Source organism: Anguilla anguilla, chromosome 2 (assembly GCF_013347855.1).
Source record: "Anguilla anguilla isolate fAngAng1 chromosome 2, fAngAng1.pri, whole genome shotgun sequence".
Classification (NCBI taxonomy): domain Eukaryota; kingdom Metazoa; phylum Chordata; class Actinopteri; order Anguilliformes; family Anguillidae; genus Anguilla; species Anguilla anguilla.
Window position 1 is genome coordinate 16,084,635 of NC_049202.1, and position 144,179 is coordinate 16,228,813.

Below are 144,179 nucleotides of genomic sequence, written 5' to 3' on the forward strand. Positions count from 1 at the left end.
AACATGTAGAAACCAACACATATAATTTTTTAAAATTACTTTTTAAAAATAAAATTTACTTTTTATACATAGCCACCATTTCAGGGGTCCATAATTTTGGAGACATATTCATTTCATGCAAATGAAAGTAGTTATGTTTAGTACTTTGTCACATATTCTTTACATGCAACTACTGCTTGAAGTCTGTGACCCATTGACATCTCCAGGTGCTGAGCATTTTCTCTGGTGATGTTCTGCCAGGCCTGTACTGCAGCCATCTTCTGCTCCGGCTTGTTTCAGAGCCAGTTGCCGTAAGCTTTCTCTACACCATATGAAATGCATGTTCAATTGAATTCAGATCAGGTGGCTGACTTGGCCAGTTTTTTTGGTTTTACATTTTTTGGCTTTGAAAAACTCCTTTGTTGCTTTAGCAGTATGTTGGGATCTTGCCGTTCAATGAGTCTGAAAGCATTTGATTACGCATGAGCCGATACAAACCTTCCATACTCTTTGTCCCAAACATAATGGAGCTCACTGTATAATCAATAAATGTAAAGTTAACCAAACAAGCCAAAGATTAATGCTGTAAACAAAGTACAATTAATTACACAGCTGTGATTGCAACATTACTACACCAAAGCAAATCCAAAATAGGATACCTAAAAAGGGTAAGGAAAGCAGTCTGAAGAAGGTCTTCAGTCTGCATTGGATGATGGGTAGAATTTCTGCTGTCCTGACCCCAGTTGGAAGCTCATTCCACCACCGGGGGGCCAGAACAGGTAGACATCATGACAGAAAAGTGTAGGCATACGTTGGGGGACGCCCAGTATTTGCAGAAAGAAGACATCTGACTGGTATGTCTGATGATCTTTAAATGATGTGATGACCTATAACAGAGCAGTCCCTTTTGCTGCCTGATAGATGAGGACCAAGGATTTGAATTTTATCCAAGCCTATATCGGTGGGCAGTAGAGGCAGGTGAGAAGTGGAGTGACTTGGATGAGTCTGTGGAGGCTCTAGATCTGGCAAGCAGCTGCATGCTGAATCAGCTGCAGAGGTCTGATGGCGGAGCCGGGGACAGCAGCAAGGAGGGAGTTGTAGTTCAATGAAAAGACCAGGACGAAAACTGGTTGGATTACCTGGTGAGGAAGCAGCAGATTCTTCCCCTTCTGATTCAACACACACACTTGCACACACACACACACACACACACGTACGCACACACATGCATGCAGACACAGATGCCTCAGTTGGCATGATCATATTTAGCATTATGCATTTCTAAAAATATATTATTTAGTAATTGATGCCCTGCGATAGATTGGCGACCTGTCTAGACTGTATTCCTGCCTCTTGCACAATGCCCGCTGGGATAGGCATCAGCACACCCTGCGACCCTGCCTAGGATAAGAGGGCATAGATAATGGATGGAAGGACTTGATTGAATCAGTATACTGTGACTACCCTGTGTCTACTGATGCCCCTCTATTTCCCTGCTGATGAGGTTTTCTGTTCTGTTCGGTGTCCTTTGCAAATGCAGTAGTGGCCGTGGTCAGGAGGAGTGACATTTCAGTAATTACCAGTTTTCTAACACCTGGCTAATTGAAAATAAGAAGACCTCATTTGCCACTAAAATGTGTCGCCACCATGCAAATGGTCATATTTTTATTTTTATTTATTTTTTTGGTGGCATTACTTTTATATATATTTTTTGTAATAAATTGCTGTTAGTGCCTCATACTCATATTGTGGCCAATATGACAGTAGCAATCATTTACAGTAGTCTACATCAGATTAATTCACCGTGATTGTCTCTTGTCTTTTTTTAGATATTTCCTCCATTTCTTATTACCGACTTGACTGGATGTCAATGACAGACAACAAAAATCAATCTATTATCATTAAGGAAGAACTAAACAAAAGATAGAGGTAAGGTATCACTAAATAAAGTTAATTAAATAAAAGTGTTTTGTGGGTTTTACTTCAAAAGCTGTGTGTATGGTCTCTTCAAATAGTGCACTTTACAGGCTTCAGCAGTGTATTGCATTTAAGGATATGGCCATACCTTGTGTACTGATTACATTATACTGCATTGTTAATTTGAACAGCAGACATAGTTCATACTCTTAAATGACATGCATTTATACAGCTGATTTTTTCATGTAGTGATACGGGATAGGTACCTTGATGAAGGTTACATCAGCAGTGTCCAAACACAGGAGTGAAACCTGCAATCACTTACTTATGAGTCATGTTTCTTCATCGCTAGTCTAGGTTTAATCACCATCTGTATTTCATTTGAATTACAAATGACTGAATGTGCTATTTTTTCCTTCATGGACACAATTTGGCAAGATAACTTTGGTCATTGATGAACTTGAGTATTATGAAAGAAAAAATTAGAAATTGCAATAAATTTGAGTAAATCCAGGCCTGTCCCACACCACTGTAGAGTAGATTCAAGGGGTCCGAAAACGAAGCATAAACCTGAGTAACATGGGTGTGGCTGGAGGGGGGGGGGGGGGGGGGGGGGGATTGTTGCTGGCCTCCATGCCTATCCATGTATGTTTGGGCAGGAGGGCTTCCAGAGCAGGACCAAAGCACCTTGCCTTTTAAGATGAATATAGATTGTAACTTGTAACAGTGTAACAGTGGTCCTGACTGAAACTGTTTTGTGTTGGTAAAATGTGATCTTTTTTCAGTTCCCTCTGGTCTAAACTACCAATGAAAGAAAGACCATTAAAAATCCAATATAAGGAAATGAACCTCTGAATACACTTGCCAGAAGCTCAGTAGCAATTGTTCATGACGTGGCCTGTAATGAAAGCCGTTCATATTAATTCAGCTAAAATGAACCTGAATCCTAAGTATCCTAATTCATAGTGTGATCACAAATTCCCACTATAAATTAAACATTGGTTTCATCAGTACACAATGATCCAGGCTTTTTGTAACTGATGTGATTTAACTATTCATTCAAGTCAGAAAGATCTCTTCTTCATCAGCAACTTCCTTTTGTGTCTCTTGTCTATGAGGCAGTTTAATTGCAAGATATGCAGAACATTAATCAAACTAAAAACATTGTAATGTGGCCTGTCTTTGGGGCAACCTCCTCCAGATGAATATTCAAGCATTATGTATGCATAATTACTATGCATTTCTACCCCTGCATTGCTAAGACAAGCATTGCATGGATGCATGGCCATTAAGTCCGACAATAGCAGTTAAAGAGGAAGAAAATCCCTTGCAATGGATGTTTCAGTAAATAGTTTATAACAAAGGGTTATATGAAAAATATCACATGTACACAGTGAAATGTCCAGTGTTCATTAAACTCAGTTTTTATACAACTGAACAGATAATATTTGGTCCCACTCTGGGAGGGGGGGGGGGGGGGGGGGTTATTAACAATGGATATTTTACTGTGCATGGACTAGATTAATTGTACTTTTTTTTCATGTGCTTCTCAGTAATTCCCCCCACTCATAAAAAAAAAAAAAAAAAAAAAAACTGAAAACAGTTCTGATGTCACAGTAGAAGCCAGGCTGTCACTTTGAAATATCTGAAAGAGGGGACACAACCAGCCCGAATTTCCCAAATCAAATCAGTCTGCTGGAGGCTGGCTAAACCACACGATGTCTGAGTTTGATGGGGAATAATGAGCCACTCTTTTATATTTTGTAGTTGCCTTGGAAACATGTTTGAAGTTGAACTGAGACACCCCACTGCCTGCTATCAAGTCCTGGGGAAAACACCTAATGATTACATTAACAGGACCAGTTCCCACCACACAGCGGTTGTCCACGAATTCAAGCAAGACTGATGTGTGGGAAGGGGGGGCCTTCATTCATTACTTTGATTGTTTCTTTCATATTCATTCTTTCAATTATATGATGCAATGCTTTTGGTAAGTGCTAAAATGAATAACAGCAACAGCACCAGCAGCAGCAATGACAACAACAATGCTGCAAAAATTGCCTGTTACTAAAAATTCTATGAATTCATAACAGTATGCGAAGAGTGCAGACAGGGCTGTAGGGACAGACCTTTCTGGCTATGGAGGAGAAGCACTAGGCCCTGTTTCACATATGAAGCTAACTGAGTTCCCATTATTGTAGAGTGGGTGCACACAGTTATCTTAAATGATTCACTGCTAACTAATGAAATTGTAATTCACGTTCATGAAATGGAGTAAGCCCGGATTTAATTAACGGGATACGCATCAAACAATACATATCAAATAATCCTGGATTGTTTAAGCAATTTATATGAAACAGGGCCCTGGACAGATATTTGGAACTTTAAGTAGGGTCAGATGTTTACATGTAAGCATCACCAGTGGTAGGGCAATCGTTTTGTGGTATATGAACAGCAACATTTGGGTGTAAATAGGAGCAGTGATTGATTGTGATTGAGGCCAAAGTACTGCACCAGCAGTTTGAAACAGCTGTAGGTTATGTCCAGTAGTGAAGGGTAAGGGAGTGAAGGCTACTGAAGAAAGCTGAAGCTCAATAGTGCAGTAAGACAGGATGGAGAGAAAAAAAAATCATGACTGTGTCATGGTTGAGTTCAAAGGGCCGGATTGTACTGGAACATAAACTAGACAGGAAGGAGTCCAAGTAGGAGAGCACCAGGGCCTGGAGCCTTATCTAGGTACAGTAGCTGCTGTGTATGAGGCTGCTTCTTCAGACGGACAGTATGCATGGTGAGTGCAGATAACAGTCACTTAGCAGATTTCTGAGTGGGCTTGGGAGCTCCGTTGAGAAGTCAGGAGTGTTTTTCTTTGGTTTTTGGGAATGTGGTTTGTTTTTTGGTTACCAAGGAGACAGAGAGGCATTGGACCACCGAAGGCCTTTATCAGGAAATAGCAGAGAGTTAAACCATGGACTTTGTTGTGGGATTTGGCAAATTCGACAAAGTGAAAGCGTGGAAAATGTGTCACTTTTGGACACGATTTTGTGCAGCACCCAGATTTTCTGCTTCCCCTGCCACCAGCTATCCAATAATAGAAAATAAATGGACATTGCAATAAGGCCATAGTAAAATACCATACCAGAGAGGAGCGTGGTTCTCTTCCAGTCAAACAACAGCAGAGCGTCGCTCAACCTTTATTTAAGAAGAAAAACGAAATGACTCGTTTCAGGTTTACAGTGAAAGGGGCAAACAACACGACACAATGGAATGCTGGGAATGTTATAGCTGTTCACAGATGATTAGGTTTGTATACTGAAAAAGCCTGATAAAGGACTTTGGGTGGGACAGAGGGTCATATCCTCATCCCTTTAGGTTGAGCGTCCTGTTGCCACAGAGAGTTAAGGCCTCCGTGCAATTTTTCATCTGTCTGTTGACACCTCCCAATGGCGCATTGCAGAGCAGGAACGTTGCTTTCTCCTTGATCCCGTTGTAAGAGTAGCCCCAGTGGCATCCCGGCAAGTTCAACTCGGGGCCTGCGTATCTTGAGTCTTCTGGGTAGATACTTCTACTGAAGAGTAATATGTCTGGCCTGGCTCATTACCGTGATGTGTTCTTTAATGTTTATGTCTTGTTTATGCTTATGAAAGGAGAAAAAACATGATTCTTTGTCCACGCTCTCTCTCCTCTGACGTGATTTTCCACAGTGCCACAGTGATAAGAATACTGCTGGTTCTCAGTTCTTCCCTTGCAGGTTCAGGCAATTTGTCCCAGTTCCCTTGTCATGGATTTACAGTTGACACAAGTCCCTAATAGACGGTAAAACGGTGTTGGGAGCCTGGTGGCTGCATAATAGGGCTGAGGCTGGACAATTTTATCCAGAAAAATGAACTTTAGCACCACTGGGAGCAGAATCTATTTAAATACGGACATTTTGCAAAGAGTAAGTGGGTCACAGGGTGATACCATCACCATTTTCCTCCCAAGATTTCCCTTAGATTGCTTTGCTTCACTTAAAAATATCCAAACAACAACATATAAATGAACCATATTAAGAGAATGATGGATGAACTATAAAAACTGGAATTTTTATATAAAAACAGAATTTCAATGAGACTACATCCATTAATGCCTACAGCCACAGATGTATGGCTGTTCTTTCCTGGTTTATTAATTAACTTTTAAACTTTTGCGGATAATTGATCTTATAACAAGAGAAGTAATTGAGAAAATGAACGAAATGGTAATAAAAACTCTCACCTCCACTGACTCTCAAAGCTGTCCATCAAAAGTTGTCGCATATAGAGGGGCTGGTTCGGTATTACATTACATTGCATTACAGGCATTTGGCAGACAAACTTATCCAGAGCGCCTTACAACAAGAAGACAAGTGCATAAATTGGGGTTAAGAACAACAGTGACCCTAGATGGGAGGTGGGAGGTAAACACTCAGAAACCACAAATGTTGAAAAACCCAGGATTGCCTTAAGCCTGTTCGGGAGAACTCATACACTGTAAATACAATTTAGCAAAATAAGCTTACAATGCAAAATTCTCATTAGCAAGCAATCTAACAACAAAATAAAAGTGCAATCAAAAGTATTTAATCTTGGCTGTAGTAGTAAAGCCATTGGCAGAAGTTTGTGGGGGGGGGGGGGGGAGGGATCTTGTTGTTTGCTGTCCCTTCAGCCCCTAAACCCCCCCCCCCCCCCGCCCCCCCACCCGCCCCCAGGTTTTTTGCATATAAGACCACGGACAGTGTCTGCCCCACTCACAGGGGTATGGTAACAGCTGTGGCTCATTGCCTAAATGATGGGCTAAAAAAAGGCCTTATAATTCAGTATTAGGAGAGTCCATTTGTAACACAGCCACTGTGTATTCTGTTTCCCTGTCCTTATGGACCCCTTTTTTGTGTTTATATTGAGGTGCAGCATTTTCCCTTAGAAATCTGGAATTGCAATTTTGTGACATTGCCTTTGTGCTCTTAGCACACAGAGTAAAGAAAAGGCTCAAAGGAGCCACTGTTACCCTCAGTGTGTCTACTCTGTTCACCACCCCCCCCCCCTCAAAAAAAAAAAGAAGAAAAGACACAATTACTAAAAGAAAACATGGTGTCAATAAGTATGTACCATAGGCACAGGTGCATTCCTAATACGTGGAGATGAAGTTAGATTACATCCTGCTATGTTGACTTCGCTCCTGCTCTGAATGCACTCTGCTATCTTTCCTTCCCTGGGGCCCTGCTGTTTTGCTGCTTTCTGTATTTATTCCTGTGAAGCTTTATTAATCATTTTTTTCATACCCCAGTAAAAAGAACCAGCCTTCATTTTTGTCTCATCAACACTTTCCCTGCTCAGCCCATTCAAATGAAATCGCTTTAATTTCCCCCTTGGTTCACCTTCGAATCGTCTCCAGAATTGGAGCATGACTCATTCTTTGCCCTGTAGACAGCCATGCATTTTTTTACTGTCCTTCCAAACTTACCTAAATTGTGTAGAGATTATAAGTATGATTGTAAAGAGGAGGGAGGAATTTGTTTAAATATGATAGATATAATGTAATATCACGTACACATTTGAATGTTTAAAGTACATCCTTATGTGGAATGCCTACATACAGGTTCTGAACGAAGAATTTGAGACACCTTTATAGTAAGTCACTTAATGGGGTTCTGGCCTACCACATATGTCCAGTACAGCCTATACACACCATGACATAGAACCCAGAAATGTTTGGAATTTTGCAGAAGGAAAACAACATCACTGTTCTAGAAGAGTCAAAATCAATCATGGTATGAACTCTCAAAAGACATGTTCACCCAAATGATTTCATCCAAACCATCCCGGAACAAGCAGTCCACATTATTATGGAACCACCAGAATTATTTTCTGTTATTTTACATAAGTAATTAAAATAAATTAAAATTAATTAAGAAGTAATTATGTACAAATATTTATAAACAAATATGATAAAATGGTATAAATATACTGACCACTCCACTCCAATCCATCTTCATAATGGCTTTTGTTCATTGGCTGTTGGATATAGTGGTCAGTATATCAACCACAGTCATACTGTTCAGTGAATTCAAGTATAAAAAAATTGTGGTTTTGGATAAATAAGTAAATAAATAAATAAATAAATAAATAAATAAATAAATAAATAAATTAATAAATTAATACATTAATAAATAAATAAATGTTTATGAGCTCTGTGTCACCAGTTTTAGCCCAGGACAGCCATAGGTTCTACTGGTTTCACTGGTATCTAGCATTTAACTGCTGAATTAAAGCAGCTGATCACATGGTTAACTCACTTCACTGGGGACCTAATTTATAAATGAGGCATTTATAAATGATGCTATTGTGATATTGGAATAATGCAGAATAAATCATAAAATTTGCTTGCACGTAGAACTTGATGTGAAAAGGTTCACAGCTCTTGGCAAGCTCAGACTATGCATAAAAACTAGTAGTTGTGGCTATGCGTCTGCATTGCAGGCATGAGACACATGTTGTCCTGACCTCCTCAGAGCTGTGCTATTAGAAGACAATAAGGTGTGTACAAACTGGAAAGTGTAAATGAATCAGTGTGATTGTTTACACGAATAATGTAAAATATGAACACAATAAAGTAAGAAACTATTTTTGAAATGCATGACATGATGGCATCATTACATTAATATGCTAAGTGTCTTGCAGGTGTGAGATGCAAAATCATTACAACCATTTAAAAAAATGAAAGAAAGCTGTTGTGCATGCAAGGTATTCACATTCAAGGGAACATGGCTCCACTTGTACTGTTGAAAGACCTTGTGACTGGGCAAACCAAAAAAGCTTCTTATTCATTTGCAGACACATTTTTAAGTCAATTATTTATATGCACAATATATGCGTCTTGACTACTAGGAACATTTTATACCATACATGAGACCCTGGCGACTATATAGGACCATGATTGGTGACCTGTTATAAACGCTTGTATGCATTGTACCTAATGGCTTGATAGATGTCCACAGTGTAAACCTTTCTATGCAGTCTGCGTACACTTCTGTCGCAGCTGTGTCGGTGCGGCCCACAAATCGAATGATCGGAGATGCGTGGTGAGAAACAAAATGGATTTATGTTCCTACAGTAAGGCACACAAACTCTTAATGCACCACGTGTGTGTAAATGCTCCAGCTGGTTCCGTTTATTCATGGACGTGTTTGTGCAACATGGCAGTGATGGAAAAGCATTGTTTCCTTTTCTTCTGCGGTGATCGGGCACGATCACAGCCCTTTGAAACAATAGCCATGGCCGACTGCTCACCACCGACACGCTGCGGGGTACGACGCGAAGATTGCATCGCGCGTTACAATGCCGTCCTTCCTCAGTCTCTCCACACCAGTTATGTACTTATTGATAGTACTTTTAATTTGGCTTTTTGTAAAGTGCAGCGTTACATTGCATCAACATCGTGGGCTGAATTCAATCAACGTTTGTCTTTAACGTTCATTTACAAATAAATGCAAGTGTACTTTTTTTCTCTTCTCTTGGGGGTTCATTCAGGTAATTGCTGAACTCGCCAAACTGTGTTTGTGAAGTTACAAACCAGCGTGAAATGAAGTGAGAGAGAACAAATGTTGATTGAATCCTGGCCCATATCAGATTATACAAGATTGCACTGTGTTGTGACTGTAGCAGAACTTGATGGAGCAGCAGAAAAGTCATTGCACCCATTTCCATGCTGTTGATATTGATTGTTCAAAGTATACATTACTTTCTTCTCATAGTTATATGTAGCTATAATCCAAATTTAGGTTGTTCTCTTGGAATTCCGAGAACATTCGGAGAACAATGCCGGTGTCCTTTATTGGCCTGAAGGACAATACACAAGTTATAAAGAGGAGTCCTTTTGTGTTTATTAACTTTATTCAAGCTGAGCTATAAAGTCATTGAAAGGATGTAATTTCTTGTCACCAGAAGCCTAGAGTGGTGGGTCAGAGTGTCATTCTGCTTGGGTTTGTTGGGTTGAAATAGGCACAGGTTCATTGTGTTCTTGTTGTCACCTATCAGTGAGGCCTATCAGATGTGCCTATCATGTCAGTGATATCGCTGTAGTAGCAGAAGTAGGCTCTGCAATGTGTAGCATGTACTACACAAAATAAAAATAAATGTTTTCAATGTTAAATGCAAGCTCGCATACAAAGCATGATATCTTTCAAAAGATATATCTTGTAAAAAAATAATGTCTGCATACCAAATCACTGATATTAATATGAAGCCAAGTTACAACTTCCAACAATGTATCATAGACACAAAACAAGCCATAATCCAAAGCAATGTTATGCATGTTTTCTAACATGGCTTCTTTCATTGAATACATTTTTGTCAATATTTTTTTATTGTGTAGTGTTCATAAGGGGCATAATGTATCACACATGGTATGTGTATCAATTTCAATAATCTATAGACAATTGGGTCACAACAATACTTTATACTATCGTTTATGTGTTCAGGGCATCACACATAACTGTATGTTTCAACAAATTAATAAAGTGCACATCCCAAAGATACAATTCCATGAAATAAGTGAGGTTACATGGTTATTTTAAAACCGGTAAGCACATTGAGGCAAGACCAAAAGCAATTATGTTATGAAATCACGTAGCACATTCCTGAGCAAGGACAAGGAGCATTTTCTGTGCACTGCCAGAGCTAACTATCGGAACACATCAGATAAGAGTTACACAGTCATACACTGGTCCAGATCACCGAGCTTAACCGTATTGATTGTGGTATTATTACATAAGGTGACCTTTGCTGATAATGCAGCTGGCGATTCTATCTACATTATCAGATTTGTATTTGTATTCTGTGCTCTTCAAGTAAACATTCAACTTTCAGAGGAGCTGTTTTTTTTTAGGAACAGGATGCTATTCTTCCCATCTGCACATACAATTGTCTGTCACTATCAAACTATTTTGATAGGGCAACTGCTTAGCTAGCTGCACTTATAGGTTAACTGACAGAAGATTGCAAGCTAGCTGACTGGTTGTGTGAAAGGCTGTGTAGCATGGTAGTAGCCAGCAATATGAAACAAAATTCAACTAAATCTCAATTAAGTTATCAATGAAATTGTGACTTTTAAAAGATGCTTTTAAAGAAAGGATGCTTTTATGATGCTTTCAAAAAAGTATTGTCCAGGTGATGATTTGATGAAGAACACTGGCTAGTGCATGTGTCAATAAACACTTTGGAAGGTCAACATCTGATACGAAATACTGTATCTGAATTGTGCGTGTGTGGGTGTGTGTCTCTGCGCCTACAATATATGCATATGCAAAATGAGATAAGCACGACAATAGATAATTCCCAATGTGGACTTTAACAGGAAAGATTTTAGCCCCTTTTGTAGTAGCTGATTTAAGGATAAACTGATTTATTCCCTTTTTTCCATCTTCAGAAACCTCAGTCGTGTGGAAAAAGAACCTTTTTTTTTTACAGCTAAGCACTTAAATCCTACCTTCTCCTCACTAATTTAAAGTACATGTCCACATGTCTACAAATTTGTTTTTATTTTTTTTTCTTCTCACCCGTTTCAATTTTCTCAGTCCTTCACTTGGCCATTTAGAGACTAAATAAAACCCTTTGCTTTGCTCAGTACTTCAGAAGAATGTAAACTCCAACGTCCTTACTGTATTTTCATAAGAGGTATAGCATTTTGGAATCTGGACTAGTTATGGCCAACGCAGGAAGCATTTGGACAATTAGGAGAAGCCTTTTCTGCAGAAGCAATCAGAATTGTGTTTTGTTACATTTTCAAAGGCAATACAATTTAATGTGCAAATAAGCGCCACAAATAAATAAATATATCAAAAGGCTAGATATCTGCATTAGTGACAACCCACCTTTTAATAGTCTTATTTTACACAATGGTATTTTATTGTAACTATTTCACCTTCCTTTCTCTACCAGAAAATCCTTCCTTTGATTTAATTGGATTTCATCTGGATTAATGATGCCTAACATGCTTTTAGATATTTTAAAATGTAGGCAGTTATAGATATAGACTTCCACGAGTTAAACGTTTTGCTGTAGGTCATTGTCTGCAGTTTTAATAAAGCAGATTCAGGCCTTCAATAATTAATACATTAACTGGTTTACTTATTTTTGTAAATGTAAGGAGTTGGCCATGTAACCTAAATCTTGTAGGTTCAAGTCCCTGCCAGGACAGTGCCGTTGTACCCTTGAGCAATGGATACATTGTAAATGCTATGTAAAAAAAAAAAAAAAAAAAAAAAATTGTGTAAGTCTCTGGATAAGAGCATCTGCTAAATGCCTGTAATGTAATGTATACATCTTATACATGACGGGGTGACAATAGACAGTATCGGTTGTATGAGTATTCATAAATCGCAATGCAACACCATCACATCCTGCTACCTGGTATTGCCTAGAGTACAGAAGGAGAGAGGATAGAGAAAATTTAGGAAACGACCACCTGGTTCCCAAAGAGAATTGAGCATGACATGGCAGAATGATAGAGCTGAAGACTTAAACCATTGAGTTTATCATTTGAAACACTTTCACATGCTCTATGGTTTTTATAAGATGTTCTGTAGATACAGTAGCTTGGAATCACTGCTGTGAAATTATTAAAGGTCTTGTAATCATTCCACTCAGAGTAGCACATAAGTAAAATCTGGCCACACCTTGATTGACCACCAGTGGATGATCATACTGTACATCCCAAGGTCTGTGTGATGAAACTTCCTTTTTTTTTTCTTTGTTGCCACCCATGTTAAGACCAGAGAACTTGGACCTCATTTGTTTGGCTCTGGAGAAAAGGGAGTACTTTACAATTGAATTTTCCTTGATTTAAATATTGATTAAAGCAGGAGGTTAATGTATCAACACAGAATCCACAAAACCTTTAATTGAAAAATAAATGAGAAAACATTACTTAGTAAAAGAATCAATTAGTACCTATCTAGCATTTTAACAAACAAAGCACTGCAAATCCAAAACGAATACTACAGTCCTTAGGATATGTTTTAGAATGTCTTCCTACACAGAATGCACATTTATTATTAGCAATTATCTATTTTTTACATTAATGAAGACTTATGACAGTGTCTGTACTCTCTTAAATAATGTCAAAGGATATCCTTTCTATGAAATACCATTGTCTGGCTTTAACCACAATGCACTTTTAGACAACATCAGAAAATCCATCAATACACAATACCATCAATAAATATTTTTGTTCCTCAATATTTCAAAATGTTAAATGTTTTCCATAGTTTCAGTGCATCATAAATCCAGAATCCCTTGTACATTTACATATGCATGTCAGCATGTGTACTGTGTGCATACACATATCTCAACCTGGTCTCACAACCCATTTGCATCAATTCAACAGATTTCCAGAACCCTAAAATTCGTACCTATCCACCAAATGAGGGACCCTTCACATTGCATGACTTGACGACTTACTTCGAAACAATATGAACCGGAACAAAAATCCGCTATTTTTCTTTCACCAGTGAAACAATTAAGGTGAGTCACCAATGATGGCTTGGCATGTAGCTCACTAAGAGATTGGTAATACAAAACAGGACATGGTACATGGGATATAGATGTAGCCGCCCACACACATAAAGGAAACAAGAAAAAGCTGCATAATTATACATCATATTACATTAAAATCCATTTATGGAATAATAATGGTCGTCTACAAATGTTGGAAATATTCATGTTGGAATATAATATTGTTGCCGTACCTTTCCTTGAGTCCCTCATTCATCGAAAAAGTATGAATTTTAGGGTTCTAGAAATTCATTGAATAGATACAAATGGGTCGTGAGACCAGGTGGCATATATATGAGACACACACATGCATACTGTATCAAAGATAGTTATACATGTAATTATGCATTGTACTTAACACCATTAATGCTAAATCCACGCTTTTTACTGAGATCTGAGCACGTGAAACACAGAATTTTAAAACAAAGCTTCAATATGAAACATTTAATCTCTGAGCATTGACTTCATATTCCACACAGTCAAGTCAGGCATCACCAGTTTACAGATGTTCTGGGTGGATGTTTGGCTGCTTTGTCCTTGTGAAGTATTGATTCAGGGATATTGACAGATACTTTACAAAACTGACTATTTCATTTAGTGGTCAGAAATCCCTTCACAGTTTAAAGAATAGTTTATAGCAAAGCTCATGGCTTTTCATCTCATCTTCCTCAGTCTTAGTCTGTTTTCTTTGTCTCGTTTCTTGAGTGCATTGACAAACTGATTGAAGAAGTGCTCCTGGTCTTTCTTTTTCTGAACTTGTTTGAAACGCTGGTCTCTGCCATATTTTTCAGAGAATTCCTTGAATGTTGACCTGCACGGCATAAGACATCCAGACACAGAGAACATTTTTGTTTTATATTCATGAAGTGAAGATCACCACACCTACAATAGGCTCCTATCCAATGTCAGCTCTTCTGCTGACTACGCAGAGGCAATATTAAGAATTGGAAAAGCAGGAACTCTCCATTACCAAGCCTTGTCATAAATAACTCATGTCATTTGAAGCACATCGTACTTCGAATGAGTTGCAAGTTGCATGTTTCACAAAACCATTCTTTCAGAAATGAGTATATCCCAATATAGAAATAGTCTAATAGTCTACGAGTCCTTGTGTAGTCTAATGAGTACTGGATCAGCTTTAACATGTTGTTTAATTAAATAATCACTGATGTTACACATACACAAAACGGGGACTCTCAGGAACAATAAAAACTGTTTACCAAAACAAGTATCATGCAATGATATCAAGCATTTCCCTGTTTTCAAAAGGGTGCTTTCACTGGTTTCTGACAGTGAAGAAACCTGGCACCATCTAAAAATAAGTCCTTTCTTTGTACCATTTCTGTTTGTTTTCATCAGTTCTCAACTCTTTATGTTACTCATGGGGAAATCAAAGTAAACCCCACGCATGCCTGACAAAAATTCATTCTGTTTTTATTTTATTTACAATTCCCATGATGTGTCTTTTTCAATTTAGCTGTTTAATGATTGGATGAAGTGCCTGGTAAGAGCTGCTCAGACAACTCATCCTTGTTCACTTGAACAGAAGATACACGATCAATGAGATACAGAGCCAATGCTTCTGTAAAAAAGACAAAGCAAATCAATGCTCATATTTTCCAACTGTCTCTGAAACCTGGTGCTTAATTCAATTTCCAAACAGATCTCTCGACACAATGGTTTATGCAATAGGAGGTATGTTCTTTGGAACTTCTGCTTAGAAATCTCCTTTTATACTACACCCTCACTTAACCACTGCAGTGTACAGTGGCGTCCTTTCGGCAAAACCCTATTTATGGCACAGTGACATCATATACCGTTGCATTTTTTGAGCAAAAAACTGTTCTGCCTTCTGAAAAGTCAGGTGTACACTATTTATTGAGTACTATTCAATTCACTTTTCAGTTGAGTTGTCTACTGATTTGCAAAACCTGCACATACATGTAATATACTGCTGGCAAACAAATGTGACTTGCATAACCTTGTCCTAAATGCAAAATATATAAAATAAAATAGATTGTGGTATCTATCTTTTTGGTTTTGACTGCAAGCAGCATGTACACAAAACATGCAGATCGATCAGGTGAAACCTGGAGTGATATTGCCCATTGATTAGTTAGATAACTGGCCAGTACAGTCTTATATTTTTAAAGCACCTCTTGTGAAAACAATAAGGTATAATACAGCTGTGTTCTGTAGCTAGCTAGCTAGCTGCTTAAGTAATGGAGCTGCCCATTAGCAAACTAGCAACGATCTAGCAGCAAGCAGCCAGACACTTAAAAGACTATTTTAAAGACACAATATGAATTTTGATTGGGGGAGTAGGTAGACATTGATATCAGCATAATCACAAGTGAATATGGTTTTGTGGTCAATTGCAATGATTTTGTTAAAGTAATTGACCCCAATAAAAGTGCGTAAAAGAAAGTTACAAATCTTGACCATGAAGCAAAGCAACTGCTTTTCTATACCCAATGGCTGCGTAAAGTTTAAACAGAAAAGGCTATTCATATAAAAGAATACATCACATGCCTGGAGTATTAAGTCTGGCCTCCCTCAATTCACAGTCACAAAGTGCTGCATATCATTATTTACCAAATGCAGTGGCAGTGATTAGATTATATGGCTTGTGCCACTGAAAAATATTAAATACATGCATTGCATTCAAAATAAAAGATAAAACATTTCAGTTGTTTTAAAGAGCATATCATTAAAATCACGATGGACATATTTGCCACTCAAACTTATTTTCAGAACAGTGGCTAGCCCCTTATGGAAAAACCACATGTTCATAAACTACATGTCCAAAAAACCCATGTGAACACCCAAAATGTGAAGAGTAACCATGTGAACTATAATCCCACTTGAAAAGAACGGAATACTTTAAATAACAAAGTAGAAATTACCTGGATGTAATTTTTGACTCCTCAAGAAGCTTTCTAAATTCCTCTTTAGCCTGTTGTAGTTTGCCCTTTTTTTCCTTGTACTCCTCTTTCATTCGAGCCTTTACAAACTGATCAAATATCTGAAAATGAGGAGAGAAAATATCAGAAATGAACTCTTAAGAGACAATGCAAGACACTCAAAGCTTTGGTCTAGGGTTAAGATTTCATTAGTCCCGGTTACCAACCTGATTCTATTTATCGAATCCAGTTCTTTTCAAATCCTGTTTCTGATTTTTGTCATATTGAGTACGAAAAGAAACCAAAATGTGTTGTATGCAGATTTTATTTTCAGCAGATTTAGGCTGCCAAAAATAGTTATTTTGGTTAAAAAAAAAAAAGGAAAACTAGGTAAATAAACAACAAGTTCAGTTTCAGCCCCATAGTTCATAGAAACATAGGCTACTCTTTTCTAGCCCATAACAAAGTTCTCAAACTTTGTAGCCTAAACCAAAGACAGAGCAGTGAGCAACACCTAGGCTTCTCCATCTCTTCCGTGCTCAGTAGGCTGCCCTGAGTTCTAAGACAAAAGACACAACGGTCTATATGAATAAACTTTAGAGATAGCCACCAATGTGATGACAAACATAGCCACTTTTCTTACTTTTATTTTTCTTATTGCTTCACCACCAGCTAGCTACCTTTGCATAATCAACACAACAATGCTTGCGGGCTAACGTTGCCAGCTAGCAACTGCCTGTAGCTGTATTGCCAATGGCGCATTTGACAAATAAACCTTGGTTTGATTTAATCACAAGGCTAACTCCAGTTAATAGACTAGACATGTTAGCAATCTAATGTTAATGATAGGCAGAATATAGCTGACCTTTGAGCAAATGTAGCTAGTTGTGTCTGTCTGTGGAATTGACTGCAAGTGTCACAAAGTTTTATTCACAACAGACATTTTTTGTTGTTTGTCTTCCACTTGGGGAATGGATAAAAATAACCCCCAAATGTTCAAGATAATGCACATAGATTTTGCAAGTTCCCCAACAGTAGCTTTTAACCACCTACAGAAGCTTTGTAACTTGTAGTTAGCGAGTCAAAGTTTTTTTTTCTCTTCCCACTATCAGAAGAGACTATACTGTTGCAGATAGTGTTGGACCTGTATGTCAGAGGAAGTAGTACATAGCAACCATTTCTAAGCAGGGATTTGTGGACGGCAGTGTTATTCATTCATTGACAAGGGTCAATTGACTGGCTTCAGGTAGAATACCAAGCGAGGAATAGGCAGAGGAGGCAACAAATGTAAAAGATAAGCTGAAAGAGGAAGATAAAAAAACCCACCCGATAGAACAAAAAATAGGCACGTCCCTACATACGTAGGTAACCTGGTAGCTGAAGAAAAATCTTTGCATTTCTCTCATTAATAATGCCATTAAAAATACATTTTCAGGATTCGATAAGCGAATTTCTTAACAAATTACCGGTTCTTGGAAATTTGGAACCGGTTCCAATTTGGAATCGGCTCTCAATACCCAACCGCACTTTTGTCTGATTTTCAGTTTTTCAGTGACACCTCCCCATTCATGTTTTTCTTCTACCAGACAAAAAAAGCATGTTTGTTCACATACCTGTTTTCTTTCTTCTGATGTCAGTAAGAGATATCGTGGATCAAACACTATTTTATGCAACTCTTTTTCCCATGTAGAGAATGCTGACACCTATGACAAGAGAAACAAACATAATGCAATGAATTTTTATGTAGAATAGAATTTTATATCAGTGTGACAACAGGCCTGAACCTTTTATGCTACAAAAAAACAGCTGATCAGTACACTGCTTTTATGCTCTCCATATTATCGGTTCTTTTAAAACTGAACATTCTATGTTGTGTCATTGTTCTTGATTAGAGCTGCTCTCTGGTTTCTATACAAAAGGTGAAATGCCAATGTCTTACCCTTATTTTATTATGTCCGTATTATCAACCATCAACATCCAGAGGCTGGTTTCAAAAAAGTAATAAGCATTTTCATTCTCAGATCATGACGTGTTGTTAAAATGTCCATCCATTATCTATATATATATCTATATATAAGGGTCACGAGGGGGGGGGGGGGGGGGGGGGGCTGGAGACTATCCGAGCGTGCACTGGGCGAGAGGCAGGACAGGTTGCCAGTCTGGTGCACACACACCATTCGCTTACACACTCATAGCTAGAGTCTGCAGTTAGCCAACTTGCATGGCTTTGGACTGCAGACTGCAAAATGTGCCTTCATTTGTGGCATCCAGCAATATGTGCATTATGGCACAGTAGTAAAGGTTGCAGTAAGCTTATGCTTTAGCATGTGCTGCATTTGACTTCAGTGTTAAAGCCAATTTAAGTTGATTTCAAGAATTCATCACTTGCATCTTTTTTCCAGTACAATTTCCCTTTAAATATTAAATTCTGTGACCAGGATTTGTGTCATGCCAAATGAAAAAAAAAGATATGATGGTAATTTCTTATACATATATATATATATATATATATATATATTAATTGACATTGTTCTGTTTTCACTGTAAAACTGGCAATTTTCACCTACTGGGACCTCTTCTGTGCAAATGGAATTTATTGCATGTGTAAATGTACTCAAGGCCATGCATTGCCACTGAAGCAAGGGACTGACAATGATTGCTGAGCAGCTGGTCTCCCAGACAGGCTCCGTGTAAGCACTTTGCGAAATGTGTTAGAGGAGCAAAATTATGGTTTGCACATTTCTTTTAAAAAAGAGAGTCAAAATTATATCTCACAGATATTAGCTTGCACATCACTTGTTTGTGAAACAAGCCCCCAGCTATCATCAACACAATCACACTGTGTTTAAGAAGTGTAACAAGTGTAAGTGTAAGGCAGCTATTTTATTTGCAAAAACACAGTTTAGCAAGTTGTTAATGATTGTTAAACTGTATTTGTTCAGAAAAACGCTACACTGCATCAAAATACGAATCAACATTTTGGACAAATCTAAGCCAGAAAAAAATCATTATACCACTGTGTGTTTTGCCTCATATGCAGATACCAATGTTAAGTGTATTTATTTCCAACTATGTGTTGTTCTGAGTAAATGAAAGAAGGGAAATTCCAGGAAACAATAAATACATTTTCATTCTCATGTTAAGAATAATTTACCTCATTTCTAATGTCATAACGAAGAAATTGTCAAGACTACAAACCTTCAGTCTTGTCTTAAATATTGTGATTGTGACATATGAAGACATAGAAAACTATAGATTTGTTACCATAACACACTATTTCATACACTAATTAAACAGAGGCCTCTGTGAATAATATACAAGGATGTCACCATGCTTAATTTCATTCAGAACCTTCCTTGCAGACTATTACGCAACCAAAATCGATGTTACCCCTCTTTCAAGAAGCATGTCCCTGAAGTGGGCGATCCTCAGTTCCAAGGGCAGAATTGTCCGATGAGGAAACGTCTTGGCACATTTTTCTCCCTCTCCCGTGTTCTCTTCATCTGCTTCAATGGGATCCTCCATTCTTTTAAACAAGGTAAACAATAATAAAAAAATAAAATAAAAACAATTGCTGTCATGACATTCAGTCAAATCACATTCAAATGTTTATGTTGCAGTTCAAGGTTAAGATGTTTTTTTTCTGAAATGCACAAATTTTTCCCCATTTTCTCTCTAATTGTGGAATCATCAATTCAAATGTATATATTTTATTTATTTATTTTTGTATATTGCATCTGTATGCATCAAACCTTGTATACCCTTGGGGAATAAATGTGTGCGTTGTCGCAGCAACCAGATGTTTTTTGTTATTAATTAGCATAGCTCTGCTCATAAATCTTTCTGTTTTTAGGAAGTGGTTGGGTTGGGGGGGGAATCAAATCAAGCTGAGGTTACAGATGGTTAGTAATACTGTAACTGAGAGTTCCTGAGTGCTGGAGGATCACATGCTAATTACGCATGTTTATGAGAGTGTTAAAGGTGGATTAAACAGATATGGATTAAGTGGCTAAGATTCATACCATGACAAACCACACGGCTTCATAGATGTTTATCAGGCCTTTTGCTGACAATCGTGTATAAACATGGTTTTGAATTGTTCTTCCAGTATCTCTAATGCTATCGTCACCGCTATGGAGTCAAGATTAGACATGAATGAAATCGAGATTCAATATTGAGGAGAGGAAATTAAGTAGTCAAGCTTAAAAATCACAAGCACTTTAACAATTACAATGGTTATCAACCTAACAGGGGTTATTCAACAGATAATGGCCTGATAGTCCAACATGTCATTTACACTGCGGGGGGAAATCAGTATTGTTAAAATGATGATACGACCCAAAAATAAATTACACTCTGAACATGCTGCTAGCAATAATAGCAAAACAAAGGTTGGACACCCTTCACCAACACCTGTCCAAGTTCATCTAGGGGAATAAAAAGGCACACAGCACATTAAGCAGGCTAAGCAGTTCAACCAAAAAGTGAGGGTTACATTTCCCAAATTTCCACCATTACTATTTGGCAATGGGATTACTACAGATATGAAAATGAATTACTTCATCATCAATCAAAGACTGGACTCAAATTGAAGAAAAAGTGTTGCAGACATTGCAGGTATTAATCTAAGGAGCATCTACCACAGTAATGCATTTCCACACAGCTACAAGAAACTCTTGTTGTAACAACAGAAATATCGCTGAAAATAATTAAATACTTAATTCGATCCAACCGTATTATCAATCAATCAAAATGGAGAAATCCCAATTTTACAATAAAATAAATCACTCAGTAAGCCCATGGGAGGCTCATAGCATCTATAATGTACTACAGTAACTAAATGAGTAACTGATTATTTGAAAGCCCTTCACAACCCGTGTCTTAGTGCGCAGTGCTAGTACCGGCTTTAACATAGTGATGGGTGGCTGGCTGTTGTAGCAGCCAAAATTTCAAGCGATGAGTCTTACATTGCACAGGTAATGCAATTATATACAGCACATTTGCATTCGGGGCTAACTAATATATTATAAGACATGCTAATATATTACAAGCTTTTTTTAAATAGGCATAGCTGTCAGTACAGGGGCATTGTTAGCATACCCTGGGCAGTGTTACAGTAGCATAGTGGTTCACGGTGGCCTGCTATGTTAAAATTGATTTTACTCACAATGAAATTAAGTGTCTTTCAAGGGGCAAGCGCTATTCCCTAAAGTGGGCATTTCACCTACAATAGTGTAAACATTCATAGGTGACTCAGTCATGTGTTATGCCTAATGTACCGGTTTACCATAAAGCTAGAACATCACCAATGTTTTTCTGATGGTGGAATATTATTTTATTGTAATTATTTTATTTTAACTGTGCATAATGTAGGGAATTAGTGTAATTAGTAAAATTAGGGCGTGGAAAATACTCATTCAAAATTACTGTGTGCTGATATGTGACTGTAAAAGTTTCCTTGGATTGAAGAAAAAAAAAAAAAACATTTGTAAAATGGCATCCCATCCGCAGGCAACAAAAGATTACATATTGTAGAATACAGAAAAACATGCACGTGTGAATGATTACATATTTAGGCATATTTGTCACAATGTTTTTGCATTATCTTTCAATGTGATATGTTAGGATTTACAGCAATGCTCAATTTAGACATGTTGGACAGATTTGGAGACACCAAGGGACACTTTTTGAACAATGTTTTTGCTTTTTTTGCCAACATAATTGAATTTGTGGCAATTTATTTCTACATAAATTATGAATATAAACTAATATATGTTAGAAGACCTAAATATTCCTCTAGTTGGTCTCAACTGTGCAATAAATAACTAAATAAATAAATAAATAAATAAATAGAGCTTTGGGACAATGTAGTAATGACTAGCAATGAATAAGAATCCTCACTAGTAGAATGTGCAGTTTTTTAAGAGTAATTTTAGTCTTTTTTTATATGCATATGTTGCATATAATTTTATTTTATTGTCTGGGTACTGAAATTGATCTTTATTTACAAGTGATATAATTCAATTCCATTACTTTCTGAAAATGGATTTTCCGATAATATACTTCTGTACTTTTCAGCCACTCAGAATCCAATATTAAGCAAACTAGTAAATTGTATGGTTAATTAAATAACCATTGGTATATTTCATCTGACCAATAATGAAGATTAATTCATAAAGAAGAGCACAGAATACAGAACTCTAATCTCTTCACCATTCTGCTTTCTCATTATAAAAGACTCTGTCTTCCACTACAATGTCATTGAAATGGATATTTTACTAAGAATGGCTTTGTAAAATGTCAGGGATGCACATGGAATATGAAAAAGCACACAACAATGCACGCCAGATTTTTTCAGGCATGAGTTCACCATTTCAGAAGCCATGCGTGTTATCACAATTACTTTTGCAGGACCTTCTGCATGAGGAAACTGGCTGCAAGGGCCTGTGCCTACCCCTTTGATCCATACTTGGGCTATACTTGAATTATTCTTCATGTCTTTTGCTATTTTTTAATTTTTATGTTTTTATTAGAAAGTGTACAGAATACTCCAAATATAGCCCCATTGCTGTATTATAGGTGGATCTGAGAGGCGGCCACCCCCGCCATTCTCCTAAGGGAACTGATTTGATGGTATATGTTCACAGATGGGGTCTGGAGGCATGCGTGTATGTGTATTACATGGTTCCCATCGGGTAAATTGTATTTACTGTGTCCTTGTTTCGCGAAAAAATTGAAAATGGAAGAAAAAAGAGCCATATGAGAAATGACATCATCATGTCCATGAAAGAGGATGCCCATCTCTGTTTCACTCTCTTCTTTTATTTTCTTTACCAACAGGAGAGATGTGTGCAAGGCACTGTCTCTAAGGGCACAGGCCTAAAGAAAGCAAAGGGCAGCCTATAAAGGAACACACATAGAGCCACACTGCTTCTATCTCGGGTTATAGCCATAGCCAGTGGTTTATAACTCCAAGTAAACATGTTTGTTATACTGCAAGTAAGCTAAAGGAACTGCACCCACATGGAATCAGTTTAGTTACTAACTTTACATGTTGCTGCAACACAGCAACAAGTAAAGGCATACAGCTTCCGTATGGTATTGTCCTGTAACAGCGTACCAGCACAGCTCCCAGCTCCAGCAACAATGAAAGGATGGAATAATCAGAAAGAAAAACCAGGATGACTGACAAACATCCAGGCATTAACTAGTAGTTTGTTCTTTGTTTTCAAAGAATTGTGTTATCGACTGTATGTAATGTTGTTAACAGTATATCACATTGCTTGTTTGTTAGCTACAGCCGCCTAGCCCATGTAGCGAACATATATACTCTATTACTAACATTAGCTTACAACGGAGATCTGTGTATGCAATTTCTCCTGCACTAATATATACTCATTCAATATGTGGCCTTGCATATTCAGAATGCCAAGGTGCACTGAGATTAGTTAGACATAGCTAACTTCAGAAGCCCTTTGTACATGCCATTCCAGGCCATATTTAGCACCACACACGGAAAGCTGATTCATAATTCATAATCCAACAAAGGAGCTTTTGTCCTGTCCTGCACCATAGGCGCTGGTGAACACACGTGACTAGACACACACACGCAACACTCTAGTCCCCTTTCCATATGCTCCCTTATTTAGCCTTTTAGGATTTTAGTTTAGTTTAGATGTTTTCAATTAATTCTGTTTTATTAAACCTAGTCATTGGATTGATTGTTATTAGCCTACTAACTCAAAGACCATACGTATGTTGTAACATCATTGTTTATTATTTCAATATTTAATATTGAAATTTGTAATCATGATTTAATAATTAATTTCATGAGACTGATTAATTATGAGACTGATCATAATTTTGCACCATTTAATCACCATATATATATATTTATATCCCCTCCATTCCTTGGTCCTTGGTGCCTACGTGTGAGGATTGTTAAGACTGATACATTTTAATTATTCATCCTCATTATTCTGTAATTGGTAGAGGCATTTTCCCCATACTACCTTTCTTGTATTGTTGATAAGAATCGGTCTGAAGAAAGTATGGCACAGAAAGTGTGCATCAAAATTAACAACAGGATTCGCTTCTTGTGTAGGCTTCTAGGTTTTTGGACACAGAGACCGTAAAAACACTGACTTGAGCTCTATGCATCAGTTACTTTGATTATGCATGTTGTTCATGGTTTACCAGTGCCCCAAGGTCCTTAAAAGATAGACTTCAAACTTCCAAAAATAAGTTGGTCAGAATTGTTTTAAAACTTTCTGCCTGCTCTCACTCAGATTCCTCTCAGTTTGAGAAGGAAAATTGGCTAAGGGTTCAGAAAAGAGTAAGCCAGACAAAAATGTGTCTTGTGCACAAGATCATCTATGGTGCTGTTCCCATGTATTTCTCTATTTTGTGCTTGTCAGAGATGACCATGCTCATAACACAAAAGGGAGCACAACTGATATTGTCCCTTTCAGATGTAAGTCCTGTACGGGCAAGGAGACCTTTGTCTACTCTGCTGCTTTTCTGTGGAATAAACCTCCAAAGAACTTAAAATAACTGTGTTAGTTCAAGTTCTTTTTTTTTTATTAATGGCTCAGTAGAGGTATGTTTCACTGAAAGCAATTGCTGATTTATTTTATGCTACTGCTGAATTTCTGTATAGTCTTTTAGTTTCTTACTGAGTTGTATTCTGTTGATTTATATTATATAGTGATGTTGTGGTTGGTTCCACTGAATTATGGCAATGAGCATATTGAGATTGTTAATGATGTAGGATACTGATATTATTGTTGAACTATGGATTCAGCTTTCTTGTGTTATCCTTGATAGTCTTTACGATTATCCAATTCATTCAATCAATCAATTAATACTTTTCTCCAAATGTACAGTCCTGACTGGGTTAATACACAACATCAACAAAAAAAAAAGTTTACAATAGGTTATGCCTGATGAGATGTGTGATAGAGTCCATAAGGTAGCTGACTCTCAAACAATATATGAATAGCCTTACATGACGAGGGGTTCAATCCCTGGACATAGCACTTTCTGCACTTCAATCTCTTTTAGTTACCCTCTGTCCTTTCCCAGCCATAATAACTAAATACATAAGTAAGTATATAAATAAATAAATAAATACATAAATAGTATACTTATATACTTATGCCATTATGCTTTATTTAGTCAGCTATGTAGAGCCCTGAAAAACTCTTTAATTGCTTTAACAGTATGTTCAGGGTCATTGTTGCATTGTTGCTGCTGCAAGGTGAAGCACCCTCTATTGAGTTCTGAGTCATTTGCTTGGATATCAGCAGATGCAATGTTTCTGTCCACATCAGAATTAATCTTGTTGCTTCTGTCAACAGTCACATCATCAATACAGACAAGGGAGCTAGTTCCAGTCGCAGCCATACATGGTTAAGCCATAACCATACCTCCACCATGATTCAAATATGGGGGTGGGGGGGTGTCCTTGTGAGTGGATTGTGAGTATACTTTTATTTCTGCACACTATTCTCTTTCCATGCATTTGGTACAGGTTGTCCACAAGATTTCCAGAGTTGTTTTGCAAACTCTAACCTGGCCGTTCTGTTCGTGAGGCTCACTAGTGGTTTGTACCTTGCAGTGAGCCCCCTGAGTTTCAGCAGGTGCAGTCTTCTCTTTATTTCAGCCTTTTACACATCTATGTTATCTATCCTGGAGAATGTTCTTGATCTGATTGACAGCTAAAAAAATCTTAACAATTAAAACTATTGTACGGTCTTCCACTACAGTGGTATTCTTTGGTTTACCATGTTGTTGCTATTGCTGAGCTTAACAGTGTGTTCTTGATTTTTAACAATGTACCGAGTAGTTGATTTTGACACATCCACTGTTTTGGCTTTGAATAATTTTTGCTGATTTTTTCCAGTCCACAACTGCCTGCTTTACTGGCATTGACACTTCAGGTTCGGAGACAACCGCAGCAGACTCTAAATGCAAATTCCACACCTAGAATCAACTCTAGACATTTTGTTAGCTTTCTTGTGCATAAACTAATGATGCAAGAACTGGGCAAGAAAGAGCCGCGCAGTCAATTGTCCATTCACGTTTGGTCCTCCACAGAGGAAATACGTTTCAAAAGGCATGCAATTTATACATGGTTCACCCAGTATGCATATAAATACACACAAATTGAAGATGACAGTCATTGTTTCCTTTCAAACCCTATATGCTAGAGTGCAAAGCCAGTGTAATGTTGTCCTCTGTCATTACAGCTGGCAAACACTGTAGGAATTTATACTGAGCATTCTACTATGAAACCCATTGCATGGAGTACATTGTGCATTTTTGTGTTAACCTTCCACTGAAATCTAAATCGCTCCACCGTACCGGTGTGAAGAGGTTTGTGGCACCATTGCAGAACCCGCTGTGATTCATACAGTGCCTAAAATCACAATGTACTCTGTAAGCACTGTTCTATTTTATGTGCAACAATTTTAGACAGAACCCATACCATGCATTTTAATGCCTCGTTTTATGTTTTGAAACAAAAACACAGAGAGAGGGCTGTATAACAACCTTACCACAAAGGAGAACATTATTGAAGACACGGGCTATGAGAAAAGCATTTAAAAAAGGAAAAAATAAATAATCTGATTTGCTCTAACTCGCAGCCAAAAAGGCAATCAAGATGTCTTTCCTTCGAGTGCCACCCGCACACACTCCCACATATATTTTTCTCTATTGCACCGAGCCTCAATAACATATGAGCTAAAAGTGAATTCCGTTTGAGAAAATAACTACAATGTTGCCAAATTCTTGTAGTCTGAATTCCCCCTTCTCTCTTGGCAAAAGAAATTGTGAAATGGTTGGAAAAGATCTAAAGCTGTGTTTTATCCGTACAAGTCACAAGCTCCCTTGGGAGACCATTCAATCTAACTGCTACGTCCATTGCTTTGAGTCACCGTGTAAGTGGGAATTATTCTCACAGCATTTTTTTTTTTCCTAAACGCAATTTATTCCCAGATTGAGTTCTGCCCAATTTACAACAGCCAATTTAATGTGCTTCCTTAGTCACCAGTCTGCCATCCAGTAACTCAAGGAGCACTGCATCTGAAGTGTGGGTCAAACACAAGGCCACACAGTACTGCTGGGTCAAGGAGAGAAAGGTGTTCACTCACTGACAGCAACCGGTACCTTCTAGAAAATTTAATGTGAGGAACTAATGCCGCAATAACCCCACGAACACTGGTAATAGACCATCCCTCCTTCCGGGGGAACAAAGCCAATTGTGTTCTGCTGCTCCGTGGACTCTTGGTCTGGTCAGCTAATGACATAGCGGAGGTTAATACTCAGACCTGTAGCTACTGTGCCTAGCCTGCAGCTCTGGAGAGCACCTTTATGGACTGATTCATTTGCGGACGCTTCAATGGTCCGTGACTCAAAGCTAAGGACAAATTATCACAGCAGTTTGACTGCATGTATTCCCTGATTTGATTAAACCTTCTATAATACACAAAAGTACACTATCTGACCAAAGGTACCTGGACAACCCTTGGTCTGGGGCTGTTTTTCGTGGTTTGGGCTAAGCCCTTTACTGTAGTTCCAGCGAAGGCATATCTTAATACTACAGCATACAATGACGCTCTAGACAATTCTGTGCTTCCTCAACAGTTTGGGGCAGGCCCTTTCCTGTTTCAGCATGACAATACCCCCAGGCACACAGTGAGGTCCATATAGATATGGTTTTGTCAAGAATGGTGTGGAAGAACGTGACATGCCCTGACCTCATTACCACCCAACACCTCTGGGATTAATTGAAAAGCCATCTGCGAGTCAGGCCTAATCGCCCAATCAGTGCCCTCACTGACTGACGCTCCTCTGGCTGAATGGAAGCAAATCCCTGCAGCAATGCTCCAACATCTAGTATAATACCTTCCCAGAAGAGTAGAGGTTGTTATATCAGCAAAGGGTGGACCAACTCCATACCAATGTCCATAATTTTGGATGTGATGTTGAATGGCACATACTTTTGGACATGTAGTGTACAAAGCTCTGTTCAACAGCAAACAGATTATCCAGGCACAGAAGACCATTAAAAGGTGTGCACGTACTTGTTCCTTTTAGTTTTTGCAGTGTGCTCTTCGCCATCCTCATCATTGCCAGAGGAGGAGTTGGACCCTTCTTCAGCTGAAAGAATGAAACATGCTAATATCATTACTGTTCTATCACTCATCTTTGCTCAGCAGAATTTTTATGTGGCAACAGACTGCCATGAGCTTTCTGCAGTGCAGAATTTGATGGTGCATTTTTGTGACTAATGCATTGTCAAGTAGGTTACAACACTTAAATGAACTTATGATGTGCAATACTACTTTAGAGTCTTTTACTTTCCATTTTTTAAAATCTTTGGTTTATTTTTATTCTTTTCTTTTTTATTATTTTGGGTGATTACCTCACCAGAACACAGTAGGTATACAAAAAATAAATAAATACAAAATACAAAAAACATATTACTAAAATAAACGGCCATAGCTTTTGCAAAATGGTGAAGAATGATATCTGCTTCAACCATGCTTCAATAGGCACTAATGATAAAAGTGTTATTGCATTATATATCACTGATTTTGTATTCATTTTCAGTTCCCTGTGTATTCCTGGTGCACACATACGTATAAATTTCACTTGGTCCCTTCAACAATGAAACCTAGTTTATTTAGCTTAAACATCAATGATTTTGTGGAGCTCAAGGCACTTTTCTGCTCAATTGAATAGTGGGTTTATTTTTTTTTATTGTGCCTTTTCATTGCAAAAATAAATACATAAATAATAATAATTAGCAAATAAGGCCTTTTTTCCAGGTTACAAATAGTATTGTTGATGCATGCAGCTCTAAATAATTGCGCTTTCCAATAATGCCTACTGATTTATTTTTAGAACATTTATCAAAACTAATATACCTATTTTATCCAATAAATTCAATACAAAAGACCTCTTGATATTACAAAATGACTCTCTCTCTCTCTCTTTTGTTCTCTCTCTCTCTCTCTCTCTCTCTCTCTCTTTTGTTCTCTCTCTCTCTCTCTCGCTCTCTTTTGTTCTCTCTCTCTCTCTCCCTCTTAACTTGCTATTGTGTGTATATTATTTTTTATTGCTATCCTGCTGTCACTTATCAAGCCAGACATCAGCAATATTAAACTATTAAATCATGAAGCTTCAAAATAGACTATGCTATCAAGAAAAAAAAAAACAATGTTGTCTGAACAGTGGTGTTGAAATGGTTTAGGTCACCTGTATATTTTTTCAGACAGGGATTGTTAATAAAGGGCACATTCGGCAAAGAATCTTTGGGGAAATCTATCAAAGCAGAGAACTTGCCAACAAGATCAAGAGTAATTTGGTATTTACACAGTTGGTCACTCATGATAAGGCTTTATGATCTCATCTGTCCAGACACATATTAAGTAGCTTAAATGGTGTTTCATTTAGAGCAGTAGCCTTGCTATCCTTTTAATGCATGCAGGTCATCAAATAATCACAATTTTAAGTAAACATTCTATGAACAATCAATTGACGATGGACATAATTAACTGGTGTGTGTGTGTGTGCATGTATGTGTGTGTGTCTTCATAGATAACTGCATAAATCAGCACTGTGCACAGACTCTTCAATTACGAACAAATTTAAACATTCCACTGGAGAGGCAGTGGCTGCACTACATGGTAAACAGCAGGCCTGAGAATAAGAGTGCAGGTCACATACTGGATAATGAGTCCTTTTTGCGTTTGTGTGGAGGATCTTCGAGAATCCTGTTCAGATCCCCCCGGCCTTTTAAATCTACAGGTTTTTCCCAAACCGACAGCTGCATCGTGGGATTGAAGAAGAACACCCGGTCATCCCCTGTCCACACCACACACCTGTCAACACAGGGTAAATTAACTTAAAAATGTAAAGCATCAAAGATATTTAGGTTAAATTATCTGTCAACAGAATATGTCAACACACACAAAACACGTGTGCACGTACGCACGCACACGCACACACACGCACACACACACCAGTGTTTTATGAATTAGTATAAACCACAAGGGTATATGTTGTCATGCCCAATGAATTCTTCTGATATGTAAAGTGCATTTTGCATGTCCCATTCAGTGACTAATGTCATACTTTCATTGCCTGGGAATATTTCACAGCTTGAATACCTTCCAGATGGACATTTTATTGAAGTCATTTCAGCCGAGGAGCATGTTGTTCAAGGGTAGAGCAGCAGCACCGTACTCAAGACTCAGATCTCCCAGCCATCACACCCACATCAGCCCCACATTGGCTAATAACAGGCTGGCACCTGGGACCCATTTGGATGATCCCAGCAGGCTCCACCTGAGCCCCATGTGTGGCTGGCCATGTGGCCTGCTGATGGTCGGTTGCAAAAGGGGGTCCTTGTCCTCTTAGGATAGCTCAAATGGTAGATCTGTTTGAACTAACCTACTTTAAGTCCAGACATCCTGTCCTGGGTAGCCCAAACTGAGGCCCAATGACAACCCATCATAGCCTATTCGGAGCTCATGCTCAGATGAAAACCCAGATGTGGCCATGTTTGCTGGGCTGTAACCTCTGTTTGCTGTGTTCCACCACAGTACCCCACTGCTTTCACTACCAACACAATATAAAAAAGCCAGGCATCTATAAAAGAGCATACTTGTGTCCCTGCAATATTCTTATATAACTGAGGGTATAATTGCATTTTAAGTCTGGCAAAAGTGTCAGTGGGACACATTGCTTTCATGTCTCGGGTTTATCATTGTGTCTTTGTTGACACATATCTCATCTTCTTTCCTCAATACGGTATTGATCTCCTTTTGAATGCTAATAATTTGGTTTTATCCTCTGGAAAAAAAGCTTTTCTTTTTCTTGTCTAAACTTATTGATTCAATGCCAGCCATAATGGAAAACAAAGCACCCTGGAAATGGCTGCCTCTCGGAAGCACACCCTCTGTGCCTTCATGGGTTTTGTAACCGAGCTAATAGAAAATGTCAGACTCATTTGCTCAGGTTTCTGGGTGACAGGAAGGCAAGGTTTCTGTGTGGCATCTGTACCAAGGCAAAAGATTAAAAAGGAGAATTCGCCAAATAAACGGTTAAATTACATAAAGGTTTTGTAGGAACAAAGTTGGCTTATCTGTGAGATGCTACACAGTGCTAAGAAGCAAGGAACAAGCTGGTAGGCATAAATGTGCAATGAGTTGTATACATCATCGGATGTGAACATGAAATCAGATATAGGTTACCTGTGACTCAAATCATAAACCAAGCTCATTGTAAATGCAAATAATGCTTATGGCAATAATAGACTATATGTGTCACTGTGACCAGTTTTAAAGTGTCATTTGATATTTGATAGATTAATAATTACAACATGTCAAGACAGTAAACTATACAGAGGGCTATATACATTTATAGACATTTTTTTTAAATGAAACTATGTAGTTTGTGCACATTCTCAGCTTTCATGTAAGGGTATTTTTTATACATATTGGTTTCACCATGTAGAAATGACACCACTTTTTATACCCCCCCCCCACCCCCCATTTCAGGGTTTCATAATGTTGGGGACATTAATAATATGTAAATGAAAGTAGTCATGTTTACCTTTGGTAAACCTAAGTACTTTGTCACTTATCCTTCGTATGCAATGATTGCTTGAAGTGACCCATAGACATCACCAGGTGCTGAGTATCTTCTTTATAGATCCTCTGCTTGCCATCTTCAGTTCATACTTGTTCTGGGGGCTAGTTTGCTTAAGTTTTCTCTTCAGCATATGAACCGCATTTTCAATTGAATTCAGATCAGTTGAATAACTTTTTAAAAATTTCTTTTTTTATTATTTTTTTTTTAAAAACTTCGGGTAATTGTCTTGCTGTATGATGAAGCACTATCCAAACAGTTAGGAGTACCCGGGAAGTTACTTTTGGCCTCTACACTTTGCTCTTGCCATCACTCTGATACAAGTGAAGCTTAGTATCATCTGTCCACAAGATCTTTTTCCAGAACTCTGCTGGCAGCTAATTAGACCTATATTGTAAAGTCTTCACATCCATGACTCCCTCCTGAAGAGTGTTCCTGATCTGTTGGACAGGTGTTTGGGGTTTTTTCTTCATTATGGAGAGATTTTTTCTGTTGTAAAATGTAGAGGTCTTCTTTAGCCTACCAGGCCCTTTGCAATTACTCAGCTGAGTGCTCTCTTTCTACTTAATGATATTATAAAGTTTGATTTTGGTAAGCCAAAATGGATTAAAAGTACCCTTAAATAAAAGCTGAGAATCACTTTTAGTGTCCTCCTGGTGGAGGTAGAGATATAGCTAGAGTGCTTCTGATCAGCAATCATAGCTGATTGGCCACACCCACATGGGCACACCTGAAACCTGAAACTAAGCAGATGGAGTAAGCCTGTCAAGGACATAACAGTTTAAAGTATACAGTCACATTTATTTCTGTTTTGGCTTCTAATCTACCTTTAAATATTTTGAAACGCTCAATTGTATTTGTAAGCCTGTTCCATCTTTGCAAACTGCCTCTGTCAATTCAGTAGGGCACGGACAATCACATGCATCCTCTAGAGTATTTTTACTCTGCATTCAACCAGTTAAGCTGTGCAGTCATTGTGCCAGAAGAGTGCATTATTTGCACGGCTGGTGCAGACAGACTTTAAGTTCTTTGCTGACCAAAGGGGTCACTCTTGTGTATTCAGGCTGCAAGTGCACTACTGAATGAAAGAATCCGGATAAATACCAATACATTGCCATCCTTTGGCATTGTTTTATCAAGATTCATATTATTTTTCCAGGCATCACTGCAGAGAGATTGTTCCCTGAATGGTGAGGTTGCTGCATCAACAAAAGTTTGCAACTAGCTAACATTTAAATGACAGTGTGGTCAAATGGCTGCATCACTAAGACTTACACTACCCAAAAGAGCAAAAATACAATATTTTTTATTAGGAGGATGGCATGGAACAACCAACCATCTGTTTTGTTCCTCTGAACATGAGGCAAGAATGAAAGTCAGGCATTAATTATAACAAGACATTACGCTTTTATTTTGGGTAATGCTAGCTTTTCAATTTGAATGACTCATTTATCACTTCACTGGGAACAAGCCAATGTAATTTAAAAAATTGTAATATATACCACAATTTAAAATGTAATCAAACAATTTGCAATTAGTACATTTTGCAATTCAATGACACAGATTGTGTCATGTCGTGGTGACTTGCAAACAGCTTCAAAATGACCCTGAAACAGCAGGATAAGAACAACAATCTGTGGCTTTTCAGAAAGGCTAATTTATTTTAGGTTTTCCTCTGAAGTATTATTTTTACCCAATCTATCACAAAGCAGCTTCCACACCTGCCACACGAAAGTCACTAATTGTTCACTGTGACTTCTCTCCATGCCAAATCAATTTTGACATTCCATTTAGAATTAGTTACTCCAAATAAATCATTTCCAGACTGCCTTGGTGTTGGATACCATATGTTTCTGAGGGAAAAAAAGTGTTTCAGATAATTTTGTATGCACAACAAGATGGGGAGTCAATGGAAAAGTTTTTCAAATTGAAATGAATGTACAACTCTTCCAGCTCTCTTCTTTCCTAATGTCTTGCACAAAATTGTGGGCACTATCAAGTATCAAAAGGGTAACTGCAAGTTACTGTGACCTATAGAACATGGTCACAGATGGAGAGCGAGAAAGTTGGCTATACAAGGTTTTGCTTAGTGTCTGTCTTTCAAAAAGTCTCCTAGATTTGAAAAATAGCCAAGAAGTAATGGCTGTAATTTGTGCGGCAGAACAAAGGAAGTCCAAGGTAAAAAAATAAATAAAAAAAAAACAGATTACGCTACCCTGCTAGCAAGTATGGGAAGCTCATAAAAAAAAAAAATAGATTCTCCTAGCAGAGCGGTTTGATTCTGAGCAATAAAATGCTTGTTACTTCAAGATGGGTTTTGCTGTGTGTGTGTATTTCACAGTCATTCATTTTCTGGCAGCGGAACCAGACCTGATCATCTGGACAACCTGTATGGGACGGCAACGTAATAGACTTTTACCAGGGTGATCCAGGGACAGGCGTGGAGGCCACAGGTCGCTTGTCTTTAGGGGCATTGTCTTCTTCAATGGAGATCTTGAGTGGTTCAATCTTCAAGCATGCAGGGGAAGGCACAATGCAGACAAGTGAACACCACAGTGAGCATCATCCATGGAATGTGAACATTATGAGTCGACGCTTAGTGCCTGAGCAGAACATAATGTCACAGCACACGTGAACCAATCACCACCATACGCAGAAGAACAAGAATAACAGCTCTGGAAAACAAACAAGGGTCAGACTAAGAAGTCATGCTTCCGTTTCAGTTAACGGTGCGTGCTAATGCTGGCTCACTGACGAGAGTGCAAAAAAAACTAGAGTGAATTAAATATTCGTCACGGGATAAAGCACAATAACAGAGTGCTCTCAAGAGTCATGTCATATGAATTGCATATGGATGGCATTTTTATTTATTCATGTCACCTGTGGCTGTAACTGCATCTGCAAGTTTGTCGGCCTAAAAATAGTTGCAACCATCAAGTAAATAATAATGTAAACATGCCGTGTGCTATGCCTTGGTTGTACTGAGCTATGAGATAAATTTTAGTGCTCATGCTTTCCATATAAACTACTGAAGTGTGCTGAAAATTTAATTAAAAAGAAAAGATTACAAGCTTCTGTGAGAAGGTGATGCCTAAAATTGTATAAAGGGGACAGAAATTAAAAAGTGAAACACAGCTGGGAAATTAATTTTTGTTAGATGACTTCAGTACAAATAAAACTAGGTGATGAATAACAGTACTACGAGTTAATTTCTATTGATATCTGCTTTATTTTTAGCATGTTTATGGTTTTATTTTATCTACTGATCTATTGGAGGAATACAAAATTCCAATTAATTTCACTTTTTACATGGCGTCCAAGGGTAATGAGGAAAAAAGTACAGGAGATAATTGTGCAATAAACAGTTTGCCCCTGCAAAGCACATGGCAAACTCCTAAAGAACAGTCAATTATGCGAGCGATGCATGGCCAGCCATGCAGATTACTGATTGGTCATTTCTACAGAAAACCTGATGGGAAAACAGCTACAGAGGGCACTCAGCTGTTATCTCCTAATGAATTAAAATACCTGGGAGTTTCTTGCTAATTAAACTTCTTGGACGGGGGGGTTTCAAATAATCACTGGAACGGGGGCCACATCACATCAGAAGGCAGACAAAGCACCCGATACATGACCTCAAGTCGAACGTTCTTTTCTCCTCTGTACTTTCAGTCTGGGCATCGTTACACAAAAATAGATTTTACATAATAAATATTGCATAAAATAGACGAAAATCCAGTCCAATGCACAAAAAAATACTTTACAGTTAATTAATTATAGAGCAATGTGATATTTACGTCAATCACGTTTGGATAACGTTATGCACCACCAGTCTGTGTCAGATGGGTTGTTTGGAAGTTTGCCATTTCATTTAGCTGGAAGGATGGAAATTATTTCATGTAGCTACTGAAGGATACTTTGCATTCAGGCAATGCTGTAAACTAGTCACACTACCCTTAAACAGAAAGCTCTATTTAATGCAGACTGTTATGTTGTAGTCAGGTGTCCCTGAATGCAACAATCTGTATGTTTCAGATGATGACCCAAGATTATTAATTTCTTAAAATGAGTACTGTCATTGTTACTTCCTGAATATTAGACAAAAACAAAAATTTGAAAAGAAAGGGCTGTGAAGCAACACTTCTGGTCTTATGTTCCTTTTTCCTGTGGGATGAAGGAATTAAAAAAAAAAAAAAAAGATTTAGCGGAGCAGCACGTGGCTTTCTCTGTTTAGTTTGGGTGAGGCTAGTTGTGTACAAATGTGCATTATGCAAAAATGATTTCCCATTAATAATGTACGCATGATGAGCCTCCAAACATTTAGATAGATAGATACACACAAACATACACATGCATTTTACATAGCAGTAAATAAAAGCATATGTAAGATCATACCAACCTCATTTTTGTCTTCAGGCTTCTGATCATCGTGCAGCACCAAGGTCCCAGCACATGCTGCTTTCTTCATATCTAAGCTTTTATCTGCCAGACGACAGACAGTTTAATGCATTTAGCACCGATCCTGTGCTTCAGTTTCTATTGAACCTAGGGCAATTTTTTCTAATCAATCTCTCTGAACACAAAAGAATTCTACAATTTCAGAACTCCAACTGTGCATGTTTTATATGAACAGGGATTTGGAACATGTATTTTTTTTTTTAAATAAAGAAATGAATAATAAAAAATATTAAAAATCTGCTGTATTTCAGGTTATAATTACAAATAACAGGTAGAGAACTGCTAAAACATGCTTGTTAAGCAACTTTTCCCATCATTACCTTATTTGCCAAGGTCCAATATATGCTCAGCTAATCTAAAACTAAAAATAAACCAAAAATCTTTTCCGAAATGCTCAGGTAGTGACGTACATTAATAACCCTGAATTGTGTTGAAGCTGATAACACACATTCCCACAATAATTTGCACAATCATTTTCATTATCATCTCATTCTCAGTAAAAGTTAAAAAGTTAAAAATCTTCCTGCAACTGCTTGTTTACAGTGACAAAGACATATAATATGACAGATGAAAAACAGCAAGGTAACTTGATGTACCAAAGAAACAGGTTTTGTTTGTGTCTGTTTTGCATTTTGCTTGCACAAGAGTTCAAAAGTTGCTCCACGAATCACTAGACGCGAAGAGAACTTGATCTGTGCCAAGGTGGTGAGCAGACAATGTACATGCCCTGCATATCAAATCAGTCTGATTCCTACTGCCTGAGAAACAAAGGATGAGACCAAGCTGTGTTCTATTTTAAGACCCTGAGAAACCCAAGAGTATTTAACTGATCTCAACAGGGTGGTTGTGGAGCTTAAGCAATGAGGAAGAAACCTGCCTAGTAAAAGAATGGACTGAATCAGAAACTACTGAGATATTGGTAGAGGGACACTGAAGTTTGTACAGTACATCATCTTCATTTTACTGGATGAAATATCAAAGACTGAAAGGAAATTGAAAATAAATGGCTCTATGAGTGTGCACTAAAAATCCAGTTTTATTCTTAAAAGACAGTGGAGCAACTAGTAGAGCATTCTGTAAACTGTCCTCTTTCCATTCAGGCTAGGACTGCTATAGTTATAGCTCATTAAAATAGAGGCACTCAAACTGAGACAACCTGTATCCATAGTTCTGTGGAATCAAAAAGATATAATCATACCAGATCATATCTAGGTTACAGTCTGCCCCAGAAAACTTAATACTAAAAGGACACCTGCACTTCTGGGTTTCTGGGTACACCAAAATACCTCATTGCAAAAATACCTCACCTGTATTTTCTGTTCCCATGCTCCAAAGGAGGACACCAATTTTGTACAACAGGAGGGAGAATATATAATATAATTCAACAAATTGCTGTTGGCAATATTCCGTCTGGCTGGGCAAATACTAAAACCTCATGATTAACTAATTACTTTTTTATGGAGTTCTGCATGTTTATAGCCATTATAAAATGAAATTGGGGTAACTCAACTTGAATTCACCGCACACCATTCACACTTAATCAAAATGACCTATACGGTGACACCGTATGCCAGTTTTAACACACTCTTTTTAATAATATATTTATTTTTTGCAGTGCCATGAGCCAGTGAGCATGCTGCATACTTCAGCAAGCCAACAAGACGATATTTACCACCTCTGGGCTGAAACGTCCGCCATCACTGCACACAATAGCTTCTCATCTTGCATGTCTTAAGCAATGTGAATTTCTACTTTCTTATTGTGTTTGCCTGGTTTTCAGTATAGTTGTTTTTGTCTACAAATAGTGTTATTGACTAATAACTGGGTAGTATACCAATTTTCCTTCAAACTCCTGATTTAAAAAAAAAAGTACATTATTATGTGTGTGTGATTTCAACATGATTCTGAGGCAGGAGGGAAAAAAAAAACAAGAGTTTCAGCCATTAGTCTCACCTGTCACTGGCTGCTCTGTCCAGTCGCCAGCTACAAAAGTCACCCCCGGCGCGGACAGTGACGCCACCCTGGTGATCTGCGCTGGCAGCACTGGGCCAAGCCGTCCATCACGGAAACTGACACCTGCAGGTGGAAGAGCACAGTACCCTGGGTAAGAGAATGAAAATGATGCTGCTACAGTAAGTGAAACACAGCATGTAAAACATTCTGTGTGAGACAAGGGCCTAGGCTCTAACTGTTTATTTACAGTTACATTACAGTTAGTGTTACATTACAGAAGTGTGTTTCTTGGCAAGTGAACAGACACAAACTTTCACAAGAATGTTTATTAATTCAAGGCCAGGATATTTAAGTTTTTTTTTGTAACTTTGGTCTGAAATATTGTTGTCTAAGGTGATTTATGGGGACATTGTCTATTGTTTTTGTTTTCAAATGTTGGCACCTCTGCCAAAGCCAACTAAACAGACTCCACCAGAAAACAGCTCATACAAACTAGTGCCAATGGTATATCAATTTTAAAGGGGCAGTTCACCCAAAAATGAAATTAACATATGTTTCCACATACTCAGAAATTATTTTATTAAAGCACATAATTTCAAAATTCATAATTGTGTTATTAACGGGTGTAATTTACATTGTAGAACAAAACGAGAAACTCACTTAGGCTTATGTTAACTACATACCTTATTTTCTGCATACATCGAAAACTCTACGGACAGAAAACATCTGTGGAAATCTAGGAAATATGTGGAGTGAATCCATGGCACAAAAAATGCCTCACTTCCAAAAATAACTCAATTCCAGGTTTTAGGACAACAAACTGTAACACTCAATGACCTGCTCTGGTTGAGTATGCACATAAATACACAGCTGGCATACTTTGGGTGAAGTAGTTCTTGATGAAACAATGCGCAAAGCTCTATGGACATACGTGAGCAACTGGCATTTTACAAAGGAACATTGCAGTTGAGTTTTTTTTATGTACATTTTTGGTGCATTGAGCACCACAAAATATGGGTCTGTTGAGGTCTGTTGTATTAAGATGAGCTGCAGCAGACATCTAGAAAATTTGTCAAATCTCAGCAAAATTACCTGGATGATTGATAGCAGTGGAAAGATACCTTAATTTTATTTTTGGGTATAATTCCTTAAATATCGATGGTGACTAATGTAGTAGTCATTGAACATACAGCTACCATACCGAGATGACGCTGGATTTTTTCCAGTAATCGTCCATTACACAGTTAATGTCAAGTGTAATGCCAGTGATTACAGTAAATATGAATGATCATCACATGATTGATTAAAAGAGTATATATAGGCTTGAATAATCATTAATTTATCAAATGACCTATGCAAAGCACCTTTATGACATAAGCACATTATACTGGGACGCCATCAGTTAAGTGATAGACTAGTGCTGGGCGATATGGCCTAAAATTGATATCACAATGTTTCAGTAAGGTGTTGAGCCATCAGAACAGCTTCAATGCGCCTTGGCATACTGCAGGTTGTACAAGTCTCCGGACCTCTACTGGAGCGATGGAACCCCATTCTTTTAAAAGATACTCTCTCATTTGGTGTTTTGATGATGGTGGTAGAGAGCACTGTCTAAGACAATCTCCCATAGGTGTTCAATTGGGTTGAGATGTGGTGACTGCAAAGGCCTTAGCATATGATTCACATGATTTTTATACTCATCCCTTTGTACTGATTTGGAGTGACCCTTCCCTCTAAGGGGACAAGTGGACCCAAACCACACCAGGCAAATTCCCCCCACAGCATATCAAAGCAACCAGACCCCCTCACTGTAAGCATTCAGGCCTGTACCATTCTCTTGGTGTACATCACACATGCACTTGTCAAGAATATGGGGAAGGCTGACTGATCTGACCATATCACTTTTTCCACATCTCTGTAGACCAGTGCCTGTGATTTTTGCACTACTAAAGTCTATTGTGCATCAGTCTTTGTAATTATGGATGTATGCACTACAACCCTACTACAATATCCCTCTCTGTGTAGTTGTCAATAGACCGTTCTTGTGGACACTGTCTGATCACATCCTGCATTGACATTCTCAGTCACCTGAAGAGTTGCTCTTCAGTTTTTTCTTATGCATTGCACTGATGCACGAGCATCATGGTCATCCAACATAGGCTTTCGACCACAATTTCTGACCCTATTTACTATGTCTTTTCCCATGGATCTGAATGCCCATGTCACTTTAGTCACTGTTCCTATTGAAACACTAGCCAGTCGAGCAGTCTTTGTGCATGAGGCTCCTGCCAACCGTGCCCAATAATGAACACTCTTTCAAAGCCACACTCTTTTCCTCTTTCCATCTTGATCCAAAATCATGGTCAGCTGGGCCTGCTCAGCATTTTAATACCTGTCACAGTGCATGATTGGATGCCAATTGCTTAATTGTATCATGCAGTACACCTGTATGGAAGCATCTGCATTCGTTATGTCTCTCCACTCATTTATTCTGTTTTTTCCTTTAATTTGTCACCCGTCTATGTGTGTGTGTATGCAGCACCAAATAATAATAATAATAATAATAATAATAATAATAATAATAATAATAATAATAATATAGAACTAATTTCAGAAGAGCTGCCAGCGTAAGCAGCAGGCAGCAGCCCTTCATGAATTTGAATCTGCCGTTAATGAAGCGGCACACTGAAAAGGGCACGGCTCTTCAGCGCAGATGCACATTCCACTTTTCAGGAGTGTCGTCAGAGCTAATTAATAAATGGCCGTAATTAATTGGTAATGATCATTCGCAAGTTAACGCTTCAAACTGTCAAGTCAATCGTGCTGGATGAGGTGATTTCATTAACAGGCGCGGCCACTTCATCTTCATCACCCACCTCCACACGTCCGTGAAGGCATTTCTTTTTTCAAACGCATTATTCAAAAAAAGAGAAATGTCAACACAGCTAAGCTCATTTCGTTCAACATGACACTGAGCAGCAATCATGTTCATATAGCCTGTCTGAATCCTTTTAGATAAGTGCAGTCTGTTTGGAAAGGTTAATTATGTTTGAAATTAGCAGAGGGTGAGAGAGGACTACTCCAGTTATCCTTCAAAAAGGAAAACATTTGTTCTACTTTGCCACTCTGTTGGGAAGGAAATCCAAAATTTCTTATACAGACTGATATATTAGGAAGTGTGCATTGTTTAGAATATTATAGCAATTAGGTTCATCATGTAAAATGTGTTATTATTCACTATTTATTGTGCACATTCTAATAAAAATAACATTAAGGTTGACCACATTAAGGCTCTCCCAGATTTTGCAGGATATGCAGTGGTATGCACTGCCACTATCCGTGTGGGGGATCCTTACTTCAACGCACATACCATCCATAGATTTAAAAAGAGAATTGTAGTAAATAAATAAAGTCAAATATGCCTTTGTACAATACAAAAAATGTTCCCAATGATAAATCTAATCAGTGATGTCCAGTTGCTTGCTAAGAGAAAGCAATTGATTATTGCTATTATGTTACTTTATTAGCAGTTCAACTCATAATGATGGACACTTTGTAGACTGAACAATTTAACACTTTTATCTTCTACTTAGAACCATATATTCATACCCAGCCCATACAAGATTGATATATTAACAGGCTGAATTTCTTTAATAATAACACAACTGTTAAAATACACTGCAGATGCTTTTTAAGGAGAATCATGAGTGACAAGAGTGCTGTGGATGGATTTGAATCTGATTAACCCAATTTTACAGGAGAGCTACCACATCTGGCAATGCAATATAAAATTTTGTTCAGGACTGCTACTGAAATAAATAAAACAAGCACTCCCTCAGAACCAGAGAGATCATTTTCAGAAAGACAAAGACAATAATAATAAGAAATGGCTGGACCTTTTAGAGAAAAGGGTCTGAAATCCAGGGGGCCACAGCACAGTAAATTATATCACAAATCTAGCAGTTGGTGGACAAAAATAAACCAGACACAGACGGAATGAACACAAATGAGCAGAGAAGGTAAGTAGAAAATGGCAGTCAGAGAAGGGTAAGCTGGGCTCTTCCGTATTGCCTTCAATTTATTTATTTAGTTATTTGTACCTGTATTATTAATTATGTAACTTATGGCTTCTGAATGTTGCTACTTTTCAATAATTCTGATTATATTGCATGTTAAAAGGCAATATTCTCTCTCTCTCTCTCTCTCTCCCTCACTCACATATACGCACACACACACACACATACACACACACACATTCTATTTTAATGACATTTCAGCTTAAAGTTTATGATGGTTTTGTTTTTGAAAAGGACATGCTATTTTTATATAGCAGAACAGTCACCTGCAGTCAGGTTATTACACAAATGATATCATTAAAATGGATGGATTTTGTTTGGACTTCAATATACAATATATATTAAAACTATACAATATATATTAAAACTATTTCCCCATTGATTTAACCCATAGTCCTGTGCTGACTGTGCATTGTTCTAAAACAGTGTTTCTCAACCCTGGTCCTGGGGACCCACTGCCCTGCATGTTTTAGACGTCTCCCTCCTCCAGCACACCTGATTCAAATGAATGGGTTGTTATCAGGCTTCTGCTTCTGAGTTTGATGACAACCCATTCATTTGAATCAGGTGTGTTGGAGCAGGGAAACATCTAAAACAGCAGGGCAGTGGGTCCCCAGGACCAGGGTTGAGAAGCACTGTTCTAAAACCCTGCCACACCATTCACCACAGCAATACTTAGCATGACAACATTATACAAAACATATTGTATTATTCCCTTTGTGCTTTATGTTTTCACAAGGTTAGTCAAGGTTAGCCAAACACCAACTGTAATGTCTAAATGTTATTCTCATAATTTTCAACATCTCATTGATGTTAAGCAGAAGAATCATTGACAAAAAATGTGCTTTCACTTGGTTTCTGATATTCCACATTTGATATTCAACATAAAACATGTATCAAATGTACATTTTTAGAAATCTAATTTTGGCCAAATCAGCTTCTGGTGGTTGTAGCTCAGATTAAATGCATGACATTAATTTAGTCAAAACTGATCATGCTCTCTGAAGTATTTTTGTGTGACAATGATGTGTGATCCAAGTATTATTATACAATTAAATATCCAGTTATTAATTTAGATGACTACATTGGTTGTAGTAGATTCAGATTAGGCTGCATCTCAGGCTAATTAAACAAACTGAAACATTTCCTTTCCTGTGATACTTTACACCTCACTTTTTGCCAGGCTAAAATGCTATTTTAATCTGCATTTAATCAAGGTCTCATTTAAGTTCAGGTTTCATGGAAAAATTTACTTCACACATCCCTTTTGGAAGTACACTCAGATCGATAGAATTTCAAGTGTGCGAATCACATACTGTAACAACTACATCTGTCTATCTTCTTCAGAGAAAGGATATACAAACAGTTCCATTAAAGGGTTTCTGGAAGTGCAAATATTTGTGTATGGCTTAAGAATGTTTCCAATACATTACATGTTTTACACTGTAGAGAATCCTCACAAGAGTCATCCTCGTAAGAGTAGTCTACTTGGTTCATACGTGCTCCATCCACACAGTTTCCCTGAGATTGTGTTTATTGTATTTTTCATTATTATCCCCCGCACCCCCCCCCCCCCCCCCCCCCCCCCATAAGCATCGCAAATTGATGTTTTTTCTCACCAAATGCGATGGGGCAAATACACACACAACGATTATAGCGTTTAATGGGGCAGTGCTGAGTGGTTAATGCACTGGGCATGTGCAAAGTTGTTGGGAATCATGAGGAGTGTTTAAAAGACAAGGCACTTATGTAAAACAGCCTTTTCCTCTCTCGCCGCTCTCATATTGAGATTCATTTGATCACATGAGTGAAGGACCTGATGGCTGCCTGCACTTCACCAATGCACAATCTGCGAGATGGGATGGGAGTTCTCTCTTGATGCAAATACAGCACTGTATGCTAAACAAGCACAAATTACAGGCAGCTCATTTGGGTGTTCAAGAGTGACAGCATGTGTTTTCCGTTCAGTCTAGAACATACTGTATGCACAACAAAACAATTTGAGGTAAAGACAAGGTGATGGCCCCTACTAACAGAGGTGCAAGGTAAAGACAAAGAAAATGACTGGGAATAATACACCTGCATGGTGATGTTCTTCACATATCTTAAATGTTATTATGAAATAGCATAGGTCTTCATATGTAGCAACAGGGGAGGAGTCTGAGCTGACCATGAAAACAGCCACTTGGAGGGTAACAATAAGAGTACAGTGCAATGGACCCATGCGAACGCCTAACTTTTGTAACTTTAATAGTTACATTACATTACATTTATTTAGCAGACGCTTTTATCAAAAGTGACATACAAAAGTGCATATCAAGGGTGGGCACGGTGGCATAGTGGTTAGCACTGTTGCCTCGCAAGAAGGAGGTTCCGGGTTCGAATCCTGGTCCGACCGGATCCTCTCTGCATGGAGTTTGCATGTTCTCCCCGTGTTCGCGTGGGTTTACTCCGGGTCCTCCGGTTTCCTCCCACACTCAAAGACACGCATGTTAGGTGCGCTCCTGCATTTGCCCTTGACCAAGGCACTGGCCTCAGAACTGGAGTTGGTCCTTGGGTGCTGCACTGTGGCTGCCCACTGCTCCTAAGTAACTAGGATCGGTCAAATGCAGAGGACAAATTAAAGTATAATAATCAATAAAAGTATATGTATATGGAGGTACATGTACCATGAGTGCCATGAAAGAGGGGAATTTAAGTGAAATGATTTGCAGAGTGGTGGCAGTTAGTCCATGTATAGTCTGAAGAGATGGGTAGTGAGGAAGAGATTATTTTAACATTATAATATTTTATTTTTTATTTATTTATTTATTTTTTTAAAGCTTGTTTTACACATTTTAGAGTTTGAGGAAGCCTAAGACCAAATCAATGATATAATATCAATAGCAGTAGAGCAGTAATAGTAGAAAATACATTAGTGGGAATAAATTCACAAGTGATCTGATAATGGCAGGCACATTTTAGTCAATATCCAGTCACAGGATGTAATTATTAAAATTGAGGCAAAAAACAGGATATCATAAAGTCTGACTGTGAGTTGATGAATTTGCACAGTACTGACAAACCAATAAAGACAAAGGAGAAAGAATAGATCAGAATCAGGAAGGAAATTGGCTCTGAGTGCAGATCTTAGCTGCTTTCTTCCCAAGTTCGTTTTCCAAGTCGACAGAACTCCTACTCACCTCCTCCTGCTTAAATGTGACGCGGTAGTTTCTCCTTAAATTGATTGAGCGGAAAAATAAAAGAAAAAAAAAAGTTCCATTACTGGTTCCGGGCTATAATTTTCAACCTGTCTCAGCCCATGAGGCCAGAACCCTGTGGCCAGACGGAGAGAAGGTAGGACGGTCGATAAACAGCAGATATTACTTAGGGAAAGGGTTTAAGGGGCATTTGATGTTTGAAGTGACTTGATGGAAGATGACAAGAGAACATTATCTGTAATCTATTGTTATAGAGGCATCAAAAGAGACAGAGAGCCACTTAGAGTGTCTTTTGACCACAGTAATTCAAGTAGCGTAAACCAGGGCAGGGGAAGAAATGCACCTGTAAGAGCCGCTTAAGACGATACAAAGACGCAGGCATGATGACCGTGATAACACGAATGCATTCCATTTATCGACGTAGATTGCCTGTCAAGAACTTGAATATGGTCTTTCTTAATTACAGTACAAAGGATCCACCTTTTACACTTGAGTGCATATTTAACACAACAACAAACAACGTAATGATTTCTCATTTGTTGCACTTCAGACATATTTGACATGTTTGGCTAAGTCCTTCATCAGACTGCGGCATGCATCTCGACTAGTACCAACACTTTTGAGCCTAACTGAGGCTTATGTGAATTATTTTGTCTGTGTGGCAAGATGGACTTTCTGGCCCTTAGGGTTAGGAGGATCAGGCTGGGTTGGGATGGAGGGGTGGACCCTACCCTCTAATTACTTTCCAAATTTCATCTTCAAGTCTAAGTTACAAACCAAAGACATGCAGAGATTGATAGCTGAGAGCACAACATACAGTACCACAAGGCTCCCGAGTAGTTCAGTCAGCCGTGCAACTTTGCCCTCGCAACTAGCATGGCTAGGCCCTAATCATTACAATCATTGGGGTACGAAAGCATAAAAGCAAAGCTGCAGGCATGGAAACACAAGAAACAAAAGCGCAGACATGCTATATGAAAAGAATGCAGACACATCAGTCTAAAATAGCCTGTGCATAATTGCTTGGACTGGGTTGAGTCACGTTGACAAGTTCACAAAAAAAAAGCACTTAATTACATTCCTTATTATGCGCCGGGAGACAATGGTCATAGCTGTAGGTCTTTATGACTACATATTAATTTGAGTCAGGGCTTTCAATTCCTTGTCCAAGTTCTCGGTGCTGAAGTATTAAATCAAATTTAATGTGGGCTGGGATGCAACATTAGCGCTACTTAGCAGAGGAGTTGTATCTTTTTCTATGCATCACTGCCTTCAAGTTAATTTCTTGTCCTCAGATGGTCCATCACAAATAAAAAAATACATGGATTAAAAAATACATTTAAAAAGCACATCGTATTTTGAAATGAATTCTGTCACTTTCAAATCAGAAGCATTAACATTTAAAATTGTTTTAGGAAACAACTGAGTCTGGTAGCCTAAGGAAAGTTTCAATTTATCATAAATGACTAAAGAAAATGAGGGTAATGTCGTAAAATAAATCTCAATCACACTTAGCAAGAAAATGCATTCCAGCAGGATCCAGTTGTAATTATTATTTTTTGACATAGCATGCTTGCAGACATTATATTTGCATCAATGCATCACAGGTTTCTCAGTTTTTAAATACTGCAAGCAGCATGTTTGTGTTTCATTACTCACAGCTCATATTTCAGATGTCAGTTTCTTGGAATGAGAGATTGCGTTTGTGAGCCCAGAAGAGCACAGATCAGCGCGCGCGCGCGCGTTCCTCCCAAACACGTGAAGCCACCTGCTGCTTTGTTTAGACCGCGGCCCACCTGTTGAGTCGTGTAGTCGTGCCATCTGAGGATGCGGCTAAGCAGCTTGCGCAGACACACTTCAGGGGATAGAAATCAATCAGCGGAGTCCCTCTCGCAGAGTGAGGGAGGACGTACCCTGCTGACTGAAGCCCTTTCTCCCTGGGTGATGCCATGGCAAATTATGAACCTTCCCTGCATGGCTGCCCGCCACAGTCAGTAACCGTGCAGTCAGGATTCAATTCAAGACATTGAGGTGCACCACTGGACCGGGAAAAAAGGGTCTTAGCTTGTTGCACCAATTGGAAGTGCCCGTTTACCAATAGGAAGTGTCCGTTTATTCTATCACGTTTTTGCTATAGATACATTGTGTTTTACATTTCAAATTTTAGAAAAGAGGAAAACATTCGGAGAACTCGTTGCACACTGATTGCGCTTGGAAGAAGGAACTCATACAAAATTTACAGTGATTTTGAACGAACCTAACACACTCAATACCCCCAAATATTCAGCTCAGGAATTTCAAACTCCTGTTAAAAGGGTGCTGTAGACACAGGATGCAATTACTGTGTTTCCAGTTTAGTAACTTCATCAGAGGTACAAAAAGCCAGTGTTCGCCCCTGTATCGATAGCAATTTTCCACATGAAAAACATGCCAGTTACAGGCAACTGCACTTGCCTTTCTTATCATAGCATCTATTTTGCAGGCATTGCATGTACTCGTACAGGTGGATGTGTTTGGAAAGCCAGTATGTGTATAAGAGTGTATACCATGATTCTACACCATAAACAGTGGGATGCTTATAATTTATTTACGGATTTCCTTTCTAAAATACATAAATACATACATAAACGAGCTTATAAAATTCACAGTTTAATATTTGGAAAGATCCGGGGAAATTCCAATGCAGCATAATGCTGTCCTCTTGATATAAAAAGCCAGTTAGTATAACTGATGTTTAACCAATTCACTTAGCATCCTTAACAAGTCAGAATGCATTACCATGCAACACCATCCTGCTACAGAGTATAGAAACAAAGAGTAAGCAATCCATCTATACATTTATTCATAATAAAATGCATATAAATTCATGTTTCAGTTTTTTCGGTATGAATAATTGATGGTAGATATAATATTTTATTGCACTTGAATACTGCAGAATTCCTTCTGATTCAAATTAAGCTGTAACAAAATTTCAAGTCTCATTTTACACAATTGGTTGTTTTCATAAATTTTGAACGATGGCATCATTTCAGCAAAATGTATGCCTATCACAATGTCCGAACAAAGAAAAGTCAAGAAATTATGTGGATTGTTAATTATAGATTTCCATTATGATCCACATAAATAAATAACATTTTTTTAAATTAGATTTTTCATATCTCTTCTTTTCTAAAGAATAAAATGCAGGCCCTTGCTCATCTAGCTCAAAGAACCATGACACAAATATCACTTTACCCTGTGCTTTCCCCTGGCTTCAGTGTGATATGTCATGGTACCCTACATGGTTCTTCTTCATTACTAGACCAGAAAAGCACCTGAGACATACTGTACAACCATGCCTGCTAAACCCACTGTGCATCCATGCAGTGTGAGGCTTGTTATGCTGACGGCTCTTCGTGATTTCTGAGCTCACCAAGGCTCTCTTTCTTTTTACTAATGCTTTTTACTAAAAAGTATATTTTGGTTAGCCCAAGGTTTGGCCTATATCTCTGTTTATGTCTTATTTCTCAGCCTCATAATGGTTTCATTGACTTCCACTGACATAACTGTGGTCCTCATGTTGACAAATGCCAATAGCAGACTTCAAAGGCAATCAAAAGGCTCAAATCAATACTAGATACTGAAAGCTATTTATATCTTCTCAAAGGAAGGAATTGAGCACACTTGACTCATCAGAAATGCCTGCGATGGCCTTTTCAAGGCACCATAATGTTTGGGACAATGGCTTCCCACATGCTTCTGATAAGTCAAGTGTGTCCAATTGCTTCCTTAGTGCACGCATGAGAGAGCTTTCACTCGGCATCTAGTCTTCAGTCCAGGCTTTTTATTGCCTTTGGAGTTTGTTATCGGTGTTTGTCAACATGAGGACCAGAGCTGTACGAATGAAAGTCAAGGAAGCCATTATGAGTCTGAGAAATAAGAAATAATTTAAATGAAAAATAAACAATCAGAGACATATGTTGGCCAGAAACACCTGCAAAGTCAGTTGTTGCAAACATTATGGTGTCCTGAAATAGAGGGACCCTGTATAAAAAGTGCATTTTGTATGCGGTGAAACCAACATATATAAAATAGCTTTTAATAAATGCTGTGAATGTGTATCTCTGTTCAGGCTTCCCATGTGAAACATGCCAAACCTACAGGTAAGAAAGAGCATTATGGAAAATGAATATAATGTCTGCATTGATACCTGCAAAAGGCTGATCTTTTATTCAAGACTTGTTTAAAATTCTACACTATAAATAATGTTTCACAAAAGTGACGTTAAAAGTGTGGGTAGAACTGAACTAGAAATATAATTAATCTATAGGTAGGACATAATAAGTGCTCTCACTGCCAAAGAAAGGCTCTTCTTTCTGGTTACTAATCAAGCGTCTATTCTGGATCTTTGCAATACAGTACTCTTGAATAATCAGAGTTCTTTTTTCGCTTGGCAAGCTAAGCACAGATCCGCATGCCATTTCCACCATCTTTTTTTGAGTAAAAGTTGTTCTCCCAAAACTCTGTATATGAAAGGAACAAAGGAGCAAAGTGTGACTTATTTTAGTCTCGAGGTGGAACGGATTTACGACGCGCTGCTTGTCAGACCCAATCGGGTCGTGATGGCGACGGCGTTGCCAGATGTTCAGCTCCACGTGCGGGTTCCAGGTTCGGGAGGGACGGGGAAATCGCATCTTCCTGCTTCAGAGCAAAGAAAACTATTTCTCTGTTTTGCAAAAGTGACATTAACTCTCTTGTGAAAATCTATCTGTGTGGCCTAGGGGCAAGAGCTGCTTTTTTATTGCTTTTGCTTTTCTTCAGAGTGAAATTGAATGTTTGTATGAATTATTAGAATCATAATACCATTCGGATGGCTAGCCTAATTAACATGAAAGCCTCATGTGGTATGGCATTTAACTGTCAAACATCTGTTTAAATCTCTGTGCAACTCATCCACTGAAAGTTCAAATTCCCAGTGAGGTCCTATCCACGCAGGTGCATGTCATTACCTCCAGGGGTCTTTATTCTCTGTCTGATATATCTTCTCTGCATGTACACGTTGCACCAAATACATTGTACATGTTCAACAAATACATTGAACAAATCAATAATCAAGTCTAAAGTAACAAATTACATTTACAGTAATTATAGTACTTAATTCTTTTCAGTGACTTTTTTGAGTATATTTTAATGCTTCTACTTTCACTTTTACTTGAGAACATTTTTGATAAAGTATCCAACTTCACTACTTTTATTTTGGGAAATAACTTTTGGGTAAGAAGCCTGGAAAAAAAAAAAAAAACTGAGGAAAAATGGTGGCAGGACAGAGCAATGTTAAGACGGAGCCACTGGCAAATTCTGCTGTCCTTAGCAGGACAAGTGTTGCGTATGCGTTAATAAAAACCTTAAAGGTAGACCCTGAGATATGACATAAAAGCAAGTCAAGCACGGTGACACCAGAGATTATTAAAAACTGAGGGGCTGCATCAGAGTTTCCAAGTCTGCTTATAATACACGACTTTGGGATTTGTTTTTTTCACAAAGCCGCTTCAAAAAAATAAAAAGGGAAGTCTTGGTGCACGGTTTTCTGGGCTTGTTTTAAAACATCTGGGTGCCTTTTTTGAAATGTAACATCTGTGTGTATTTTCACATTTATGATTAATGTCCTTCACATTCATGCCCTTGAACATTACCATTGTTCATTACCATTGTTCAAGGACACCTACAAGCGCCCGCCCCACCCACCCACCCACGACATTCACTGTACTTCCTGCTTGTTTGGTCTTGTTTTTGATGGTGAGGTTGCTTATTTGTCCCCTGAGAGTTCACACTGAGAACACTGAGCTGCGCTGACAGGAAACTGATTTTGACACATTCTTGTCAGTACAGACTCACGATTTTTAACAATCTCTGCCACTGCCTGTCTCATTTTGCTTCTACGTCATATCCCAGTGTCTGTCTTTAACCCTATGTGCACCCGATTTTCACATTTAAACAAGACAAAGAGTAAGAGCAAATAAGCTTTTCATTTAAAAGTTACTTAAGCAAGTTACTTTCATGGTGCACTGGAAAATACAAAAAAGAGAACTATCTAATGGAACAGTTCAATTTACAATCAAATGTCTGTCACTTTCTACTCACCCCCACATCAGCTGAATATCAATGAATTGTGATGTGTGGCAGTATCTTCCTCAGAGTTTGTTACCTCTGAGGAATCTCCCAATAATAGTGGATGGGATCCAGTATAATGCTGGACCCCATCTACTGTTGTTGTTCCAGGATTTTGCTGTGGTATGTATAAATCAGTGAGTGTGAGATACTGCTACAAAAACCACAGCAGATATTCAACTGGCATAAGGATGAGTAAAACATGACAGGGAATTAATTTTAAAAATACATTTTTAAAAAAAATTTTCTCTTTTCTTTTATCTTCCTTCGTAGCATGAAAGTAGCTTTTACTAAAATATTTAAGTAACTTTTAAATGAACAACTTATTTAGTATTATCTGTAAGGTATCTCTAAAGTAGCAGGACTTTTACTTAAATATTTTCAGTACTCTTTCCACCCCTGAAACAGAGTGAATGTACACGCACCGAAATATTCTTCTGAAGATATTAATGCAAGCAACGTAGGTAAAGACATTTTATGGTGATGACTAAGCCTATTTTCCCATGAGGAAAAAGCAAGGCTGACAGGGTCATTACGCACAAGCATCACTTCAAAGAGAGAGGACGCAGACACTGGCAGGGGCAGAAACACTGGTGGAAACACTGACAGTCATGGTACCAAAATGGCTGCCATTTTCTGTCGTTAACATCTTGACAGGTGGTGATGGCACTCTGCAGGCGCAAGATATGGATTGCTGGTTAGCAATTTGGTGGCATCACAAGAACATGACAGGGCGCAAGCAATTTTGTTATAGTTACCATCAATCCTTTTTCTTTACTCAGATGGCACTTAGATGGAAGAGGTGACACACATCATTGACACAGGACAGTCTGCTGAAAGGTTTCAAAATAATTGCATGCTACCTTGGCGAAGACAAGATGCTTTTATTAAAATACCATTCAAATTGGTTGCTGTTTCAAACACACACACACACACACACACACACACAGTGAGTAATAGAGTGAGAGAGGGGGGGAGGGGGCAGATACTCACTAGTTTTGCCCCTTAAAACCACTGTGTGCAAATCCAATGACTGACATACCAACGCCTGACTGCTGACATATCCAATTTCAGTCCCCACCCCTCCTCCCCGCCATCTAATATGGCCATGAGAAAAAGATAACACAGATACCCAGCTGAGCAATCACAGACAATTACCTATGAAATGAATTGGCTTATGGGCCCTATACGTTGACCTGTCTTATGTAAATGGAATATCAATTGGGAGGAAGCTTCTTGCTAGGTTTCAATGAGGGAGCTTAAAGGCGTCTCCCTTATTTGGAGAGGGAACCCACTTTCTGAACAATTTATTTTATACAAGCTTAGTTATTCTGACTATTTATGCATGAACTGTGAAGAACACCACACGATAAAATCAATAGTAGGAATGTAATGAAATGTATGCTCAATGCAGCATGTGAAAAACAGGAAAGAGAAGCACAGAAAGGGGAAACAGTGTGATCGGGTTTTGAGTCACAGGCGTATCGGGAGCTGGAGTGAGTCGGCATACTACCGCTAAACGCCTGGGGCGTTCAGAGCTGACGGTTTTAAGCGAGGGGGACATTATGTCCAAATGCAGTCTGGCAGCGATGAGGTCATGATCTGTGAGCCCTGCAGTCACAACACACCGCCTGGATTGAGACGGCATCGGGCTCCATCTTTGCCCTGCTGGCCTGACTACATCAGAGGAACGGGTCACTGTGACCCCTCGCACCACAGCTGCGCCACCACCGCACCCTGCGCCACCACAGCTGGTATAGATGGTATGATTATCAAGTAAGGGATGGACACACATCCAATGCCAGTCAATAAGTCATTAACACCCAAAACAATAAGTAATCCTCATAATGCTCAATTTCATCTCTATCTTGCCAGCCAAATAAAAGGATTGCATGCACACCTAAAGGTATTTACAACAAACCTTTCATCTGTTGGATTCAAATAATTATCTTAACCTAAAAGTACAGTGAAAGGTTATTTATTTATTTATTTATTTATTTATTTACTTACTTACTTACTTAATTATTTATTTGTTTTATGTATGTAAATATTTTCGATTTACACAGTTGAATATTGGCTGGGACGATTAAAAAGTAGTTCTATGCAACAGATGACCATGCATTCTGGTCTGTGTTAACGCTATGCTACACAACAGTGCCTCCACATCACATTTATGAGCGGATTTGGACTTCATTCAGAAATACATAGAGCGGGATAATGCCAAATGTCCCAAGTAAACCAGTAAATGCACTTCCAATACATTACTACAGATTTGAGCAAGTAAGTGGGAAAACAAAAAAGGCTCTGTAACGGCTTTTGGTTATGACGGTTCTTGTGAGGGCACAGGAAACAGTTGATGAAGCATAATTCAAATACACACAGTTTAATTTTTCAATGTTGGGGCAAAAATCACAATCCAATAATGATTATATCTGACTTTTGTAACTGGGGTTAATTGAAACAGTTTTTCTTTCTTAGAGTTAATGGCACATGCAAATCCTTCATCCTTAACATCAACTTGGAAAAATGCCTTAACTTGGAAAAGCGCCAATATATCTTAATTAGTATTTTAACAGATCATTTGGATCAACATTTGGAACTGCATTGAAAAGACTTACTAGCAAATATAATTTATTTATATTACAGTTCAGGTTCTATTTAGGTTTTACTTTCAGTCTGTAAATAAATAAATAAATAAATAAATAAATAAATAAATAAAAGTTTCCAAGGCATGCACTTTTGATTCATTCAGAGGGGAAGTGGGTCCAAATGAAGGAAGACTTTGAACTAATGCTTAATGCTAACTTCATTTATATATATAAATGAAGTTAAAACAAAACATTAATTGCATCCCCATGTAGATGAAGCGAGGGTTGTTTTTTTTTTTTTTACAAACACATTGTTTTTTGCTCACATTTGTTTTCAATTATCCAATTTGTTATCCCAAAGCCCTGTGGTAAGCTGCAGAGCTGTAAGCTCATTACTGTAACATCCTCCATAAATTTGGGAGAGCACAGGCGAGCACATTTCCCCTAAGAAATAGCATACAGCAGTCAATAATGCTCAGTGCTAAATCTGAATGATTACATTGTACCCTGCTGGAATACATTTGATCTCTCTTTACAGCAGATCAGCACTTTCAGAGTTCAGTTAATACTGAGCATTGTGTTGTTTGTCAACCCATTACTTCTTTTCATCCAGGAATACAGGATAAGTAGCCTTACACTTATATGCAGCTACTCAACAGGTGCTCGATCAACTTCCATTCTCAATGAGCTGAGGACAGTCCCACCAACAAAAACCCTCTTCACCCTTCCTGCAACATTAGGGCCAATTATGCATTGCTCTGCGTGGTTGCCAGCCACAGCTGATAATGGCACAGCCAGGATAGGATACCAGACACACATCACACATTGAAAGCCATTACTTAAAAAGCAGCAACCTGGCAGCCCCAGGACAATTTTGCTTTGAACATTCTAATTCAAAAGCAGAATGCTCTACTGTCAGTTTGTCCAGAAAACAATCCACCAGTCCATATTTTATGCAAGAAAACATATTGTGTATTTATATGATTTATATTTATTGATGTATATAAAATAAAGGGCATGTTGGCAGCATGGAGCTCATGTCCGCTGTGATTTGCTATCACAAAATGCTATCCATAAGCTGAGACCTTAGATATAACTGGATTACAAATTAAATGCAAAACTCAGTTTGACTTGCTGGAAGGCAGTTCATTTAGATTCGATTATTGTGGCATGCCTGCAGATAATTATGCAGAGGCGTTACCTCTGAGGAATCAATTAAAGCAGTAACATTCCTAACATCAAAAAGGCTAATTGTTATGTAAACAGCAAACCACATTTTTTTATGTTTTATTTTATGACATAAAGTATGAGTTTGTCCCCTGAAAAGAACCTTGTGATCTACAGGCTCTGTAGCTTCGGGGGGCACATCAGATCGGTGTCAGTTTGATCTGAACTCGAAGGAAGGGCTCAAAATAATTTAGTACCGCTTTTCACCTCACGGGCGGCCCTCCTTGACACTAAAATTTAATAAGCAATTTACTCTGAGGGTATTAACGTCAATGACCTGGTCAAATCTGAATGTTACACAGTAAATTTCCTTCGCGCTCCTTAATTACCTTAAGTCGCCCTCCCGGCTCTCCTCGTGGAGTTCACATGCACGCGTGCGCACACACACACACACCCGTAACAGGCTGCAAACATAAAACGGACCGACCTGTCGGACATCGGCCAGCGTACTCCTTCCAATTAAAATGCTCAGTGACAGCGACCAGTTCGTACAGTCATAGCTCTATCGACAGTCTAGCTGATTATTCCTCTTGTAGTTGCATTTCCACTCCCTGAAATGAATGAGAGCTAGACACATGACATGAAACACAGTGATGAAATATAAAATATTGCCCTAAAGAAATAGAAAATGATACTTAATTAATACAGGCAATTCAGTAACGAGAAAAAAAAAAAAAAAGCTTATTTAGATGCAAACATTATGGGTAAATTTCATTTGCATACATGCCAGTGTTTCAAAAATGTGCATCAACAGATAAATCAAATCAAACCAATTAGGTGTTTGAAATATTTTTCCTTCTGTAAACGATTTATATGTATGTCAGCATGAAAAGGTTCAAAGAGCGAGCAAGTCACTATTAAACCCTTGGGTTAATTCAAAACGACCATATAAATAAGTCTATAATAGTTGCAGTCAGTGAAGTGGAAATTGTCTCAGGCACATCCATGAAACCAGCAATATCATTGTTTATATCAAATTCCTCACTGGCAAATTGCTAATTGAATATTGTTTATTGCTGGCAAATGTCACCGATCCCATCTGCCGCGACTGTAAAGCAGTGAGCGCCGCTGAACACGTCATGAATCAAATCCCTCAGGATGCATATCTTTCTGAGCAAGGAGGAAATTGGCCTGGTTTAAATCAATATTTTTTCCTTTATTTAACCATAAAAAATACAAACGTGTTTTTTTTATTTTCTTTTTTTTCCCCATGAATACATTATACATACTATCCCAGTTTGTGTGGCAACACACAGTATGGGCATTCCCTGTTTGCAATGGCCTGAAGTCTAGTGATCAGGATGGCTTTTCATAAGATGCAGTATGTCCATTAATTGTGCCCTAGTTAATCAAATGCTCAGACATGGAATATGTGAGGAGAACAATTCCCTTGATGGATTACAAAACTTTAAAACATTAAACTTGAATATCTTCCTAGTGGCAAAGTAAACAGAACATTTTGAACCTACTGAAGTGCAGTGGAGCATTCACTATGGAAACAAACTTAAATATCTGGATGTCAAAGCTGTGACCCTGCAGCCTTTCCCTCCAATATAACGCATGGGTTTTACTACAGATAAAACAGCTTTGTTCTGGCTATGACGTTACTTTGGGATTTTAACGGCAGATCGCAGCCAAGGGCAAGTGAGTTGCAAGTTCTTTATTATTTTTAATATAGCCGTGCGAGCGCAGGCATAGTTTATAGGGTGGTGGGGAGGAGTTATATGCCCTCCTCACCTTTTGTGAGGCCATTACTCATTCTTTCCACAAAACCAGCAAATGTTAGACCTTGCACAACCACCCATAAACAAAGCCGTTCTTAAAAGCGATGTGCACCGCTCTGCGTGGTGAACTTTAATATCAGGCCCGCCGCTAGAGGGGTCGGGGGTGGAGGGGGGAAGTGGTGAAATGGTGCAGTCTCACAGGGCCTTGTGCCTGGAAGGGCCTCTTGCCAGTCAGGGATTTTTTTTTTTTGCCTTTAATGCATTTTTAATGTTCACTCATAAAATCATATTTATTGTTAGTCAATCCTACGGGCTTAGAAAATCCTGCATATTGGACAGTGACAATGAATGCTAAGCTGAAAATGTATGGGGAGAACGAGAGAACGAGTTCCCCTTTAACTGATTACTGGTCACTATAACTTTTTAAATCATTATCTCAACAATTATGCTATTAGACAAGTACAATCATTTTCATTTGCATCACAAAATTGTGCACATGTACTTTTCATTCTCCGCACTCACACTTGGAGAATATTCATGGCCAGGGTCTGCATATTTTCTGGTGTGCAGATTTTGTCATTTAAACAATCTTGAAGTGCATGCTTTGTTAGCTAGCATTTAATGCAGGCTGTGCTGAAAGCTAACTGTCAGAATGATGGTGCATCTTTTTTTGTGAAGCGTACATACAGTAGTGATTAAAACTGACATGACTAAATTGAATTAATTATTTACTCTCCCTAACATGAAGTGAGGAAAGCAGCCATGGTTTTCCTGCCAATCGAGCATTCAGATCATTGGCACACTTGTTAATCAAGGGAAACGAATCAAAACCGGTTGAGACCAATGATCAGTTTGATCAGTTTAAAGAGAAACTTTTTGCCCCATCTATTTTCAACTCACCATCTGCCAATTATGTTAATAGCAGTGTGCTTATTCTATGTGCGGTATGACTGCTTGATAAATCCTAAATCCTAGTAAACATAGCTAATCCAAATGCTAGGAACTATAGTATTATATTATTGTGTGTTATCTACCAGCAGTGCAGCATAGGGTGGGCCATGTTGTTGGAGGGCGCATGACAAGTGCATTTGTTACAATGTATCACGCCTGAGAAAAACAGACCTGCATGAAGGCCTCACACTAACGATTTTCTCAGGGCCTCACATACCTCCCAGATGTCCCTGTTTAACATCATCTGTTTTCTAATGGTTCATCGGTGCTCTAACAATTTTTACAGATTTAAAATTAGGATTTAGGTTGTTTTTAAAAGTAAATACAAACTATATGTGTGAATTCATGTGAATAAGTTTGCATCTATTGTCCTGAAGGTGCTTAAACTCATCGTCATCACCAGCTGTTCCAAACATCTATGAGCCAGTTACGCACGCAGTGGAAGCAATGACAAAAGGGGAAATGTTGCTTTGGAATAGACAAAAATAGATGGTGAGGCTTCTGTATCTTCCAGAATACTTGTCAGACTCGTGAGAGGGAAAACTCAAACTCAAACTCCGCCAAAAGACCTCACTTGCCATCATTTCTCTCATCTCTGTGTATACCGTTTCAGCTCCGAATGTAATTGTGTAGAGCAGCAAAGACTTTCACCTCATCACCACAAAATCTAGACAGACGGTTTTACAAAAAGAAGGCCTCCCACCTGCACCCACCAACTCCCTCTTGAGTCTGGCGCTGAGATCTCCCTAAATCTTGACGTGTGGGAACACAAGATAGACTTCCTAAAAGAGGTTCCCTTGATGTCAGCTAACGGAAGCTCTTCATATGTCTCCCATCAAGGAAATGCATAGCTACATAATATGACTATTGTGCTGTGTGTCAAAACATAAAGGCAAAGTAAAAAAATCAGCATTACGGTACCCCCGTACAGATGTGCATTTGAAAACAGAGTGATCACAAGGTAGCCAGGGCTTTTTGAAAGCTTTACCCGGGCACAGACTGGCCTTGCAATCAATGAGCTGGCACTGAAATCAGAACAGAGATTCATTAAATAGTAAAGAGGCGCTGCTTTCTGGTGTTCACCTCGGGGGGAAAAGAGCGAGACACGTTCAAGTCAAATGTAATGGAGGGATGGTGAGAACAAGCGAGCCAATCTGTGCCGGCCTGACAGCTGGCCTGTCCCACGACGACGTGCACAATCAATGTCGGCAACCACCCCGGAAGCCTTAGTGAGATCACAGTATAAATTCCCCGCTCTAAACATCCAGGACATTATTGCTGTAATATTTCACATTGCTCTGTGTGTAGTAATACTGACCCAGGAAAGTATGTTATATATCCGTTATCTGTCTGAAAGATACCACAAATCCAATCGGCACTGAGCATTAAATATATGGATTTAATATTAGCGGCAGGTGATGCTTCAGTGGAACTAATCCTTTAACAGGAGAGATTTTCCAAAAACTTCACTTGGACTGCTGCTGCTGTAATAGAGTTTACACAGTGAGAACTGTTTTGAAGCATGTGACTGTAGGCAGTCTTCTTTCATTCCCAGTGGTCGATTTCTTTTCTCATTCTTCTAAGTATAATGATTGATTTGAGGAGGAGACACGATTATCCAGGGAGACTAACATGGCATCAGATTATTATTCTTTTTTTTCACATTATTTTACAGCTGAATATTTATCTCAGCAACTCAGTGGTAGCCGAGCAGTTCTTCAAAGGTGGCTAAGTGGCTTCCCTTTATCCACGAACTGAACTCACAGCCATGCCTGTGGGAAGTGGGGGTGCTGGCAGTGGAGCTTAATGATTGAATTTCTTTGGGGGGGGGGGCAAATGAATGATAGGAGAGGGATAACAGACCTTTGGCATTTAGGCGGTAGGAAAGCGATAGCAGACTGAGTATGGGTTGGGGGGCACACTCCTCACCCGACTGATGCTGCCCATCCAGATGGAATCACCCTAAGTGACCACCCTTGTCACCTATGCCTAATTCCATCCATCAATCATTTTACAGAATTCCTGAAAGTGTGTGAGCAGTAATTAAAAACGTTTTCATACTGTAGCTTTCCTCCGGTTATCATGTACATTATTTTCACATGCTATCCACTTAAAACCAGATACAGAACAGTAGTTATTCAGATAGGTACAGTTACTGGTTCACAGACTCTGTAGCATCCCCCTCCCCCATTTGGTATTCAATCCCATAGTTACAAGCCTGTTTCCCTAACTGAAACACCATGCTGCCTCAGTTTATTATGCCTCAGTGAACTGTGACAGTCAAGTAAACAAGACACCTTGTCATATTCATCATGTTTAGCCCAGTACACCTTTTTTAGATTCTGCAGAACTGTTTCTTCTCAAAACTCTCAAAGCAATTTCTTCTCTCAGAATAAAAAACTTACATAAACACATCCTCACTTGACCTACACAAACGCTTAACTTTGAAATGGCTGTATTGCATAAGTTGTATTGAATATAATTAAATTAGTTCATCCCAACCTTTGCCTACAGTTATAAAAACACGTGAATTTGCCTGGAGTGCCCAGTCTATTGCCAGTACCTTTTTAAAAACCAATTATTCAATGCTACAAGGCATAGGCAACTTTAATTATAAAAATAGATGGCAGTATATACATTTAAAGGGATTTCATTTTCGTATCTTAATTGCTCAAATCCCTAAATGAAAATGTGGCTTGCATGAAACAACAGACCTAGGCACACACTTAAATATATTCACACTTGCACTGCATTTCCATTTTAGAATTTAAAATATGGAAACAAAACCATCATAAATTGGAATATTTTAATGATTGCATTTATTTTATTCCATTCAGGCAGTTAAATTGTTGACTTGAACAAAGAGAATATTATTGCGTTGACAAAAATGAACTACAGGGTGGCACACAGCACCTCATGGCCTCAAAGCATTAAGGCCCAGGTTTGAATCCTGGCCAGAGCCTTTTGTTTGCATGTTCTCCCAAGTTCACTTGGGTTTCCTCCCAGAATTTAAAGACTTGCAGGTTAGGGTAATTGAACAGTCTCTAAATTGCCCTATGTGTGACTGGATGAGTGTGCCCTGTGATGGATTGGCGACCTGTCCAGGGTGTATTCCTGTCTCATGCCTGCGATGACTTGGCAACCTGTCTAGGGTATATTCCTGCCTCTCGCTCAAAGATTGCAGGAATAAGCGAAATAGACAATAAATGGATGGATGAATAAATTAATGGAAAAATGATTTATGTCCTAATAGCCACTGATCAGATACTTAAAAAGCTTTGGGCTAAGCAGCATGCACATTTGACACTGATATAATCAAATAATAAGCCCTGCCCTTCTTCAGTTGGTATATGTCCATATAAAAACTTCAAGTGCAGTTAATTCTGTTTTAAAGCAAAGTGATGGTGACAAAGAGGAAGGTGATGCAAGTGGCAGTGAAGAGCTGTAAGTTCTAACGGCACTTTACACTGCACTCTTTTGTGGCTAGCTTTTGTGGTTTATGTCTAAAAAAGGGAAAGTATATTCTGATTGGATTCTATTTTAATGACAGAGGTACAAAAGTATTTACAATTCATTTGCAATATGCTACCAAATGTGACTTAAATATATTTATTTAAACATGTTTGTCAGTTAATCTTGTCTTCATATTTTTCATTTGAACATAAATAAAGCTCTGCATTACCATAAAATGAAATTGATGGAGTAAGTTATGTCAGTCTCGCATGCAAAACCATTATTATCCACTTGGAAAAATTGAATGAGCTGTAATTCAACATGCTGGACTAAAGGTTTGCCCAATCTATTCCACCTTTTTGTGGAAGCAAAGGCTGCGTAGATAAAACTAGGTTAAGAGTGCATAAGTCTCAGACCAGATTCACATAATTCAGAATTTAATGGAGCACACCTTCTCAGTAAGACCACATCCCAAGCATGCATCTATCCCATCCATAATTAAGTCACTCATACCAGGATGAGCGTAGGGAAAAAAACACTCAACTTGCACAGAAATTCAAGTTAAGAACGCATATCTCAAATCAGCATAAGGCCCTGTAAGAATGACAGTTTATTTATTTATGGATTATTTTATTTTATTTTATTTATTTTTCAAAACCAAGTGTCAGAGACCTGAGCTGAGCTTTGTTCCATAACTCCAAGAGTAAAGATGAGTTAGCCTTTTTAATGTAGACCAGTACTTATGATCAATAGCACTTTATTAAAATCTCCAAATGTTTGCATTGTATGTTTACATTCATTCTGCAAGGTATCGTCAAGAACCAACAATAAAGTAACTTCATGGACTGCTCAGTTATGCAAATGATTAAAAATGGATGAGGAAACACAAGTGGGCTGTTATAGAAAGCAGTGATCCTCATCACAATCAAAAACAGGACAAAAAAAGAAAAGATAGCATATTATTCTGGTACCAATTGCCAATAAAAAAAGTCTAACTGTGGTTCACCACATTGCAAAACATTTTTACATTATGGTAAATTATTGAACAATGCCAGTCTCTCTTGGCCCAAAATAAACAGTGCAGTTTCCTTGTTTATAAACTGAGAAATATACAGCCAATATCATTTGCGTTATTAAAAAAGCTATGGAAATATATTCATGGAAATGAATAAATTATGCATTTGGATCTTTGCATGGAAATGTATAATTGTCCATTGCAAGAACAACATGCCTCCCATCCCTGATTTGCGTTTAGAGATGATTAAAGCACTACATCTCAGTTCATAAATATGATCTGATGGTAGGAATTCTATCAAATCAAAAATATGAAATAGTGGGAACAGCAGTCTGTGAGGAGTAATTAAATTCCAAAGTGTATGTTAAAATATTATGGCAAGCGTGCATATGCATGCAAATGTATATTTCATTATCTGTAGGCTGACCAAATATGTCAGTTACTTTGACTTTTGGGCTCCTGAGCAGCATATCTACATAGCTGAGGCACATGGACAGATGGTTAAAGCTGATTTAATTTCCTGCAAATCCTGGCTGTGGAGGAGGGGTATTGTTCATTTTTATCATGGGGTTGAATATTTTTGGAGGGCATTGTACATACATAAAGCTACATGCAAGAATTGTAATAACTGAGAAATGTTTTAATGTGCATGGCCATAGTTGAATGTAAATAAACAAAAAAATCTGCCTTTTCCCAATCTTTTTGGTCCCATGTTGATGGTGCTTGACCCACTGGAGTCATTTTCCTTGTTAATAGCACATAGCAAGGGCCTGTTCACAGATACACATCCTTTTAGACCAGCAGATCATAACTGCTGTTTTACTATAGTCAGGGGAACTGGTTTCTCTCTAGTTGCATTGAGCTCTTCCTGTAGTTGTGGCGGAGTTTTATGATTGTTTCTCTTGCTAGACAACACAAGATATTTTGCCTTCTGATTGTGTACTGAATACTGCGCCTGGAAATCGTAAGCTTCTTTGCAATTTCTCACTGGGAATAACGTTCTTGCCACGATGTTTACCTGGACCTGCACATCAAAGCCTATCTCCTTCTTATTTGCCATATTCCTTGCAACTTTTGTGCCTATATTACTTGCACTACAGTCTAAAGATATTAAGCTACCTAGGGTTTAAAAAAAATCTTAAGGTAGAAAATATTCCAATCAAATGAATTATATTAAAGTTTTATTTGATTTGCTCTCTCCTGTCCTATTCCACTGAAAGAGGCTATTAACATTTTTTTATTATTTGCTTTGTCTTCTCCACCTTAGCTACCCAGTGGTGGAACAAACTTCCTGTCCCTCGTCAAACCTCTCCCTCACTACCCATCTTCTGCCGTGGTCTGAAGATGCATCTCTTCAGACTATACCTGGAATAACTGCCACCAATCTGTGAATCATTTCACTTTAAATCCCCCCTTGCATGGCACTCATATTACATGTACCCCCATTCCAGAACTTTTTGTAAGATATATTTGTCCTAATATTGTAGCTTGTTTTTCTCCCTAGTTTAGCTTGGCATAAGTTAGGTCAGACCAATGTTCACTGCATGAACTGAACTGTGTTCTTGGCTATAAAAAGCTGTACAAACTGAGTATTGTACCTTATTGAACCTGTGTTTTGTAGTTGTCTAATGACCATGGTATGCACTTTTGTACGTTGCTTTGGATTAAAGCGTCTGCTAAATAAATGTAATGTAATGTCTAGTTTCATTCAAGCATTTTCATAGCATTTGGATGTAGTCACTGCATGTGATTTGTAAACAAAGGAAACCATATTTTCTCACTGCAGAATTACATTTGGATACAAAACAATTGTAAACAGAACAGTTAATCCACCACACAAGACTTTTTATATATCTGGTAATATGGTTTACATTGTGCCTGTTGGTATTGTGCTTCGCTTTTTTATAATGTCTCCATGTGTTCTTTGCTGGCTTCAAGTTAATTTGTTCTAAATATCAAATTAATCAGAGATTGTCTAAAATAAATGTTGCTTTCAGCATCGATTTCTGCTTAATCTCTTTTTTTCCAACATCTCCCGCGCCCCATCCACTGGTTTGCACTTTTTGATTACAATGAGTCTGAACAAACACAGATGTTTGGATGTAATGCACTATTACTTTGATGATTCTGGTTACTGGGAATTAACCTGTTACTCAGATGTCCATTGTACAACGTCCCACAACATTAACATGAATCACAAGCTTGTGCATTGTGATTATACAATGAATAAATTCCAATTAATTAGAAAAAACAGGATTGTTATCCTACATTTGGATAAATATCCATGCAGCCCTGAGGCCAGAGTACACTGCATCTGTATTCATGCATCTCTTTTCATAATTATGTAACATCTGGAAAGGTATATGAAAATGAATGCATTGCTTTGAACATTCAACATTTAAGTATGAAATAATAACACATTCAAAATAACACATTTTGAAGTTAATATTAAAACAGGCAAACTGTTGGCAATAAAACAAAGGTATAATCTCTGTTAGCTCCATCAACACAAAAGAGATAAACGGCAGGCACTGACACACGATTTGTCAAAGGCCAGTGCCAAAGAGGCACAGTCTGCAAGTTGTGTTTTTTACAGTAAAGCAATACTGCGTTTTAATCACATCCCTTGATAATCCTGAACAATTTGCCTAAATTATGCATTAAACATTAAATGGTCTCAGTAAAAGCACCAGTACAAGGAAAATAAATACTATTAGTTTTTAACGCAAAAAGCAATTGGAGAACACTGGACAGAACATCCCAAATGGTGTGTTTTACTCCCGTTTTAAATAATTCATAGTCAATTATCTCCAGTGAAAGGCAAACGGGATGATTTAAGAAATTTCCCCGAACCCAAACAATTACACAAAGCAGATACACACACAGGCCTGTTTCATGGTAGCCCTTCTCATTCAACAGCATGAACACACATGCTTTGTGCAAGTTCCTCCACCCAAAGACCTACCATTGGAATTCAGCGTTCATTGAGCCCTCAAAGTAGACCAAAGATTGAGCCCAAATGAACTCACTCTCTGCAAAAATGTAAGACATAGACCTAAATTTACATGCATCTCTGGATGCCTTGAATTAGTCTTGTGAACAAAAAATAATGGTAATATAATTTAAAAAAGTGATGCCGACTATAAACACAACAGCGATTGTGTAGGCAGTGAGCAAATTTATTTATATGCAAACGTTCAGGTTTCTTCCTGAACTGCTCTGTGCCGGGCTGAGATGCAATGTGTGCTGATGTGTTGAATAATAGCCATAATGAGATATCTGGAACACGTTTTGTGCCTAAATGCAATTTGTGAAGGTCTGCATTGGAGTGAAACGCACTATATATCATTGAAAGGTATTTTCTGGCTCATGAATTGCAAAATCAATACAACATATGAGTTTGGGTCTCCCCTGAATCTGTCTCCTGAGCAGATGTAATCTCTGCCACCATTTTCTTCTCTCTCATACCACAATAGACAACGTTCCTCCAGAAGACAATATATAAACTTTCTAGGCATTTATACCAGAATAACTCAAATATGCAGATATATCAAGCTCATTTTTAGGTCTATTTGACTTCATCAAATTTTGACAAGGTAAAAATGGCCTGTTTACAGCAGGCAAAAAATAACACTAGAGCAATATCCTTTCATTTGCAACATTGTGTCATGGAAGCGGAAGTGGGCAGCTGCCTTGAAATTGAATGTCTTGTAAGCTTTAGAGCGTCTTGTGAGTCGCATTAGGCATGTAAATTCCTCCTGGACAAGGTTTCTTGGTGCAGAGTTTTCCGATTATGATCCCATTGAAATTGTTGCTTCAAATTGCAGGGAGATGTGGGGCAATAACAATGATATATTGCTGTGCTTTTGGGATAAAAGTGTAAATGCATGTTTTAAACTGTCTAGCAATTATTTATTTATTTATTTATTTATTTCATTATGCTGGCCAGAATTACTGGACGAGTTTAAATTCCCAAGAGTTTGATAATTGTTACTGGCCAAAAGCAGTCAATTTACCAGAATAGAATTTGTACTAACACACTCTTTCTTTAACCAATGGGTCTCATTCACAAAACATCTGTGAAATGATTTTTACTTTTGTTCTTAAAAAAATGTTCCTACAATAAAAAAAACAATATGGAATTCATGACACATGTGCAGACCTTTGTGTTTGTATATATCCCAGTTGTATGAAATAATGCATCCTGACTGTCTGTCAATCCCATTCATGTGATTAGCATAAGGAAATGGCCATGAACAAATACAAATAAGAAAAAAAAAAAGAATGTTGAAATGTTCTTGCGCACAGTTTTATGGTCAAATGTGATCATACTCATGTTTCGTGAATGAGGCTCAAAGCTGAAAAGCAAAATGGTGAAAGGAAAGATTTGATTTTATGTTGACCATTTTCCAACACATACCAAGGGCCGGTGAAAACCCAATCATAATCTGCAGCTGTGGCATGTGGAAAAATTTCACACTTGAAACACTGTCTGTGACACACGGCACCATTTTAATTCGCATGGAGTGTGACAGCAGTGGTTTGTGTCTTTCATTTCGTTGAAGCAAGCAGAGTTGTTCGGCCGCAGTTATTTTTGACCGATCAAGGTGCAGGAGTTATGAAAGTGCCACACACAAAGTACCTGGCCCCTAGGAATGCTGGGATGGCTCTGCAGTGTGCCCGGGGGACACTGTAACAAAGCCAGCGGAGCCATTCAGAACCAACGACTTGAGAAGGCAGACCGGCCTTTCTTTCAGCTCAGCAACTGTGGGGAAAATTACACTGCGTTGATAAAGAAAAGCCCCTCAGTCCTTTTTAAACCCGTGAATGGCTGTGAAAGGTCAAGGGTAAGTAAGCGCCCCCCGTAATAAACCTTATTGTGCTGCGTGTTACAACAGCAGAATTATAACCAAAGGCTGTCGATCAATATCTTCAAATATCAGCCCTGACTGATATCCATGACACTGAAAAGGCTAAAGGAAATGCCTATCATCACTGCAATGTCTATCATTACTGAAACGGAATAGCCGTTATTAATAAATAAATTATGTATGATTTGTGCCAAATACTTGCAGTCAAAACATAGCGAATGAAATAAATGACAATCCAATGAAATCAATGTACTAGGCAGTTTCATGAGACATTTCTATTAAGTTAACCACATACCAGCTTACAACTGCTGTAATGATTTTAGGCGTGAGTTGTAAACAACACTTTTATAACGACCACATACTGACTAAAGAGTACATTGATGTGCAATTATCCAAACTAGCAATATTGCTATTTTTACGTGTGTACCAACAGATCGCTACTGAAGTACTTACAGTATAGTAAAACTTGCTATAATAAAAATTCATATAAAGTGCTAAGAGTAAATTCTTTAGTTGGGAACTAACTGCAACTGAATCACCAGAAAAATAGGCCTAGGTACTATTCCAGATCCAATTATGCAAAAATAAACAAGTTTTATCTTTAAAAACAATTTGAAATTGAAATGTATTGTTTGAAATAAAACATGAGCACATTCTGTGAGCATACTATGAGATAATTGGGAGATTTGCTTTCTATTAAAGCAAAAAATCATTTGGGCCTTTACCTTTCTTTAGTCTAGAGAAAAAACACTGAAAGATAGAACTAGTTTTTTTTGGAATCCAACGTAATTTATACAATTCCCAAAGCTCATTGAGCATTGGTAGCTCCCCTCCTTCAACATGAACACACTTTTGCTCATTATCAAGCACAGAGGATTATGAAGTGCTAATCAGTTGACAGTGTGTAAGCTAAAGACAGCTGGTTGCAGGTTCTATGTGTTATAAACTCCCGCAATCCTGCGCAATCCTCTGAAAATTGTATTTGCACAGCCATCATTTTGGACATTTTGCATTTGAGCCACATAATGTATGCCGGGACACAGGCACCCACAGCTCAACAAGCCATATGTAAACAAGTGATTTGCCATTACATTCAATCTTATCAATATGCTGCACAAAATGCCACAATGAAATGTACTTCATGGGTACAGGGCCCTATTTCTGTGACAACACAAGTGCAACTGCACCAAGCAGAGTGGAAGCAGGAAGTTGAATTGCTGGCTTGGTTTCCTGCAAATTGAATATTTGTCATCTGCTCCAAGTTTGGTAGTTTCTTGGTCTGCAGAAAACCGCCACAGTCTAAAAAACTCTGTGTCAATGTTGGGCACCACAATAGGGGGAGTGTCAATAGAGACATTTGGTGCTGTGCAGGTTTGGTGGTCAATAATGTATTTTAATGCATTTTAATCCAACCCAGACCAGGTTTAAACTCACACAGTGTGGTATTGTGCTATTTTGGTGGTATTATGAATGTAAAAAAAATGTAAAAGCTGTCTATAAATAAATGCAAAAAATGTGTGAGAGAGCAGGGACTGGTTGGCTGCAGAGTTGTTTCTCTAGTGAGAATACATTCATCTTGTCTCGTGCATGCCTTATATGAATGTAACCTAGTTGAAGTTTTTTTTTTTTTCTTTTGTTTCATATTATAGTGGTAGTTCATTTTTTTAAAATTGGTGGCAAAGAAACAAAGAAATATGCACTGGCATATAAATGGAAAATATACTTTGTTTGAGGGGAAAATAAAAATAAAAATGAAAACCATTAAGTCTCACCTTTGTTTTGATATCATGGTTAGTAGTTCATAGAGAGGCTCTCTTAATGTGCTTGCTCTTTAGCCATGACAAAACTAGCAGTTGGCTGTAGCGCTAACTCATTGTTTTTAAAGGGAAAGAAATGGGGCGATCTGGTTGGCAATAACGAGACCAAACCTCCATCACACCCACTGTTAATTTATTCCTAGAGAACCAGCCTCTTCTACAACTGTGCCGTAGTTCCACTAAAGTCCGGTAGCACAGAATTACGGAAATTGAGTCGGACGTTCCCTAATTCGCCAGCTTCTTGTGTTGGGGCTAGGCCCATTACCTGCATAAGTATAACGCTTTAACAACAATTCTTTTTTATTTATTTATGTTTTAACGGTGCAATTTTGAAATAAATGAAGTTTTATATGCTCTGGACAGATGATTAGGGAACAAGCAGAAGGGAAGAGGCTTTTATAATTTCTCCTGATTAAAATTTGCAAGAGAATTTTTAATGTGAACCTGAATGAGGAAAAAAATATCAGTAGAGAGCGTTCAGCTAAGTGACCTTCACAAGATGTCTTAACGGAACACCCGGTGACTCTTCTTACTGCTTTTAACTTTCAACAGCGTGGCGCAAGTGACCGTTCAGCAAGCCTTCAATATGAGGAGATAAAATGAAGGCCTGTCAAGGCCTGTCATGAACCAAGGTTCAGCAGGGAGGGTCATGTGGCCTCGATAAACTATTAAATGACTTCATTGGGATCATGAAATCGTCTCACGCTTTGTGGGAGGATAAATCAAATCTCTGCATCTAAGCTGATGGTGTCCCACTACAGTAGATGCCTGCCATGTGGTTTGCACATTAGGACAGGTTATTCCTTACAATGTTTCTGCATCGTGCTTTATTGGTCACATAATTCAGGCAGAGGTCTTATGTGCCATTGCATCCCCACGAATAACTGTCTTCCTATTTCATTAAGTTATTTATTTATTAGTTTCACCCAAAAAAAATAACAATTTGATGTTTAAGAAAATATGCATCAGTGACTCAACTCAACAAACTAAACGTTTTTAAAATGCATGTGGTGCTAGTATCTCTGGCTAGAGTGGCCGAGAGGTAGGCCTACCCACTGTCACGTCAACAGAGCCTGTCAGGGGTTACTCTCTCCTTTATAATAGCGAGGCACTAGTCCTGTGGATTGTCCTGTGCATGTCGTTCACTGTTATTGTAGCTAGGCATCTTGCAGACATCTAATGAAAACATGGTCGAAGCAGCAGATATTTCTGCTAGCCTTAAGTAGTCTGACTGGCCCGGCTGGCTAATAGACCCACTTCCTGCTTGTAAACAAAATAGGATGCTCCCACAACCCTGGGGCAAAAAGGGTGTTACATTGGCAGGCTATCACAATGTGCTGGACGCCATCATCAACAGTTTAATGTACTACATGTAAGTGCATCTCACGTTTCTAAGACCAAGTAATCTTTGAGCTCATATGTACAGTGCTCTGTCCTCTACCCACATGTTCAACATCTTTTATTGTCTCAGTTCATCTTTCTAAGTAACAATCCTTCAAAACATGAATTGTATGGAGTTTTCTATACCTTTCCAACCTAGCCAGAGCTTGCTATTTTTTTATATATCACACCACCTGTTAGGTAAGAGAGAGAATTGCTTTATTGGTAACGCTTTACAATAAGGTCACATGAATTGGCATTAATTAATGAAGTTGTTAACTACTAACTAGTGAAAAGTTAATCTGTGCAGCCTTGTTAATGTACATCATCGATTCATGTTAACAATTAGATAATACCAAATAATATTTCTCCTATGTTTTGCTAATGTATAAATTATCATGTAACTAATACATTAATGTAGTTAGTTGTTTATTACTGACTAGATTTATTGCTTAATTAATGTATTTGTACATCATTAATTCACGTTAGCAACGACATTAGCTAAAGCCAGTTCATGTGACCTCATTGTAAAGTGCTACCACTTTATCTGTAATATGCAGTAAGTTAACCAGTGCACCTGATGGTGTACTGATGAGACTGGCTTAGAATATCAAAGGAGCTATGACATATTTCTAATGATGGTTTCTTGAAAATCTGATCACATCATAAAAGATCAAAAGATGGCAGTTAATCAAAAGTTCCAACAACAATATATTCAATTCATATATGTATGGTTTCTCTAATTAAGTTTCTTAGCAATCGTGATTGCAGTCATGAAATAATTTGCTCTTTTGATGGGCGAATCCGTACATTTTCCACTGCAAGGGGTAATACTTTGAACACACACCCTGCTCCCTTTGGAGATTAGTCTACCTAAAAAGCCACCATTTTTACAAGACACATTTAAAAGGGAATTCAAGAAACAGCAGGTTTGCTCTGCTACTCAGATAAACTGACAAAACAATGTGTTTGTTAAACGCATGTGATATTTGTTAAAGTAAAGTGCAGTTGATACTTTAAGAAGCACGCTTTTTTGGCAGGGTGGTAGTGCTGTGTGATTTTGTCTTTACATAACTGTATCTAGCCTCATTTATGTGCATTTATAAAATGGGATGTTTCTGTTAGTCACCAGTCGGCACCCTGAGCCGACCAGAGGAGGATGGGTTTCCCCCTTGAGCCTGGTCCCTTCCGAGGTTTCTTCCCATCTGCCACAAGCAGTTTTTCCTTGCCGCTGTTGCCTTAGGCTTGCTCCTATGGGGGTTTAGGCCAGGGTTGTCTGTAAAGTGTATTGTCACAACTGCTGTAAAATACACTATACAAATAAAATTTGATTGATTGATTGATTGGTTGGTTGAATGATTGATTGATTCTGCAAAAATAATTTGTAATGGACGAAAAGTAATAACATGAACAAGTTTCAATGAAAATTTAAACCGAAACATGGCAGCATTACCAACCAGACACCGATGGTCTGGCATTGAGATGAACCCAACAGGTTGTAAAATGAACCTGAAGCACAAAGAAAAGTATTCCAGAACATACTCAAGCATACTGCTAATATCAGGTTGGTACTACAGTATGCCACTCACACATCCACATCACACCAGCCTGCACTCAGGGCTTTGTCCCATACACCCATGGGTAATCTGCTTGAAAGTTGTACAGATGAAAGGAATGAACTGTGCTCTGGCCTTAATCAATCTGTCTCCATAATGTTACTTATTATTAGATAGAGGTGTTTTTTTTTTTTTTTTTGTTTTGTTTCCATAATATATATATGGTTAGGTGACTTCAAAATAACCAAAGTTATCTAGCCGAACTGTCTGTGTGTATGAATAAAATAAACTAATGCCTGCTTTCATTTCAGTCAGGATTTAGATAAATTCCAGGCCTCACAGTTTTCAACACTGCTTGACAATGCATTAGCCTGAGGTCTGTTTCATTTAGATAAATGCTCTTGTCCATATGAAGAGATGCACCTTTCTGTATCGACAGAGTTGGTCACTATTGCTTAGCTTTCTGCAAGGTATTTGGCAAGACTGTTTCACCTTGTTGTAGTGCTGTTTTCTAGTGTAAATCATTTCAAATTGAATCTGAAGAACATTTCTCACCAAATTCTGGAATCAAGTCAAATGTACAGACCCAGTAGGGATCAAAAAACCTAACAGCATAAAGGAACTTGTATTGCAGTTGAAGGAAAAGCAGTTGTAATAAGTTATCAGTCTCTCTGTAACATCTCTGAATGTCTTTCTTTCACTAGCACAGCAGTCATCTCCAGGTCCGCAGCTCTGGAATAGAAACTGAGGTATTCAAATTGAACAGTACAACACAGCAGAATACCAATAGTCCCATCTTGTTTTTTTATGGCTCTGGTGGGAGTTTTTTGGGTTGGTCTGAACCTATTGTAAATGTTAATATATTGTTGTTTTGCGTACGCGTGTGGTTAAATTGCCAACTGCTGAATAAATTGATTCTGTCTTTGAATACTGGTGTATACCATGGTGATACTGGAGTGCTTCACTCACTTTTGTGACATTCTGTCCATTTTTACTTTCTCTCCGCTGTATGTGTTAGGGGTGGCACGGTGGTGGAGCCACATGTCCGCATCAAGTTTCCTCCAAGTACTCCGGTTTCCTCCCGCAGTCCAAAGGCATGCAGGTAGGCTTATGGGAGTAGGTATGAGTGTATGAGTGAATGGTGCGTGCGCACTGCGATATAAAGGGGATCTGCCCAGGGCGTATTCCTGCCTCTCGCCCAATGCATGCTGGGATAAGCTCCAGCACCCCCTGTGACCCTGACCAGGAGTAAGTGGGTATACAATGGATGGATGAATGTGTGTGTTAGGAAAACAAATTGATTTTTTAATGGAGGGTCAGAGTTAAACACAAATTGTATTATTAGTCAGTTAATTGTAATCCAGTGAATATGGAGGCCCAGTGAGAATAGAGATTGCAATGCAAGTTTAAATCCCTGTGGCTTCAGAAAACAAGCGCGAATCCGCAATAGCTGCGACCGCACATGCGTATGCCCTCACACAAACATGTGACCTCTTCCTTGGCTCATGACCAACCTTTCCACAAAATCTTGTGCAAATCTGTGAATCCATTCGGGAGTTATGCGTCTTTTTGTGATAGGCCATGCCCATCGCCATGCCCCCTCTTGGTCAATCGGCCTGAAAGTTGCTCAACTGTACCTTCCAGTCATGACCAATGTCCATGCCAAATTTCAGCCTCCTGGGGCGAAAACTGTGGCCGCTACGGGGTGGGACACTTTTGTGGAATAACCGACTAACCAACAGACAGAGCTAGCTGCGATCGCAGCTAAAAATGGTGGCCCTGAACATAAGTACTATAGCAATTCATATTTGAGGTAATGGATCTCAGCAATTCTTATTCTGTCAAAAAGGCAGTTCTGATGTATCATTTTGGCAAGTTCATTTCCATTATACAAACAGTCCCTGGATCAACTGGGAATTGTTGGATCTGTCTCAGCCAATAAAAAAAAAATCAGACGCTAGCTGGCTTGAACATGCATGGCATGAAAATACTACCACTTGCATTTACTGTGTGAGTAAGTCAGATATTCATTATCTACTTTTGACCTTAATAAACATGTACAGTAAACTATATGTGGCACGCATGCTGCCAAATGTTGCATGCGATGTTTTTCCAGTGATTTATGCTCTTATTTCTGGACCAGATGCAGCTGAAAAAAATGGGTCAGAGTATGTGTTTAAATTACAACAGCGTGTTCTGCCCCGTTTAAAGATTCCTACTAACGTAATAAATAATGCAACGATATTGTAATCTGTCCCAAATAAATGTCAGACTGTTAAGAGCACATTAACCGAATAAAGGAATAGGCTCCAAAAGAGACAAAAGTATTGCAAAGAAGGGTTAATAATGAAGCTGATGAAGTTCGAAAGGTGAAGGGATGTTCATTTTTACCTTCCCACTCCTGCACCCGGATAAGTCGCTAAAAAACATTCGGGACATTATTAGCTCAACAGCAGCTCCCTTTCTCCAGAGTACGGACATCTTTTAACAGAACCTGTCACCTTAAGTGTGTGGGAGGATTAATTAAGATGTTTGGCAAGCTCCTGGTGCGATACATAAATGTATTTTAACAGAATATGTGCAGTTTTGCATGCATTGATTAGTGGAGTTTTTTTTTTTTTTTTTTTTTTTCAAGCAAGATGCTGGTTTTGGTGCTAAGGTGGTATGGAATGAGAACCTGGTTTACATCATGAATATCCAAGCATATCCAACAAATATCAGCAGAGATAGGATTACCACAAAGGAAAATGAAGTGTAGGCAACAAACGTTCTCACACACAGGTTCTCTTTACATGTGGCTTTTACAAAATTAATCCACCTACAGATATCCATATAGTCACAGAAAAGCACAAAAAAGTTCAAATAAAACGCTTCAATAGGATATAACATGTTTCCTTCTACAATCTGAAGTTATTTGGTTACTAAGCAGAAAGGGTTACATTTCACAACATCACAGCAAGGGAGGTTAGATGACCAATTAGCATCCAGTACTGTAAATATCTGGTTTGTTGCATATGCCATTATTTTAAGTACATTATAAGCAGTCTAACTCAAAATAACTTGAAATGCAACATGTACACACAGCCACATGACGGCAAAGCGGACGGAGTGTAGCACAGTGGGTAAGGAACTGGGCTTGTAACCGAAAGGTCGCAGGTTCGATTCCCGGGTAAGGACACTGCCGTTGTACCCTTGAGCAAGGTACTTAACCGGAATTGCTTCAGTATATATCCAGCTGTATAAATGGATACAATATAAAATGCTATGTGAAAGTTGTGTAAGTCGCTCTGGATAAGAGCGTCTGCTAAATGCCTGTAATGTAATGTAATGTAATGTAAAGCCACTGGGTAAACGTGGTAATAATTAAAGGCTTGAGGAACATCCTTTTAAAAGGGCACATTTAATCACATAATACTATCATAGCAGTCTTGAACCTGGCATCACAGTCTAAAGTAATCTTTATTAAATATGATGCTCTATTGAAATCACTCTACATTTGGGAATGTTACACAATGGAGGGATTACTTTGAGCCCGTCTCTCTGAAACCGAAATCCTGACTGAAGTCATATCTCAGCCACATTCTTGCAGCATTATACTGACACTTTCTGGGAAAAAGTGGAAAGTGATCAAATTTTATATTAATTCAGGCTCTCCCTGAACTTGCATTAAAACATTTGAAAAATAACATTATAATAAATATAGACTGTATTTAAACAAAGCTGCACCATCCGCCAGCACCATTTAATATTTTAATTTAAGGGAATCTGGAGAGGTTTCAGGTTGCTCTTACAGTATAATTATTATAATTACGTCCATCAACAGTGAGTGGAGCAGAGACAATGTGATCATCCCCGAGATGCCAGTATGTCTTTTGGGTTTTCTTCTATGCAATTTAGTCTGGTCGCCTGTCAATGAACAGGAAAGCGTACAAAAGCATGGATGCATTTAATTAAAATTTGCTTAAATGATTAACATTTGAACACAAAGAAAAGGAAATCAATTAGGACCCGGGCCTACTTAAACTACTAATTATTTAATATCCTCTCCCTTGTCAATCATTTTGCCTGATGGCCACAGACAGGCAGCTGGGCAGCTAAGAATAGCCTCTTTTTTCTGCTTATCACATGATCTGTGCACGTCTCCGACCAGGGTGCCTTGAAAAGGTGTTTCTGACTACCAAGACAATGAGCCAACGTCACTCAGTACAACAATCCCAACTCACATCATGTAACCAGGGTGGAAAAAAGAAGCTCTGGTGTGGCATGTTCTGCATTACATTACATTACATTCATTTAGCAGACGCTTCTATCCAAAGCGACGTACAAAAGTGAATATCGTGGTCAATGGAACAACATCCAAAACGCAGGTTTGATATGGTTCTGCTACCCACGGAGCAAAACAGATGGAGTTCCTCGGAGAGACGGACACAAGCCAAGCGGTCCCATGGGCCCTGCTGTCTGTGAGCTCCACAAACAGTCTCATCAACCCCACGGACCAGTCAGGGACAACAGGCTGGGGGATCATGGCGGGTTAATGCGCTGCCCTCAGACAATGGCAGGCCCTTAATTATGAAAGATGACAACTGTCGCTCCAGGACTCAAACCTGCCAGGACCATCAGCCAGCTCCTGTCCAATGCACTAGCAGAAGGCTGCCGCTCTATTTTTGGAAAATACCATTTAAATAATGTTGCTTACACAAAAAAACTGCAGTCTCGAAAACTTTCAAGAAATATCCATAGAAATGTGCTGTGTAGAGATAAGAATACACTAAAGAGGAATGCTTGTTTGTATAATGACAGGTGCCATTAAATACACATTATTGCCACTTCTAATTATGTAATTTGTTTAACGTTTGTCATTAGTCAACGTCTCACCATTTCCTAATTTACTTTGGTGTGTGCAATGAATATAACACTATAGGGTTGATGTATTAATAGGTCAAACATTTTCCCCTTTATAATTGAGACATTAGCCAGTTTCTCAAATTTCAAGACTCAAGAAGTGAATTTTTAAAGACAATTTGTACCAGTTTTTTTTCTTTCAATTATAAAATGTCAAATTTTTTCTTTCAATTATAAAATGTCAAATTGTATTTGTCATTTGTCATTTCTCGCAATCATCACTGTAACTTTGGGAGAGTACAGCCAGTCATTGCATCAGAAAAGCAAACTTCATGTTCAGGTTGTGGACATGTGTAGGTTGTTAGGTACTTGATGAAACTCAGTCATCCCTCGAACACTAGGGAATGCTATGACGGATTAGGTGGGGGCAGCTAGCCACAGATAGTATTGTCACATTCTGGATTCAATACCAACGGGGTCGATGCACACACTGGGAATGTGTACTAACAGAGTAAGCCTCCTTGCACTGCCAATCATGTTTTAAAACATAACCAGTCGGCAACTGTACAAAAACATGAAATGAATGAGGAGTGATCTGAAATATATATAAATGAGTACACTGCATAGAACACAATGACATTAAGTAAGATCGCATAACTCAAAACTTCACAATAACTTTCCTGTAAATACATAACTAGGTAAAAAAAAAAAAGATTACAAAGGACTTGAGAGAAAAACTGAAGCTGAGATGTTTTATTTTTTCTCCTTGAGCGGCACTTGCTTTTAGAAAATCATTTGAAACCTACAATAGATTAGGATGCCAATTAGAGAATATTGGATTCTACAGGCACTTTAAGAGAAAGACTGATAAGTGTGGAGGGGTGTATTGCAGCCAGGAAGCCAATGCTTTTAACTTGATTCCTTTGACTGATTATTGTGCCTTCTAATATCTGTGCTTTCATCATAAATATCTAAATCCTTTTATGATTATCAAGCATGTCACCTCATCTTGATGTATTACACATTTTGCATAGCTTTATTGTTGTAGTTAAAGGTTGTCATAGATTCTTTATCAGCTGAGAGCATTGGAGAAAGATTATAATGCAGCTCTATCATCTGCAAACATGCTGCAAATTTGATTTAATGTTTGTAATTTAAAACCGTTATTAGTTCTCCATCAACCACCACAATAAGTTACAGATTCAAATATTCTCCATGAAGTCACAGAAGCATGAATGAAGGGCCCCTTCAAAAAAAAAAAAAAAAAAAACCCCAGATAAATACATACAGGATATGAAAAGGGGATTTAAAACACCCTACCCAAGATAAAAAAATATATCACACACACACACACACACACACACACACACACACACACGCAGACGCATGACACCCACCCAAGTTCATGCCCGCACTGACCGGGGGAGGCATGTTAATGCACCCCAACTCTAGCTCTCATTTCAGGAACTACCTGTTAATTATCTGTGGGTAACAAAAGCTGACCTACATGTCCAGGAACCAGGCCTTCACCAGCAAGCAGTGAAGAAATAATCCATATGTGCAGTGTGAACCTGACTCCTTCAGTAAATCATCCACAAGAATCGGTACATTTTTGGAATACGATCGTTAGCCTCTGACCCCACCTTGATTTAAAGAACTCCCCAGCAGACTAAAACTCCCACTCTGTATCTTCCACAATTAAAATAAAATACAACAAACAAAACTAATTAATAAATAAATAATAACAAGTACAGGGCTCAGAATCGGGCAAAGCGATACCACTGCACCCACTGAAGAGGGATTTTCATTTGCTGTTTCAGTCATTCGTTTTCACCAAGTGTGAAACGACAACGGCAAAGTTTCCTCACTGGGTGCGCCTTTCTGGGTTTTCTCCGTTTTCAGTTTAAAAGAAACTCCAAAAATAACCCTTACGTGACAGGATATTATCTCCGAATATTATTAGACACCGAGTAACGGAAACTGACAACATGAAATTAGCACACGCACGAGACCTTCCAATTATAATATGAAAATGAAAACGTAATGAATACCTGTATGGTGCTTTGGGAAAGAGCTTTTCAGCAACATATTAATTAAGGAACAGCAGTTGAAGGGATCAGAAGAACACACCTTTTATCCAATTTAAAATGCATTAATCATGGGTACCAGCTGTTCTCCGTGGATCAGCTCAGTCAGGTTCCTCAGGGAGTATGTTTCTCACACTGTAAAAAGGCAAATTGCCGTCCATCCGCTGCTCACTCTACCTGAAACTGGCGCAGAGAGGATGGGGATCCTGATCGGGGAGAGGGAGAACAGGTGGATGGGCTGGCTGGGCGAGGGGGCCGCAGGTCCCTGGGAGCCCTCCGACTCCATGGCCATCATGGCCGCGGCCGCCAACGCGATCCTCTTGTGGCTTCCCACCCTCTTGATGGCCACAGGGCACCCTGGCGCGAGGAGAAAATTAAGATAAAATTAATCATCAACTCTGTGTAATGAATATGCCTTGATTCAGTTTGGCTAAATTGTACATTGCTTCTCATTTTAACACAAAATGTTGATACATTAGATTATTTGTTAATACTCTCCATTTACATTCATAAAATAAATTAGTACCTTTGGAAAGGGCAATATGCCATGTGCAGCATCTAGGATATAACATGTTTATCCACCTGCATTTTTATTTTTATTTCTTGGCAGCAAACCGGGTTCAAGATACATTACAATTGACTCTGCCCCAATGGCCATCACGGAAAGATAAAAATCTCAAGTGAAAAAAAAAAAAGCTCAAAGCTCTGTGAAGTGCAATCACAATACAACAGTGGATTCAGAGTTCAGTTGTAATTTGTTGAAATAAAGGGCAAGGCCACCTCCACCAAGATGAAACCCAAACACAATGCGTGCTAGCAAACGAGAGATGTTAGTCGTTTACCCACGCGGTCCATTGTCTGTGAATTAAAGGGGATTGTTTTTTCTATTATTAAAATGCTAATTTTAGGAGAACAGTATAAAGGATCTGAGGAGAGCTTGCTAAAGGGGACCGCATCAACGACACACTACACTCCCCTTCCGTTTCATGGTGTTAGCCTTGAGCAGGTTGTTCTTACTCCTGGATGAGGGATGCTCCTTTCTTGTGCTCTGATTTCACTAGCTGCCAGCAAATGGTTCCTGTGCCTTTTCAGCTTTCATCTTTGGCTCATCCTCTATGCAACTTCCATCGGGTCATAATCATTCGAGAGATGGCTCATAACAGCAACCAGTGGGGGATTTATCAAGCCTACACACAGGATTCTATGTCAGGAAGGATGCCAGGCGAAGCACATTCTTTCCCATAAGCCAAATGCAGGGCTGCTTATTTGGATTATGCTTTCTTTTACATTCAATGGATCTCCTTTCCCAAGAACGATAGCATGAACCAGATTTCCACGGCCCACTTTGTCGCACAGACTATAAGATCATGAAAACAAACCATGCATTTGATCTTGATAAAACTGTGATTTAGGGGGAACAAAATAAAAATAAATAAATAAAAACAGAACTTATTGCACAAACCCAAAAACTGGGGAGGAGACACAGGGGAATCACTCATGTTGGCAGGCACCTTGGTAGAAGTAATTGAGCCCACAACTCTTTCGATCCGCGACCTGCTAACGTGACTTGCTAATAACCTCGCACCGCAAAACCCGCCCATCTCTAAACGTTCATTCATCACGTTCGCTATTCACTCCGAAACAGAAACTGCCGTTTGCGTGCTCGACCCAAGGTTATTGCACAGCGATTGCATTGGAATTTCCTTTGAGTTAAGCAATTCCGGGGGCCTCTAAAACAACTTGCACTGTATTTAATGGGTCTGAGTGAAAAGATCTGAGCCGGGGCCTTCAGCGTGCAAGAACACACCTCAGAAAAAAAAAACCCCAGGGACTCTCACGTGGAATAATTCCACAGCCCCTCGCTCCCAAATTGTACAGATGCGTAAAAGAAGTACCAAAAGAAGAGGGACCTGGGATATGGATCACACTTCGACGACTGCTTTGCTCCGCATTGATGAAAAATTAAAGCGGAGAAACTTTGTTTTTAAACAGCCAGTCAGTGCAGATGTACGACAAGCCGCTAAAAATGCATAAACAGTGGACCGCCCTTTTATATTCGGTACGCCCTCCATGGATATCTCCACGTGTGGATAGTGTGAATAATGCATGGCGCCAGAGTCTTCATAAACGCAGGTGAGAGCGAAACCCGAAAACGAAGACGTCTCAAAAACACAACCTTCACACCATTTCATCTCCACCCACTGCATCTTTTAAAATTTACATCCGGTAATTGCTGAATTGTTTGATCAAACTGGTCTCACTCTTCACCCTTCACTTCACTATGATCAGCTGTCAATCTATTGAAGCAAAGAACATGGGTCCGGGTTAATAACACAAGACTGTTAAACTTCAAAACAGCAATGTTATGTCAAACCTACACAGTAAAACGTCCAGTGACAATTCAACTCTTACAGACTACATATGAGTCCAATCTGGACCATATGTACTCTGTAAGGGTTGATTTAAGACTGAACATTTTACTGTGTATGAGGCATAACTTTTTGAGTTTGATCTATCATTTTAAGGGATACATGAATAACCTTATCTTTGAAACTGGAGAATGTAACCCCGTCAATAGGCTGACATCCGACCACTGCCGCAGTAAATCTATGAAACCGGGCTGTGTCAATAATGCAGACTTAACGGAGAAATTAAATGAAACTTTAGCACAGCCAATCTTGGAGATTTAAGCCCACTGGAGCTGTCCATTTCAGAGTGGTGCTGAAATACCAGAGCCAACTGAGCATTAAATATAAAATAATGAACTCGTCGTCAAACATTTTGCATACAACTAATGAATGTTTCCTTTATCATAACACTCTTGAACATGCTATGCATATATCACCATGATTTACATACAGTTACAAACAAGCTACTTCCGCCCATTTTTGCAAGGTTTTCTTTCCTTTCTTTTTTTTTGAATGATTATTTTTTTATGATCTTCATGCTCTCGGTGTAACGGAATATATTTACTAAACAAAGCCAGGATAATAATGCCAAGGGCCTTTGTTTGCACAGAAAAATGGATCAATGCAACCTACTTGGGAGATGTGCTTTCCCACACTAATCTATGAGGCAGCTGAGACCCTGCCCTGGGGGGGGGGGGGGGGGGGGGGGGGGGCAATTTCAGATGCGCTGAGGGAACAGATTATGCTCCGCACTTCTTGGCTTGTCATACCAAGGCGCCTGCCCAGCTTCACCCACAGCTGGTGTTGTGGAAGCTGTGTGCCGATAAGATGTGTTTTGACAGGGGGTAAATATACCAGCTCGGATCAATGAGTACACAAAGCATCCTTCAGAAAGGACTGCGGTTATTATTAACTCTTCGGCTGGTGCTTAAAATGCATTCGGATTGAGCCTGCGTGACTGCGCGAGAACAACGCGCTTGCTTCTGATGCTAGAACAGCTTTGAAAAATTGCAACCAGTTCCCATCACAGATGAACTAAAACAAATATAAAATGTTCACGAATCGGTTGGGAAGACAGCGGGACACTCCACGCAACATAGCATATTCTGTGACATAGCAACAGGAAGTTTTCCCCAGAGTGACTTTCGCGTTTATTCAGGAAGACAGAGCGCAGATCTTCATTGGCTGCAGTAGACCGCACATATTAATGTCCGTTCCCTCATCGATTCGGGTCCTTGAGCGGTGATTTAATCAATCCTTTTTAATATTGACATTTTTTCCCGGAAAAAAGAAGCACGGATATAAAAAGGCTGCGCGCGAGGGCAATTAGCTTGTCTCGCTCACAGATCACCCACTCGATGGCCGCGCAAACCGCGATTTTCACGAGATTGGTTTCTGTGGCGGCGTAGCCGTTCCGTAGTTCATTTGAAGTGACCGATCGCTTCAGATTCCATTTGTTGAGCGCACTGAAAGCCTCAACTAGGATCTCATCAGAGAGGCCGCGGAGATATCCCGAACGACATCACATTTCATTAAATCCCCTTGATGGCCTCTCTTTGAAATTCAGGACAAGAGAATGCAGGAGCTGATAGCTGGCCTTTCAGCAAGTGTAAGTCAAGGGAAGAATGTCTCAATTTCGCATTCCTCTCCCGTCGTTTCACGGTGGACTGAAGACCAACCATTCAGACATAATTTACAAAGCCCGTAATAAATTAAGCAATGAGTACCTGGGTGACACTACTAGTTTAGTCACAAAAAAGGCTTCCTGCATCCCAGGTTGCCATTCTCTGTCACCCCAAAATAGAAAGTGCAAATAAAATTGGACATGTATACTACTGAGAGGAGTTATGTAGGTGTGGTTGCCTCATTGCCTTTTTAATATGAAACAAACCACATGTTTTTATTAAGTCATTTGTTTCCCATACATTTTTTTTACATTACATTTTTTTTTAGATTATTCTCATTTTTAGATAATCACAAAGTCCAGAATAATGAAGATTGCATTGTTGAAGCCTTTCACAATCACTAACCTTGAAGAGCAGTAAAGGGGAGAGAAAATTCCAGCTAAAACTCAAGTTTATGGTCACAAATACTTCATGGCATTACACAGCTATTCCTAATTTTGGTTTTAGTCAAGCCAGTCAATAAAAATTTTACAGTAAGACCACATTGTTTCTTTTCATTTGTTGTTTGTTATTCTTTTATTTGTTATCTTTGTTTTTGCATATATTGTCGTTATGCTGTATGACTGCTCTTCATAAAGTTGTGCATGCTCTGCATAGTTGCATAGAATTCATATAAAACATCGGCAATAAAAAAGTTTGTGGTTTAGCACAGAAAACTACATATCCCTATGCCACTCAACACATGTGTACATGATAAGCAGTTTAAGAAAGGAATAAAGCAAAAAACACTTTAAATATTGCAACAGGCTGCAATAAATGGCACAGTTATTTAAACACATGATGCAAACTAATTAAGAGGGAACTGTCTGACCCTGATGTTGATCAAAGGGATGTGTAAAACCAACAGGTGCTGTATGTAGCAGTGAAACATTACCCATAGCGTGAGCCATTTTCTCTGTGGCGGCTTTATTGATTATTATTGTCGTACCATACGCTCACCAAAGCACAGAGTGGCAGCGATGTGCAAACAGATCAATATGTATTCCCTAAGAGAGCATATGGAGGTCAGTTTTCAAAGGAACTTCTGATGACCCTTTTTAAGATTTAAGCAACTCTATACAGTAGTACTGTAGAAGCTGGTTATAGTACGTAATTGTTTAACAAAACCAGAAATGGTATGACTATTTACAATTATCTGGGACATTAAAAAGTATTTATGAAAACTGTGTAGATATTTTCAGTATTTGTATGTCTGTGAGTAAAGGAAAATGTGTGATGACTGATATTTCATATGCTTACATAGGTTTCTGATGACTAGCCAGCTTTACGGTGGCTGGTATGGACATTTGTGTATTGTTTGCTGTATTTTATACATCTTATGGCATTTTATATTTGCACCAACCATGTTGCTTTTATAACTTAATTGCCCCATGTGGGATTAACAAAGTGTTACTGAATTGGACTGAATTGAATTGAATTAGGGGGTCCGTGGTCTAGAGCAAGGAAATGCACTTCAAGTAATTTGAAAGCAGTTTGTATAGCGATGTTATGTTTCCAAAGGCTTTACGTATTATTAAATCATTATGTTATGCCAGTACTCATTTCCTTGATCACAGTAGTTTCAGGTTGAATCCACCATAAGAAATAGTTGCAAAATAAGATTAAATCAAATTTGGATAATTGAGTCATATACATACACCGATCAGCCACAACATTAAAACCACCTGCCTAATATTGTGTAGCCCCCCCCCCCCCCCCATGCCTTCAAAACAGCTCTGACCCATCGAGAGTTTTTTAAATCACGTGGAAATAATTCACCCTTTAACAATATCTTTTTATAGCCCTGTAGAAACTAATAATGTAATAAACTACCAATAGTGTAATAACTCCCAATAATGTAATCCATTTCAATTTTTTTATGTAATAAAAACCAGTAATGTAATAAGTAGTAGTAGTGTACTTTATTGATCCCCGGGGGGAATTTGCACTGTTGCAGCATCAAAGACAACAAAGTAACACAATCAGATACAAATGTACAGTAGATACAAAATATCAGATACAAATATACAGTAGATACAAATATATACATAAATCCAAATATACCAGAGGGCATCTTCAGAGGTGGAGTCCATGCCAAGACGGGTCAGAGCTGTTTTGGCGGCACGAGGGGGACCTACACAATATTAGGTAGGTGGTTTTAATGTTGTGGCTGATCGGTGTACATGCACACTTTGGAGTCTTAATTTCACTACGCAAGCTTATTTGGAGTTGCTTTAAGTGTATTGTATTGTTTTAGGCCATGGACATCAGAATGTAATCCATTGTACAGCCATCAGGTCACAAGAAACTTCTGAAATATCCCTTTTTCACAAAAACTGTCTGGGCTAGTCAGGAAAATATACCAAAATCAAAAGAACATAAAAAAAAAACTAAAAAAAAACATGAAAGTGAACTATCCCTTTAAATACCCTGACCTGGCAGTAGGTGCCTACTACAGTTGATCATTTTGCTTTAATAACTAGTTATCCTGGGACATTAATTATACTCATAATAGTACTAATAGCACTTCAGTCTCAATATCCTTCAATATACATACAATATAATCTACAAATTTCAGATTTAAAACTCTCTTCAACCATTTTAATTAGAAGAAGAAAAAGAAAAAGAAGAAGGAGCAGAAGAAAAACATATTCTACATTGTTATGTTATTACCATCACAGCACCAGCTAATTAAACATGTATTAAATCATAATTCTTCCTTGACCTCTATGGCATTCCACTAGGCCTTGCTTAATAATGTAACACAATGGCTCACAATGCTGCATGTTTAAAAATGCATGCTCGCTCAACCCGCCCCTGCTTAGCCATTAGACCACACTTTGAGATGATTTGATTTAAACGGGAGACTCGGTCCAAAGTGCCACGTCTCCTGCTCCTCTACACTCGTTCATTAATCAGCCAACCAAAGTGAAAAGGGGTTGGGATGTTGGAAAGCTCCAGGGTGGAATGGAGGAATGAAGTGGAATTAATGATGTACAGAGACCCCCCACTGTTCCGTTACTTTGATACCTGTTAAGAACCCAATAGGTACTAAGGGGCATTAAAAATGCAACAGTTGATTATGGCTCCAGTTTTTTTTTTTCCAAAACAAGACAAAAAGATACAGAGTTTTATATCTTGGGCATAAAATAATAAAGCTAGCATACTTATGACATATTAATATTTTAATCCAGAGTCGGATCAAAGGAGGTAAAATACTATTGGGGTTCATTTTCCTGTAACACATTTCTACGTGTACAACATCTTTTGTTTCCTAAAATCACTATGAGATTATTTGATTTGCATCTTCTCAAACACACAGTGAGGGATCAACACTATGAGAACATTTTGTTTAGTTATTTATCTCTGAGGAACATTTTGGTTACATATCTATGACCATTGTGCTTACACGAAACTGGTAATATTATAGAATTGTTTGTTTATGTATCACCATGTTTAGAAAATACCTCAGAATTCTATGTATTGCCTGTATATTACTACTGAACACAGGGGAATGACCAGTCAATGAGCAATCACAATTAAATAGCTCAAGAAACAAGATACAACTGACAATATATAATTCCCCTATTTGAAGTCATATGATGAAAAACATACATATACTGATATCCCTATTATTTCAATCTAACATGGCAAGTGCAGTGACTCCCCAACATAGAGAACAAGTTCCCATCAGTACCAAACAAGATCAAGCATGTTTGAACATGGAAAGGATGGGATGGGAGGATAATCATCCTAAGAACCTATCTAAGTCTAAAGAAAAAGTTTCAATGACGCAAAATCAGTGTTAAGTATTGGCTATTGCAATGTCCAGAGAACGTCTTACAATCTAAGTCAGGAAAACAGTTCAGACAGAGACAAAGGTATCTGAAAGACCTTGACGAAGCTTTCCTGAAGAGGTGGTCATATTTGATACCAGTATAAATATCTGAGACATATTCTTGTTCGCTTAAAATATTTTAATATTAGACTTGGCATATTTTCTTTTTTTCCACGAGAAAGCATGTTTTTAGACTGTTAAATCATCTGTGTATGTGAGAGTGCGTGTGTGAGCATGCGTGTGTCTGCTTGTGCTTTGAAGGAAATATGCATTTGAACTTCACACATGGTTCCTATGGCATCTGGCCATTTAAAAAGGCTTCCATCAAAAACCTTTGAAATACAAATAAGTATTGCATCCTCTGACCAGCTCATCATATGACTGACATATATCACTTCCATGCCAGAAAGCGTGGAGGAAACATCACTGGGACAGAGAAACCAGCCTGTGGCAGACAAACCAATCAAGGCGTGCTGGTCCACAAGCAATCGATACTTAACAACATCTATGCTGCATATTCGCTGCAGCTAAATGCCAAAGATAGCAATCGGGTAGGGGTGAGGGACTCTGGCCCTTCAGCATCTGTGCATGAGCCACACGTGTTCATTTAGACTCAACTCGACCGCTCAACACCTGCAGCCTCTAAACTGCATCACACAGCAAGCGTGACCACAAACAGGTAATCAATTGCTAAGACAAGAAATTGATCGTTTAATTACAGCAGAATACTACGATACATGGCGAGTCATTCTGATTTGCAGCCAGGTTTCCCGTGGAAAAGCTTTCGCGTGAGGTACGGGTGGTCTCTCATCGAGGAACAGGTATGCGGTGAAAAACAAGTTTCCCTCAAAAACCATTATTTAATAATGAGAACTACTGAAGTGCCGCACGCTGCAATGAAATGTGCCTGCATCTTCCCGTACTTGACGCACATTCTTAATATGCGGCAAGGCTTTCAAACACACAATGCTCAGACCATTCGGTTTCACATAAGACTCATGAATTTCAGCTGAGATCATGGCTTTATGCTTCATTTGATCTGTAGCCATTTTCAAAATGAATCACTTTAATCGTTACTTATTTTATTTTTCCAGTCATTTTACAAATTACCAGGACTATTACAATGATTGATTTTCTTTCTAGCTACTTGCTCTCTAAAGACTGGCCGGTGCTGCACTAGGGACTTGGATACGCTATCTCATGTTGTTGATCACGTGGCTGAGATGATAAAAATCTATTCTTGATACTTTTTGAGCAGGCGGGAAAACACAGGATACAGCTGTTTCAGAGTTGGCAAGTCAGACAACAACAACGAAGTCTTGACGTGCATGTGCATGCAACATAATAGAATTCCGGCAGAACTGTTGATGGCATCACTAACCCTCTCAACATCACTTTATATAACCCTCAACCTCCAATTCATTTGGCATGAGAGTCAGAAATATTCATGTGGTAGTCTTCTGTTAGAGTGGACGTATGTGCACATTGGGATCTACAGGGGAACACGGCTGGCAAAATATTCCAGCTCACGTGAGGTTTTTCTAGTCTTGGTCTAATAGCCTCTCAGCAGATTCATAATAAATCAGGTAATGTCCTACCTCCCACACATAGTAAAAGAGAGGGAGGGGGGGCAGGGAGAGAGCGAGAGTATAGCAACCGTTATGGTTTTTACGAGAGCTATAAAATACAAACTGACATCCTCCGTTCTCTTTTAATCCGGTTAACGGCGAGGATTAAACTCTGAGAACAGGCACCTATTAAATGGAGAGAGGGAGGGAAACCGATGGAAAGGAAAAAGAAGAAAAAGCCCTTGATAAATTGAGACTCTGCAATGGCCGAGCTTGTAAAGCAGGTACAGGTAATAAATTCCAGCACTAACCTGATATACGCTGAGGTGACACAAACAGAGTGCGAAAATTCCTGGAGGCAGCGGTTGGCCTAGATATGCTCATTGCCATTTGATTTGTCATCAGCAGAGGTTTCTCATGCCTCTGGAAGATTCCTATATCCTCAGAACCCGGCCAGGTGGTGTCCAAGGCTAGGGCATTGTTTACATAAACCTGGAATCAATGAAGACACTGTCGTTAGTACCTGGAAAGCACAAGCTTATGCTCATATTCAGCTTCACTGCTGAGGCTAATCTTCACAGAGGACGTATACTGAGATTGTGCAGCACATGGGCCCAGACTGCCCAAGTTAGCCTGCTTACACATGTTTGTAAACCAACTGGCTAATGATAGCAGTTGAAATATTTTTTAAAATGTCAATTTAAAGAGCCACAGCCTAATTTTCCTTTCTTTATAGGAGTTTATTCATTGATGTAGTTGTTCTTACCTTGTATTCTGGGAACCTCTTTTCAACCCATCTCTTGCCAAAAGGAGGGGGCAGGACCGAGTGGTAAACATGGGGGAACACAGGGACCAAATCCACGGTTGTGGAAGGCTGGAACCCCAGGACCGGGGGTTGAGATGGTAGCTCCCACTGGAAAGCAAGGGGGAAGAGGGCATAAGGAATTCACAGATACAAGAAAAGGGATAAAAAAAAAGGATCTAGTGCTCCTGTTTACCTCATGAACAACAGACTCTGACAGGTTCAGAGGAGTATCACATTACAGTGAAGTGCGATGGAAGCTTGAGAGAAAACGTTAAGGGATGAAGGGGAATCAATGCTGGTGACTGCCTGTGGATGAAGATTCACACCTTTCCAAGGCAACACGACTTGGGGAAGCAACACTTTTAACCTTAGAAGTAAGCCTCCATGTAACAAAACTGCTGTGTTACATGTTAGGACACCAGAATTCTGGTGGATGGCCTGTTTATTTAATAGTCACAATTTAATATTTAATCAATACACCAGGAGCAAGCCTGATCGAGGAATTATGTACATTTCAATTATAGCTCAGAATGAAATTAATTCAGGAGTTATGTTTTCGTTTTATGGTGTAACAAGCAAAATACTTTATGTTACTTCAATTATGATGCTTTCTCCATGAAGTATAGCTGGATGTTATTTACATGTAAATATGCATGCATTATGAACATTTTCATACACTGATGTGAACAAACAACTTACCTCCTTCAACATATGTGATAAATGCAATGTAACTATAAATGTTGTCAACATAAAGAATCTGCTAATACGACCCCTTTAGGATCATGTCATTTTTGTCAAACCTTGTGTGGCTTGTTTTTGGTAACAGGTGGAAATTACATGGGTCTACGTTGGTTTGTGTATAGAAAACTAAGACTGGATAAACATCATGATGCTGCTGAGTAGAGCAGGTTTACTAGCTTGGATATTGGCTATTAGTCATGATAATTCATCTTTTACCATTTAAATTATTAATGGTGCATTCATGGTGACTTCTCCAGAATTATGCTATATAGAAAATATATTGATCATTCCAAAACCTTCTAAATACATTTATAAACATTAAACAGATTTTGAGTCATGCATTTACTTATTTGTCCGTCTGTCCGTCTGTCTGTCTCTTCGTTCAGTTGTGTACTACACAAAATATCAACCAGTAAGCCCTCTAAGAAATAACTAAAATTTGTGTATTAGGAAAGCCAAACAATTTTTGACAGATGGTTTTGAGATCACAAAATAGGAATGCAACAGAAACATGCAATGGTGGTGAAATTCTTCTAGAGAAAACACATAACAATGCAGTCCTGTGAGGCTTTGCCTTCAGGCAGTACCTCTGTGCTATTCAATTACAATCCCCTGTGCTATTGTGAAAGTATTCTATATGAGAGTTTAAAAGCATGGCTACCATGTACAGAAACACTGCTCAGTCATTCCTGTGTTACATTAAAAAGGAATAAAAATCAATAAAGGTATTGAAAAAGCTTTGTTTGGTAAGTCTTCTTTGCACAATGTGTTGCACACTCTCACCAGCTCCCCAGAAAACACACACATGTAGAGCCCCCCAACCCCCCCCCCCCCCCCCACCCCCACCCCACCCCCATCTGAATATAGTGTATGTGTACATAATCACAGTGCTTTTGATACTGTCATGAATACTTCCCTTCACTCTGATCTCAGATTAAAATGTCATGCTGCGTTTGGGAGCGTGATAAGGATTTTGGACAAAATTCACTCTGAGATTTGGTGCACACAGCACCTCTAGTGGTGCCAGGGAACAGCTGCAGGCAGACCACATGTAGTTCTTACTCTCTGTCAATGGTCTTATCAGAAACACATATAGCCTACTACAGTCGGCAGGTTGGATGTAGCCGTTGCTTATAGCTTTAATGCTCTGATTTATTTTTCAAATTATAGACATAGCGACTAAAAAATAATAAAAAGCATATAAATATTAGCATGCAATTCTGAGAGCTGTGTGGCTTTATGTTTTTGTTCATGTGGTTACAAGAGTATAATTGACATTATGACCATGCTAATCTGTGCACCTGTATTGCATAACAGTGACATCCTGACCGTATAACTCTCCCAAAGAGAGCTGATATTGTGAAATATTTTGGAAAAGTATGAAACAACATGTATGTGTTAAAACCAGAGAAAACAAAAACTAGTTTGTTTACTGTTATTTTTGAAGTTGAAATGCCTACCACCCATGTGTGCATTTGAAAGAGAGAAACAAGTATGTGTGTGTGTGTGTGTGTGTGCGTTTGACAGAGAGGAGGGGGGGGGGGGGGGGGGGGGGGGTTGTACCGTGTATGCATGAGTCCATCTATAGATCCATCTATAGACATGCGTATTTATCTTTGTGTATGGGTGCATTTGTATGTGTGCACATATGCATGTGTGCGTATCAGTGTTTGTTTGTGTTTACATGTGTGCAGGCCTTGCATTCATGTGTGTGCTTGCTAGTGTACATGAAAGAGCAATATACCAGAATACCCCATTGTGCATTCATAACATCAGCATTTTGAAACCAAGAAGACACCGATACCTGAACACTCGGCAGGGGAAACTGATGAATAGTTGGTTCTGGTGCTGACGGTATTCGCATCAAAGGCAGGAACGGATCACAGGACAGTTGCCAGCTCGTGGAAACCGCTTGCAGCAGCGGAGGTGGGTGAGAGGCGATTAGCAACGGAGGGGGTGCCGATGCACCCATCCTGCAGAGCCCGGAGGTTGCCGGGAGGACCCAGACCCAAGGAGGAGGCTCGGCACTCATCGGCCACAGCTGCGGCTGACCCTTTAATCTCCGAATGGGAAGCATTCTACATCCTACACCCAACAGACTCGGCTGGTATCCTTAAGGGGACATTATCAAATAAGACGTAAAAGCATGGACATATGCTTTCGCAGGACAAACAATACAATTTGGACCACCGTGCGCTCCGGTTGAACAAAAACGCAAGTAATCATTATGTGAGCGACGTTCCAGTGAAGGAACAGTGCTTATCTCACAACGTGTGTCATCACATACTAAAGTAAGAAAATAAATAAGCAGACTGGCAACCGATTAAGAGCGATGGAACTTATTATTTAAAATCAATGACACATGCGATGTTATTTATACTGTTCAAATATTAATTACTTTCCTGAAGGCATACCGCATCTCTTCGTGCGCATGTAGCCTATTGCGTGTGACAAAATAGAAAATAGTCATGGAACATATGTGATGAGGTTAATCAGGCGCTTGCAGTTGCAGATCGCATAGCGTTAAAATGTCAATATAATAAATTTGCATTCTACAAGAAATAATATGTAAGATGAACAGTATTTCAGTATAATATTTTATGATATTTTACTTTATGTAATCTTATATCTGTTACCAACTCTCAGTCCTAATGTCGGAAATCAAGCGTCTCTCCGCAATACACATTATTTGATACATGTTGCCAAAAATATTATTTGTCATCGTTGAAACGTCCATTTAAATATTAATAAATAAATAAGGTTCGGTTCTCCCACCCTGCACTCTGCAGTATGCGCCCGTTGTCAGGGACCAGAAGCGCATACATTTTACAAGAGCAATTGTTTGAAAATTGAACACATTGCCTTAAGTTACAGAAAAATAAAATAAAATAATAATAATATATAAAAAGAAAGGTTAACTGATATTCCTTCGGCGATGTTGCCTACGTGTAAAACTTCGCAAAAAGTTATTCATGAACATTGCATATTGCAAATGATCAAATATATATAACTCACCTTAAATGTGTCTTATGATCAGCTTCAGTTATCTACTAGTATCATCACTAGCATCACCGTTTATCCATCATATTCGTTTATTATTTCCCCAAGTAAGAAAAAAATTGCAATTCCTTCCGGTATCCAAGGATATTATTTAGATTCTGACACAATATGATTCCGATTGTCAGAACAGTCAATAATGGAAGGAATCTGAGGTGATCTCACAGTCAAACAGAAGACGCACGTTTTCCAAAAACATCCTGAAACCGTCAGTCCTAAGTAGATGCGAGCGTGTCTCGAGAGCTCTATGGCAATCCAGCTGAGACGTTCACTGTCACTGAGTATCTCTCAGGCGGTCCACCCTCCTCCCTGCTGGAGTACACCACCCCTTACACTGGACTCGTTCATTAGGGGAAAAGAAACACCTCAAAGCTTTTCTTTCTTTCTTTTTTTCCTGAATGCGTGCTCTGCACTATTTTTCTCAGCAAAGAAAGTTGTTCAGCGTTAAACGGATAATGAGATGTTTACAGCGCAAGCCCTCCTTTTGAATGTTCGAATAGTAAGCTAATAGAACGCGGTTATCCCAGCAGTTCCACTCGAAACGTTCGTCAGTTCCCTCCTCAGAATTGAACGGCAACGACCATCAGCCTACCACAGCATAGGAGGGATGCTCGGTTTGGGTCTTGCAAAGCGCATAAAATTAATTTCTTAAAATAGGCTGCAACAATAATGGTAATCCAGATTTCTCCAAAAAGTACATATTTGTAATTACTTTTGCTTCCTCTTTTATACGAGAGGATGGTTCAACTGTGCCCTAAAGGCATTTTACTTAAATTCTGGAACCCCTTCAAACTTTGATTGAATATGTAGTCCTCATTCACAGACCATAGCATATGTAATCAGTATATACACTGTCGGTGAGAAATATGTCCATTAATTATCTGACTTCATGAGACATTTCAGTAAGGCTATTCGTCAGATATCAGTGCATGTCTGCATCAAATCCGACGCTGTATCAATGTGAAAGTGTTTTTTCGCTCACCACTAGGGGGAATATTCGAACTATTCCAGAAACAATGATGCTCGCATTTTACAGACGAAGGGAGAATCCTTAATGTACTCTACACGGACGTAGTTCCCATGATTGGTTTATTTCGTGATGAATGCAACAGAATTCATTTACGAATAGACTCTCTTTTAATATGCAATTAACTTCGACCAGCATTTTTAATAGAACAATATATAATACAGAGAACGCACAATGATCATGTAAATTTAGGCTGAGAGATGTTTTACATTTTATATGATTCCGCGTCTAGCTAGGCTATACAAATGAGCTTTCCAAAAAGCAAGCTTCCGTGCTAGTGCCTTCACGTTACACAATGCTGAAGCTTCCCGATCTCTGGGGGTCGCATGAATTAATTATTGCATTTTCTTTTAAACTCATTGTCGGACATAGGCTACAAAACGAATACGAAGTTAGAATTGAGATCTTTGTTCTAGTGTATTAGATTGAGAGGCACCAACCGAAAATGTCGACTCATGGCATTTCAATAACATAACATTGTATAAACGAAAAATGATTTTGCTAAGTTTCGGGCGAGTAAGTTGAAACACAGGTGACATCCCCGGGGCTGGCAAGTTAAATATAACATCGGGTCTATAAGAGAAATGAAACGAGATGCACCTAAGTAAAGCTGACTCATATAGGGATTAGTAAATCAGAGGAGCACTTGAAAGACAACGATTTACTCATTACTTTAAACCAAAGGCCTTTTCGAGTGCGTTTTAATTTCCCCAGTGTCCTGCAGAGCATCTGTTTGTGATTGTATGTGTCCGTTATGCTACTGGAAAGCGTTCAAAAACAAAATAAAACAGCGTTAACAAGTTCTAGAACGATTAGACATGAATTACACTGATTAATAGATACCCCGTAAATATAGTGTCGACATACTGTAAAAGTGAAATTATGTTGCTTTCACCTGCTAGAATGCATATCCTTTGACCAAAGAACCATCGATTGCATTGCCATACTACATGTAGTCGAAAACGTTTCTGCTTGTTTAGGACATGCTAATCAGCAGCAACACAGTGTTAATTTAACTCTTGAATGAGTGCAAGAGGGATCAAAAGCAGAGGTGGAAAATCCAGGTTCAGAAAGTAAAAGTTCTCTCCAGTATTATGTTCCAATCACCTGGATTTTACTAATTAGCACAATTCTTCAGCCAGGGGGAGAACTAATTAGTGAAGTTCATGGGTGGAAGAAACTCATGGCAGGACTTTTACTTTCTGACCCCTGGACTTTCCACCTCTGATCAAATGTACTCTACTGAGGTAAAAATGTACTTTATCAGAGCCCGATTTAATGCTGGACGCTTTACAGAGAGAGGAATTCTTAGAGAAAAATGTGGCATGCATTTTGAGATTGAGCAGACCTGTGTGATAGGTTTTTTTAATTTTTGTATTTTATTTTGTATGACAAGCCCACACAGCTTACAATGTCATCTCAAAATCAAGAACAAGAAAGGTTATATTCACAATTACAATTTGGCCGACAGTAGCTGAGAAACAGCTGGATGACCAGACTGCCATTGCTGTATATAACCTTGACTCTGTGAATAGCTAATCAAATGCATTGCACCTTTGCATAGCACATAACCCATCATCACTCAGTCAGGGGACAGAGACTAAGTACTTTGTTCGTTTGATCAATATGCCAATAGCAGCTTTTATGGAACATTTATGTTGTCTTCAATCATGTTAAGTATCAGAGGAGGTGACTAGACCGACTATAGTTCAAAATAAGACACAGATTTTTGTAATAAAAAAAAAAGAGCATGACAAATTGCTGTAGCCGCAAAGAATATTTCATTTTTGAGTCAATGAGTCTGCTTTCTTTTATGAGATGCATCAACATTATATATTCTTATCCATGAGTTATGGTGCCTGGGAAAAATGCCCATTTCAACAGATTCAGCATGCAGTTCCTCAATTCATCCACAGATGATATGGTGTATTAGAGCTATACTGTAGGTGCGTGAGATGGAAGCTTTTTATTTTAAATAAAACACATAAAGCACTAACAACGATTGCATGATCTATTTTGCTTCTCTTCCATAGTATGTGAAATGATTTCTGTTCTTTTTGAAAGCATTTGCAATTAGCGAGAACCACCTTTCCCTTCAGCTGCCAGAATCAGTCAGAGATGAGTACTGAACACCTGAGGCTCTCGTATGCATTGTGATTTGCAACAACTGCCCAGCCATAATGGGGCTAGGTCCCCAGTACATGACTTTAGAATAGCCCATTCTCAAGCTATTGGACGGGACATCTGGCTAAAACGATGAATGGGAGTGTAGTGGTGTGCCTTCATAGTCTAATATTGATCCTGACCACCCCAGGGCTGACTCTGGCAAACAGGTCTACAGGTGGCGCAAAATTAGCAGTGTAATTGCACAGAGAGAGGATTGAGATGGTAGTGTTGTCCTTGTCTTGTAATGAAACGGTCGTTTATTTGGGTATCTGCAATCTGCCAGCACCAGCTGCATGAGGTACAGTCCTCTGAAAAATTAACCTACAAATACAACTGGACATTTATATCAGGAAACAAGGGGGAAAAAGAATGAAAAATGGGCATACATAACACTGTATTCTAGCAAATATGCCCTCTACACTACTGGAGGAAAAGCCATCCTGCATGATTTAGAATAATCATTGAGATAAGTCTTTTTATTTTAATTGTTGCAAGTTAAGATTTGAAAACTATCTTACATAGTGACCTCCATTGGATGAAGCACAGATGGGGAATCACAAACTGACTCTGGCTTGGAGAGCCACTGTAGGAGAATAGCCAAGAGCCATAGCGATGGCAACATCTCTATGGGATGTGTGCCTGTGAAGATGCCATCAGGGAAATGTGGTAGAAGCAGCAACACAGCTGGTGACAATATCCACTGTGCCAGCATTCCCAGGATGCAACAGCAGCTCAACCATTTCTCATCTACCGACCCCACAACACACAAACACACACACACACACATACACCTGCCTAGCCAATCAAGGTTTGGTCACAATGAGCCAAATGTAGTACTGACCAGTGATAAGTGAGACAAACGAGGGGCAGCAGGAACTTTTAACTTCCAACTAAAAAGTAGACTCATATCGGAAAACACATACCGTTATTGAGATTTTGTCCTGTGTCTATTTTATTACATGAATGACTCTCTTGACTATGAATTAATTAAATAAATCTTTATTCAGTATTTATTTGATGAATACACAGTCAGGAGACTCATTTGATTACATGAATGAGTCTCCTGCTTCTGAATTAATCAAATAAATAATGAATGAATATACAATTGTGACCCATATGCGCTACAGTGATGAGCCCCTTTGAGAATAAACACAACAGCACCTGCCTATATCAAGGACAGAGACGTTCATTGCACAGAAAGGTAAAATTACTCTTTACAGTGGGAATGTGACTGTATGCCTCCTAGCTGAAGTATGGTTATTGGTGTCTGTATTGCCATGTAATCATATTGTTGACTGTAATTCTACTCAAGATTATTTCCCAAAAGTAGCAAAATGGTTTCTCTGGAAAACATGTCGCCAGTTTGTAACATAAAGGTACCCCTATAGTCACATCATGGGGAATTGCCTTCAGACTAGCAGATAAATTGGCATCAATTGGAATAAGTTTTTTTTGTTGTTGTTGTTTTGCACAATGAACACCATTGTCATTGCTGTGTAGACAATAAGCCTCCCCGCCTCTAAAAGTCTTGAACTAAACTCTTTAGTCGCTGCTTACACAGCTACGTATATTTTGAATTGTGTAGACAAATACAGGCTTTTATCCCTGCAGTGGTTTCATTGTAGAACACCTGTTGGATATTCAATTCCTAGGCTCTCCTGAAATATACATGCGGTGTCCTCCAAAAGTATGGGAACAGATTACCACACATTACTTGTATAAAACGTGCACCAACACATTTAAGGCACTCTCAAGCTCCAAGTGATCCAAAATGTGAGGTGTTTTCTATATGAGACCTCAGGAGCACCCAATATGTTAGGTGGCTGGTTAGGGCACCATAACCCTTAAATGTTTGCGTTCAAAGTTGTGTTGAATCTTAAAAGAAGCCTATATGTTTTGGCCAGTGCTTGATTACTAGGATGCAAGCCATTGTAGAGAAATGAGAGGAAAACTTCAAAAAGAAAATCCAAGGCATTCCAAAACTGGCATTTCAGGTATGTCAACAGAAGACCTTCTGAAAATCAGTAGTTCTCTAATAAACATTACAGTCTTGTCTCATTTCACTGCATCTTTTATCTCAGCTGAGCTTAGAACTACAATGATATAATGGCAAAAGATCACTTCTCCTACAGTAAGTACACAGAAATATGTAAAAGGCATATAGTTTGTCACTTTAATAATGGTGCCTGCTGTAGGAACAGAAATACACATTAAAGTGACTCATTGGGACAAGGCCATTCATAATGTAGTTTCTAACATGTCTGCTAGTTAAATTAATAAACAGAGCAGTCAATAATTAATAATAAAACATTTGGCAACACTTGACTGTACATTACATTAGCTAGGTAGCTAGATACTTATCGAAAAGCCAGCTGGTACGCAAACTAGAAAGACTGAAATGCAGTGAAGTTGTGGTTAGCTAGTTAACTAAATAACTGTTATGTTTCACAAGCTAGCTATCAAGCTGTATTACTGACTAGCCCCAGCCAGCTAGCCAGACATTAGGACATCTGAGAAATACAAAAATTTGGTGGCTCTCGACTGGAACATAAGTAATCTAGCAAGCAGGCTAGCCACAACTTCTGACTGGTTGAAGTCTTACAGTTGAGAAGTGTGTACGCTTGGCCATTCTGTGTTATGGTAGTTAGCTACTGCTAGCTACTGCTGTTTAAAGGAGATTAGTGACTGCTGTTGAAAACTCAATAGCACTGTCTGAAAAATAATTTCAGAGCAAATTAAATATAGCTATTATCTTTATTTGTGTTAGCCTATTTAATTTATATGTGATTAACCTTAGTCATCATCAGCATCATCATTATGCAAAGATAGAAATACTACAACTAATAACATTTTTAATGTTAGTAGACTATTAGTAACAATATCAAAATGGCAATGTAGTCCTAATAATATGGTGGAATCAGCATAATAGCATTTTAATTTGAGAGCCACATAGGCCAGCTTTATTACTTATTTATTATTTATTTATTTCTCATGATTCATCACCATGAACAATGGGCACAAGAAAGGTATGGAAGGTAACATTATTATTAGTAATATTAATAGTTATAATATCAACATAACAATAATTATGGTGGATACTTCATTACATCACAAATGTCCTTTGAATGTGCTAAAGCTGGCATCACACCCTAGTCTGAGGCACTGTATCTCATTCTGAGACATGGAGTCAATAGTTCTTTAATATGTGAGTCTCAGGTCTGATGAGAACAATTGGACTCTTCAGTTAGAATAGTGAGTCCTCTCAGAATTCCAAACATTTGTGCCGTGAAACCAATGATATATTGTACACATTGTGAGACCTGTATAGTTGTGTATACGCCCTTCACATGATTGTCTGTATCCTGTGCGCGTGTATGTGTGTGTGTGTGTGTGTGCGTGTGTGTGCGTGTGTGTGTGTTTGTATGTGTGTGCTGACTTTCTTTTAGGGAGAATGGATAGTCCACCCTCTTTTATGTATTTCTCACTTTATTCAGATGGGGGAAGCATAGAGGGTTACAGACAGAGAAAGAATCAAAGTACCGAAAGTACTATGGCCAGGCATCAAAGCCCTGGCAACACAGGGGGATTTTTATATGGGCTGAGTCACCCACCCAACAGACAGCAGCACAAGGAGTTGTATTTTTCTCACTTTGTTTTCTATTATTGTTTTGATTTAAGAACATTTGTCGAGACCAGGTTTGTACTGGGTGTCCATAATCTGTATCCTGTTCACAGCATTCATTCAGTGTGAAACTACAATGCTGCTAAATGGATTTGGCTATTAGTGCTGTGTCAGGCTATTCAGAGACCTTTTAAGGGACAGGTACTCAAAGTGAGAACAGGTCACGCCAACCTAGAAAAATTGTTTTATGACACCCAGTTACTGTACAGAGTTTTACCAAAACAAATGAAAAATGTAATTATTATTATTATTATTATTATTATTATTATTATTATTATTAAATCAAATGGGCACATCAGGAACTTGGGGCAAAAGAGGCAGGTGCTTGGGCACCCAGAGCACCCCAAACCCCCTTTCTGAATGTGCCTGGTGTAGGGGGTACCGCAGTTCAACAGAAGCTCACTATGACAGACAGATTGGGCTTCAACAGCTTTCTTCTGGGAGCTGCTGTTTAACACATTCTGTCTGTTCCTGACAACTTGCCTCACACCAAATGTACTTGAATAACAAATTAAACTGATGGTCCTAATCCATTAGAAATGAGCTACAAAAACAGTTGCAGAAATGTCAGCTAATCGCATTTGCCTGTAAAGGTTTGGTTCAGTTTTGATTACAGGTTTGCCAAGAACAGATATATTAATGCCTGGACAATGGCAGCACAAATTAAGTTTGATAGAACACTTGGAGACAGGACGAAGTGCTTCGAGTTAAAGGAGCCCAGGATATATGATGAAGTTTTTGAGGATGGTATTTCAATGTCCTTATGATATTTATTTATTTATTTATTTATTTATTTATTTATTTAATTGAAATGCCAGCATCCACTCTCTGCCATGAAGTATGATACAGCACAGTCAATGTTTAACTCAGTGGTTAGGTTTTAAAATAACTAGATTTCTTCCACATTGATTTCTTCCACCTGAGGGACATCCAGAGCTGGATGGATAACCACCATCTTAAGCTGAACCCAGGTAAGACAGAGATGATCTTCATCCCTGCTCCATCCTCTAACCTCCTTGACTTTTCCATTTCCCTAGGGGACACCGTGGTGTCATCATCACCCACCGCAAAAATCCTTGAAGTGGTGATGGACAACAGACTGTCCCTCACCCAGAACATCACGGCGGTGAGTCGAACGTGCAGGTTCTTCCTGTACAACATCCGGAGAATCCGCCCCTTCCTCACCACCTACGCAACCCAGCTCCTGGTTCAAGCAATGGTCCTGTCCCGCCTGGACTACTGCAACTCGCTGCTGGCTGGTCTGCCAGCATCCGCCATCAGTCCCCTGCAGCTCATCCAGAATGCTGCAGCGCGTCTGGTCTACAACCTCCCAAGACATTCCCATGTCACCCCCCTGTTCACTGACCTCCACTGGCTGCCTGTTATGGCTCGCATCAAATTTAAGACCTTGGTGCTTGCATACCAGGCAGCTAAGGGGTCAGCACCAGGATACATCCAGAGGATCATCAGACCCTACACACCAGCCAGACCTCTCCGTTCTGCCACCTCTGGACGCTTGGCACCTCCCCCTCTTCGTGTCTGTACTTCCTGCTCCCGTCTGCTGTCTGTCCTGGCCCCTCGCTGGTGGAATTACCTCCCCGTGGCGGTCAGAACAGCAGAGAATCTGACTACCTTCAAACGCAGACTAAAGACTCATCTCTTCAGGCTGCACCTCCCCCCACCCCTCCCTAGCCTACAGTTTAGCTCAATGTACCTAGTTAGGCTAATATGATCACGTTAGTTTTTATTTGGCAGGATTGTTTTTGTCTGATTCTGATTAGGCAAATGTGATTTCAGTGCTAGTTTGTACTTGGCAGGATTGTTTGTTTGTTTGCTGAACAGGTTACTCTACAGGGTTGGAGTCCTGATCTATGTGGTCACTTCTGGCACTACGATCTTTACTTCACTCTAGTGTGTTTCTTTTGCACCTCTGCACCTTGAACTAATGCACTTGTTGTACGTCGCTCTGGATAAGAGCGTCTGCTAAATGCCTGTAATGTAATGTAATGTAACATTGTAAATTATAGGTCTGTTTTAATTGTCCGGCAAAGAAAGTATATTCATTTTTTTAAAATTGCATTTTGAAATATTCCAAAAATAAACACCAAGGGAAGAGTTTGGATTCTGAATTATTTAGTTCCTTGAGTCTGATATGCAGCCTTTACGGCAAAGGTTAAATCCTGTTATCTAAAAAATTTCAATGTTCGGCTGTCACGATCTGACTTCACAACATGTTCCTGCTTGGGAGTGAATCCTGGACTGATGCAATCTAAGGTTATACTGATGTGAATCATGTGCTGCATGAAGACAGGCAGTCCAGAATATTGTAGAACAATGTCAGAGAGCCCTTACAAAAATAAAAATGAGAAAAAAAACCTACAATCCGTAAATGCAGCCAAATGCATTGGGTTGGAGATGTATTTGGTGCTTATGCGCAACATTTACACATACATTTGCCTACAAACTCATAAAAGTCTCATTGGAAAATTGCTTACACCTACACAGACTCATATGTTGGGCAGATATGATCTCTGTGAATTGCAATAAAATCTCTTCTGTTGCATCCCACTGGTAATAGTCAATTCCCACAACTGTAACATTTAGTTTTCTCTCCAGTAAGTCCTCCCTCTCCTAGAAGATTCTTTAACTGTGCATGTCAGTCTGTGCGTTCAATGCAAATGGAAGGTGCTACAGACTAATCAAAGACAATTGATTTTTTTTCTGTAAAATGGCTAGTATGTGTTTTTGCCATTCTTGTCATAACTGAATTTTGCTCTATAGTATTGAGTTATATTCAGAGGTGGGTAACCTGGCTTCAAAGAGTAAAAAGACTGACCATGTATTTGCTCCACCACCATGCACTAAACCAGCTGACTCTAATTAGCATAGCTCTTCAGCATGATAGGAGAACTAATTATTATGATCAGCTGGTTTAGTGCATGGTGGTGGAGCAAATACATGGTCAGTCTTTCTACTCTTTGAAGCCGGGTTACCCACCTCTGGTTATATTTAGATAACTGCAGACCAACTGAGGACAATTGTAATAATTGTAATAATATTTACAAAACTAAAGTTCCTTTGTCCAGTATTCATACAGGCCACTAAAATTTACTTTGATATGGTACATACCGTGCTTCATAAAGTATGGAGATGGAGTGTAGCACAGTGGTTAAGGAACTGGACTTGTAACCGAAAGGTCGGAGGTTTGATTCCCAGGTAGGACACTGCCATTGTACCCTTGAGCAAGGTACTTAACCAAAATTGCTTCAGTATATATCCAGCTGTATAAATGGATACAATGTAAAAAAAAAAAGTTGTGTAAGTTGCTCTGGATAAGAGCGTCTGCTAAATGCCTGTAATGTAAAGTATTATTGTTATTTTTTATTTTGTCCTTTTGCACCTTAAAATGTTAATGCATTGAATTATTTTACCCTTCACCAACACAATTTAAACAGCATATTTATTATGCTTATTCAAAAACTCTCAAATTTATCATTTAAGTTATGATATATTCAATATGTTGTAGATATGTATGTCTGAACACATGTTGCCCATTCCTCCAAATCTGCCAAAATACTTGGAGAGCATTTTCAGGTCATACCTCAGATTTTCAAATTTCAATTTAGTCTGGGCAATTCTGAATTACTAAACCACCATATTTTGGTAGTTTGAGTCACTGTCCTGTTGGAACATGAATGTTCACAGTTATTACAGTCTGTTTCAGGTTCTCCTGAAGGATTTGCAGTGTTTGGCTCTATTTCATCATTCTTGATGGCAATAACCTTCAGAGTCCCACTTAAAAGCAACCACATAACACGATTCTGCCACTACCATGCCTGAGGGTAGGAAAGGTGTGCTTGGTTTTGGCTTTCAAGCAAAATAGCTCAACTTCAGTCTCGCTGCACAGCAAAATCTTCTTCTAGAAGGTCACAGGACACTAGCACCGCCAGGATTTCAATTTCAGATGGGCCAAAGTAATTCTGGCTGGGCCCTTTAATTGCAGAAATTAGGCCAACTGTTTGCACACCCCATGCCCTTTATTTTATTAATTCATGGTCGGGTTTATAGCTATGCCTTGCCAAATTTGTTTTGTTTGCCAGTACTTTGCTGCCTGTCATAAACAGCTGATCAGCATTCTAAACTGTTATTGACACCTACATTTTACACAGCTGGAAGCTGACTATAGCAATTTCACAGATGAGGTACACACATAATCCTGAGGCAGTATATTGCCAAATGTAAAATAATAATAATAATAATAATAATAATAATAATAATAATAATAATAACAATAATAACAATACTAATAATAATTTCAACCTATGAAGCTGAAATAGGTGATAATGACATTGAATATCTTAGTAACATCAACACTGAGCTAGCTAAATAGTTCGGTGTAAATATGTGCAATATTCAATTTGAAATAGCTATGTTATGCTATGTTGCTAGTTACGCTATGTTCTCATCACATAGGTATCGGAAACCATAATGCCAAAACAAAATTAACTGCAATGAGATTACTTTTTATAGATGTTTTGGCATCAATGGCTTTCCATAGGAGTACACTGGTAAAGAAAAAAATTATAATAACTGTTCATTTGAACAGCTCCACTATGACTTTGCCATGGCTGTAGATATAACTGCAGTTTTGAAGCAAATGGAGTAGGCGGCTTGTTAGCTATCCATGACATAAAACATGCTATGAGACCAAAGATTTAAAAGAATTGTAATACTAGCTAAGTTACACAACTTGCAGCGGACCTAGCTGGCCTGCTCTTAAGAATGAATATGTCTTATTGTGGGATACACAACTGGCTAGCTAGCTGTATATTGTAGAATACGCTATATTGTTAAATCACCATGTAGTCCACAGTATTATACAATGCATTCATTAAACAACATACACTACATGGCCAGAGGTATGTGAACACCTGACATCCAACATCTCATCCAAAATTATGGCCATTAATATGGAGTTGGTCCACCCTTTGCTGCTATAACAACCTCCACTCTTCTGGGAAGGCTTCATACTATATCTTGAGCATTGCTACAGCCAGATGAGAATTAGTGAAGTTGGGCACTGATTGGGCGATTAGGTCTGGCTTGTTGTTAGCTTTCTAATTGATCCCAAAGGTGTTGGATGGGGTTGAGGTCAGGGCTCTGTGCAGGCCACCCAAGTTCTTCCACACCGTTCTATATGGACCTCACTGTGTGCCCTGGCAAATTGGCATGCTGAAATAGGAAAGGGCCTTCCCCAAACTGTTGGTGAAGCACAGAATAGTCTAGAGTGTGATTGCATGCTGTAGCATTAAGGGGCCTAGCCCAAACCATGAAAAACACCCTCAGACCAAGAGGTGTCCAGATACTTTTGGTCATATACTGTAGTGTATGTTTTAGGGTGGAATGATTGTCATATGGTTGTACAAATATTGAAAATGCACTTTCATTACATTTCCTTTTACACAGGCATCCAGCAATCCATTCTCCTCTCCCATCTGTACAGTAATTTCTGAAATTGTTCTATGAATAACTACATATGCCATTACACGTGAAGATTCCGAAGCAGCCCTGTGGACTTCATTACCCAGGCGACTAGGGGAAAAAGAGACTATTGAAATTGGAAAGAGGTCCTATGCCTCTGAATGTCACAGTGTATTCACATTCAATCAGCCATCAGCTTCCTCTTAGAGTCTGTCAAGTCCAATTCTAAAGAACACCGGTCTGATTAATCTTAGTTTCACTGGGAACAGACATTCTCGAGCAGCCCGAAAATAGACAGTTATGTTTAAATATTTGAAAGAAAAAAAAATAGCATATGTGCTGAATGCCACAACTGAAGTTGTTTCAGGAAAAATAAAGTTTTACTATCTGTCTGTAAAAAATAGAAAAATAGGAATTTTAGGCAATATATTAATGTGCTCAGTCCTAAAGACAGTTCAATCTGATGGGGTGATCAAGTTGTTGACAGTGCCCCTCTGGACTTTCAAAGTAGAATGAACTAGCCCCGGCTGCCTGGCACTTTACCCTGAATCTATAAAAACCTGATTAGCAAGTCCACAGGCAAGGTGCCGAGAAGGATTTCTGCTGTTTTAGCAGAGTAGGACACGAGAGGAGAAGGCTGGGAGTAGATGGTGCTATACAGAAACAGAAGAAAAGGAATAGGAGAATATTTTGCGTGAATGTCATAGCTTAATATCATAACTGGATGTCCTGCTTTGAGAATCTCTCTCCTTCCCCTTCAGCTTTCATTAAAAGGGACTTTTTTCCTGCCTGCCCATGAGAAAATAATAACGCCAATACATTCTCTCTATGAGTGGCTGCATCCTGCTCAACCGAAACCACTTACTGGAGCAAAATTCAATTTCTGCGCCATTAAAATTCATCTCAAACAAAGCAGCCCCATTCAGTCTCATCGCTTAGCCATCTTCATCCTTTTAGGCAAAATACCGCCATTCTCCAGTCCCTGATCCCCTTTTTTTCCCAGTAGCAAGCACCCTATTGATTTTCATCAGGCTGCCGGTTCAGCGCGCCACCAGTAATCAATAATGATCCTTCTGAGTATTTGCAACCTTGTATCAGCTCCTATGATTATCTTACTCATTCCGGTCCCATGATGCATCTAGCGCATCGCCCTGTCGGGGTCCCATACGTTATACACACGTGGACTTCTCTGGTGACCCCTGGTTTTGAGGCCCTCAGCTCTTAGTCACATCTTTGTGAGTGAGCGCGAGGGCATGATGGGAAAAATTCAAGCAGACCTTTCATAACCTGCCACCCCTTTGACTTTGAACATGGAAGCAACTTTTACTTTTTTTGAAGTATTGAAGAACGTGTTTTTGTTATTCTCTTTGCTGTCAGGCTCACAGGTCACCGTGCTCTGTGAGAAAGTGGGAAAGGGTGACGAGTCCTTCATTTTGCCTATTTTGAACACAATGCTGAAAAGCATGAGGACTGATTAGATCCTTCTGGAAGCTTTCGGAAGGTGTCCGTAGAGCTGTAACACTATCTTGAGGGGCTGAGGAAATTGAATGTAGGCAGTGTAAAAACTGTTAAAAAACACAAAGTACACACACACAAAATAATAATCACAATAATAATAATGCTGATTGTTATTCATTTCTAAGATATGCTGAACCACTGGAAACAAGCCAACATGAATTCATATGAAAGTATGTCCCTTGTGTAGAAGAACTGTACTTTATAAGGAATTATTTTGAGGGACTCTTCACAATCTCACCCATTGTAGAAACACTGCCTCTGGTCATGAATGCAAACATGGCAGGGGTTAGCACTCAGCAGGAATGTATTCTTTGACATCAAATAGGGTCAAGCCATGTTGAATTTTGACCTATCGCCTATGAGACACATAGGAAGCCCCTCCTAGACAGCAGTGAAATGTAGGGACCTGAATCCTAGGTGGGAGACTCTTAGCCTTATTTTATTATTATTATTTTTTTTTTTTTTTCCCAAGCTCAGCCATGTTTCCCAGTCTTACAGTGCATATATGAATCTAACGGCACCTAGGGGCTGTGTGCTCCATGCATTCTGAAAAATTCTACGTGGGATTACCTTGTGATTACAATTTAATAAAAAAAACATAGTCTAAATGGAACTTGAAATTGATTTGCCTTCATTCTGCAAGAGCTATTTGTACCTCAGGGAGGACTTGTTTGTCATGCTGAACACACACAAAGTCAATGGTCCAAATCAAAGACTGATTTAAAAGTGCTTTTCATATGCACAGACCATATATACCTGACTACCTTACACATTATCTAATCCCTGTTATTTGTCACACAATGGGTACATATTTAAAATAGTAACCATGTGGAGTGCCCACTTGCATAAGAAGATTGCTGCCATTGTTTTAAATAAATCTCACAGGAACACATATTTTTTTTCCCCATTTTTTCCCCAATTTGGATTAGACAAGGACAAACCTTCCTCCAAAGCCCATGATGTTGCCAGCTGCTGCTTTCCACTTCACAGCCCACAAGCCAAGCTTGCTTGTACATGAGTCGGAGGAAAGACACGTGCAGCTTTAGCAAGCAGACTGCAGGTTCCCTATTGAACAGCAGGGGGATGCTAGAGAGTGACGATAGATAGATCCCAACCAACCCTGCTGGGCTACCAGTCACAGTCGTTGAAGCTGCTGATTGGTATGTGCTGCACCTTCTAACATGTACTGCCCTGTCTTTTTGATTTGGCATCCATCTTCTTTTGGGGATTACCACAGTTCAGTTCACTGAGTTATTTAAAGTACAAAGTTGTACAAAAAAAAAAAAAAACATACCAATTGGCCAAGGGTGCTTTTTTTAAGAGGTTGAATCATTGTTCAAAGAGGAAACAGATTCTCAATAGCTGGGTGGTCCCTGGACAATGTCTAAGTGATTGAGAACAAAATAATATTACACATTACACATCTAAAACCCTAAATACAGTCAGATTTTACCGTTCAGGCAGCAACATCTTGCATAGAAAACAACTAATTTTATATCTCCCTGCTGTCACAAAGGGTTTGTGGCTCTTCCTTTATTTCCACCAGATACCTCTATTAACATCAGGTGTGGACTGTGAGCATGTCCGTGTAAGCAGTTTTTTGCTGTTGTGTAAACAGTGTGGCTTTGGTGAATCGTGCCATTAACAGAAACATTTGAATGATGATGAGACATACAATCCTCCGTGTTCATTTATTACTAAATTGGCACTCATTTCACCTCATACTTCTCTGAAAGTACAAATAAACCTTTAAAATGAATCGTAATTAATCCAGTGTTCTTCCCTTTGATCATGTCCTCTAACACAAAGCCAATACAGCAAAGAAAGGTGTGTGTGTGTGTGTGTGTGTGTGTCAGCAAATGTTCCTGCATTGTTTAATCTTATGCCGTCTTTGTTCAAGGATCATAGGAAGAAGGCTTCACCGCACTTTGTCAATTAATCGTATAATGAAAAACCTTCATTATAATTCATCTTCAAACATTGGCAGGATGTGTTCTATTTTTGCAAATATTTGCAGGGAAGATTAAAACATTGCTTGAATATTAAAATCAGAATTGACACAGGGATTCAAATGAGTAAAGCTGCCATGTAATTTGAACACTTTGATTCAATTCATTCTTAGTCTGCTCCCTAGTAACCTCCGCCTTAAATAAAGATTCAGTATTTGTGTTTAAACCCTTTTCTGTGGATCGGCAGTCTTGGCTGACAATGGTTAACGAACTTGGCTTGTAGCTCAAAGGATGTGAGTTTGATTCCCAGCTGGTATACTGCTGCTATACCCTTCAGCAAGGTATTTCACCTGAATTGCTTCAGTAAAATTTCCAGCTCTATAAATGGATTAAAAAAGGTCCATGTGTCTGCCCAACTGGCTTGTCAAAAAGGGACATTTTAATCTGATGGTATGCTATAATTAATTAACACTAAGCACCAATGTCTGGTGATGCTATGTCACATTACTGAATTGATAGCTCACTTGTCTTCCTCATTACAAAGTTGTCATGCAAGATAATGTTGTTAAAATAGGCTTTAACTGAAAATAATTTAATATACACAGCAAGTAAAGGGTCAGTTTGTCAGTAAGTTTTTGCTTAAATGTGAGTGTGGATTCTGTTTTAAAGATGCACTGTTAAAGTGGCCTCCTGCATGGATTTTTCAGCAAAGGTGTTTGACATGAACTCATTTTGGTTGGGTTACTAGCCAAGTACAGTATGAATGGTGAGAAACCCACAGAGATGGGAAACTAATTAGGATGGGTCTGTCAGATCCCATTATTTTTTATAGGTAGGCCATTATTTTTTACTTTTTGTTTAAACATTGATTAATCTATTTAGATTTACCATCTATTCTTTAAATAATGGCCACTCTGTACTCTTCCAGCTCTTGAGGACCAGCCTCAGCATTGCTTTCATAACCTTCTACATAACATCCTAACCTGTGTCTGGTTCAGCTCTGGTACCTGAAATATATTTATCACATAACAAACATTATTTGGAGTTCTTTGGTATAAAGAGCCCCACGTCCTCCTCCAAACACTGCAAAGCCTGCTTCCACCGAGGCTGTATAATTGGACATTCCCACAGAGCATGGAGGAGAGTACCCAGCACTCCTCTACACCTGCAACACAAACTATATTGGCTTAGAGTCTTTTGTATCTCTTTGTATCCTCACTGGTGTAATATAATCTATTAAGCACCTATGCAAAATACCTTTACCCCTAATTTTTTCTAATGTATTTTCGCTTGTTTGACATCTGTCCCCAAGGTTTTTGTCTATCTCAATTTTAAAATCCTTCTGCCATGTCACTCAAATTTCCACACTGGTCTTTTGACATTTTACACAACATTTTATAGCCATTGTCTCGTTGACAATGGCAATAATGACGATGCTCATGATCATGATTAGAAGAATCACAAGATCTCACACAGTACTTTCAGTACTAGTAATTTTTTTAATGCTAATAAATTAGACATTTTGCTTCATAAGTGTTCAGTTTCTTTAGTTTTTGCCGCAAAATGTATTAATGCATAGAAAATAATGAAAATAACATGTTTGTTGCATTCAGTCACACAGAGCAGGGTAAGGAAAGAGAACATACTTGAATTTAAAATACAGCTTTTGTTAGGCCCACTGCCCATAATAGGCTACAACTGAAATTTAACTATAACACCACAAATAATTAACTGCAGTTATGAAGGTAACCAGGTCAGCACACCCAACTGTCTACTGCTAAAGTCTTCTCATTTACTGTAAAATGTAGACAGTTCAAAGGAAAATAATTATATCTTGTAAACAAGCTAGGAGTAAATGGAGGAAAAAATGATGCACTCCCTGCATAAGTAAATTAGGATGAGATATAGCTGACCATGCCAGATGTAGTGCTGTAGTCAATATATTTGTAAACAAAGCCAGCAAGCAGCAGATTGGTTCACTAAAACCTACATTAGCTTAAAGATACAGCTTTCTGCTTTCTTTAATAATACGGTGAATAAAAATAAAAAACCTACCCAGTTTTGTAGATTTGAGTGAAAACACAGAGACAATCTCCCTCTCAACAGTCTCACCAGGCAAACCTGGCAGAAAGCAATATGCCTATGACTGGCAGATACCCAAAATAACACGCCGTGGCACCAGGAAGGCATAGCGGGGAACTCATCCACAAAAGCACTGCTGTCAAGCCACCTCCAACCGACACCGCCTTCTTCTTGATATCTTCTGCAGGCTCAAGAACAAAGTCTCCGAAGAAGAAGGTGTGAAGACTCAAAGATTCAGACCTTGGATGAGCTGAAGACCTTTTCTTTAAATACTGAACCGGAACTGAGGCAGACCTCTTTCCTGTGTACTGATATAGCCTGGCAGCCTGACACTGAAACAACAACAAAAAAGCATACACTGCTACCCTCCGTAACTAGAGTGTGACACTCCAGCTTTAGTCATGGCTAGCTTGCTAGGGGTGTTGCTAAGGGTCTTAGCCAAAGCAGTGATATGCCCCATGGTGAGGAACTGAATATCATTGACTATGAGAGAAGAGATGAATTAACAAGAGATTAATTACATACTGTATCCACATTCACACACATGTCACAAACTAACCTTAATCCATTATCAGTAGTAATACCAGCCTTTATAGTAGTTTTTCACAGAGTAATTAACATTTATTCTGATAGCATCAATTCACTTTTTTTCAGAATTTCTTTTGCAATCAATATATTATTCTGTAATGTACTCACATTTCATGACTTTAAAAAATAATTTCTATTTTTGTTTTGTTTATAGTTTTATTAAATGAATTGTTTTATCACAATGTCAATTATTGTCATTCTATGCTATTTTGAAGCTGGGTTGTACTGTCAATAAAATAAAAAAAATGTATATATATATATATATATATATATATATATACACTCATCGGCCACTTCATTAGGTGACAGGAGTGGCACCCGGTGTGGTCTTCTGCTACTGTAGCCCAACTGCTTCAAGGTTTGATGTGGTGTGTGTTCAGAGATGCTCTTCTGCAATACCTCGGTTGTAACGAGTGGTTATTTGAGTTACTGTTGCCTTTCCATCAGCTCGAACCAGTCTGGCCATTCTCCTCTGACCTCTGCCATCAACAAGGAATTTTCGCCCAGAGAACTGCCGCTCACTGGATATTTTCTCTTTTTCGGACCATTCTCTGTAAACCCCAGAGATGGTTGTGCGTGAAAATCCCGGTAGATCAGCAGCTTCTGAAATACTCAAACCAGCCCGTCTGGCACCAACAACCATGCCACGTTCAAAGTCACTTAAATAACCTTTCTTCCCCATTCTGATGCTTGGTTTGTACTTCAGCAGATCGTCTTGACCATGTCTACATGGCTAAATGCATTGAGTTGCTGCCACGTGATTGGCTGATCAGATATTTGCGTTAACGGGTGCAGTTTGCAGTTGAACAGGTGTACCTAATGTAGTGGCCGGTGAGTGTATATATATATATATATATATATATATATATATATATATATATATATATATATGTATGTATAATGATCAAATTTTATTTAAATTTTTTTAGATCAATTTAACCAAACCTCACTTCATTTTCATACAACTATAATTTGAGCGTGTATATGTCAAAAATGATACAGGTGTCCAACGTAACATATTAAATCAAACCTACAGAGTAAATGTTCTGTGCCCGATACTGTAGAATGTGCACAAGCAATTTCAGGCAATTGGATCTGTGAACTGCTGAGAAATAACACACCTCAAAATTGACTTTACTGTAGAAATAGACTGAAACCCATACTAAACAGCACTACCATTTACAGTCTCCCAGACTGTGAAAAGGTAAGTTTATTTTTTGCTGCCATTAAATCTTTTCACAGTAGGGAGTCATATCGGGTTTTTTTTTTATTTCCTGTGTCTTTAGCATACCTGGCTGAAGTGTTGCCGGCAGGTACATCAATATTCATAAACGTGTCAGTCAAGTGCTTCTCTCCTGTCACTTGCCACACTTACAGTGAAAAGCAATTTTCATCAAGTTCTAGCACCCAGGTCATGCAGGTTTAAATCCTAAGGAGAGCTATGGACTTTAAAGACTTAGTCAGATGCATTTTTTTTATAAAGATTCTTTATAAAAAGGAAAATATTAATGTTAATACAATGTCAAATTTGTTTTTACATGTGTGTATGTATGTCTAATTGACCACCCACCGGATTCACTCCTACCCTATATTTCCCCAAAACATTAAGCCAGGGAACCAGTTGTGTGCACTCTTCCAATACAGTTTCTCACCATGGCAACAGAAATTTTCTTCTAACAGCCACCTCTATACTACCATGGAAGATAGGACGTAGTGATGATTGGACAGGCTATGCTTCTTTCTTACGCAATCAACGACCTGTAGCTACCTGGTGAGTCAATTGGAGGTGATAATGCAGGGGTTACCTGAGGAATCCTGGCTGATTAAAGCACACCTTTAAGGCAGGCCCTTACGCAGGAAGGAGGAAGCCAATTGCGTTCTGTGAGCCAATACTCTCAGCTGCAATCCGCAAGTTGCTAACGATGTCCTTGCAGCCCAAATTCAAACATGTGACACCTGAGATAATGGCTATGCCAGCACTTGTAGGAAACACTTATCAGTTCCATTTGCTAATCCCAAATTTTTCCTTTTTTGCAATCTGAGAGCCAGCTTTCGCACTACAGTTAGTTTCATTTGCAGATCTTCGTATAAATTATTGAATTATTTGAAATGGAACACTGCATTCGCTTTGATGTCTGGCTCTGATGTGCACAGTACTTGATTAGTGCCACAGTTATTGTAGAGCAGACAAAAGCATTATCTCTTTGGCAGCAGTAGAAATAATGGCAGCTGTATGTTTTCAGTTGGCTTTGAACATATCTTATTTGTTAAAAACAGTTGGGGAAGTGAAACAACTGTAAGAATGTCACATTGCTGCAACATCCTTTGTCAATGCAAGTGAGCGCATGCTAGCATGTGCATTTTTGAGACACTTGCAACCAGCCACTGTTTCTTTTCACCCCGCAGTTCACCAGCTAAGCTGCACGGTTGCGGCATTGGAGGACTGTGCAGCTGTCATTGGCAAACGCAGGTATCCATGGAGTTACAACTGAAAAATATAACGGGTCAACAGGATGCCTTGTTGATCGAAACTGTCCATCCCAAATAAATGCTATGGCTAATTATGCTCACTCTCATGGGGCTGCTTTGGCATGGTCAATAATATTCAGTTCCACACCATGGGGCATATCACTGCTCGTCTTTGGCTTAGACCCTTAGCAATACCATTAGCAAGCTAGCTATGACTGAAGTCACACTCTAGTTCTGGGGGGCTGCAGTGTATGCTGTTGTTTGTTTCAGCAAGAGCCCGCCAGGCTATATCACTGCACCAGCACAGTTTTAGCTGAACATTTTCCCTGCTGAATACATTCACTTTAACAAAATGCACCTTTTAGAGTGAAAATGTGCAAAGGTAGTTTTGAAAACAGAGTTATTTGAAAAGTTCTTATGAATGTCCGCTGGCATTCAATGCTTAGGGTTTTCTTTTTCAGAGACTCTGAAATGTAGTTCTGTCAATCTCTTTTCCTCGCCTTTTTTGAATGATCACAGTGCCCATCAATCATATTGGTGGCGGAAAATGTATTTAAGTCTTACTAGGTGTCATAGCTTACATCAGCTGACCAATCTCTGTTATGGGAGTCTACTGTGTGCGGTGGATTTCGATCTGACCTGAAAATCCTAATTCTTGTGTAAATTGGCCAATTGACCTCTATGATGTATTTATAATGAATTTCCCCTTAACAGCCCCATTATATGTATGCAAGTGCAACATTTATTTAAAGATTTTCTGATCAATGTGATTCTTTCTCAGGTAAGTAATGGAATCTGCCCTGTGAATGCTACCATATACTGTAAATAGGTTACATTTACCTGGTTGATTGATTAACCTATGGGACCTGCTGCATCTGAGATCATGCAGTTTTGGATAGATTTTTACTGAATCTGCCAACAGTCTAATGGAAATGAAGACAATCCTAATGGTGACCAGCAAAACATGCATTTGGTTCAAATGAATTTAGTGTTGAAATGCATTTCAATAATTTATTTTTATTTATTAAGAAACTGTTCTGTACAGTCTTGCACATCAACAACACTCAATATGGGGAACTCATCTTGACACAGTAAAACAATGAGAAAAAGTTTTGACAATGCGTAGGACTATGTATGAATATTTTAGGTTAAAAATTGTTTATCTGCCAAAACCGTCCCACCTTACCATAGCCAGAGGCAGTTTCTGTGTTCCAAACAAAACAGTCAGAACTGCTCTTACAAAATATTAAACATAGAATAGCAAGGATCTGCCACAGCCTGTCTCTACGCATAATTTGCGAGAACACTGCAAGCATATACTTTTTTTTGATTCCAGTTTATTTTTTTATTTTTTAGACTTAATTGAACTTTTATTTTGAGGTAAAACCTAACTTGATTTGTTATGCATCCTTTGTGAATGAAACATGGAGACTCTGGCACATTTGTGCAGGAAAAAAAAAATGCACGTCTGATTATATTTGACTGCTAAAACCAATGTTTCATTTAATTTAGGTCATCTGTATAAGCTGTTGCATTATAAACCAAAAATATGGAGATTACATTGCTAAAAATCTAATTCAATGAAGGTGAATGCCAAATTTTGTTCCTAATTGGTTTATGGCAGGACTAATTCATAGTAATACATTAGAAGAAATAACATGTATTTTGTTTTAGCACAAATTCCTATGCTAGGAGATTTCCACAGGTTGAGAATTAATTTGTGTGTGGCCGTCTTCGCGTTCAGGCGGGACCATGCAACAAAAATCCACTTCTGAGGATTGTTTGCCCTGTTTATTAAATGGTATTGTATCTATTAAGGGGTTTTAAAATTTTGCTGTACAGACATAGTTCATATTTTTATGATCTGGCACTTTATAAAATATATTTATTTACTTCAGCCGAGTCTCCAGATGAAACTAAAATCGGTACAGCACTTTTCATGTCAAGTTGTCCCGGCAACACAAGAGAATGAACAATGACAAAGGAACCCAGAGGTCACAATCATTTTTGCAGTAATGGTTTCAGTTACAGACAATACGTTATGCTATCAGAATGATTTGGGGGATAATATAATCACATACAAATTCTAAACATAAATTAAGGGCTTCAAAGTCATTGTTGTCTGATATCCAAAATACCCTCATTTCTAGACAACACAATCATTTTCATCAATTTCACTTATAGTCAGTAATTGTTAACTGTTACCATCCTATTCATCCTATCTGGAAAAAGACCCCCTTAATTACCCAATCAACCAATTAACCAGATTTAATTGATAATTAGATGCAGCTGGTTGGACGCAGCCAGGAATGATTGCAGCCAGCCCTTTTGAATCCAAACCTCACATATATTAATCCATATTACCGTTAGAGTGAAGTAGTCACCGCAAAGTTTCTACAAGCATACTACCCCACGATCAAAGGAAATTCCAAAAGACATGTTATTGTCACATTGTTAAAAAACAGAAAAAAAGTTATTGAAATATATCAGTCTGGAAAGGGCTACAAAGCCATTTCTAAGGCTCTGGAGTTCCACCGAACCACAGTGAGAGCCATCACCTCCAAATGGAGAACACTTGGAACAGTGGTGAATCCTCCCAGGAGCAGCAGGCCTGCCAAAATTTCTTCAAACGTGCAGCAACAACTCCTCCAGGAAGTCATAAAAAGATCATGGCTGTCCAATAAGAAAAAGAATGGGAGAATAGCAAAGCGGAAACAATTTCTAACCAAAAGAAACATCAATGCTCGTCTCACATTAGCAAAAAAAATCCTGGATGATCTGAAGCCTTTTGCGATAATGTTCCATGGACCGATGAGTCAAAAGTGTAACTTTTTGGATGGTCCCATTATGTCTGGCATAAAGTAAATATAACACTTCCCAGTAAGAATATCATACCAACAGTCAAACATGGTGGTGGTGGTGGTGTGGTGAAATGGGGATGTTTTGCTGCCTTGGGACCTGAACAACCTGCCATTATTGAAAGAATCATGAATGTCTGGACATCAGTCTGTGAGCTGAAGCTGAAGTGTAATTGGGTTATGCAAAAGATAATGATTCAGTGCACAAAAGCAAATCCACAGCTGAATGGCTGAAAAGAAAGAAAATGAAAGTTTTGTGGAGGCCCAGACAAAGTCTTGACTTGAACCCAATTGAGATGCTGTGGCAGCACCTTTAACGAGCAGTTACTGCTCAAAAACCTAGAGTGAACTAAAATTCCTCCATAGCAACGTGGAAAACTGATATCAAATCATAGGAAGCATTCCATTGCAGTTATTGCGGCTAAAGGTGGTGCAACCATTCATTAAGTTCACATGGGTGATATGGGTGTTTGATTTTTTTTTTCATTTAATAAATGAAATAATACTTTTAAAAATGCATTTTGTGTTTACTTAGGTTCCCTTTGTCAAATATTATATTTTGTCTAAATATCTGAAAGCATTCAGTGTCACAAATATGCAATAATAGAGGAAATCAGGCAAATACTATGTCATGGTACTGTATCAGGTAATTTCAAACCCATATCAGTATTAAATTAAAAAAAACTGAATCAAATGTTTATTAGGAATATTGCAGATTCATGATGGCAATTGGCTGCTTTTTGGTTTGTATATGGATGTTAGCGATATGAAATGGAATTGTTTTATGCTTCTTGGTCAACATAACTTTTATTTAGTGCTTTATTGATGGTGCACCTAGACACACTGGTCTGGGAATGCTTTTAACCAGGTCTGGCACTGTTGTTCACATAGCTCTGATGGATGCACTTACATTCTTTTTCATTGTGAGACACTCCAGATAAGAGCTTTGGCTAAATGTAATGTAATGTGTTTCTGATTTGGAGCTCAAACTGACTAAGAAGCCTACATGCTAGGACCAAGGCTATGAAACATTTGTCTATTGAGCTTTACATTCTAAAACCATCAATAGCCAGTTAAAAGAAAAAAGAAGAAAAAAAAGTTACACTGGAGGGAGAATAGCATGTTTGATGTCAGCTCATCCAACCTCAAAGACTCACATGTTCATAAATAATATATAACCTATATTCATGATATGTTGGTAATATAATCATTAACAAGACCCTTGTGCATATAGCTATAGCCACGGGAACCACATGTACCATGATGGGTATGTGTCATTATTTTCTGGGGTACAGTATGATCATATACTGTACATCGTACGTCCACTCTCATCACTGTTCCCAGTGTATCCCAGCACCACTGTACTGTATGTAGTGTTTGTGTGTGTGAGAGCATAGTCCATTTCTGTTTAAAATGAAAAAGCATTTTCATAAGAATTATTTAAGTAGCCTATACTGATTCAAAAGCTGATTAGAAATCAAATTATGGTTTTTAAATGGTTTGTTTTTAAATCACAGTCCTGTTTTCAAACGTACAATTTTAGCATGGCTAATGGCTTTGTATTTATTTATTATTTATTTTTTATTTATTTATTTATTTATTTTAATTCAAGTGATTACTGATTGATGCAGATGTATAAAACGTTTTTGAAAACACATTATTATTTTGTTACTTTGTCCATCCAAATATCTATAATGTGCAGAGATTAAAAATTCAAGCCATTACACTCTTTGCATTGAGCACTTTGCTTGCTAAACCATACTGGATTGAATATATATGCTCCTGAGACCTGTCAGATATCAGGATGATATAATGCAAATGTTTTGGATGACAAAAATGTGTTACAGTGAAAATGTTTGTCAAAAATATCATTTATTTTATTTTTTTAATGAACATGCCTTGAAATCTAGGTCTCAGCATAGTAGAATATATGGTTCTTGAGATTAAGACCGGAGGCTCATGTCCCCTACAGGGGACAAAAATTAATTGGTTAAACTGAATGAATGGATGTTTTCCTCTCTCAAATGCATTGTATTCCTAAACCCAGGAAGGAAAGCATATTCCGCGGGTGGTCAGCACTTGCCCTGTGGTGAAAAGGAAGGTTTCCATTAGGATGAGAAATCCTTCTTTGGCCCAGAACTGCGGCTGTTTTGTACACCTGGATGACTCATGGTCCCAGGGTGGGTGTGTCCCATCTGTCACTGAAAGATTTTTCTCCCATCCTTAACACTCCTGCAGATATAGAGTACTACCAAACCAGTTATATCATTTCTACTCATTACTGATGAAAAACAGACACTGGCTTGGAATGTGCCTCATCCTTATAATAATGAGAGACAGACCACAGCAGCTAAACGAAATGTGTACGACAATGTGAGTGCAAACAATTTTATTGCAATTGTTACATTTTTTTTTTTTTTTTTTACTGAAACTTGTTGAGGGTTTTGTTTTTGTGAATAAAATTAACAAAACAAAATTTGTTAATGAATGAAATGAGGACCTTGAAAAAATCTGCTTGTGACAATTGCCCATCTCCCATTTCTCCTGTGCTTGAAATATATTTTGACTCATTTACTGCTGAGAAGAGGTCTTGAGGACCTATGTCGATCGCTTCACTAAACAGATATTCCTGAAGGTACCCAAGAGGTCCTTTACCGAATGTATGCAAATGTTCACATAGTGAATGAAAAACTTGGTTGATGTGTGTCATGAATTATTAGAGATTTAATGAGGACTACATAATGTTTAAAATTATGAGCATTTTATTATCCTGATATATTATTTGGCCCAGTGAAAGACTGTTTCAGCTCTTTGTTTGCTATGTCAACTGAGTATTTAAACATCCATTATTATCAACTTTCACCTTGGATTTCAAACGCCATCAATCACAGTGATTGGTGGGAAAGTGATGGAGGATTCAGAAGCTGAATTTTAAAGCACTCATTTAAAGCACTTCCAAAGCAATGATGGCTGGCTTACTTTTCAGGTAATTTGGGCATAGCAAAACAAATCATCAATGTGACAGTTGATTAATGGGGAAATGCAAATTATAGTCATTTCAAATATTTCCATATCAAACACAACATATTTCTTAATTATTGCTTTGGCCTAGTGACAGATTTCATTTTATTTTATTTGTTTGTTTTAAACCTGGAAATCATCAAATAAAGACTCAAAGAACCTTCCATTTGATGGGAAAATTTCTTTATATCAATCAGGAGACAGAACCATTAAAAATGTGTCCTTCTTTTTGGTTGTGACCATATTTGGCAGTTCAAAATCCAGCGGCTTTATTTATTTACTTATTATTATTATTATTATTATTATTATTGTTGTTATCACTATTATTTTTTTATTTATTTTGGGGGGGGATGGTTGTGGGGGGGGGGGGGGGTTTCGGGAGCCTATCCGAGCATGCAGTGGGCAAGAGGCAGGAATACACCCCGGATAGGTTGCCATCCACTCCCGCATTCATACCTAGGGGCAGTTTCAAGTCCCCGATTAGCCTTCTGCATGTCTTCAGACTGGAATCCCACACGGATATGAGGAGAACATGAAAACTCCACACAGAAGTACCTTCTGAGTGTGAGTTGACAGTACAATCAACTGCACCACTGTGCCACCCTCTCATATGGTTTAAACAGTTAAATTGAGACCAATTTCCTCTAGGTGGCTATTCTATCAATGATTCCAATTAAGCTTGCAAAGGACCTACCCCTGTACGTATATTTCAATGCCTAACCAACCAATTCAAAGAACTTATGAAATAATGTTTTTTTAAGGTTTTGATACTTTTTATCGCATTCATTCATTCATTCATGTTGTCCTTACAGGCCCCCACTTACAATGTAAGGACATCTGGTTTAAACTAGAACAATTGTTTAAGTAGAATGTCTAAACAGCTCACAAATGGCCGTGCTGTGTCCCTTGGTCCCTTGACATGAGTTTGCAGTTACTGTGTAGACTTCATTAGGATGATTTATAGTATATGTGGCATTCAAAAATTAAGTAAATAGGTGGCAAGGATTTATATATTTTTTAATGAATTATGTGTTTGGTTGGAAATGTGGTCTTATCCAGGGTGACTTTCAAAGGTTTCATTTTTACCCATAATGAGTGTATGCATGCAGTTCAGTATTTCTCCGAAGCAATTTAGGTTAAATACTTCACTCAAGGGTACAACGGCCAACTTGGGAATAAAACCTGCACTCATAAAAGATGCAGGCTTGGTTCTTTAATCATGGCACCACTCTGCTTTTCCAACTTGTAACAACTGGATTCAGCATTCACACACACACACACACACACAGACACACGCACACACACACACATGCACTCACACACGCATACACGCACGCACACACAAAGGCACACACAAGCTCATGCACTCTCACACACACACACCATTAAGCCTACCATAAAAAGGACATTATGCTGGCTTGGATCTATACCTATGTCTCACAAAGAAAGAATGAAATAGCAAAAGCCATTAGTAAAACATGCAAATGTAACTTTATAAGACATTCACAACTTTGTGCAAAAATAAGCCTTTGGTGTAGAAAATACAGAGAACACATTAAAGTAACAAGAGCTCACATTGGCATCTTGTTTAATGACCATGTGGTTACTCAAAATAATAATCAATTTTCAGTTGCTAACTATCACACCTCTGAAGCCAATGGCCTCAGTGAAAAAGTCATCTGTTTCTCTGGCACTGCATAATGTGTTAATATATGAAATAAGCAGTCATTCAGGTTCACTTTCCAGCAGTACTCAAGGACTGTCACATTTTCACACACGCACGCACGCACACACACACACACACACACACACACACACACACATATATATATATATATATATATATATATATATATATATACATATATATATATATTTCTGACATATGTCTGCGGTGTAGCCAAGATAGCATCAGTGTCCATTTGAAGACTTTTATTTATTTATTTATTTATTCACTTATTTGCTGACAATTAAGCACTGAACACTGGTGTCTCATCCAGAAGCACTTTATTTATGATGTGGCACAGTGTTTTTCAGTCTTACCTGAATTGCCTGCTGAATTATTGCGTCCTAGCTACCTACAGGTAGATTTATTTATCTACTATCATATAAATAATTATTTATGACAAAAACAAATTGCTTAGGTGTTTCATTTCAATTGGCGTAATGATTGATGCCATTTTTAGAATTTGTGTTGGGTACATCACTTATTGAGGACAATTATGAACAATACTAGAAAGATGTGGAATGTTTGAAACGTGAATAATTATCACATTTAGTTGGATCCATTCATTTATTTATTGAAAACTGATTTTTTTTTTTTTCCAAAAAGCATTATCATTTAATTATTTTTTCTCATGTGGACAATTTCAAAATGTTCACGTACAAAATAGCTTCACAATGGCATCTCCATGGCTCCAAGGCTGAACAAAAGACTCTTAGGGGTTTATGGAAAGAATTGTGAAAACATAATAGTTCAAACCCTTGTAATTTTCAGTTCTATTTTTGTCATATAGCATTTCATCACATACCAGCCAGATGTTGATTGTGCCTCCTGCACCTAGGTTTCCTTGACAGAGAGTTACTTTAAATATGCCTCCCTAGACTGGGAAATCCACAGTGTGCACATCTGTGACTGCCCATCAAAATGCATCCATTTCAAAAATGTCTCTCACCGAGGAGCTGATCCAATTTACCAGAAAGTGCTTAGTCATGCCAAAAATCAATAACAATTCGAAGCGGCAAAGAGTTTTATCATTGCTTAATAGTCACTTTGATAGTCATACTGTGAAAATGTGACGGACCATTGAGTAAATTGTGCTGAACAGTGAACCTGATTGAGTGTTTATTTCACACCGATATTGATATTCCTCAGAAATATCAATCAAAACACGTAAATATGTACTTCTGAATGTCGGTGTGTGTGGGTAGCCCACCCGCACAAGTTAACGACAGCGTTCAGCAAAGGCGACCGCGCGAAATATTGACTAATCAGACTGTTTTATGTCTTACCGTAACTGACTAAGCATAATAAACTGGCCATTGATGCCTCAGAACCCTATCACGCTGACAGGCATACACAGAGACTGACAGTTGAACAGATGCTAAGTTAGGGAAGAAATCAATAAAAAAACAACATATGGGCTAAAAAATGATCTTTCATTACTTTGGCTTTTTATGCTGATAATGTAAATTTGATTCCAGTCCATATTTTAACATATTAAATACATCCACAATGCAAATCAGCGTGCAACCTTACAAAGTATATCTTTACTTAGGAGTCTGTGGAGGTACAAACATTTTTGATGTATGATATCATTTATAAGAATTTACCATAAAATCCTAAATGTAAAATAAAATGAAGTAAATTTCAATGCTTTGCTTTGGGTACAGAACAGAGTGTGTTGTCCTATTAGCCCTTAATGCTGTAGACCTCCTGCAGCCTGCTATATTAGCTTGCAACATTTATGTAGCTCTTAACCAGATGCTTTGAAGCAAGAATGGACTCTATTTACATGCAAAGGAAATCTGCACAGTTGTTAGGCAGGAGTGACAACATTGCCTTGACAGACTCTGCTCGTTGAGTTTGATCCAAGGACCTTCCAATTTGACAGATCATTTTGAAACATTACAGTTGCTAGCTCAATCCATGGACTGTCACACTCCACCAAGGGCTGGGTCAGCGTGAGCACAATAAGGCTCATTATGAAGATGTATAATTTTAAATGTGCAGTAGCTCATTGTGGTTAAGGGTGTTTACTGTGGTAACTGCAATCCACAAATCCAGTGCAGATAATGGGCAAAACTGGTGCAAACACATGTGGAGGGATCATATACAAAGGGTAACAACATCAAATACATTGACATTGAAATCCCTAAAAACATGATAAAGCTGGGCCAAAGCTATTGATTGATATATTGGTACATCTGGATTGCGACAGTGACCACTGAGCCAACTCTACCACAGTGCTGTAATGAACTATTACTGATTTATTAGCAATTGACATGGGCCAGTAGTGCCACATTACATTTTCACAACAGGACTTAGCAAGCATCAGCCAGTGCTTCCATTCTGAAGGTTCAAATAAAGTTCCCCTAACAGATGCATCCCATAATCATACAACCTGTGTCTAAGTCAAACCAATGATTTACCAATTGGGTACACCAAACGTGAAATGATCAGTGTGTGTGATGTGCATTTTTAAAAAGCACAATGATATGTCTGGATTTATTCAGCATTATCAAATTGACTTGCGATTAACTGAGTGGAAATGTGACTTTGTTACAACACCGTTTGACAGATCAATTTAGGCTGATGCAAAACTAGTGAAAATATGAATGAAGAAAAACAGCTCAAACTGTATGCCCATTTTAAGAACATATGCTTTTGAGTCCAATAATTCACACTTGTTTTCTAAAAAAAAAACAAACAAAAAAAAAATAAATAAATAAATAAGTGTTAACCTGAGTAATTCATTGCTAGTAGATGATGCTGTAGCAATTTTGCAAAATGGAGTTGTTTTGGTAATGTTTGGTTGATATTCAATTACCAGTCACAAAATACCACCAAATTCCACCAAGATACAGTGGTTTATATTTTTGTTATAATTTACCACGAGGGAGGTGTATTGCACATGTTCAGAATTACTGAGCCGCCCTGATTTTATGTGTTCGACTTGTGTTCGACTTGAGTCCTCCCATGAACATGGGAAAACATAAAAGTGGCAACAGATATAAGGTATCACAAAACCTGACCGAAATGAATTAAACAAATATGCACTGTAAAGTGTCCATACGATGGGTAATTCTTGAATTTATGTGTTACCTGTGTTTTAGGTGTACTTGTATGCATTTCACAAGCTACGCTTAAAGAAACTTTTTTTTTTTTTTAATTCATCCCCTGGTGATTTTACCAAAACTAACAAACAATACTAGACTCCACATTGTCTTGGATTAGTTCAGTTTTACCATCATTATGACAAATATTTTTTTAAATGTCATAAAATGTTTCAAATTACATTATTAATTTTTTATTGAAATTGAACAAGAGAAAGGAGAGGGGAAAGCACATTACTTAAAGCCACGTATGGCAAGACAATTAGTGCACCTCCAGATGCAATGATAAACAGGGATGAGAATACACTACAACAAAACAAGAACAGTTTTACGTGTCCATTGCAGCTCTCTAAGAGTATACTTAGGATGAAGTCGAGGAGTGCATCCAACAAGCCATGAAACGGGTGAAGCAAAGGGAAGAATTCTGACATCGCCTACAGAGACGAGGTGAGATGGTTGCCATGGAGACACACTAAATGGCCGAATTTCTCCCGGAAAAAAAAAAATTCACTTTCCCAAATCCAAAGACTCATTGAAATTCCGTGTTTGTGGGGCAATTTCAAGCCATGACCCTGAATTCTTTGCAATTTCATCCCCAATTAAGAATTGCCGGTTGTGCTTCTCAAGCCATCACTATGACATATGCACCTGTACAAGAAGCTCTAAAGCTTCTGTGCTTTCTCTGATCCACTTGCCTGTGAACCTGTGACTTTTTCTACAGCATAGGCATCACATTAATTCAGATGAGCCAGTACCAATTGGAGGAGAGGTTTATACCTCAGTAGCTATGTTTGCATTTGTATGCATTTATATAGCTTTAACATGTCAAATCCTAATTGCGACTTTCCAAATGGATATATAAAAGTTTATCATTAATAATAGTTAACCAACAAATGTTGGTTACTTTTGCATAGGTATATTGTAATTGGCATGTTAAAATATTGGCAGTCTTCAAAAAAAAAAAAAAAAGAAAGAATACATGCACAATGTTAGAACTGGGGGAAAAAAAAAAAAGTTTTCTGGCCAACTGGGTTGGTACGTAGCGGTGAGAGCATTGAGTGTGCAAATTTGATTTTGTACCTTCAGTTATCAAGTGGGAATGCCATTGTAACGTGGGCAAGGCTCTTTGAATTGCTTCTGTGAGTATCCAGCTGTATTAATTTGTTGTATGTACACATATGTACAGTGTGCTGTGTAAGTACTATCCAGTCTCGCAACACACACATATCTATTCTATCAATTGCCAGCCCCCTAAAATGTTTACTAATTCTACGAATGAGGGAGTTCTCACATCACATGACTTGAAGAGTTTCTCTGAATCAATACAACTCAAAAGGAAAATCTGACATTTTTTCTTTCACTGCACTATGAAGGTAAGCCAGCAGTACTGTATTCAGTGGCGCCACCAGGTATTCTGGGTCCCTTGAAAAGATCTCACATTGGGCCCCATCACCGCATAAAATCCTCTGTTGTAATATTTTTTGAAGGCCCCAGTCGGTCAGCCCCCCTTGCCACCCTTGTGGTGTCTCTGACTGTATTCCTAAAATACATTTTAGAAAACCTTTTTTTTATTATTTTTTTATATATATAAATGTTTCTTGCAATCTGATGCAGTATGACATATTATTATCAAACTTTTTCATATCTCCTTTACAGTACCTGTGTGAATGGCTTCTCTTCACTGCCAAGTAGGCCAGCACCAGCATCTTGAAGTAGTTTCAGGCTAATACCAGTGGAAGGATATAAGCTGATGTGATGTAGTTTTAGACTAGCAGAATTCTGAAAGAGTTGATAGTACAGGTATGGAGACCAGCAAGCAGACAGCTGCAGTAGTGCAGGTGGGTGAGCAACCAACATACTAGTTTAGCACAAAACCTGAAGACAGGAAAAAATCTATCTTATTAATATGGTAAAATGACAGCAAATGTTATACATGTCAACAGTACGAATCCTGTAGTCCAATATTTTTTCAGTTGACTGAATTTGGAAACAGAATCAAAGTAGACTACAAATGTATAGAATGTGACAATGGAACTCCACGAAGCAGGGTTAGTACCACTTATCTGAAATGAAATGTTCACTACATGAAAGTCAGTTTTAAATAAAGTTTTAGGTTTTAATTATCAATCTATATATAAGGACTGAAGAGATGGTGAGGCACTGCGGGATAGTCATTCAAAATAAACATTGATTGACAGGTTGATTTAAGAGCACTAACGCTCTAATTATGCCAATTATGCGAAAGAAAAGTCTGAGAGGACCTCTCAAAAGAGAGGACAGCAAACTGATGGTGATGGATCTTGGGATGGTCACGTATAATATATCTTTCTATCAAATTATAGTAATTATGGAGAATTAGGGCCTGGAAGATAATCTAAGAGAACATGATTGGAATATTGTGCTGGTCTGTATGTGTGGAAAAAGAAAACATGGAAAACATAAGGTAAGTTTCCACTGTCAGACTTTGACCATGAAATTTGATCATATTTTGTCACTCAGAATAATGATGGGATAAGTCCAATTTAATAGTCTGGTAGTGCTTAGAGATTCAGAAAAAATTATGAATACTCTTAGTAATCTGTTATCCTGTTTTGCAGTATGTTTTTTTTTTTTTTTTTTTTTCCAAATGCCAGTTAAGCTGAAGGGGAAGATTATGATATTGTCCTTAGCTAAACTATGTTTATTTGATTTCTGTACTAAATTATGGCATTTCATTTAATTAAAAAAATATTATAAACCTTAGTCTAAATCAACAAGTTTTGGGGAGTACTATATACGTATATCGAAACCATGGTTGGGAGTAATCTATTTATTTATTTATTTTTCAAGCGGACAATTAAGGCTAATTTTTATAGATCCTGTGATGTATTCAGAGCCCACATGTTACCTTAGATGTCAAACAAATTAAGTGCCATACATGCGTGCAGTTAAAGTTGATTGTCTCTTCTTCCTCTGCATAATCAAAAAGGCAAAACATCACAATGGATCACAATGAGCTTTGCATATAGAGAGGACAACATGCAGTGCATATGCTATCATTTCAGTTACTGCTGCGTTATGTCAAATTGACCATATTAACATATTTAGGACAAAGGAGTGTGTCAGGATTGCCTCCTTCATTCAAGTCTCATTTATTTATTTATTTATCTGTACCTAAATTTAAGAAACGATTGCACTGCCCATACTGGCCTAACATTAGCCGTACTAAGGAAAGACATCTACCGAGATATTTATTTTGAGAGATATCCACTGTGAGAATTTTCTGATACTGCCAATGGACAAATGGATGATGGAAACTCCCCTCCATGGTCGTTCATCAATTATTTACGATCATTCCACCTGAATAAATCTTTCCATGTATTCTTTCTTTTATAGAGTAATTTCTCATACGTTGTTCTTCCTTCCGTCCACGCAGGTAATAACGTATAGTGGTCGTATATATGTCCTGTTTAAACGCACGTCGAGGGTCATGAAAGGCCATCATTCAGATGCCTCTGAGTGAGACGGAAACATCCTTGTCAAGCGATGTACCTACGCATACGCGTAGTGGTGTGAATAGACAACAGACAGACAGGTGTACTGGTTTGAACAGACACGTTCTAATGGGTCCCTGGTCACCATGTACCCTGTATTGAGAGGAGGGTACATTTTTATCCCTGATGTCTATGAGCATTTTTTTTTTTTCAGTCATCCCTCAGGCTCCAGCTTGTCACATTGTTTTCTTGCATGCGCTTCAGTCCTCTGTCAACAAGAGGTTGTTAGTCTTTTTCATCACATGTCAAACAATTATCTTGATTGCACCACCCAAACATCTCAGCTGAAGTAATTAGCTTTAATTAGGCAAAGCAAACAACAGCAAAGTTTGCAAGTGTCACTCATGCTGAATACTGACCGGATTCCTAGAACATGCAGTGGTATTTTTAATGTTGCAGAGGGAATGCTAGTTTTTGAAAATGCATTAAAAATGAGAGCAGTTATATAACACGTAACTAGTTTAATATGAATAGCAATGTTATTAACAATAGAATTATTACAACACTGGTATATGAAATACGATCAGTGAAATTAAACTAAAAAATAATATTATGTGTATGTTTCAAATTAAAATTCCTGATACTCAAACAAAAGTTTTTAATGGTGATTAAATTTGGTTATTGGTCAGTTGTTAAATATTTTATTGTCATTAATGGTGCTTATCCTTATGAATAGATGCATCTTCTTGCATTAACAGTATTGTTTTTTTTTCAAGTAACATTTGGAAATATTTCCTTAGTTTTCAATATTTCAATATTAGTATCCAAGAATTCACCCGGTGATACTGCAATGTTGTTTTCTTGTGCAAATAATTTATAACTGTCCAACTCTGAGCAACATGTTTGGTTCTTGTCTGAACCTGGAATGGAGTTTAATGTGAAGGTTGTCATATCAAGTCTTGTCTGGAACTCCTGACTGCCAAAATAAATCTAAGATGGTTGACAGAAATGCAGCTTATTTTTGAGTTTATCTGGGTTGGAATACATCGCATTAGAATGTTTTGGCTTTGTCTCTGATCGATTTATTCAGATTGTTCAGTCGTACAACGGCCTGCTTTACTGGTGTTGACACTTCTTTGGTCCTCATGTTGAGAGACATCAACAACCGACTCCAAATGCAGTTGTCTTGCCACAAATCAACTGTAGACTTTTTTGCTAGCTTTGTTTTGAATGAACCAATAATGCAACGACACACATCTAGCCAAGAAACAGCTGATCAAGCATTGTCCAATTACCTTTGGTCCCCTAACATGGGGGAACTGTGTATAAATAGGGCCAAAATTCCTACAAGCATCACCCGATATGTATGTAAACACTTTCAAATTAAATTGACAGCCTACACTTTAAGCTCATTTGCATTGTTTATTTTCAAATCCAATGTGCTGGAGTACAGAGCCATAACAACACAAATGGTATCGCTGTCCAAACAATTAGGCATTGCACTACATGTCTGAGACCCATTTCTTTGTATGTGGGTTTATTCAATCTTAAGGTCTGGGAATCATGCATGGGGGGTCATCACTGTATGCTGCCCACAGGTGTCCGGTCATGTCCGGCCATTTTGCTTATCAGTGAGATTTGCCCAATGAGGTCAATCCTTCTCTCTCTTCCTCAGGTTGATTGCACAATATCTGGTCATTTGCTGTGCTTCTCGACAGCACAGGCCTCAGCGTCATCAGCAACCAAATGCTTTCTCAAGAAAAGGTGAAGGGAACAATGATCTGTTCCAAATAAACTTCACAGCTCTTTCCCCCACCTGTTTTGAAACCTCTGTTGTGCAACTAAAGTATGATTTAATCAAATTTAGGGGGTTAGACCTCTCAATCTAGTTATGACTGTAAGGGGGCGGCATGGTTGTGGGGTCAGCTGCAGGCGGAGGGATGGGGGAGTGGTTTAGCAGTCGGCAGTCGCAGGTGTGGGCAGGTACGTGATTAGTCCTAACCTTTATCTGTGCTGCCTGCAGTGAGACTGGGGAGTTAACGACAGGTGCACACTGTCATGGACAGCATCAACAGCAACAACAGAAACAGCAGCAAGTGTGACAGCGTTGTGCTGCGAACAGATACATAAACCGTGTGCATCTTACAGCTCCGAGCCTGTGTGGTTCTGTGGGACTTATTACAATGGCCTACTATGAATTGACTTCTTATAATAGATTGCCAATGGAACAAGGAAGGAGACTCCAAACTGCCTCACAAAAATGTTGTAGAAATATAAATTATTTAAATAATAAGTTTAGATTATTAAAAAATATATATATTAATAAGAACACTGTAAAATTGTGATATACCAGTCACTGAAAATAGTATGTTAAGAGATACATGCAAAAAATTTAAACTAAACTAAAAATCATCTCATGTGCTTATTTTATTTTATTTTCCATACTTTATGTTCTTGGGTTTATTTGACAAGCAGCTGTTCCATTCTCTTCAGAGTGTCACCTTCCAAGCCACAGATGTTTTCAGAACATCGACGGGTGAGTCTGTATTCTGTGACATACCATAGAAAGGCTGTGAGCTGGCTTTGAAATAGCACTGAACAAACGGTAGGAAAATCTCACCATAACTCAATTAGCACCACGAGAACTCACCTAAAGGCACATGTGCCGCAGTTGCTCTGTGCCATGTAAGTGGCTTCCTGGAAGAAGGCTTCAAACTTTATCAGTACCATCCCCAGGCAATCCAACACTGGGAAAAAGCAAATAGAGAAAAAAACGTTATGTTCACTCTGTGATAGACTGCTGCTCTTTGGTGTAAACAGTATAGAAAACATATTTGCAGAGACCCATAACTCTGCGCCTGAGATCAGAACTGACCTTGTTTCTAACTGCCAACCTGCTAATGGTTTTGTCCTGGTCCTACAAGTCCCATAATGCCTTTGATAGTTTTTGAATGCCATGTAAGTATCCAAAGGTTCTCTGCATTCATGTGTTTTTTCTATCGAATTGCATTGCAATGCATTATTAAATAACTTGTATAAAATAATTTTTCATACATTTAATTATTTAGCAAAGGAATTAAATTAATATTAAATAAAAATTGTAAATGTTAAATAATTCACAACATAGTTATGCTACCTTTGCATTGCTTTTAAGATACTGAAATGAGAAATGGTGTGGTGCTTGAGGATGTAGTCCAAATAAAACTAAAACAGTAATGTTAAATAATCCATTTTCTCTCCATACATTCTGCGAGAAATTAAATCATCAAGGCTGCAGATGTAATCTTTTTATGAAAATGTAAATCTTTTTTTTCTTCGACATGTGATCTACTGTATACATGCATTGCTGAAATACCATCAATCAAATCAATCAATCAAATTTTATTTGTATAGCGTATTTTACAACAGTTGTCACAATACGCTTTACAGACAACCCTAGCCTAAACCCCCACAGGAGCAAGCCTAAGGCAACAGTGGCAAGGAAAAACTCCCTGTGGCAGATGGGGAGAAACCTTGGAAGGAACCAGGCTCAAGGGGGAAACCCATCCTCCTCTGGTCGGCTCAGGGTGCCGACTGGTGACCAGAATGTCAGCCAGTTTATGCACAAGATATGATATGTGATGTGGCTCAGATGATGGGTGGGGCCGGGTGGCGGTGATGGGGAACAGCAGGTGGCGGCAGATGTGGGCAGGGTGGAGGCAATGACGAAGGAGGGGCTGGACCGCAGAGGTGCGGGAGACCAGAAGACTCTCAAAGCACTCTCGAGGGTTGGGGCAAGAGCCCCGCCAGCAGCGTGGGGAAGAGGGTGGAAACGGCAGTTAGGGAATTTGCAATATAGCAGACAGTGAGTAAAGTGGCAGTGGTATGTATTGGGGTACCCCGCCAGGAGTAGAATATAGCTGCATATCTACTAGGACAGGGATGGAGAGCCCATGCAGTCATGAGGGGTAGACAACCATACCCGCCTATCAAGAGCCAGCCCATGTGAAGTCGGGTCACAGCTAATTGACAGGTGACAGTAAGGAAAGGATTGCCACCTACAAAGCTCTATGACTACAGGCTTCTCGCACCCTGTCTCCAGACTACAACTGATTGTAAGCCTGAGCATAGAGGTGCGTTTTTAATCTAGATTTAAATATTGAGACTGTGTCTGTGTCTACCACAGCAATCAATGTTTTATTGATTAATTAATTTATCTATTATAATTTTTTCATAGTATTATTGAGTACAGAAATTTTATTGAACTGCAATCCTGTGGTTTTGATTGTGGTTGCCAAATGCCACATTGATGTTTCTATGTAATGCTTTTTTGTCTCAGTGATGCTTTGACTTTCTAATGTCCTATCTCATGCAGAGACAGCACTGGCTTTGAGCTTGGTATTTCTTCTGTTTTGCGCTTCAAGCTGTGTGTGCACTCTTGAGCACACTGCTGGTTCACATTACGAAAGGCCCTCTTCTCAACTCTGCATTGATATTAGTCAAAAAAGCGATACCTTATCCGTAGTGCATTTCTGAAATAAAACAGATTACTCTAAACATTATAGCCTGTAGTACATAAGTTTAATTATATTAATTTTCAGGGAGTCATATTTATAGTCTATGACATGTATATAATTTGATAAATGTGATAATTTACATTTCTACCAGCAGAGTTTCTGGGAAGCCTGAGAACACTGATGATGGTTCAGCTTGCTAGAACTGAACATAAATATGCATGTGTCCTTGCTTTCCTGATTTTGTGTAGCCAACTCTGTGCGTGTGTGTGTGTGTGTACGTGTGTCTGTGTTTGTGCATATCACACCTTTAGCAGAATCGCAAACTGCAGTGGAAGGAATTTGTTGCATCAACCAATCACCTTTCTCCTTTTCATCTGGCCTGGCAAAACACGCTGATTTGCATCTCGACCGACGGCTGGATCCAAATTTTTCCGTCCCCTCGCCCTGGTTCAGTCGAGCGCTTCAGAAGACTGCCGGAGGGAAGCGGAGGCAGATTACAAACAGCTCGCTTCTCCAGGACCCGCGGCGCGGCGACCTCCCGGCGGCTGGAGGTCGGCACCTCGGCGGACTCCCGTGATGTTCTGCCTTTTCGGGGACGCACGGCAATATGTGATTAAGGGGAGAGAGAGAGAGAGAGAGAGAGAGAGAGAGAGAGAGGGGAGAAAAAAGTGATTCTGTGGCCCTCCATCGCATTCTTGTTAGTGTGTTAAGTGGGCAGGCGCCCGGCGGACCACAGTGGAGGCAGCTAGCGCTGGGCCTGCTTTAGAATGAGGCCTGTGGCAGGTCCTGATGGATTTACCCTGTGGCAGGTGTTACACATGCAGGGTGATTAGGATCCGTGAGGCCGCATTCGGAGCTTGCGCCTTCAATTACACCTCAGGTTGCATTTAGAAGGATTTTTTTTTTTCTTTTTTTTTTTGCGTGTGATGTCTTTTCTTTCTGAGTTAGACCTCAGTGCTACAGAAATTAGAATTTGATTGTCCTGGAAGCCTTCCTCAATCAGCGCTCACCTCTCTCGTAAACCACTTAGCAATGGAAATGAAGGAAAGGCTGCGAAGCACGATGCAGCCAGACCCGGAGCCCTGAGACACATTATTGATAAATGGCTAAAAGGCATTTCCAATGAGGGACAATTCACGTGGAGTGCCACCCTCTTGCGGGGCCTAATCAATATTTGTCAATGATTTGCCAGGATTTATATGATGAGGTGAAGCGGTGTTATGGACTAAATTACAATGTCATTAACATAATAGGTTTTTTGTTGCCGTCTTAACTTGATGGTAATGAAAAATAGATAAAACATGTCCCTTCTGCATAAGCATATTGTTCTAGAGCAAATGCTGCCTGTTCTGTTTAATCTCTCATGATAAAGTAGTAAAGCTGTTGCCTTTCTCTGTTCCAAGGCTATATTACTGCCAGGCAGTGGGTGAAGCTAAAAATTTTAACTCCTCTGGAACCACATAGATCACTGGACTCACATTATGTATGTTGTGAAATGTATCACATATCATATATTTTTTTTTCTGGACAGAATAGTATAGCCATTTTAAAGTATAGCTGATGTGAAAATGATTGTTCGGCCCATTGAAGATTGTGATGGAACACCCTTATGAAAATGGATGTAATGCTTATGAAGACTAACCTACCTTTGTGAAAGCCATAGTTGTGCTTTATTTGCTCGGGGATCAGATTTATTCTCACAATCAACAATAAAGCACATACTGTGGCACATTGGAAAACTGATTTTTTTCTGGGCTTCTGCTGATGTACTGGAAAGCAGAAGGGGACTGCTGGCTTCAGAGCCCATAGCGACACAAAATGGGCATAGTGACTCCAGGAAGGGTGGTGCAGGAGCAAAGCGGCCTGTTTCTGTGTCCTGGAGATGCTGTCCTTTACAGAACCTCGGGGGTTTCGGTTTCCAGAGAGACCATGAACAGTGTCAATCCCACTCCCCGGCAGGATAGCAGCTGTGTCTCGTTGCAAATCAAGGCAGTTGCTACCCAATGCTTAAATTGATGGACCACATAAAGGCTTAGAGAGAGGCGATTGGAAATCCAGAAACTGTTTGGTTCTCCTCATGTACCCTCTGGACCTGTTTTGTAGGCATCATTTTGAAAATGGTTCCTTTATTGTAGTTTGCACATGTAGTTTTGTCCTTTTTTTTTTGGTTTTGCTTCTTGCATCCCTAGAAGGGAAGAAATGGCCATAAGTCACAACCATTATTGTGTGCGTATCGCTCGTTCACTACCTGGCATGGTGACCACCCCCAGTGCAGTGTGTCTGCATTCAACTTTGTGAGTAAATGAAAACTAGGAGGATGACAAAGTCATCAGATGACTAAAAAAACGTTCTTTAGTTCAACATTCAACATATTGACTAAAATGGTGTAGATTTGTTGAAAAAACAATACAAATTTAAATATCTGTTTTATATCTAGCTGTCATTTTGATTTCTTGAAGGCTTTATTTCTTGTACTTGAAAACAGTAATCAAAAGCTGAATGCCGAAAACTCTGAACAAAGAACATTTTCAAGACAAGATAAGGAGCGTTGCATAAATCATATTAACAAGCAGGGCCCTTGTACGTCACCGACAAACTGTGGAGGGCATGCATGACAGATCTCGGGATTGTGTTTGAAAAATAGTTTGATTTATTAAGGTTATGGAAGATGATCTCAAAAATCAAACAGCCAGTAAGATTTCATTTGATAGATTGTTTTTTATAGCTTCCTTACATTGACAGTAGATGTCCCAGTGATGGGATTTACATATAAAATTCATTACATTCATAAAATATGTGGAAAATATAAATTGGAGCTTTATTCATAGCTAAAGGGGGAAAAAAAAAAAAAAAACTAATACGAATCAAACTTCAAAAGTGAGTTTGGTTTTTAAAGAAGTAATAAAATAATTTAAACAAGTAATAAAATAATGTAAACCCAGAAGGTAGGCTTAATAGTTTTGTCCTTTATACATTCTTTATACTTTCTTTATTAACTACTTCCGAACATTTATTTGTTTTACTGTTTCTGTTATTCGCTGAGAAGTATTAAAGCCCTTTCTTTTTCTCAAATAAGTACAGATGAAATAGAGGCACCGGATATAAAATCTCTGTAATGCGAAGAGGGAAATAAGCCACCTGATTTACCAACAGGTATAAAAACTAGTTTTATTTATGAGCCGCCTGTTACGACCCTTCTGCCAAATACTGTAAACCGGCAGCATTGCACATAAATATTATCCTCAGACAGACTGTTCGAGGCTTGGTGTTAACTGAAAAAATTTGCATTCAACCAGACAGTCCTTGTATCTTGATTTGTATGTCTGGTTTATCAAACAGAATGTGTTAATTACAGGACTCTTAACATTGTCCGTTTGTGTTAAGCATCGATAAGCACCATACCCCTGAGCTTCTGCGGACCTCATGTGCAGGTAATACCACAAAAACAGCAGGATATATATATATAATATATATATATATATAACATCACCCTTAGCCATCGCTACACAAAATGCACTTCATTTGACCCAGTAAGTTATATGTGGCCTTCTTTTGGAGTGGGATTTTTCTGAACGTGAATGTGATTGTTTGCAGGCCCGTAAATTAGCAGTGGAAATCCAATGAGAGTGGCTTTTTTTCCCCAGGATGGTCTTGAAGGGGAAACAAAGCTGCACTAGGGTAATACAAGGCAATAATGAGTCAAAGGTAACTATCTTCCCAGAGCTGTGTGTTGGGAATCAATGACGAACATTGATTGAATGTCCATTGTTAAAAATTTTCTGGAGGAATTATTGTTGTCTGTTTCGCTGTTCTATATTCACAGTCAGTATTGTGTACATACTGTAAGATATTTTACTATCTGCGGCTAGTATATACTCTCGAGAACAAGATGAGACCTTCTATCAGTATAGCCAATGGGATCTGCGGTGTCCAAGCAATGGCTCAACACTTAAACCACAATTGTTTCGCTACATATGCTGAGAACGTTACTCAGTGGCAAAAATGCTCTTGAGACTTTATACCCAAAAGGTTGTTGTTTTCCGATAAAAAATCATTTTGCAATGCCAAATTTTAAACAGAAGACTCTGCAATTGGAGACCTTGGAATAAATCACTTGTCTGAGTGAATATTTCTGAGGAGGACAGTGAAAACAACTTACTCCACAGCAGAGGGCATGTTCGTGTTCATTTTATATTGTAGAGCATACAAATACATTGTAAAAAAAATTATAATAATTATTCGATACACTCATACTGAATAATAAATGTGGCATGTGATTGATATGTTGATGGGGTAGGGTATTTGACTAAAACTTCAATCAGTGGACCTCAATCAATGGATTAGTAAACCAGATAGTTAATATACCTATTTTCTACAACCTTCCAGATCTGCTGATTCTAATTCTAGTACCATTCTTCCACAAGCATATGTCATATAATATAGTATCTTACACTTCTAAAGACCTATAATATCGTTTGATTGCCAAGTGTCCTTTCAGAGTCTCCAAATGGCTTTTCTGGAAACCAACCCAGACATAGCTCCAAAAAACAAAATAAAATGAAAAAAAAAACAATGCAGAATACTCATTTTTGGTGGTATTGTCATCAAATTTGAACCAGAATTTGTCCTGTGTTGTGGCTTGTTCTCCATTGTTTGTCTACTGGCTATAATGACCAGCCATAGCCACTTTATTTGGTAATCACATGGGACTTCTGTGTCCTGTACTTTCTCGGGTGTAGAGTAGTGATGTAGTGACGCACATTTCGCTTTTTGCTTCACATTTGCATGTGAAACCATTTTCTCACTCTCACATATTTCCAAGTTGATTCAATCAAAAACAATATGTTCCTCCACCTTTTTTTCCCAAGGTTTCACCGTGGATTTTACTCACCCCTTCCCAGATGTGAGCCTGAGGCCCTAACCCTTCTTCAAAACATCAGTCACCATTTGCAGTGATTGACATGAAACATTTTATTCACAATTGAAATGAAAAAGGAGCCCATTCTTTGGAGTGAGTCACCTGTGACTAGACGACATGCAATGAGATTAATCCTCTATATGGTGTTTTCACGGCCCCCTCACATATTCGCCATGCAAATGTTCTGCAACCCTTCTGCATGACCTCGCACTGGTGAATTCTAATGGAGAGAAGGGATCGGATTTTATCTCTGGGAGTCCTTATCATGGATCCAACCCCAGCGTTACGCAGGCCGCCTTCGGTTTGCATGAAAACAATGGCATAACTGTAGCTGTCACAGATCAATCATCGCTGGTTTACATTGGCTTAGCAGAGGCCTTACAGCATTCATTGAAATAAGACCAGATGTGGTGGTGTGTGAAGGAAAACTATGATGAAGAAAAGCAAATAATTCTTGTTTGTGTGTGGGTGTATGTGCGTGTGTGGGTGTGTGTGTGTGTGTGTGTGTGTGTGTGCGTGTGCGTGTGCGTGTACGTGCGTGCATGTGATTGTGTGTGTGTGTCTGTGCATGAGTTTGTGTGTGTGTGTTTATGTGTAGCGCAGTGGGTTTGGGTGGGGCATCCATAGCAGATGTGAAGTGTTTCTGGCCTCTAAGTGTGCACTGTGGCTCTGGGACATGACAGGTGTCTGGCTCAGACGATAATCATTTCCCTACCCGAGCGCTCCTTTGATTTATGCATTCGCGTATTTATACCCCGGAAAAGAGACACCTGGTTAATAGCCCAGTGCATACGAGCGGACAGCATTTGACATGAGGAAGAATGAGCGAGAGAGAGTGAGCGACTGAGGGAGAGAGAGAAAGAGAGACGGGTGCAGCCATCTATGCCTCTCCCAAGGAAAGGGAACCAGCTGCATATGACATGGAGAGTGGGTGGGACAAGAATGGAAAAGTTACAACTGCAATCTGTGCCAGCTCCTGTCTGCCATTTGCAATCCGCAACACATGTCTGTTCCTCGCTCTCTCTGCAGCCAATCGACAGCTCATATCTTGACAGTGGGTCACACTTCTCCCTGTGTCAAATTGTTATGAATCAACCGGAGGAAGGGTGGCAGGGTGGCAGGAGGTAGGCTTGGAATAAGATTGTTATTGTTCTTGTGATTCCTTCCTAGAGTTCAGACAAGGGTTTCCATGCTTGCTGAGCATATCTTTTTCGAGGGGTTATCTCAAGACAGCAACCATCTATGAGCAACAAGTGATTGGCCATATGTGGCCAAGACTGTGAGCTGCAAGTGTTCTTTATTCTTTATTATTATTTACAGATGCAAATCTAATCAATCTTATTCAAGAAATATATTTCAGCTTCTTACAGCTGTACAATTAAACAGGCAAATGAATGGCATTTTGAACGTTAGTTCACTATTTTGTCTTCATTGTGTTGTTTTTACACCATGAACAAATCTGTGTGTTTAGAATAAACACAATATTGCAATGTTTCTCTGCTTCATGATTTACATAATACTAAGGGTATTTTGAGAGAAAATCCACATTCTAGCCATGATTTTTCAATACTGTTTTTTTTTTCATTTATTGGGGCTGCTCATATGACATTTAATCACTTCAAATAATGAAAAGAGAAATACATATGAAAGAATATAGATTGTAAATCTGAAATGATGGTAACTGAAAGGGAAATGTAAATACATCAGTTTTAAGAATACAGACATTTATTGATTAGAGCATCAGTGATAATTAGCTTGACAAGGGGTACATTCACACTCCTTACCATTTCATACCTTACCAGAAGATGGACCAGCCTGTAACTCTGAGTTTGTGTTCCCAAAATGATTTTCTGAAATTTTATTTCAGAAGAGGGTGGCACAGTGGTCCATCAAGGAAGTCCTTGGTTCAAATCCCAGTCTTGTGAAAAGCCTTTTTATGCAGACTTGGCATGTTGTCTCTATGTGAGTGAATGGTGTATGTGCCCCATGATGGACTGGTAACCTGTCCAGCGTGTATTCCTTGCTTTCGCACAAAGCACGCTGGGATAGACTCCAGCGACCCAGACCAGGATATGCAGATATAGATAATGGATGGATGGATGCATTTATGAAGAAATAAACTTATATTTATTTGTGTACCAAGGACTCTAAATCGTTTATTTGATCCGGGCTATCTAGTTATAAGCAACCCAGGGTCTTTGAAATCATTGCATAAAATGCGCTGTCATAAATATTGCTACATATTTAATGCAGATTTGGACATGCTTTGTGGTTTGATTTCTATTGAAAATGAATCTATACTATGCTGAATAACAAGTATTAGATAACTACTATTAATTATAAGGGAATAGTTTGCCTAAAACCATGGTTAATGGAGTAAAAAAAATAAGCATATTACAGAGCTCTACCATCATTAGCACACAGAAACAATAAGGAAGACAATACATTTTCCTTGTTATGTTCATTCTGTTTATTGTAAAATATGAATAAATAGTTGTCTTTTCATGACTGAGAATGCATTTATATAATATGTTTCACTGAACTGGAATCATTCAGTAATTCCCAGCTAAAAGATCCTTTTTGTTGTGGAAATTTGATATATGAACATTATGTATAAACCAAATGTTGATAGCAAGCCAAAATAGCCAGCAACCTCAAGCTTCAGAATCATAATGCTTATCACTAGCTTTAAGCATAGCTAACGTTCTAACTTTCTTATTCAAATTCAAAATCCTGTCCTAAAACCACCTATTGGCCATGGTTTATAAATAGACAGTGTATTCAGAGGAAACTTAAGATTCAAGCCTTTATTTTTATGGAATTTTTATGGAAAAAAATTTTTATGGAAGCAAAAAAAGAAAAAAGGCCGAAAGACATTGTATTTGGTCTATTTATTCTCATGCAACCCCGCTTATATAACCCCTCTTATATATTATCCATTTATTTTACTCTTTTTTTTTAACAAAAGTAATTCAAGTTAAGTGCTTTGCTCAAGGGTGCAACAACAGAGCCTCGACTGGGATTTGAACCTGTTCTGGTTACAAAATCAGTTATCCAAACCGTGCTTTACACAGCTGCCAAGTAATGTATCATTGCGAACGTTTTACAGAAGCACCCTGCGAGACCATTTACCATCTTTCCCTCCGTGTGTGAAAATGCGTAAAATTGGGTTGTTCATCATAGGAAATGGTAGGCATTTGTTTAGTTTACAGCACTCTGAAATTCCTTTCTTGTGTAAACTACAATTATTGCCTGCTGTATAATCTGTACCGTGTTAGTCTGTATAATTTCTGAACATTGATGGTCAACACTGAGCAATTAGCTTGGCAACAAGATTACTCTACATGTTTTGCAGTGAGGCACCAGATGGAGATTATAAATGTCTCAGATACAGCAGACAACTTCTGCAATCTGCTGAATTTGTTATGTCAGTGCACGAATGGTGTTGCATCCAATGTGTTTCACAGCCATCACTGAAAACCATTTCGGCAGTGCAAGTGATGGAATCTTCGTAGAACTAAAGTAAAAAAAGTTTCTCCTGGGTCAATATTGGCTGATAAAAATTGCTGCATTACTGTAAGACTATGGTCATGTGCCAGTCCATTAGCTGATGCTACGTACCTTGACATGCTTGGCCCTCTTGACATTTCCTCCTGCCATACTCTGGGACACCCTAATCCGAAAATATGAGGTGAACGAGACAGCCATTCTGTACCTTTTTTTCCTTCTCTTTTATAGTTTATACAAATTACACACTTTATCAGAAAAAGACTGGTTTCTCATATCCTACAAAGTAATACTTTCAGTGCTAAATCAATTCTTACAGAGTACTTTTTTTCACTCTCATAGAGTATATATGATCCCCGTGGTCTCGTATGAACTCTGTTGAATTAGCACTGAACATTAGTGTGCATTTTACTGTACGGAATTGCATCAACTTGAACAGGAAGTCTCTTAGCAATGGTAAGATGTTTCTTATATGTAGCTCTGTATTGGTTTATTTGAGTCAAATCAGGTTCTCAATTTTTGGTGTTTTTATAATGATGGCTAAATATATAATATATCTCAATTGCTAACTGAGCTATTTCCCTGATATCCATTTTTTTTTCACCTAATGGGTGAAATATTATGCACTCTCGCATTTTCTCTCTGCTTCATCCAGCTCATGTGCAATTTATGCACATTTCATTGGTATCCAACACCATTATTAAAATGAATGTGGGCAAAATAAGCAAAAATAGCAGTACTATTAGTGCCTGTGCATTATGAATCATACCATAATTATATAAGCAATTTTTTCAGAGGGCAAAAAATGAAACATTTGATGAATTTCCAAATGTTTTATTATTTACTTGTATTTTCAATCTGAGCATATGCTACTAATAAACTAAGCATAAACCTTCAAAGAAATAAAACATCAGCATGCATACATACTTACCATTAATAAATGAAGAATTTATGTGCTCATGCGCTTACCACTAAGGAACAAAGTGTTATTAGCTCTGGAAAGAAATAAACTTTTTAAAAGACTATTTGAATTCAAAGGCAGAACTTTTACTTATATACATATGTTTATGTATGTATAAGCACATCGGATTTGAAATAAAACTATGAATATGAGGTGAAAGTGCAGGCTGTCAGCTTTTAATTTCAAGCCATTTGTGTGATCCATGTACGGACATATCCGTTTTTATACATAGTCCCTTAATTTTAGGGGCAAAAGTAATTGCACAAATGAAGATGATCCAAAATAGTCACCATACTGTATTTAGTATTTAGTTGCAAATCCTTAGCATTCAATAACTGCCCAAAGTCTTCTACCCGTAGACATTACCAGACACTGGGTATCTTCCTTGGTGATGCTCTGCCAGGCCTGTACCACAGCCATCTTCGGTTTCTGTTTGTTTCTGGGGTATTTTGCCTTCAGACTCATCTTCAGCAAGCAAAAGAAATGTTTAGTTGGACTTTGCAGGTCAAGAACATTCCACTTTCTGGACCTGAAAAAAAAGAATGGGAGCGAATTGGGAGACTGAAAATTGAGAGGAGCAGTGATGCTGTTAGCGTCAGCAGGGATAACTGATATTGCTAGTATTCACACTATGCAACGGGGTAGGCTCCACAAAATGACTTGTGTTATATCTAAGTAGAATACCCCTTTATGGTGAAACACATTTTTTTGTATGTTAAGTATCCTTTCACCCACTGAAACCAAACAGTATTTTAAAAATGTTTAAACACTGAAGACAAATTTACATTGCATTACATTCATTAAGCAGACACTCAGATTCATAGCGATTTATTGGATATAAGTGGATACATATTCACTTGATTTATATGAGAAAGAGTGCAAGATCTGGATAACAGACCAGTAAGTATAGCTACAACACTTACGTAAGCACTAATGCAAATCAACTGTGCGTAACCAATAACCAAAATCATGGATACATAGAGACTGCATGCATAACAAGCTCTAAGAAGAAAAACACAAGAATATTGTCATAACCTAAAACCACCAAAATACCAGAAAATGAATTACCACAAAGGGTTGGAGTGGAAAGGCATGGGAGGGGAATCAAGACATGGTCTGAATACATGGGGTCTTCATTCAGCATCAAAAGATGGCCAATGACTGTGCTGTCCTGGACAACATACAAAGTTTACTCTGGAGAGCCAGCCCAGACAGACATTATGACTGGGAGATATGGCCACACAGTGCAGAAATAGCCAGTCCCCTCAAGGTTGCAGAATAGAGAGATCTGGCCAGGGTTTAAGGTTTGAAGACTGATTAAAGGTATGGTGGACAGCAATTGACTGAGGGTGAGTGCGTGTGTGTGTGTGTGGGGGGGGGGGGGGGGGGGGTGGCTGGACGTGCTTCGAAAAACTGTAACTAATGCGGTGGAGTTCTGCCTTCACAGCAAAGGTTTAATGGCACAATCAGAGAGACCGATGAGAAGGGAACTGCAGTAGTCTAAACTGAGACCATGTGCTGTGGTTTATATCATTTTAGGCTTAACCAGTAAATTATTAACAGTTATTTGATGAAAGAAAATCAGTACAAAAACTTTGATTAATCTATAAATCAAACATATTTTAATATCTAATAATAAAATGTTAGTTCTTTTCCCGTTCTCAGCTAAATAGAGGTTGACTAAAAGACTAT

General features: G+C 38.6%; 1 protein-coding gene across 1 annotated transcript; it reads right to left on the reverse strand.

The window, feature by feature from the left end:
• Positions 1–11,759: 11,759 nt before the first annotated feature.
• LOC118219547 (transcription elongation regulator 1-like protein) lies at positions 11,760–94,398 on the reverse strand. Its single transcript, XM_035402776.1, has 14 exons — positions 93,414–94,398; positions 92,203–92,510; positions 89,619–89,765; positions 89,164–89,344; positions 79,552–79,731; positions 38,441–38,563; positions 36,429–36,511; positions 34,449–34,537; positions 30,104–30,258; positions 28,456–28,531; positions 19,757–19,892; positions 17,980–18,069; positions 16,370–16,488; positions 11,760–14,274 (listed from the first exon to the last, which is right to left on the reverse strand). Exons 2-14 carry the CDS (start codon positions 92,473–92,475, stop codon positions 14,118–14,120), a joined length of 1,809 nt encoding a protein of 602 aa, XP_035258667.1. The 5' UTR covers positions 92,476–92,510; positions 93,414–94,398; the 3' UTR covers positions 11,760–14,117.
• Positions 94,399–144,179: the final 49,781 nt, after the last annotated feature.

What these genes read in the sequence shown, in the direction of transcription:
- LOC118219547 (XM_035402776.1), bottom strand. Translation starts at nt 92,475, where the DNA reads ATGCTTCCCATTCGGAGATTAAAGGGTCAGCCGCAGCTGTGGCCGATG. An exon ending in ACATGCTTCTTGAAAGAGGG is followed by an intron (nt 18,070 to 19,756) that starts GTAACATCGATT and finishes CTCTTGTCATAG; the next exon opens with GTGTCAGCATTCTCTACATG. An exon ending in GAGTCAAAAATTACATCCAG is followed by an intron (nt 14,275 to 16,369) that starts GTAATTTCTACT and finishes TATGCCGTGCAG; the next exon opens with GTCAACATTCAAGGAATTCT.